This window comes from Perca flavescens, chromosome 15 (assembly GCF_004354835.1).
Source record: "Perca flavescens isolate YP-PL-M2 chromosome 15, PFLA_1.0, whole genome shotgun sequence".
Classification (NCBI taxonomy): Eukaryota; Metazoa; Chordata; class Actinopteri; order Perciformes; family Percidae; genus Perca; species Perca flavescens.
Window position 1 is genome coordinate 8097941 of NC_041345.1, and position 104249 is coordinate 8202189.

At 40.8% G+C, this 104249-nt stretch overlaps 8 protein-coding genes across 11 annotated transcripts; 5 read left to right on the forward strand and 3 right to left on the reverse strand.

Annotated features, from left to right (window-relative positions):
- The first annotated feature begins 6456 nt into the window (after positions 1-6456).
- On the forward strand, positions 6457-30088 carry atp2a1 (ATPase sarcoplasmic/endoplasmic reticulum Ca2+ transporting 1). Of its 2 annotated transcripts, none has more exons than XM_028599053.1 (25): positions 6457-6621; positions 6734-6870; positions 8110-8127; positions 8847-8929; positions 12097-12201; positions 14087-14225; positions 15331-15411; positions 15507-15592; positions 16761-16916; positions 17082-17223; positions 18927-19093; positions 19204-19292; positions 19406-19508; positions 19616-19747; positions 22206-22331; positions 23125-23343; positions 23531-23642; positions 24837-25060; positions 25175-25395; positions 25530-25732; positions 26617-26702; positions 27170-27303; positions 27858-27975; positions 28100-28217; positions 29915-30088. In XM_028599053.1, exons 2-25 carry the CDS (start codon positions 6753-6755, stop codon positions 29923-29925), a joined length of 2991 nt encoding a protein of 996 aa, XP_028454854.1. In that variant the 5' UTR covers positions 6457-6621; positions 6734-6752; the 3' UTR covers positions 29926-30088. The 2 variants fall into 2 exon arrangements, with proteins under 2 accessions (XP_028454854.1, XP_028454855.1); XM_028599054.1 differs by having other exon boundaries at positions 6457-6560.
- Positions 30089-30677: 589 nt separating this feature from the next.
- Positions 30678-40093, reverse strand: rabep2 (rabaptin, RAB GTPase binding effector protein 2). 2 transcript variants are annotated; one of them, XM_028600681.1, is made up of 12 exons: positions 39851-40092; positions 38499-38654; positions 37790-37872; positions 37326-37706; positions 37016-37111; positions 36670-36768; positions 35878-35991; positions 35332-35410; positions 35198-35209; positions 33203-33357; positions 32665-32781; positions 30678-32493 (listed from the first exon to the last, which is right to left on the reverse strand). In XM_028600681.1, exons 1-12 carry the CDS (start codon positions 39873-39875, stop codon positions 32389-32391), a joined length of 1422 nt encoding a protein of 473 aa, XP_028456482.1. In that variant the 5' UTR covers positions 39876-40092; the 3' UTR covers positions 30678-32388. The 2 variants fall into 2 exon arrangements, with proteins under 2 accessions (XP_028456482.1, XP_028456483.1); XM_028600682.1 differs by lacking the exon at positions 35198-35209 and having other exon boundaries at positions 39851-40093.
- A 3858-nt stretch (positions 40094-43951) lies between these two features.
- Positions 43952-51410, reverse strand: si:ch211-11k18.4 (uncharacterized). The gene is made up of 12 exons (XM_028599695.1): positions 51127-51410; positions 50365-50476; positions 49728-49821; positions 48898-48952; positions 47571-47711; positions 46885-47045; positions 46274-46372; positions 45974-46119; positions 45282-45453; positions 45068-45180; positions 44568-44652; positions 43952-44481 (listed from the first exon to the last, which is right to left on the reverse strand). The coding sequence occupies exons 1-12, from the start codon at positions 51242-51244 to the stop codon at positions 44422-44424; spliced, it is 1356 nt and encodes a 451-aa protein (XP_028455496.1). The 5' UTR covers positions 51245-51410; the 3' UTR covers positions 43952-44421.
- A 2901-nt stretch (positions 51411-54311) lies between these two features.
- On the reverse strand, positions 54312-58791 carry nudt9 (nudix (nucleoside diphosphate linked moiety X)-type motif 9). Of its 2 annotated transcripts, none has more exons than XM_028599291.1 (9): positions 58571-58791; positions 57420-57650; positions 56751-57002; positions 56134-56223; positions 55700-55786; positions 55323-55434; positions 54971-55117; positions 54795-54879; positions 54312-54596 (listed from the first exon to the last, which is right to left on the reverse strand). In XM_028599291.1, exons 2-9 carry the CDS (start codon positions 57548-57550, stop codon positions 54451-54453), a joined length of 1050 nt encoding a protein of 349 aa, XP_028455092.1. In that variant the 5' UTR covers positions 57551-57650; positions 58571-58791; the 3' UTR covers positions 54312-54450. The 2 variants fall into 2 exon arrangements, with proteins under 2 accessions (XP_028455092.1, XP_028455091.1); XM_028599290.1 differs by having other exon boundaries at positions 56751-57038; positions 58571-58789.
- Positions 58394-74490, forward strand: mapk3 (mitogen-activated protein kinase 3). The gene is made up of 9 exons (XM_028599289.1): positions 58394-58806; positions 60256-60438; positions 64440-64629; positions 67794-67910; positions 68005-68119; positions 68482-68610; positions 71084-71193; positions 72107-72235; positions 73816-74490. Exons 1-8 carry the CDS (start codon positions 58598-58600, stop codon positions 72224-72226), a joined length of 1173 nt encoding a protein of 390 aa, XP_028455090.1. The 5' UTR covers positions 58394-58597; the 3' UTR covers positions 72227-72235; positions 73816-74490.
- Positions 74491-79613: 5123 nt separating this feature from the next.
- gdpd3a (glycerophosphodiester phosphodiesterase domain containing 3a) lies at positions 79614-87297 on the forward strand. The gene is made up of 10 exons (XM_028600613.1): positions 79614-79752; positions 81249-81291; positions 82102-82237; positions 83754-83799; positions 83917-84035; positions 84891-84980; positions 85156-85289; positions 85601-85660; positions 85901-85952; positions 87089-87297. The coding sequence occupies exons 1-10, from the start codon at positions 79614-79616 to the stop codon at positions 87215-87217; spliced, it is 948 nt and encodes a 315-aa protein (XP_028456414.1). The 3' UTR covers positions 87218-87297.
- Positions 87298-90231: 2934 nt separating this feature from the next.
- Positions 90232-95086, forward strand: ypel3 (yippee-like 3). The gene is made up of 5 exons (XM_028599749.1): positions 90232-90645; positions 92006-92124; positions 92392-92435; positions 93149-93257; positions 94686-95086. Exons 2-5 carry the CDS (start codon positions 92008-92010, stop codon positions 94773-94775), a joined length of 360 nt encoding a protein of 119 aa, XP_028455550.1. The 5' UTR covers positions 90232-90645; positions 92006-92007; the 3' UTR covers positions 94776-95086.
- A 3620-nt stretch (positions 95087-98706) lies between these two features.
- Positions 98707-102448, forward strand: LOC114570309 (tubulin alpha-1C chain). Its single transcript, XM_028600572.1, has 4 exons — positions 98707-98850; positions 99990-100212; positions 100693-100841; positions 101427-102448. The coding sequence occupies exons 1-4, from the start codon at positions 98848-98850 to the stop codon at positions 102399-102401; spliced, it is 1350 nt and encodes a 449-aa protein (XP_028456373.1). The 5' UTR covers positions 98707-98847; the 3' UTR covers positions 102402-102448.
- Positions 102449-104249: the final 1801 nt, after the last annotated feature.

Genomic DNA, 104249 nt, shown 5'->3' on the forward strand with positions numbered 1-104249 from the left:
TACTGAGAGTATTTTGCAGAGGCACCGTCGCTGCACCAGGAGCTTAGCGCCGCCCATGACGATTGTGATTGGTTTAAAGAAATGCAAACAAGCCAGAGTGTTTTTTCTTCTATTCTAGAATGTATGTGTGGTGTAGCCAGACCTCACTCCATCGCTGACACAGCGCTGTGGAAATAGGTCTGGCAATTCAAAGACAGACCTCCATTATGCCTGCCGTTGCCTACTTACAATTGCTAAGCTATGATTGGACAATCACTGTTTGAGGGAGGGGTTTCTGTAGCTTATTGAAAAAATGATGCCACTTTATCAATAATTACTCAACTGTGTGTATGTGTGTGTGTGTGTATGTGTGTGTGTGTGTGTGTGTGTCTGTGTGTCTGTGTGTGTCTGTGTGTGTAAACCCAGGAATAGGGCTTGGTTGGAACAGCACTTAAAGCTTAGCACCATTCTAGCTAAACACCTGTCACACACACACACACACACACACACACTTGCATGTGCACTCACACTCGGATGCCCGCACACACACACACCTGTCTGATGCATACCATGCTCTCTGTCTGTCTCACACTCACACTTGAACATATTGTGACATGCTCAGAAATGTTGACACTTGTGTCTGCAAGGTCACATTTCTATATTCTCTCACGTGGCTGCTTGTTTTTCTGATTGCAGCCTGCATCCGTACTGCCAACAGCTTCTGACAGACATTTTTGGGGGGGCTGTGGTTGTGTATCTTTATTGTTGTCTTTCTGGTTTGACAAAAGACAGTTGATAAAGACATCAGTTGATAAAAGCCACCAATCAAATGTAATTGAGCATGCAGCTGGAGTATCTTTAAGTCCACCTCATCGCTTTACCAAGCAGCCGTTTTTGGTTTGTTTTCGTCCTATAAACTGCCTACAAGGCCGAAAAAAAGAGTCTGTCACAGCTGGTCAATAAAAAAACAAGCAAAGGGGGCAATAAACACTCTCTTGTCCACGTCACTCTCTCTCAACTTCTTCATAGTGGACTCCCTCTATCTTGCTCAACATTCAGCCATCATCCTGTCATCGCTGCTGTTTCTCCAGCCCATGTGCACCCAGTCATTCCCAGCCTGCCTGCGCTCAGGCCCGTATATGGCAGGGCCATCCGGCAGGGGAGCCACAGGGTTAAATATACTCTGAAGCTCCGAGAATGCCAAACTCCTCCAGCTAACCTGCCAGAAAGAGATGCACCGTGGAGCAGAGAGGGGTCTAACACACACAATGGGCACACATGTTCTCATTGTCTCATTAGCATCAGGATTTTCTGCAACAATTCTGATAAAACAAAGTACCATATGAGGGGCACACTGGAATGTAACTATTTTGCTTTTTTTTTCTAATGTTGCCAATATTTCCCAAAAGTTTCGGTACGTATCAAGTTAGAAGAAACATGAGAACTACTGTAGTTCTGTACCGGCTACCATCAATACATTCACATAAACTGATTTAAAAAAAATCTCAAACTTAAGACAATATGTTTTATAGCTGCATCAAAGTCTTTTGCAGAATTCTATACAACACATTTTATTGTTATTCACTATGTCATATTCGCTCTCTTTGCAGGTTCGTAGCCAGGATTTTAGAAATACTTTGTCTCCCCAACACACACCCAGACATTTTAGAACAGAAATTAAAAAGAGGTCCCTAATTCATTTGTCAGTATAACTTTTCCATTATAACTTCTTTTTTCTTTTCTTTTTTTTCCCAACATAAGGTCTAAATTATGTTTTTAAATGTTGTGGTTGTGGACATTTCCGTTGCTGTTTTGTATTTTTATTCTGTATTTCTGTTCCCTGTTGTGTATACTTCTGTTCCTTATTCCCCTGTTCATTGTGTGTTTGTTTATCCTGTTTTAACTGTGCGTTTGTATTGTGTATTCCTGTTCCTTGGTGATTATTTCTGGTTCCGGTTTTATTTTGATAGTCTGGTTTTCTGTCTTGTCTCGTCCAATTTACTTCCTGTGTTTTCCCTCCTTTGTGATTGTCCTGCCCCGCCCTGATGTGCTTCACCTGTTGTCTCACCTGTTTCTGATTTACCCATCACCTCATGTATTTAGCCTCTGTGTTCCCCTTGTCTTGTGTCAGATTGTTTTGTGGCCATGCCCTTGTGTTTCTTCCCTGTGTTTCTTCCCTGTGTTTGTTCCTGCATGTGCCCGTTTGCTCCTGCCTATGTTTTGCCCGTCGGTTTGTTATTTTGTGAGTGTTCCAGTCCTTGTACTGCCGTTTTTTGTTGTATTAAATCTCTGAGTTCCACCATCTCCTGCCTGCCTGCCTCTCTCTGCATTTGGGTCCTCACTCTCCCGCTACACATCATAACATTAAAGCCCTCTCCATACTGCCAGGAATAACATTTGTTGAATAATGCTGATACCTTTATTTTATCATTTTTTTTGTTGTTGTTGTAACAGTTGTAACATTTAACTGAACTAGCTATAGCAAACCCAGACAAGTTCCCACACTTCCACAAGTGTAAATGTGTATAACTAGCAGTGCAGTAGCTGGTACTGAGCCATTTATTGATGTCATATGTCCTAGAAAAGACTGGCCAGGCCTCTGTAAACAAAACGTGTTGGCTCTGCTTCATCGCAAAGCCCAAACAGATCTTCTGAGGAGGAAGTGGCTCTTTATCAGTTTCTACTCTCTCCTTGGACCAGAGAGAAGAGGTGTGTGTGTGTGTGTGTGTGGGGGGCTCCCTCAGCCTGAGACGTGGTGACATAACAGAGCAACACAAGAGCCTAGAGTGTGTCCTCACTTTATGTTCTCAGGGACACACTTACTTAAGAGGAGCGCCTGGCCTTGGTTTACTTCCAGGACAGTTTTCGGGGCACGTGGCAGCAAAGTGATGAAGTGGGTGTAAGAGAGGACAAGAATCATGGGCCGGTGTAACGGAGAACAGGCAGATCTCAGCCAAGGGATTGCTGGGATGGCAGGAGATGGGAGTATATTCACACATGAACTGAGATACCATGGTTGTCATACTCCAGCATTATTGTTTTTTTACCAAAACAATACTTTTCAAACTTATTAAATCACCTTTTATTTACAAGCACATAGAAAATAGATTTATCAGCATAGAGATTTAAGGTGTTGCATAACCTGCTCATTAATCTAAAGCTCCAGAATGCATGTTTTTGGTCAGTAATCAGAATTCAAGTCATTAACTAGGATGGACCCTGCAGATGAGATAACAAAATTGTTATTCTTCCCATCAAATTACAACCTTTTTGCCAGTCACTGTGTTTAATGTGCACCATCACTCATTTAAATCATCATATTCAACACGCTGTTACTTCTTAGCGGCTAGCCAAGACTTGGATGACCAAGTTATTGGGTTTTCTCAGCAGAACTAGCTGAGTTAAAGGAATAGATCAACCTTCATAGAAAGAAAGCTTCTCTGCTTTCTTGCTGAGAGATGAGAAGATTGGTACTATTCTCAGACGTGAGTGGTATATCTGTGTTAATCTTAATAATGTCAAAAAGCAAAGTGCGTTTTCTGTTTACACGGTGAAAGGGGAGTAATCTGGTTACTGCCGCGCATGTAAACGCTCTGCACACTTATCCTCACATTGATGTAACCTTCAAGCCTCAGTGTAGCATCTAGGGGGCTCCTCGCCTACAGGGTGTCACATTCTCAAACCTCCCTGAAAGAACACCGAAATTCTGCCATTGTGTCATAACTGCCTACCCACATGCCCACTGCACTATTTATACCAGAGGAGCACAACTGCTGCTATAGGTACAGTTACAGTGGAGCACTTCAAACCCCAGCTGCCCTGCCTCCGCTAATAATACAATGCAGTACACACACACACACACACACACACACACACACACACACACACAACTGCTTGCTCTGCTGCTACTTTTGGCCCTCATCATCCTCCCTCAAAGTGCTTCCTGTATCTTTCACTGTGATGAGCAGCCACAGGCAGGCAGTCCTGACGTGCCCACCTCCCACTCCGAGCCGCCTGCCAACAAGCTCTCACTTGCGCTCGTTACATCACGACTGAGCCTGTCCCCGTCCCAGCACCAAATCATTATGCACATAATCACTTCAGGGGGAAGGAGAATGTGGAAGTCCAACGTCAACGCTATAAAACAAGCAAAAAGGCAAAAAGATAATTCAGTGAAAATCATGAAGTTGAGGGTTTTTCATTTTACCTTTTGCACGTTTTATGAGCCCACACCAGCTCCTTCAGCCCCCCCGGACACAATTTTGAAAACATACGTCTTGAAATAGTAATACCTGTTTACGGTCAGACATACAGTGTAGGGCTGCAACTAACGATTATTTTTTATTGTTGTTTTATGTTATTTTATCTGTTGATATTTTCTCGATTGATCGATTAGTTGTTTAGTCTATAAAATGTTCGGAAACTAGTGAAAAATGTGGATCTTGGTTTTCCAACTGCCAAGATGAGGTCCTCAAATGCCTTGTTTTGCCACAACTCAGTTTACTATCATAGAGGAATGAAGAAACTAGAAAGCATTCACATTTAAGAAGCTGGAATCTGAAAATGACTCAAACTGATTAATCAACTATCAAAACACTTGCCAATTAATTGAATAGTGGACAACTAATCAATTAATCTTTGCAGCTCTAATAATAAGTAGCCATGTTTTCATCACTTACAACATTTAATCAAAAGTAGATTTTATGTGTTTTTTTTGTTTGTTTTTTACACTGATCAACAGAAAAAGACCCTTTTATGTCATACAGGTGTATTGTGTGTCACAGTCCTGCTCTGTGGCCATTGGTCTAGTGAGTCTTATTTCTTGAGTTTTTTTTATTTTTTCTTGTTCTTGTTCCTTGTTGTATTCATTATGTCATTTTGAGTTGTCTGTGCGTTCCATTGTGATCCTCATGTGTTTTTCTAGCCCTGCATGTCTTTTCCTTGTACACCTGTTTTGTGTCTAGTTTCGTCAGCCGGCCTTGTGTTGCCAGTCCTCTTTTCGTTGTCTTGTTACCCAATCAGTGTTTCCCTCGTTATTTCTGTTGAATCATCGTAAAAATTGTAAAACATTGTCACAACAAAATTTAAGTGCTACTCCTTCTGGTGCCTAGAAGTATACATTCATACACACATGCCATACCCTTCCACAAACCATACCCTCACATACACATAATGGGACATGTGCTTCTAGTGCATAGTAGTATACATTCATACACTTACTTACGGCGTACTCTCACACCATCTTTTTTAAAAGATCACAGTACTGAAAAAGTGCAAATGCAGGAGGGGAAAAGGCTGTCTCTGAACCTGGATGTCCAGGTTCTGAGAGACCTGTAACCCTGCCCACTCCAGCTGTGCCTTGTCTTTTGATTAGCTCCATGTGTATTTTTACCTGTCTGTTCTTAGAGTTGTTTGTCGTTTGTTTGTCGTGATTCCCTGTTTTGTGCCCTCGGTTTGAGCCTAGTTGTCCATTGTATTCCTTAGAGAGTAAACAGTTTGACCTTTAGTTCCTGTACCGTGCATGTTGCTGTCCTGCCTGCTAATTGGGTCCAAACCAGCACCAACCGTGACATATATAATTCAATTAATTGAAACCATGATTACACACATGATCTCCATTTAACTAATAATATGCCTTCTAAAACCAACTGGCTGCTCCAGTGATGATTTAGGTGTATCCTATTAAAGAAGGCTAATACTTGTGCAAAAATGTATTTTATATTGAATTAATTGAGATCACAATCTGTTTTTACTTTCAACTTTATATTGTCTTTTTCTGTTGTTCAGTGTAAAAAGAAAAATGCCACATTAAATCTACTTTGTAATACAATATAACTTGTTATATATACATATGTATATATATATTTCTTGTCCTTAGCAGAGAATGAAGTCACACTCCCTCTGGGTGTTTTGTAATCCGAGCTTCTCTGTTCTTTGTTTTGATAGATTTTATGTACATTCTTAATTTCTAAAGAATAGTTTAGTTAGTTAGTTTTTTAGGGCAATAGAAATGCATTGAGGAATATTGTGTCAACACATAAATAGGACTATTTCAAATTATTTAAGTTTGCTTCAGCAAAAGCAGAAGTGAAAGTGACCTTTCACATCATTAGATTTTTTTCACATTTCTTTTATTCACTTGTTGGGTAGATGAGCGTCCATGTGTGTACACACAAACACAAAGTAGTACTCTGCCGTGGGCTCTTCAGTGTCCCCTACCTCTCATTCAGAAAGCCGTTGTGTTGCCCCTGACCATGCATGTTCTCTAATGCACATCTTATTTCCAGCTTGCCAGGCAGTAGACCCCTCTGCAGTTGTTGCACTTGCTCCCCCTCCCCCTTCACCCCTGTCTATTCTTTACCACAGGGCCATCCCTGCCCACCTATTTGTGACGTTCTCAGCCAATGAGGGGTGAGTGCTTGGTGAGCAAGCACCAATGAGGCCACTTTTTCATCTGTATAAAACTTTTCAGGAGAGTTTGCTGGGTTGCACTTTCTGTCAGTCCAGGGCTCCGAAAGGAGAGCAACAGCCCAGAGAGAGAGAAAGAGAGAGAGAGAGAGAGAGAGAGGGGTAGAGAGAGAGTAAGTTTGAACGCAGGGGGTTGCCAGTTTTTAAACCCTAATCCCACACTTCAAGAAAGTGGTGGGTAAACATTTGAGTTTCACTTGTTTTAACTCTCAGTATTAGGCCAGCTGGGCCGCTCAGACTTGATGTGACTGTTTCTGTCTTTTCTATCCCTTTTTTATTCCTGAAGCCTCTCCGTTTCAGCAAGGATGGAGAACGCACACATGACAGAGTCACCAGAGGTTCTGTCCTACTTTGGTGTCACTGAAGAAACCGGCCTTTCACCTGAGCAGTTCAAGAAGAACTTGGAAAAGTATGGCTTCAACGGTGAGGGAGAGAAAAAGGATGGATGGATGGTTGGATTGATGGATGGATGGATGGATGGAGGAAACAGTTGGATAGAGCATTGGAGGCTGTAAAAAAAGAGTAGTAATGAATGAAGTGATTGAGGAATCCCAGGGTGTAGGCGCTCATATATCATTGAATTTAGCTTGGAAGACACAAAGTGTACCTGAGAGGTTTAGAAAGACAAAAAGGTTCAAAGAGACACTGTATGACGGATAGATGAACTGGCACTGTGTGATGTGTTTGATGATGGTCTAATTACGGGAAAGAAACAGGGGGGGGGGGGTGTTTGTGGAGCAGGTGCATTAGAGTTTCAGGTTTCTGACAATCGCTACTGGCTTTAGATTTGATTGAAGATTCTTTATTAGTGCACTAAAGCGTGACAGTTCTTTCCTAACTTTGGAAACAGCTTAAGGTCAACTTGCTTACTTTTTTTCTAACTACGTCTCATGCCTCCCTCAGTGGGATGGAGTTGAGCAAACTCTGTCAGCTGAGGAAGGCCTGTGAAATGCAGCCTGAACGCCCTTCAAAAAGGCTTGTAAGTGGACCTTGAGTCGAGACTCGTTTGTCAAACCGAATAAAAAATTGAATAAAAGTCTCCGTCCTGGCATTTAAGAAAACACCTGCATCCAATTAAATTCGTCATAGCAGGGGGACGCACAGGTGTAATTAATATCTCTAACTGATAACTCTCAGTTGCGTTTTAGCAGTAAGTGGAATACAGCCTTTGTTAATGTTATTATTTATACCTGTGTGATTATAACTGCTGTTAAAGTGCCTATTTGTAACAAAAAAAACAAGAGCATCTTACATACAGTAAAGTGTGAACATGTAAGCTTTTTACTTTTTACTGTCTTATCGTTGCATGAGTGACTCTGTATTTTGTTGTGGCGCATCTCAGCTGACAAATGAACCAGAATAACAGTGTAATTAAGTTCACTGTAAACGTTAGTAAAGACATATTAGAGTCATAAACTGGGAAAAGGACAAGGAGGAACAAACCAGCTGCTATCAATAATTTATCGTTTAGCATACAATACATTATAGAGTCCGACCAATCGTTTATTATAAATTTGTGAGTGGAATAGATTATATGATTATGTGATGTTTAGTTTGTTTTGAATCCTAAATTGAACTGTTTTGTCCTCCTTGACAAAATTGACGGCTACATTGGCGTGTAGCTGTGCTTTATTCATATTGTTTGTCTCTCTTTACCCACAGAGCTGCCAGCAGAGGAGGGTGAGTCCACTTTAAGCCTCAAATGTCTTGCTTTTCAATAATCGATGTTTGAATCACATGTCCCGGTGTTGATCAGAGTGCATCTTTCAACTTTGTGCCCCGCGGACACACCTGTTCCTCTCACTTCCTGTGATGACAAGTCACACAGTCGTTTATCTAACACCTGTCATTGGCTTCTTGTTCTGTGCCACGGGTTTAGAGATCGTTATAGAGACCCAAACTACTAAAAATATGTTCACTCCGCACACATCCTGAAGCAATCAGTTAATCCAAGGCCATTCAGTTCCTGTGGCTTTGGAGATGTTGGATGTATGGGTTCTACAGTTGTTGTGCTTTTGATTGCAAACTAGCATTTTAATGGCATGCCTATCTGCGCCGACTATTTTACCGCTCGCAGTCAGCTTCATTGACTGGGCAATATGGAAACTAGTGTTGTGCACATACAGTAAAAGTTTGAAGACCATTACAGATACTTTAGGGGCGGATATTTAAAAAAGAAATGCTTTATATGAGCATACCAAATATTTATCCTCAGTTTCATCACGGTCAATGCTTCTCCTACTTAAGCCTTGTTAGTGAAACTATCTTGCATGCAAAATCACGTGAATTATCGAGATTATTGACAATCCATAACATTTACACCATGTAAATATAGAATTTACCAGCAAGGACATATACACACTTGACTACTATGTGATTACATGTATTTTCTTTAACAGGAAAGACTATCTGGGAGTTGGTGGTGGAACAGTTCGAGGACCTGTTAGTCAGAATCTTACTGCTGGCCGCCTGCATCTCTTTTGTGAGTTTGCTCACTTTTTTTATTTCCATAATACAGGGCATTTGTATTTACGTGGTGCAGTATGCATATGCAGGGAGCTTGCAAAGGGTTTTGAACATGGTCATTGTGTATTTAAGAATCGTATAGTGAAATACGGATATTTGGATAAAGATGCTACTGTACATATTAGATCACCGATGTGGTTTTTATCCTACAATATCCATTTGCTGTACTTACCTTTGGTCCCTAAAGAGTCCCAGTAGCTGAGTCCAAACAAAAGATGGAACAAATATCCCTCATAAGTATAAAGCATTTGGCAAAGTGAAAGAAAAAAATTGAGAATTTATTTTCTCAAAACTGTTCAAGTTCAGACCTGTTACTGAACAGTTTGTAATAGTTTTGTTTCTTTCATAGAATTCCTATACCATATCTCAGAATCTTCCGCTTAAACAGTTTTACCTAAATTGCTAATTTGCCACATAATATGATTTGATTATTATGATTAGATCATATTAGCATATAGAAGATTATTATTGGAAATGTAAATCTGAGAACCCTCAATCTTTTCACAATTTACACCCATCAAAACCTGCATTCAGCATGTTGAAGCTGACCAATTAGAAGGTAGCATCAATCATTAAAGCACTATCATGACCTTCTTCCTATCGGTCCATAACGAGCTATACCAATCAGATGGGTTATGCTAGGCTTTGTCTGAATTTAGACTACCGGTCCTGAAAGAGCTGCTTGAGAGGCGACAAAGTCAAATATTAGCTGCTCAAAGTCGTTTCAAAAGAGGCCATTTCTTGCATCTAAACGTGGCATGATGTTGATGGAGCACCTCACAAACAGAACTAAAACTTTGATAAAGTCAAAGGAATAAAAGGAGCAAGACTGGCGAAGTTCAGGGACAATAAGGAACCTGACAGTAACGTTAGAGGTGCAAACTCTGAGCTGCAACTTTTCTGACCTCTCGTCTGTTTTCTTTGTGATTACACGCGCACACGCTCATGTACATCGCTGAGTTATTAAATTACATGTCCTCACTCTCATTTACACAAGGAATCCCTCTCTCTCTCTCTCTCTCTCTTTCTCTCCCTCCTCCCATCCCCTGTTGCTCTCTCCAAAACTGTTTTGTGGTGTAGAGTAGGCTGGACACATTGTCTTAATCCTCAATCTCTGCCCTCTGGCCTCCCTGCACAGCTGTCACTATGGCCTTAGAAGGCCTGACGGCTTTGTGTGTGTGTGTGTGTGTGTGTGTGTGTGTGTGTGTGTGTGTGTGTGTGTGTGTGTGTGTGTGTGTGTGTGTGTGGAATAGAGAGAGCAAGATAAAGAGAAAGAGAGAGAGAGTGCACATGCATAGCAGGAGCTTTATTTTAAGGAAGTCTCAAGCCAGCATGAGAAACTGTATCCTTGAACAAAGGTCAGGGATGGAAGGAACGAGGGATGGCTTGCAGCAGCAGGAGAGAGTGAGAGACACAGAGGAGGGTAAGGGGGTGAGGGGGTTGGAGATTGGGTTGCACAATGGCATTGTTTGTTACAATGACAAACGAGAGCAATAGATTCGGAGTCGTCTACGGTTTCTAAAACCGAGAACACTAAATACTGCAAATACATGGTCATCCTATTCATACACACAGGAATGTCCTGCCCCTGCAGTGTGCTGACAGCCTCGGACTCGCATTCTAGGAATCGATTGTGTCTTTGAAGAGAGGCAGGGTGAAGACAGACTGGAAAAGTGAGCAACAGAGACTATTTTTGGGAATGAGTGAGAAAAGATGTGAGATGAAAAGCAACAGATCATGATGAGGATTGGCATAAAAGTGAAAATGCTACGAGAGAAGGATGGAGCTCTTCTCTGGTTGGCTCTGTGCTCTGGTGGCCTGCAACTAATCTGTGTCAATGTCAACACGAAAGCTTTCCGAAACAGACTCCCGCTCACAGGGGCGCAACATGTGTTAGACTATAGGTTTGGAAAAGAGTCACATGCAGAGGAAAGATTTCACACATAGGATGACATAAGAGACAATGACCAATGTAATGTGATCCAGTGACGGTTCATCACTGTCATAAATAGCTACTCGCCGTGACTATTTTATGTTTAATGCTGACCAGCAGTAAAGAATACTGTCAAACTGAGCAACAGGTGCACAACAAAGTATCACCAACAGTGATAATGTCTTACTTTAACTCAAAATGAAAGAGTCCGTAGCATGATCTACTGATTATTGACTCTAATAGATCCACTTTATTCCATCATCCATCAAAATGTCCAATGTCCAAACCTGCAGAGCTTTAAATATAACAAAGAGAGATTTTGGGGGGAAATGTACAAAGAGATGCATAAAGCATCTACTACAGTTCATGATAAAATGGAGCTGCTGTATAAAAAAAACAGAACCTTATTGTGGCTGCAGCAATGATTACTTTCTGTCTATAGTTTTTCAAATAATTGATTGACAGAAAATGATGAAAACCACCCATCACAAGCTCCCAGAACCCAACATTACGTCAGTAAATGTTTTGTTTTATTCGACCAACAGTCCAAAACCCCAAAGTATTTAATTTAAAATGATTAAAAAAAATAACAATTAAAGGCAGCAAATCAGCATATTTTAGAAGCAGTGGCATTTTTTGATTCATAAATGACTGTGATAAATGATTCATTGATCAAAATTGGAATTGTCTGTAGATTGACTAATGGTTTCAACACTTCATCGTTTTAGCTTAAAGAAGTGTTGGGACATGCAGGTGTATATTAAATGTACTCCCAGCGTGTGTTTTTTTAAATGGCCTTTGATAAAGTGATATTGTCAATAGATCACCAGAAATGTAATGACAAACTTTTTTTATGATTGATTAATTTGCTGCCATGTGCCTCTCAAATTTGAGGACTTTCTGCTTTTTTGTGTTTTAAATGATTGCAAATTATATGTATATTTGGATTTTGGACTGTTGGTAGAACAAAACAAGCTATTTAAAGACATTATCTTACTCTCAGGGAACTTGTGATAGGAATTTTGTCACTTAATTCAAATAATTGTTTGTTCTAGTCCTAGTGTTGTCCCTGAGCATCGTACATTTTGTTTTGTTTTAACAAAAAATGTGAATTTAAGGGGACACACTCATCACACCTCGCAAAAAAAGATATTTTCATTACTCGTACTTTTTCTCTCCGTCTTCTTAAGGTACTGGCTTTGTTCGAGGAAGGTGAGGAGACCGTCACTGCCTTTGTCGAGCCCCTAGTCATCCTCCTCATCCTCATTGCAAATGCTATCGTTGGAGTGTGGCAGGTCAGTGAACACACACACACACACACACACACACACGCAGAGGAACAATCACAAGGACACATACCTGCTCCTGAATGCTTTCTTTTACACACACCTAAATAGACTCTTATACTTAGTAACAGTCACACACAATAAATCATCACACGATGGACGGCCTGTTCAGGTCGCAGCCCGTGTCCTTTACAGGGAGCACACAACAGCTCAGAGTTCGAGGGAGTCCAGAATGAGAGACATGACGTCAGCCGGGGGTGAAAAGGCGAAAGGTTAAGCTAATGGGGGCGAGTGGAAGGGAGAGAGGGGTGGTGGGTAATGGCAGACTGGGACACTTGAAGGCTCAAGCTGCAGTCTGCTTTGTTACAATCTGCAGTAAAAATACAGAGGGACGATCAGGTTACCACAAGTCTGGGGAGTGTGTGTGTGTGTGTGTGTGTGTGTGTGTGTGTGTGTGCGTGCGTGCGTGCGGTCGGGGGGCTTCATATCAACCCTGAGGCAGTCATTTGGAAACTATGCACAAGGATTCACACATGGGGGAGAATGGCGAGAGGGAGGGCGGCTGGCATAAGTCAGGCTTTACACTTTGAGGCGGTCGAGGGCAGCCTTGGAAGGAACCACAGACTGGACTGAGCACCAGCCTGTTTGACTTCATTAACCTGTAGTTCAGCAGACACACGTATATGGTGGCCACTCAAGATTTGCTAAATGGCAAAGAATTATAACTTTTTATTAAGATAGTTTTTTGGGGCATTTTCAGCCTTTATTTTTGACAGGACAGCTGAAGACATGAAAGGGGAGAGAGAGAGGGGAATGACATGCAGCAAAGGGTCACAGGTCGGAGTCGAACCCAGGCCCACTGCGTCGAAGAGTAAACCTCTCTATATGGGCGCCCGCTCTACCACCTGAGCTATCCAGGCGCCCAAAATATAACTTTTTAAACTATAACTCAGCATCCCATTAGTCATAGCTTTTGATGTATTATGATCTTTGAGATATATGTACGGATTTCAATTTCCTTTCTATACTACTGCAATTTGTAATGGTTTTGATATATTCATGAGCTGATTGGATGGCTAACTGCACCTGGCATTATGGAGAATAATTGGTGCATATACATGTTTGTGGTTTTAAACATTTTGAACTGACAAACATCCAGCTTGGATTGAGAGGCTGTATATTTACTCTGTTAATGAATAACTCTGAAAGGCCCTGAAAGCCTGTTTTCTCCGTCAGCTTTTAACAGTGAGCAATGCGGCCCGATATAAACATAAGATTTTGTGCTAGTCGTTATTTCACTTGAAAGGTTTCTGTTTTTATTTGCTTTTCTCGCTGGTTTCAAGTAGGCTGGGCTCAGCTGGAAAAAGGGGGATGTCACATATTTCTATGCACCAAACAGGATTTAGCAACATTTGAATAAGAATCTAATGATAATTGTTGAGTTGTTTGCTCATGTTGCCAACACTGTCAATCACATCTGACCAAACCAAACACGCACGGAAGCAGTTTAGCAGTTTTTGTTTAACTCTAAAAAATAAACATTGTCTAAAGATGATTTTTCTCAACAATTACCTCACACATTACCAACTCTAGTCATTTTTACCAGTTAAATCAACTCGGTGGGTAGTCTTGATAAACATGAATTGCTGGAAAGGTATTGCACGAATAGTACAGGATTATATTATTTTGTATTCAAGTTATTTTGTCCACCATGAGAGGCAGATGCTGTAAATACATTTGACTTGTGTAATTGTGTGTCACAATGCTAGTATATGGAGTTTCACACTCTAATGTACGAGAAGGACTGACGCATTTTGTCTAGAGTTGGCGTGTTCGGGGAGGTCACTGTACCATAATGACCATATTTTATCTTTTGTTCTGTGTGTTGCAACAGGAGCGCAATGCAGAAAGTGCCATTGAGGCTCTGAAGGAATACGAGCCTGAGATGGGGAAAGTTTACCGGTCAGACAGGAAGAGCGTGCAGAGAATCAAGGCCAGGGAGATTGTTCCTGGTGATGTGGTGGAGGTTTCCGGTAAGATTCCCAAAACTGGAAGGCTCTCTTTTCAGAGCTTTACCTGCTGCACAGACTCAAAGCCCATTAAGCTGCTAGAAATTCTGCAGGAACAGTCAGAACCAATGTAATTTGGCTGCAGCAGTGATCTTTCTTTTGCATGAGCAATTTTCAAATGAAAAGGTAGCATGTGAAAAGGTATGACCGTCCATGCAACACAGCTATATGGAAATATTAGAAAAGGGAGCCACTGGTCAGTGTAAATTGTCTTTTCCAGTCAGGAGATGAGTAAGCAAAAGAAACAGCAGCCGACATGTGGAAATATCTATAATTAATGATAAAGTGTTGAGCATAGGAAAATAGAGAGAGATCAAGCAAGAGATTGCTTTAGTTTTAATGGGAAAGTCAAATCATATCAAAGTCAAAGAATATGCTGTAATAACATTTTTACTATGCATCATTTACTAATAATTAAGCCAAAGCTCATCTCTGGCTTTTTCAGGACTTGAAATTGAATGTGTTTTACAAACTCAATATCGGTTCAAAATACAGTAACGTTCGACTCCAAGCTTGAGATGAAAACATTTCAAAAAGATGACTTGTGCACTAGAAACTCCACAGTGTGTTATCTATGTGTGTGAGAGAGTGCATGTCTCCTGATGTCCTTGAGAATGAACATGGGCCCTTTTAAGGCAGTCACAGAAAAAAGGGGTGGAGGGGGACTGAAGGAACTTGCTGCGGGAAGAAAAAAAAAACAAGCCTGAGTATAAATACACTTAATATCGACGGCCGGACTCGCTCCTCTGTCTCTCCCTCTCCCTCTATTTGCTGTACACCTGTTCTTTTCATTTCATAATCTCCCCAAGGTCTCCCTCTCCCACTGTCTCCGACTGTGGTATCAGTTTTCAACAACAACACTATCCATCCAGAGTGCTAAAAACTGTCAATCAACCTTCCCCCCCTCCATCTTGCTGTAATGCTGCAGTCGGATTGAAATGAAGCTGTTTGTTTGTAAAGTAATTCTGCAAGAAAAGGCAAAAGCTGCTAAGAAAATCAATCAGTTAAAGTAAAATGGCTAAATGTAAGTCTGCTTTTCTGTGTGTGTGTGTGTTTGTGTGGACACTAGTTGGTGACAAAGTGCCAGCTGACATCAGGCTTATCTCCATCAAATCTACAACCCTGCGTGTGGACCAGTCTATTCTTACTGGTAGGTGTTACGGGACCCGGACGCGAACATGATGTCTTTTTGATGTCTGCTTTCTTTTTTTGACCACCCCACCCAAAATGTGTGTCTCCTAATAGGTGAGTCTGTCAGTGTGATTAAACACACTGACGCCGTCCCAGACCCCCGAGCTGTCAACCAGGACAAGAAGAACATGCTGTTCTCCGTGAGTCTGTTTCCTGAGCCCTGCTCTCCATTGCCATCCCTTGACCCTTCCTTTTCCACCTTTATGTTCATCAAACCTGGCAAACTCACCTTGCAATTGATTCTCTGAAACTTTTTTTGTCAACCCTACAACTGTCCCCTCTTCCTTCACCAAATAAACCAAAATTTTCACAATCAACATTTTTACTTACATAGCAGCAGGCCCACAACAGTTCATACACTTTACATACTAATTTAAGTTCCTGCCAGCTGTTTCCTAATGCAATGTCCTTCTTTTTCAAAATGATGCCCCCACTGCCCTTTATCAGTACACCTGTACGTGCGCCAATTGAGTGTTGTGGAGAACAGTAACCAGCTAACAAGAGTCTACAGGAGGATATCTATATTTCTAGGGCCCTATGTTAGCCAGCTCAATATCCACTTAATATGACTCATGAGGGCAACCTTCAAAATGGTTTTATGTTCTCAGCAATGCTTTTCCTATGTCAAATGTTCAATGTATGTTTCCCTGGGTCAATATGTTAAAATAAATCACCCACCTACAGTCCACTTATGTTATACTCCTATACGCCCTTAAATTTGTGGGCAAGACAGTTTTCTTGCCTTTAGACATTAATATCTCCACAGTGGCTGAATGAATTTTTACCATTCAAACTGCATTTGAAACATCTGCCTCCTCTCATTCTTTTGCGGTTTGAGCTGCGAAGCTAGTCCTTACCAAACTCTTACAAAGTGTTGGCATCTTAACACAAAGCACACCTGGGGCTGATGGGAATGTCGTTACTTTTGCTCTCATTTGGTCATAAACCAAAGTATTAGACAAATCTAATTATTGACCTGAAGGTGGTGCTGGAGCAAAAATCAGGGGAAGTTATTACAATTCATCCTGAGGGGGCCGTGAATGTCTGAACCAAATGTAATTGTAATTCACCCAATATCTGTTGAGACATTTCACTAAAAACAGCAAATGTCAACCTCATTGTGGCATTAAATAAAAAGTCAGACGATCACCAACATCAGTAGGATTCATCCTCTGGGGAACATGAATTTCTATACAAAATGTAATGGTAATCCATCCAATACTGTAGATGTTGTAGTAGATATTTCAGTCTGTTTTGTCCAGATTGACCAACTAACTTTCGAATGGGTTTCTTTCGGTCTCTGTTCAGGGCACCAACATTGCTGCAGGAAGAGCCACTGGTATTGCTGTTGCAACTGGTGTCTCCACTGAGATCGGTAAGATTCGTGACCAGATGGCTGCCACTGAGCAGGAGAAGACCCCTCTGCAGCAGAAACTGGACGAGTTTGGAGAGCAGCTCTCCAAGGTTGGTGAGGCAGATAGCCGAATCGGAACAGTTTTTATCTATTGATTCATTTTGTACAAATGAAACCTAATACTGTTTTTAATGACTGAAGATACAAACGTTTGTATATAAAACTAAAAGCTAGAACCAATGTGTGACACATCCCCCTGACTGCCTGTCCTCCAGGTCATCTCCCTCATCTGTGTGGCTGTGTGGATGATCAACATCGGCCATTTCAATGACCCCGTCCACGGAGGCTCCTGGATCCGCGGTGCTGTCTACTATTTCAAGATTGCTGTGGCTCTGGCTGTGGCTGCCATCCCTGAAGGTAAGCTCCTGGGATTAACTACCACTTGGTTGTCCAAGAAGATTATCATATCTAAGATTCATCTCGTGTAACTCATCTAATATGATGCTCCTTTAAAAATCAAATAAGGGGCCAGTGGCTTATGATTGATTATTACAATATTATACAGCTTTTTACGGGGGGACTTTATTTCACTCATCAAAGTCTGCCTACAGGGCTTGGGGAGCACTACTGCATATGTTGCAAAAAAGGCTTTTGTGGCTCCAGAGGGAGCAGCGCAAAATCTGATAAATAGCCTTGAGTGATGTCACTTAATTCAGAGTCGGTTCTTGCTAAAGACTCTAAGTTTGAAAATGAAAAAAATCTGGAGGCGTGGAGTTGGAAAGAAGAAGTGACTTCTGTAACCAGCTTCTTATCTCTGCTCGAGTAGTCTTCATCCACAGCGTTCCACTTCCGGGATTGTTCCGTTGATGACAAAAATTCTTTCCTTGTGTTGGCATTTTAAACTCCGGTCAATTTATGAGGACTATGGTTAACCTTTTCTCAGATCTCTGCAAGGTAAATCCAGACAGCTAGCTTGACTATCTGTTCAATCTGAGTTTTCTGTTGTACAACAAAAACAACTTTTGAACGTACACGTTCCACCAAAACAAGTTCCTTCCCGAGGCTATTTTGCAGAGGTGCTGTTGCTCCGTACGGCGCTTAGCGCCGCCCAAGACGATTGTAATTGGTTTAAAGAAATGCTAATAACATTAACATTTTTCGATGCGAGACTCCTGCTCGAGGCTACATTAGCTGCTAAAAGCATAACACACCCGAACCTCTGACTGAAGTGTTGGCGGTCAAATTGCATTGTGGGTAATGTAGGCACCAGGTTTTGACAAGGAAGAAGAATGGATGTTTTTTCTTTCAAACCTTCCTTCCCATCTTCAGCAGGAGGCTCCTCTTAACTTGGAGAAGCAGCTGTTTGTCACAGACAGGTAGCCAATTAGTCTTTTTTTCCTTTCAACTGATTCTTTTGTCACTACCCATCTTCTACAATACACAACAGTTCGAAAGACAATTGGTCAATACATCGTGAGCTTGCATAGTCAGCTCTGTCTTTACAATCTAACTGATTTACCCTCAGTTGTGACTAGTACCCTTAAAACCATCAAACTCTTACACTTAAAAAGGAGCTTTTTTGCCACCTGAATGGGACCAATTAAATATTCTGGGACAGAAACGGTCTGAGATTTGGATGTGCTGACATTCCTCCCCGTCACGCCACACTCAGCTGCAAACTGCGCCAATGCTCATTACAGACCACAGTTGGATGATGCTAAAAGGACAACATCATCTGCAAACACAGATGCCACCTTAATGTCACTAAACTGGACACTCTCCAGACCTTCTCCACATCATCACGTCATAGTTGATTTTTGCCAAGAATGTGAACACAGAGCTGACTGAATGGCTTGCAGCAGCCCCCTGCCACAGGAATACCTTAGTTTGGGTGTGCTCCAGCTGATGTGTTAAGGGGCTGTTTTAGGAACCACCACTGTTGTCAGCCTGTCCAGTGGCAGGTGTTTAGTGGTTTTGAACAGACATGTCAGATCATTCTTTCTTATCACCTGGTTCTTTGGCTTACAAAGTCCCTCTTAATGTTTTGTCCACCTTTCCAGCAATGACTGTTTATTTTATTTAGTACCTCCGTGCCTAATCTCTTGCTCCGTCCATGGCAGGTCTGCCTGCTGTCATCACCACCTGCCTGGCTCTGGGAACCCGCCGCATGGCCAAGAAGAACGCCATCGTCAGAAGCCTGCCCTCCGTGGAGACCCTGGGCTGCACCTCGGTCATCTGCTCTGACAAGACCGGTACCCTCACCACCAACCAGATGTGTGTAACTAAGGTAGGTTCATACTCACGGGTGTGAAGTCACACACTTATACCTACATTCATTTTCAATGCAGAAAGATGACTGTTTTTTGGTTGTTGTTTTTTTGTCATGTTTCCATGCAGATGTTCATCATTGATAAAGTCGATGGTGACAATGTTTCACTCGCTCAGTTTGACATCTCAGGCTCAAAGTACACCCCCGAGGGAGAAGTGTAAGTGTTATAAGACCATGCAAACACATAAACACCGTAACCCATTTTTGAACAATTGTATGACTACATATTTTATTTTATTCTAAATACTTTTGTCAATCTTTTTCCACAAGTACAAAGAATGGCTCATTAACGAAGTGCGGTCAGTATGACGGACTGGTCGAGCTGGCTACCATCTGCGCTCTTTGCAATGACTCTTCCCTGGACTACAACGAGGTCTGCAGGGCATTCAGGAGAATTTTGTGTTTGTGACATTAATGTTTAAATGTGACACGACCAACTTTAAATGTATGTTCTTTCTTTCTTATTTGTCTATGATGCAGTCCAAGGGTATTTATGAAAAAGTGGGCGAGGCCACTGAAACAGCACTGTCCTGTCTGGTGGAGAAGATGAACGTGTTCAACAGTGAAGTGCGTGGCCTGTCCAAGGTGGAAAGGGCAAATGCTTGCTGTTCTGTAAGTCCACACAATGCCATACAGTATCTAGCATGTTATCCTGTATACAAAGACATTTTATTGTAACAAAGTGGGCAGGTTCATTTATCTACAGATGAAAAATGATTTACAAAACTTTTATTAACTGCGATGAGCAATATTTTTTATGGCTCAAAGGACTACTTGTATGTGAAAGGGGTTGATCACAGAGCGTTATCACAAGTTCGCCATATCAACTTAAAAGATCATGATAAGCAACGCACGGTTCGTACGAAAAAGTTAACTAGGAGACAGCCGGCTGGATATCGTACAAAAATGTATGCACACTCAAACGAATGATATTGTACGAGACAGCTGGCTGGTCACGTGACATTGGCTACAGAGCTCCGTGCTACAGAGCGGCAGTTGCTAGCTGTTTAAGCCAGGCACGGCGTTATGGGTGGGCCTGACGGGCCTAGGCCCACCCACTTTTCAACAGGCCCACCCAAAACATTTCCTCAAAAAACATAAATTAATTAATATATTATAATTTGGTGAAGAATTATTAAAAATCGGAAAATAATCTCATAATTGTGCTAAAATTGTCTAAATGTTTAGTTTTCAAAAACTATTTAAAAAAACTGGTCATGTCTATTTTTATGTTTCTGCGCAAGTTCAGCAGACAGTGAGGTTCGGATCGGATGTAGCTTGTCGGTATGCTAGGCTAGGCTAGCTCCCAGTGATCTGAGAGTGTGAAAATCATTTCCAGTAAAGGAAAAGGTTGCAACAGTCGTTGTTTAGGTACCTTAAACGTGCACGAACGGTCTCAGAGTCATCGCTGCAACCAGGAGATGAAGGAGAGCTGAGATCCACAACGCCGAGCACATCTTTGTCTCGGACACCGCAGGATGCGGCCAGCGCGGCCAGCGCGGCCAGCGCGACCAGCGCCGGTGCAATAGCCTTTGCCTCTGCCTCGCGAGTGGATGATATAGCCCCTATGGATATAGCCCTGTGGATCGGTCTTCCGTGGATGAGCCCGCAACTCAACCAGTGCTAAAGTATCCGGTCACTTCTTCTGCTGAGTTTAATTGTGTAGGACCGCCAGAGGATAACAGTGAGGTATGTGGCTAATCTGCCTACTGTATTATGTCGTTATATGAGATATATGGATTAAAATAATCAATTCATAACCCGCTACAGAAGCTGCAGGCGCAGTTCTATTTCTATAACAGCTTGTTACTGTTGTCAAGTTGTTGTTCCCTCATGGTTTTCTCTTGTTATGACCAATAATGCTTTAGGGCTTGTTAATGCGATTTATTTATTTTTGTTAAACATGTTTTTAACATGAATCATCACACTAAAGTAAATAACTTGAGTCTTGTTGACAGTTGACGTTGTCAATGAACACGTTCTGTGGCCGAGTATTGATTGAAACTGTCGGGCAGTGTTGTTGATCTGTATATTGTTGAAAACTTAAAACAGTTGAAAAGAATTGTGAAATATTCTGCCTCATGTTATACGAGCAGAACTAAACTATGTTTTGGGGAAATATTAGATTCCTGACCACTTTTACAGTCTAAAAGGCCTTAGGTTAGGAGAGATGCGCTATAGCACAGCCAGGTATGGTGCGTAATGGAGAGTCCAAAGCGCTTTTCTTTTGGGCAGAACCAAGGAGAGCGATCGCTGATAGGTCCGTCCTTTGCACCGAAACTTTTTACAATGCAACAACATATAAATAGCATCAAGCTATTACAATCTTTATTATGTAAGCACATATAATATATATAATATAACAGTATATTAGCCAGTCATTTTTATTAGGTTAAACAGGGATTTGATAACATTTTTAATTTAAGGCCCACCCACAATTGGTCTGGACCATCCAAAAATGGAATCCTGGCGCCGTGCCTGGTTTAAGCCGCTACAGACCTCCGTCACAGCTCGTTGTATCAGCAGCAGTTAGTAGATGTGTTTAGTGGCTACAGAGCTCTGCGACACCGGCTGCGGTGCTCCGTATGGTTCTCTGTCAGGTCAGCAATAGTTGGTGGTTCAGTTACCCGAGAATAGGTGACTATTCGCCGAGTACAGAGCACCGCGAGCTGCCGATCATTTTGGCGGAGATTGCGGTTAATTTTAGGCTAGAAAAAGTGAAAAAGATTGTGGTTTGTTTTAAAACACTCCCAAAGAACACGCATTTCATGGGTGAAAGTCATTTGTTTTCCCCGTCCTGCATGCAAAGGGTCAGTCAATGTGGTGCGCACAGCAAAAAAAATATGTGGCAATCACACAAATTACAGTGCTTATCTTTTTGTAGCTTTTCGAACGTACAGTATGAGAACAGGCTGTAATAAGTCCACTGCCCCCAAGAGGTTTCAGGTTTAATTAGCGGAAAAAAAATGACATAATATAAATAATGGCTTATAAGATGTGCTCGGCTTAACCTTGATTTTTGATCCTTTTCCTCCAGTTGACCTTCTTTTCCTTCATTTTCTAATAACAGGTGATCAAGCAGCTGATGAAGAAGGAGTTCACCCTGGAGTTCTCCAGAGACAGAAAGTCCATGTCAGTTTACTGCTGTCCTGCCAAATCCGCCAAAGCCCCTGTGGGAAACAAGATGTTTATCAAAGTGAGTGTATGACACAAGACATGGTGGACCGCCCATCTGCTGCCATCACTTATAGCCATGCCACTGGCAAAATAAATAATTAGGGACTTTATAAAAATCGCAAAACAAAATAACAACATTATAATAAAATACCCATGCCATATAAAGCCTCTAAATTCCAAATAAATAGTCTAAATAAATTTAAATTCAATCAAGTTATATACGTTTATTGGTGTTTTAAGCCCCCAACATCTCCTTCCAGACAGCGCTGCGTGGAAGGCACTAGGATTAGGCAATGGTTAGGGTTAGGTTTGGGTTAAATTCGGTTGGGGTCAGGCACCTAAAACTGGAATGCAAAATTCAAAACCAAGGGTATAAAAGGGATAATAAAAGCTAATCAGAATTAAAATTGTTAAAATCTACAAGTCAAAATAGTAAGTTGGTCCCAAAGGCACTGGCAAGGGTTAGGTTTGGGTTAATTAAGGTTACGGTTAGGTGCCTTGAAGTCAACGGTCGCAGCGCTGTCTTGAAGTTAATTAGGCAATGGTAGTGGTTAGGGTTATAGTTAGGGTTAGGTGCCTTGAAGTCAACTGTCGCAGCGCTGCATTTGAAGCATCAAAAGAAGAAGAAGAATCAATAATTAATAAATCATGAGCTTGCATAGTCAGCTCTGTCTTTACAAGCTAACTGGTTTACCCTCAGTTGTGAGGACCTTTAAAACCATCAAACTCCTACAATTAAAAAAGAGCTTTTTTGTGACCTGAATACTGTATGTTGATAATGATGTTGTACATTATGTTTACTCCGTCAACAGGGTGCTCCAGAAGGTGTCATTGATCGTTGCACATACGTCCGTATGGGCACCACCCGTGTACCTCTGACTGACCCGATCAAAGACCACATCATGTCAGTCATCAAGGAGTGGGGCACCGGACGTGACACCCTCCGCTGTCTGGCACTGGCCACCCGCGACTCACCCCTCAGGAAGGAGGAGATGAACCTGGTGGACGCCACCAAGTTTGTAGACTATGAGGTAGGTGACTGATGAAGCACAAATGAAAGACACTACAGATAGGACATTGTACATACGTACAGTATATCATTGATAGCAGTGGATACCACTGAAACAAGTGTTGGAATGTCATATGTTTTTATTTTGCAGTAGTTTATTGTATTGCTTGCAAGTAGCTCCAAAGGACACTAAAACCTTTTGCTTTCAGACTGACTTGACCTTTGTGGGCTGCGTTGGCATGCTCGACCCTCCCCGTAAGGAAGTCATGGGTTCCATCGAGCTGTGCAGGGCTGCTGGAATCCGTGTCATCATGATCACTGGTCAGTACACGTATGATACTTTTTCATATTTTAATCGCATCGTATAAGAAAACAAGCAAAGTCTTAACAGAAAGATTTAGTTCCATTCATTTTTACACACATATTTCTTACTTTTGTTTTGTTTACGTATTTTCTTTTTCTGTTCAGAGGTTACTTTACACTCGAATTAGTTGACTTTACTAGAAATGTGTGTGGAAACCTGTTGCCTTAAACCATCTAAGTTTTTACACAAGGTGAAACTTAACAGGTCAAGTTGTATTAACACAGAGCGGTAAGTTGATGCAGTAGACAAGTTTACATTAGTCGTCATTACTAAAAATCATTAGTAAACATAAATTATTTTTTTCTGCAGTCATGTTGTCTAAAATATGCACGTGAAGTTAAAGCTTTAGCGTGTAACTTTTGTATATTAATGAGCATCTGTTACATTCAAACCATTGCCAAGCTAAAAAAAAAATATATACGGTATCAGTAACAGATGTGATTTAAAATGTAGCAAAACAAAACATACTTATTTTTAGAAATGTGCACAAAAACTACTTAACGCAATAAAGTAATTTGTTCGTACTTTCCACCTCTGATTCTGTTTACATATTTATTATTCTATTTTTTTTTATTTGTTAATTTATAATAATAATAATAATAATAATAATAATCATAATAATTTCTCTATTTATTTCTACTAAAGAATGGAGCATATATAACTAGTCTCGCTTTGCCAGACCATCCACACGATACGGAGCGGAGGAGGGCCTGGCTAGTCCACACAGCATTCTGGGATGGGAGAAAAATGTGCTCTGGTTTAATGGCATTTCTTTAAACCAATCACAATCGTCATGGGCGGCGCTAAGCTAAGAGAAAACTCAGATTGGACAGATAGTCTAGCTAGCTGTCTGGATTTACCCTGCAGAGATCTGAGGAGCAGTTAACCATAGTCCTCAGAAATCCACCGGAGTTTAAAATTACAACACAAAGAAAGCGGAAGGAAAGGGAAAATACATGCATCCAGCAGAATTTCCTGCGGCACCGGAGCAATCCCGGAAGTGGAACGTCAAAGATATAGACTAATATGTAACAAACCCACTTTCCACCCTGGATCAATAAAGTATTTTGAACTGATGTTTGGACTGATTGATTGATTGATTGATTGACTGACTGATTGAAACAATAAAATCTTAATTTCTGTCATCCCAGGTGACAACAAAGGCACAGCTGTGGCCATCTGCCGTCGTATTGGCATCTTCACTGAGGATGAGGATGTCACTAACAAGGCCTTCACCGGTCGTGAGTTTGATGACCTCGCTCTACACGATCAGAAGGTCGCCGTCAGAAAGGCCTGCTGCTTCGCCAGAGTGGAGCCGTCCCACAAGTCTAAGATCGTTGAGTTACTGCAAGGCTTTGATGAGATTACCGCCATGGTGAGAGGAAGAAAAGAGTACTTTGTTGTGTTTCTTGCACTGAAAATGAAATTAACCCATTTGACTTGAAATATAGATCATACAATAACTCATCTCCCTCTACCCTTCACCAAGACTGGTGACGGAGTGAACGATGCCCCCGCCCTGAAGAAGGCGGAGATTGGCATCGCCATGGGCTCTGGCACTGCCGTTGCCAAGTCTGCCTCTGAGATGGTCCTGGCTGACGACAACTTCTCCTCCATTGTGTCCGCTGTTGAGGAGGGCAGAGCCATTTACAACAACATGAAGCAGTTCATCCGCTACCTCATCTCCTCCAATGTAGGCGAGGTCGTCTGGTGAGTTCATATCTGTGTGGAGGGTGAGGTGTTGAGTGATAATAACTATTACAAGAGGGACATGGAGAGGGGCCATGTCAAAACTAATAAAAATGATTTGCTCTGCTTCCTCACCCCCACACTCACTCCCTCAGTATCTTCCTGACCGCTGCCCTTGGGCTGCCCGAGGCTCTGATCCCCGTCCAGCTGCTGTGGGTCAACCTTGTGACTGACGGTCTGCCTGCCACCGCGCTGGGCTTCAACCCCCCTGACCTGGACATCATGGGCAAAGCCCCCCGCTCCCCCAAAGAGCCCCTCATCTCTGGCTGGCTCTTCTTCAGATATATGGCCATCGGAGGTACAACACATTCTCACAGTGGTGTAGTCTAATGTATTGTACTGGGTATACTGTACTGTATATACTGTATATATTGGCCAGAATCTGCCTCTGGTGGAGGGGGAGCATATCATAGTGGGGGGTCTGGGTGTCCAACCCCAGGGAAGTTTTGAGCATCAAAAACTTCATTTCCCGTATTCACATTCACTGTTATGCACCAATTTACGGTGGAAATACCTTTTTATTGTGAAAAGAAAAACCGATGACAATTCAAAATATCAATCAATCAATCAACATTTATTTATATAGCACTTTACAGTAACCAGCAGGTATCCAAAGTGCTTCACATCAGAAACCAAGACTAAAACACTTCAACATCAGAAATAGAAGAACTTAGCCCAGTAAAATCAGAAAAGGTTACATAGAAATAGGAGGGAAATTGTCAACATTCAAGGTCTAAACATTTTGAGTTTAGAATCTGAGTATGACCATGTCAGGGGGCTAGAGTAGCCTCGAAGCAGCACAAAGGTCACATTCTGACTAAAGAAATATATCGGAGCAGCAACCGCAAAAGAAATATATCAAAAATATAATGGAAAGTATGTTGTTGCGTGTCATGGGGCATTTTTAAGTGGGTATATGGAAATCCTGGAGCTTTCATAGTGGGTATATTAAAAATAATATACTATAATAAATTTTGATAACGGTGTCATTTAAAAGAACACTTCCACGGCTAAGTGAGATCACGATTGATTTCTTTAACGACATCATCAGAAACTCTCCGGCGGCCATTACACGAGTACCATCCACATGTTGATTCACAATTTTGGATTCGAACTTCTGGGAAAATAGTTTCTGTCTTTGGATTAAAAGGCCTCCACACTTACCAGTAATATCTCCTCCAGGTTATGTTGGTGCTGCAACTGTCGCAGCAGCTGCCTGGTGGTTCCTGTACTGTGATGAAGGCCCATCGGTTTCCTTCTACCAGCTGGTTAGTATTTAACACTATCGTTTGTGTAGTTTCCCTACGAACAATGCATCTGTGGTGCCCTATCACACAGTGGACTCCATTCAGCTGCAGGAACTGTTCATCATCCCGACTGCAGTCGACCTCACTAACAAGGTCCGGGATCCTCACAGACTCCATCTGTGGACTATTTACCTGTACATTGCACGGAACTATATCTCCTGACGTTTTTTTGCACATTCCTCAACATTCTTTGCCCATCCTGCACTAAACCATAAAGCCTTCTTTTCTTATTGTTAAAACGGTGTGTAAAAAGTTTGTGATTATGTATGCACCATCCACCAGGACAAGTGTTACTTAATTGGCAGTAAATACTTTGCTGATTCTGATCTAAAACTACAAGACAGTCTTGACAAATACACTTCACCTCAGCTTCTCAAGAGACCATGCCAGACTTTAGTAAGATTTGATGTCTCTATCTTCCCTGCCAGTCACACTTCATGCAGTGCCACGACGACAATGAGGACTTTGCTGGCATTCACTGCGAGGTGTTTGAGGCTTCTCCCCCAATGACCATGGCTCTGTCTGTGCTGGTCACCATCGAGATGTGCAACGCTCTGAACAGGTCTGGCTACACCATGAACTCATACCTCCAGCTGTTAATGAACAATATATGATATTCTACCAATTTTATATTCCTGTATTTTCACTTATAATGGAGTATAATGAAGTTGAAATTAGCTCCCCATCGAACAACAGTAAAATGCTTCTTTCACCTTAACGCAGAAGTAATAGCAATCCATGATATGACATGTATTATCATTACACTTATGGGGCCATCTGTATTGAATGAGTACTTTTAAAACTTTTCTCAGATCTATAAAACAAAGGCTACCAGGATCATATGCATGCATGTAAAATATCAGGAGTATGATATTGCAACTATGATTATGATAGGAACCCAAAACACAACACATTGAAGGCACCTTCCTTCAATATTCACCATATAAATGTGCCAGAGCTCACATGCTTGATCATTACATGCATTTATTTTCCTACATTCACATCAACACATAGACAATCTTTTATATGCCCCCACACATTTTCAGTCTGCATTAACGTACCCCTCTGCCTTCCCATCCAACCCCACCTTTCTCCTCCCCCCACACCCCACCCCAGCTTGTCTGAGAACCAGTCCCTGGTGCGCATGCCCCCCTGGAGCAACCTCTGGCTGGTGGGCGCCATGACCCTCTCCATGTCCCTTCACTTCATGATCATCTACGTCGACCCCCTGCCCGTGAGTCTGGCCTCCTGCAACAAACCATCTCCCTCTAATAATAATAATAATATCTAGCAAGTTTCTTAATGGAAGTTGTGCATCTAGTTTGGCAGCTTTAACACGATGTTGCACTCGTCCACAGATGATCTTCAAGCTCACTCACTTGAACTTAGAGCAGTGGATGATGGTCCTGAAGCTCTCCTTCCCAGTCATCCTCATTGATGAGCTTCTCAAGTTTGTGGCTCGCACATATCCGGAGGGTAAGCTAAACATGTTTCCTTCATTCTTTATCTGTATGAGGTTTAGAGTGTAATAAAAAAAAAGTAAATTCACATTTCTGGAACAGATGTTGCCTAGCCAGTCTGTATTAATTACATACACCGTAAAAAACAAAAACAAAAAAACATGTCATCGTATATTTACAGGTGAGGTTTATGATCCAGGGTGCAATCTGCGCACCATGTATACACCTTTAGAAGGGGATTTGGAAATGACAGATGCTGGTCAAATGATTTTTGAATGTGTGTGCAGCCTCAACACACTTAAAACATACATGTGTATAGATTTTAAGAACACGCAACTTCCTCATCCTCCTCAAACTTAATTTATAAGGAATATATGATTGATTAATGGAATGTTATGGAATAATTTGCCTCCCAATGAAACGTCTTTTAATTTATTGAAATTGTTATTTTAACGTCTCCTCCCTTTTTTCTTATTCCTGGCAGTTTTAATGATCTCCCACCCTCTGTCCTCTGTTCTCTGATGACATTTATCTAACTTTCCTCTCCTTGGATGCTCTTTTTCACCATTCCTTCTCTGACAATCCAGTCTAAACCTGTTTCCCCCTCCTCCATACCCTTGTAACAAACCAAGGTATTCCCGTGACTCACGCTAAAGGTTTAAGCGCTCTGCATTGTGCACATTTGTTCTGTTGAGCTTGTCTCTTGCCTTGCCAATCTTTCTGGACTAATGTATTTGGATCCTGAGTGTAGCTGGGATCAGCTCGGCTGGCTGTGCATAGATCTGCCATGAACTGCCAGTAGAAATCTAATAATTGGTCTCAGCATCATACATGGTATTTTTTGCAGTTTGTGTTTACTGATGGAAGCTTAAAAATGTTACTTTAGCTTATTTCTTCCAGTAGGTTCAGGTTGTAGATCCTCTGAAGTAGAAATAGTAACATCGGCACAATTTGACTGTATTTGATATGATCAAACTAACACTGTGCATTTTGCTATAAAGGTCAAAATGTTGCTGGATAATGTTGGACTATTTCTCTAACAAACCTTGATACTGGCACAAGGTGCGGAATCTTTCTAGTGAGTTAAACTGGAATTTATATTATTTATTATATTATACTGTATTTTAGCTCATTTGCAATGTTTTTCCCAATATGTGGCACTGGTGATAGGCTCTAGAATAGACTAAAACTTAAAATATGAAGATATGATTTGGGGAAATATGCTACAGTAGCCTAGAGAATACATCCATGCTGGACACAGGTGGATGAATGGGTTAATGTATGTATTCATTTGTACAAAAGAAACAAGATGTAAAAATGAGAATTTGCTGTTTTACAGGTGTTGCATCATATTATTTATTGTCCCTTAGGACCAGCAGAGCCTTCAGGAAGTTACTGATCCCAACCAAAAAAATTGTCCCACACATAATCCCCCTTAAAAAAAAAAATTTCACTTTCACATTTATGTACAAATTAAACAAACGCTGTTAATTAGTGAGTTTATAGGTCCTGGAAGACAGATTGTGTTACCTTTGACAGAGACAGGCTAGCTGTTTGGTTGTGCTGTGCTAAGCTAGCCAGATGCTGGCTGTAGCCTCATAAGAGCGGTTTTATATCTATGGCGGTAGTAGTCTCCTCATCTAGGCAACAACTCAACCTCAGCAGCACACTGCCATTACCTCACAACTGACTTGCTTGCGTTTTCCTCTGCAGGGAAAGTCTAGAGGCAGAGAGCAACAGAGAGCGGTTGAAGCAGAGAGAGAAAGCTGAGACACAGAGGATGGAGAGAAAAGGCTGAGCTCCCACTGAAAGAGAGCCTGCCAACAGTCACCCGATGTGATCAAAACATCTAGTGGCATGAATACAAAAGAAAACACATAAGCCAACTGAAAATACACCAGAGGAAAGCTGCAAAATATTTTTTTCTGTGTACGTACTGAAGTTAATATATAGGTGAGTTATTAAAAACTATTGTTTATTCTATTCTTAAAGAATAAAGATATGTATTAAAGAAAATGTGTCATTTCCAGTTTAGTTTTTTTGTATAAAATGCTGTTTCCTGACAGTTCTGTTATGCAACAAAGCACAACAGGAATAATAATGTGGTCATTAAGGGTCCTAAATTCAGCCTTGGTGCAGAATAACAGCAGCTAGAGCCAGTCCCACAATGAGCTTTCCTTAGTATGTGCCATTTCTGTGTCCATAGGTTTAAATGCTATTGAGGGAGGGGGTGGTGTGGCCTTGACCAACTGCCACTTTGCTTGTTTGCAAGCCATGTCTCTCTCTCATGGGTTGGCCAAATTCTCTGGGCGGGCAAAACAGAGAAAGGGGAGGTAACCTTGGTCCTTATGACCTCATAACGAGAAGATTCCAGATCGGTCCATCTGAGCTTTCATTTTCTCAAAGGCAGAGCAGGATACCCAGGGCTCGGTTTACACCTATCGCCATTTCTAGCTGCTGGGGGACCATAGGCAGGCTGGGGGAACTCATATTAATGTTAAAAAAACCTCATAAAAGTGAAATTTTCATGCCATGGGACCTTTAACAATAAGTAAACCTGGTGTAACTTAAAACCTAAGGTCCATCGGGTCTGCAGTGGCCATTTTACCTGAGGATGACTATGGCCAGCCAAAGAGGAGAATAATTTTATACCAAAGCACCTTTTGCTTAAGAAAAGAGTTCCGAGAGTGGAGAGCTGCACACAGGGGAGGAGAGCTAATGCTATTAGCTAAAGTTAGTGCCCTGACCTAGCATCAATACTCATACAAGAAAGCATGGCAGGATAACGGCAACTTCTCCATCTCTCCGTGATGTAGTCAGACACTTACAGTAACAATCTGAGCTTGTGAGTCAGTGGCAAAAACATGCACTTTTAGTGGACATACATTGTTCACATTAGTCACTTAAGACAGAAATCCATGGGAAAATAGGGTCCAGGTTGAAAAACACTGAAATTCCACTTTAACATAAAAACAAACAAATTTATGAATGTAGTTTGAATTCTGACAGTTGTTGCACAAGTGACTACAAATGGCAACACTATGCAACTTCTCCTGCTTCGGTCCCCCTACAGGTTGTCTCATTGGAACTACAGCTCACGCTAAAAGTTACATAGTGTTGCTTTAAGTAACAATAAATATCAATGTATAATTTTATACTAATACTTTAAGACTACATTTTCTATCATCTGTATAAAGTTAACCCTTTACATTATTTAGGGGTTTTCGACCTTCCATGGCCTGTGACTCCATATTTCAGGTTAAAGTCGAATTTGCAACGACGGTATTAAAATTTCAAGATCATGTATGTTTTTCCAAATAAATGTAAAATGATCAAATTATACAGTATAATAAATCCTATTTTATTAAATGATATAGTTTAAAGAAATATATTATTATGCATATCAGTCTTATAAATCTGACCCCTTTTCCATATTAAGAGACTCTGCATGGAGTTCGGGGTCCAGGGTTGAGCAACTTCAAAAAAGTATATGATTATGAACTTAACAGGTTGAAGAAAAGACTGTTAGCTTCTGTCCTAATCCACAGTCATTGATTAGCTTGAAGTCTAAAAGCTGGTATGGTTGTGTTAAGAACATGAATAGTTAACAATGCTAAGCTAAATTAACGTGTAATACAAATCAAATCTCTAATGCAGTTAATTTAGGGGTTTCTACTTTGTATCACTATTATTCATTTTTGCACTGTGAGCTGTTGAAGATCTAAAAGAAATTATTGCATAGTTTGCATATCAATTCCTGATACAGTGCAAAATCAAGTGTTTGTTGGATTGTTGAGTGTTTTGCTGGAGTCATGTCAGTTTTAACAGAACACATTTACATGTATATTAGTACAGCAATAAACTAGATGTAAGAAAAAGGGAATGTGAACTTTTTTTTCCTTTTTACAGTATCCCCAAAGCATTATTGGTTCATCAAAAATCACTTTGGTCGCTAAGCAGCTGTTTCAGTCATTGACACCGAACCATCACCTCTGATCCAAACCCCAAAATGATGTCTCTATAGGAATATCCACCAAAAGTTAGAAGTGCTAGCAGCACCAGCTGTGATAATCCCAGTGGTCACGACAGTATTTGGTGTGGTGATGGTTAGTTGGTCCTTATTGGTCACTGTTGAGGTCTTTTTATCTTGGCCAGGGTTCTTTGGTTCCAATGGGACTCTCTAAAACTCACGAGGCGTCTGCAGGCGAGGCACTAGCTTCGCTGACTCCCTCCTCCAGGATTTCCCTGACCTGTTCAAGACTCTCAGCCTGCCGTATTACCTCCAGCTTCACCTGAAGGGGGACAGAGGGGTCACTGTCATTGATATAAATTGAACTGATTTGTTCCAGTTTTCTGCAAGCGCAAGAAAACGTTTTACCAATTTCTTTCACTCTGGATTTTTTTTTTTTAAACCATCGCTGCTCCAATCAAGTTAAGTGCTATAACTGTCCATTGCTTCTTACCTGCAGCGACTGGGAGAGCTGGACAAAGTCTCTCTGGACAGTCTGGCTGGTGTCGACCTGGGAGCGCAGACTGATGACTTGGCTACGCAGCTCCAGACACTTTTGATGCAGGGCCGCCTGACAGTCACACAGAAAAAAGTCAATTTAAGTGTCGGATTTGAAAATGTATTACTTTGGCAACTCCTAGCGGTATCATTAACCAAAGTTACATTCACTTTTGCTTATCAAGGAAGTAAAATATGAGGTGTACATTCTTAATTCAGTTCCTTTAAATGAGGCCAATAATGGAGTTATTAAGTTGCAATCCGCTGAGGAAGGCCACAAGAAAGTGTTTGAAATGGGAAATATGATTAATAATGCTTAATAACATTTTTTAAATTAACAGTATTAGCATTTCTGAGAATGAGAGCAACGCGCTACAGACATGATTCATCACCAGTACAAATAAACAGCACTACAGACTCCACAGAAGCAGCAGTTAACTTTGCAAGCATCGGCAGTAACAATAACTTTAGTGCTAAGAGCAGGTTGGATTTACTTTATCACTACTGAGGGTCTGGTTGGTGCTCTGCACATGAGACAGTGCCACCCGCAGGGCTTCCAGTTCGGTGCAACAGGCCAGCAGTTCAGCCTGCAACTGGTCCTTCTGAGCCTGGATCCTCTCCGTCTCGGTCTTCAGACTGGAGAACTGCACTGCGCACACAAAAAAGGCTGATTATAAAATCGGTTTATTACACGTTGGCTCTCCTTTTCTTAGTTTGACCATCCTTTCTATAGACCCTTTGCACGTGACATCACGCTCTACTCGCGCGAATTATGAACGCCATGACGGACGGCAGAAGAGCTACGCTGTGGACGGACGGCAAGTCAAACGCGTACGTACGTGTTCGCTCATATCATAAAATGGTTATTTCGTGTTGTGCGGTGGGCTTCTGTAGGCTTTGTTATGTCCGGTTTGAGTCATTGTGTTAACAAGGGGAACACACTTCTAAGGTTCCTTCGATATTTAATGTATCACAAACTGGCCCATATTAAATCACTCTTAACGTAGAGCTAGCTAACTTTTAGCCACGTAATGCTAGCGCGTTAGCCTGCCTAAACCGCTTCTATTTAGTTAGGTTAGTTAAGTTTAATTATCTTAAAGTGATAACAACAACAGACCAACACTGACTCCATTTGTCTTCGTATTTGAATGGTGCCCAACTTCCCTTCAGTTTCACTTTATGTGGCTCTTTTGGGAGTCTGTCTTTGCTGCCGGCTGCAGACGTTGCGTGGAGCTCAACAGGTGATTGCTAGCTAACGTTAGCTTCCAAGATAAATTGTGTTATTTCTACCCAAAGTCAGCTGAGGCCTGTACTGCGAATCAAGATTTGGCGTTAACGAGGTAACTTCAGGTTCAACCCAGGGTTTTCTGTATCACGAAGGTGGAATTACATATTGGCTATGTGTCGCCAATGCGCACATCGGTTTGAATTAAGTTTTTATATATTTTATTGGCTCTCGCGATCGCTTCAACTGCCAGGGTTGCAACTGAAATAATGGGCTGAAGCAAGAACAGTTTATGGAAAGCACAAGTGTATTTACGGTCAGATCTTGTGGCTGACTGATGAGGAAGTGATACTGATTAGCCTTGTGATTTACGCATATTATTATTACTGCTATTTTTTTTGCCAACTTTCCTCCAGTTTTAGGAAGCAGCGACTGTATTGCGTTTTCCCTGTAAAACCGTGTCCGTTTTCTTCATATTTACATTTCACTACCAGATGCCCTACCTCGACCGATAACGCATTGTTCAGTAGAAGAAGCCATAAAGAAGAAGATATTATTATTACAGCTTATTAAGTATTTTTTTTTTTTTTTTTTTTTTTTAAACGGATTGAAACTAATGAAACTTTCCGCTCGTCTACTACACTGCTTAGCTTGTGTTCGGTGATTCTGCCATCCGTCACGGCGTGGTCACGTGTTTGCAAAGGGTCTAATGGTTATGATAACACTGTACTCACCAAGGTTAAAGGTGAAATTAATCTGAATGAAATGTAACTCTACACCAATCACAAGACCAAATCATTGGCTTACCAGACTAATAATAAAGCATGAGTTGTTCACTAGAGTGCGGATCGGCCGCATTTTTCTGTCCGAGCCCGGCCCGCGTCCGACGGGCATTAAGATATTTATGTCCGAGCCTGACCTGAGCCCGACACAGTTAAAATCTCGTTTTTTTCCTCATACTAATGACACATGTACATTTGTTTGTGTGGAAAGCTTTTATTAAGCAACTGTAGGAAGGCGTTCGGAAATGTCAACAGATGAGCGCATCAGCGCACACGGGGCAACAAGTGCACGTTAACACAGGCGTGCACCTACATAATAAGCTGTTTTAAATTTAAAATGTTCAATGACTTATCGCGCTGATGTGACCGAGCCCGACCCGAACATCATTTCTAAATATCTGTCCAAACCCGGCCCGGCCCGTCGGGTACCGACGGATCCCGACGGGCTCGGTTAGGGTATCCATCCTCTATTGTTCACTCACCTTCTAAAACCTCTGATGACAGTAGTTGAGAGCAGGCAGGAAGAAAGGGAGAAAGGAAGAATAAAATATGGTTCAGTGCCAAGACAGTCAGTGTTGCAAACTTCCCCCAAGTATTAATAATATAATCCACAGACCGTTCTCCTCCGTCCGGGTGTCCAGCTGCTCCCTCAGGTTGACAATCTCAATGCGAAGACGCTCCTCACAGTGTGCCCCCTGTAGGTTAGGGGTCAACAGTCAACACACAGACACACACTGACAACACAAGCATATACATACACATGCACCAACTGCTTGATGTGTTCACCCGTACTGCAAGTCAAATTATGGAATTTAAAGATTTGAAACTACCAACAACCAACTACTTCCAGAGCCAGCCAGGGCACTGACAACTTGGTTATACAATTGAACCTCCACACTTAAAAGTTGACAAAAACACATTCTTATGGTAAATTAAGTAAATATGTGAGCTGTTTTAACTATTTAAGGTCATCCCAATAACTACCCAACAACGATCCGAAACGAAGAAAAGCAGCAACTAACTAAAGGGAAGTCCCTTTATAAATGCTATGCAAAACTACAAATGTCATTCTCATTACATATGAATAATGTCAAATACATTATTTTTAAGTTAGTTTTCTTTGCTGCAGCAGATACTGTAAAACCTTGAACAGTAATCGTACCTGCAGTGTTGCTGGAAATGAAGAGCTGGACTCTGGTCCCTCATCATCAACCTCCTCTCCTTTCAGTCTGGACAGCTCATTGCACACCTTCCTCTGGGAAAAGGATAACTCTGCCTGGACACACAAATTGCTGATTTTAAAACACATACGCCTAAGTGAAGAACTTGTTCATATGCAATGCACTTGGGTTACACATTAATGGCAAAAATGCCATTTAAGAGCCACACATTCTTTTCTGTTCTTGGGTTAGGGTTAACAGTTAAAATAAAACTAATCATAAAAGAAATTTGAAAGTTCAAGGTTTTTTTGGAAATGCGCTTATTCTCTTTATTGCAGAGTTAAGGTTAAAAAGATCAACACCACTCTTAAGTCTGTATGGTAAATATGTAGCTGGAGCCAGCTGCTGGTTAGCTTAGCTTAAACCGGAAAAGGTTTAAATACAAGTTGCATCTCTTTTTTTCTGTCCTAATCCTAACAGAAATGTAAAATCAAAACCTCTCTAAAACCATAACTTCTCGTTTGTAAACTTCCTTTTTTTTTTTATGGCTGGTAGGTCGATTTTGTTACCTTTGGACAGAAGCTAGGCTAGCCGTTTCCCCCTTTTTCCACTCTTTATGCTAAACCAAGCTAACTAGCTGTGGCTTCACAATTACTGTACAGACATGTATGTGGTACTGGTTTTAGATATAGTCAGGTCAAGTGTATTTCCCTAAATGTTGAATTCTTCCATTAAGGGAAATGACCGTCTTTGACACAGTCACACACACACTGTAGGATCGACATATCACTCACCAGCCGACTCTGGACAGCATTCTGTGATTGGCTAAAAGATTTCTGCAAATCCTGCAGGAGGGCCTCTGAAGTGTGGACCTGACACTGGAGCATTGATACCTGAACACACACACACACACACACACACACACACACACACACACACACACACACACACACACACACACACACACACACACACACACACACACACACACACACACACACACACACACACACACACACACACACACACACACACACACACACACACGGGTTTAAGACTGCACACATCATATCCAGTGTGCGACCGGCTCACTCTCTATACTCTCACTGCTGTACAGCCACTCTGAGCAGTGCTGCTCACCTGTTTGTGCGTGTGGTTGGTCTGTGTGTCCAGTTCTCTCTCCAGCTCCTCCTTCTCAGCCTGCAGCCGACTCACCTCCCCTCGCAGCTCTGACACCTGCCCAAAACACCACACATTCGTTACACCGCAAAGTCATTTGTCTACGGGGAAGATTTTGGGTCAGATTCAAAACTTGGCGCAATTAATTAAAATTGCACAGATTGTAAGGATACTTTGTTTTTTTTTATATTGCTATACAACAGCCCGAATGTTCTTCTTTTCTAAAAAGTGAAAAAACCTGACCTCTGATATCATAGTTTTAAATTGGTACCTGAGAATTGAGTGCATCCCAGTCGCCGTGCGTGACCAGCCGGTGTCCGGCCGGTGGCAGGTAGATGGCTTCAGGCACTAAAGTTCCTGTGGACACCAGAGAGTCGGTGTCATCCTGAGCGTGGAGTTTTCTGGGTAGAGAGGGCGTGTCTAAGGAGAAGGAGGACAACGAGGCCGAGTCGCAGTGCCGTAGTGAAAAATACGCTTCTGTTGTAGGCGGCGTCCCTTCTCCCTCCGCCACCGACGCCTCGAGCTCTGCTGATTGGTTGTGCCTCCTGTCCGCTGACCCCGTGGCTTCGGCCTCGGTCAGGCTGTTGGTCATCGGTGTTGGGGGTTCGCTGCTGGCGACTTCTGCATCCATCCTGCCTTTCCTTCCACTGATCTAACGGGTAGAGAAAAACAAATGCTGGGATTAATATAAGTCCAGAACATTTGGGAACAATATTTCCAAAATTAAACACAGACCATGTTGTGTCCACTGGCTCTTCTCCACTCCACAGGCTGAGACTGAAGAACAGATATCCTGGCCTCATACTGCGCTGCTGTCTCTGTAAACATAACAGAATCATAAAATAATTATTTAATCCTCCAGTCTGATGAACGATATCCCGTTTGCCTCAATAGTTCCCAAATACAGCTCATAATACTTTAAAAAGGTGTAGCTGCATTTGAGATTACATTCAGTTTTATTGGCAAGACTTTAAAGTTGAACTTTTATTGTTTTAAAAAGGAGCATAACTTACCCTAGATGTACAGTAACTTTCCCTGTCCCTGACCTTTTAGGTTATTGAATACCTTGAATACATGCCAACATTTTAGTCGGCTCATTCTGAGCTTTGTATTAAATGATTGAGTAATACAACATGGTAATTCATATTTTTTTTTGTCATTTGGCCTCAATTAGAAACACAATCAGGAAGCAAAAATGAAAACCAAAAAACATTGAGCTGTTTAGTTCCCTTAAAAAAAAATAGTACCAGTACAGGTTTTTATCATGAATCATGAAAACATATCCAATGGAGATCCAAATTATTTAGGCTCTGATTTATTTCTCCTTACAAAAGTAGCACACAAAAAATACTTCATTAGACCATGTGCACACAAGGACTGTCCCAAACACGCCCTGCTTATTACACACATGTACACACGAAGGCCCAGCCAAACGCACACTGACCTCTGAGAGCCTCCTGCAGGGACTGGATCTCTTGATCACATTGTTTTTGCAGCTCTGTCAGTTCCTCCTGTTTGCTCAGCTCACAGATCGTCGCCACGCCCTGCCAGTGTTCGGCCTGAGCTCGGCACTCGGCTAGCTGGGCCTGCAGGCTCGCCACTGAAAATGATTAACAGGTTGCTGCGTTTTGCCTTCATTACGTTGTTTTGAGAGTGCTTGCATCAGTAGAGATGGAATCACGCAAATATGGTAAACACAACCAAAAGGAATCTGCATTACTAGCAACCAGACAGAACCTGTAAATTCCTTACTTTTAAATAAGAAGACAGCTTTGCAAGGCGCAACTCTAAATTCTTTGCGTACTTTAGTTTTGTAAAGCATGTTATGTCATCCTTGTTAGGTGTGTACACAGTAGATTGACAGAGCTGTCTAAAAGATGCATACACATCCTTTAAATATATAGTTCATCCAGTCCTGTAATAGTGTGTGTTAGTATGTGTATTTTCAATGATCCTGAATGACCCCACCTGACAACATCCTTCATTGTTTTGAGTGTAAGCCAGGGAACATATGACCAATTGATTACATTGTTTAGTACACTGGGAGATCAATAAGGAGAATGAACCATGATTCAAATGAGTAAATTGCTAAATAAAGTAAAGGCAAAGTCCCATGGACTGTTATAATTACAAATATTTATATATATATATATATATATATATATATATATATATATATATATATATACTATGTCTTTTCTTCTGATTGTTCTAAATCCAAATATGTAGAAAAAAAGTGTTAAACCCTCTGTTTGCCACAAACCAGGCGTACATATTTGATGAAGACCAAATACTTAAATAAGCATTAAGCATTGTAAGAAGTACATATTTATCTTTCTTTGAATATTGTTGCTGAAGCAGAGCTGAGGGTCAAATCATCTTATGTTGGACAACTTTACAGCAACACTTGTTGCTTTGGTAAACATGTAGCAAGGCAAGGGACCTAAAGTTGCTAACGTTAACGTTACACTGCTACCGCAACAGGATTGTCTCGAAAAGCAGGACCCAGTCTGGACACAAGTAAGTTAGGCTAAAGTGTTGACTTTAGCTAGCTAGCTATTAGCAGCACCCGTACATTTCTATGGTTAGCGGCGATGCTAATAGGCCGTGTATCGATTAACTGACCAGAGCTGCTTCACAATCAACAGGTTTCAATGGGAGTGAAGACGGGCAACTATAACGTCAATGTTTACTTAAATTCAAACTGTAAAGAGGTCAGTATCACCTCACAACCAATCTCGTTAGAAGTAAAGCAGATTAAAGTGTAATGTTGCTGTTTGTATTAGCTAACGTTACCTGTGTCTTCAGTCTTGGAGCTCATCTTTTCGTCAGACCGAGTTCACCTGACGTCGATCAAAAGTCCGACCAACCTGTCGGAATCATTTTGTACAAGCACCCGAGCTTTGCTGTGAAAATTATCGACGCAGTGTCAACTTCAGGAAACAACTTTCCCCCGGTCTAAGCCTACGGAAATTACGTAAACATCCTTCCTGTTCAAATGCCTTTCCCTGTTTGCGTTTGACTTTTAGTTTAATTTTTTTTTTTTTTTATGTTGAATAAATACCAAGAAAATTGGCCACACGTTTGCTTTCTGTAACTGCCACACCCTAGCTAGCTAGTCATGTCCACTGTCTGGAGGTCACTGGACCCCATTCTTGGCTGTCCATCACAGAAATGACACTATATAACATTATTTATTCATTGAAGTAAGTTAGTGTTTGCAGATAGGACACGATAGTCCTGACAGAACCACACACTTCAGAATGCTGACGCATGCATACACAGGGTTCCAGATACTGTATTCATGAAGACTGTATTCATACCACTACACCTGATGACTATTTTATGTCAGGATGAGAGGAAGGGCAGAGAGGATGGGAGGCCAGAAACTAAACCGGATTGGATTCAGCAGACTGACTCTCCCTACTTCCTTTCCTAGTCATCCTCCTACTTATTTCTGTCTCTTGTCATAATAAATACAGTCTATGGATGGAGTTACAGTTTTTACTGACAGTCTTGAATTGTTCTGTTTGGATTCAATCAGATTATAAATATTAGTTCTTATAACCGCGACATACTGTTTTTTTTAACTGTCAAAATTGCTTTAGAACATGATTTAGAGCAACAGATTTATCACAGAAAAATGAGACATACTTGCGACGTGTGTCATTCAAATCTCCCACCTGGGTGTGCTGGGTGCAATCATTTTTGGTGCTTGAATTTGCAGGTCCATGAGTATCAGTCTGAGGCTGGAACAGCACAAGGACCTCTTTCACTGCAGCATCAACAATAGTGTTCAGCATCTCTGCTGCAAAGCAGTTACGCCCTCTCCTCAGGACGTCTTGAGGGTACATCTGCCTAACCGTTTCCTGGATAGACAGGACCATGCTGTCTCGGACGGACCAGGAGAAGTTGACCCGATGGTGCACAGTGGACAAAGCAGTGGAGACCCGGTCCAAAACAAACTTTGTGACACCAACAGCCATTTCACTGAGCTGCTGGGAGGGCATGTTGAGGAAGGTGCTTGGAGGAGGTAACCAGAAGCCCTGCAAGACTTTTGGAAGCGCCTCCATCACCACATCTCTCTTGGGCCAAGCAGTTTGGAGCTGGGGGCCGACTGCAGCTGCTGTGTCAGTACTCCTGAGCCAAATTAACAAGCTTTGGATGTTGAAAACAAGGAGGGATGTCTTCTGGCGACTGGAGTAGCCTTCTGGCTTCAAACTCAATGTCTCTCATTTTCATGCTGTTGATTACCTCCCAAACCAGAATGAGAAGAGGCTTGGCATCTTCCTCATCAAAGTCCTCCAATTCAAACTCCCAGAGCTGCACTCTCACTGTAGCTTTGCTTTGCTCTACCAGCAGGTCTGTCATATCTTCAACAGTCACCTTAGATGGGATCCTACTTTCCCGCTGAAGCCTCAAAAGTTCAATCACCAATGCAATATTGGTCTTGTAAGAATTCACATGCCAGCAGAGCTGCAAAGTGCGCTTGTATATGGGCATGTCGAACAACACCCTGATGGGTCTGTAGATGCCTCTGCTTCCTTCAACGAACTCCATTGGTATGTTGTTGTCAGGTTGTAGGTTGTTGTCAAAGTGACAATGAAAAATTTCCAACGATTTCTAACAATAGACAATTAGAGAGTACTCAAACACAGTTAATTCAACAAGCACAAATGAACAGTACGTGTTCAGGCTGAAGAAGAATGATTCTGATTGAGTCACTGGAATTGACTTTTCAGTACTCTTGTCTTTAAGAACTAAAGTCTTCTAGGATTTTTTTTTTTTTTAATTTATTTTTAAATTTCAACACTACATAACCTCATACTATCAATTCAATTCAATTCAATTTTATTTATAGTATCAAATCATAACAAGAGTTATCTCGAGACACTTTACAGATAGAGTAGGTCTAGACCACACTCTATAATTTACAAAGCCCCAACAATTCCAACAATAAATACTCACCTAAATACTCAAACATTTTCACAGAAACTATGACAGTTATCAATTATCCTGAGGTCAATGTGCTGTGTTTTGACATTTATATGATATTGCATTACAACTCCAACAATAACACTGCTGTTTTCAATTATAATGACAGGGTTTATATTTCCAAACCATTTTGGTGTGACAACAACAATATTAATTGCACAGCATTACACTGAGTATTATATACACATGATGTTAATCTACATGACCCCATCTCTCTATAAAATCTTGAAATTGTAATGCAGGGGAAAATATTTTATCCAACTTAATATAAGTTGCCTCCTTAATCAACTCTTTGCAGGTATAGGAGTCAAGCCAGGTGTTAAAGCAGACATATTATTCTTATTTTCAAGTTCATAATTGTATTTTGAGGTTGTACCAGAATAGGTTTACATGGTTTAAGTTTCAAAAAACACTATCTTTTTGTTGTACTGCACATTGCTGCAGCTCCTCTTTTCACCCTGTGTTGTTGCACCATTAGTATTTCAGTTATCCCTTTGTTAAAATTTAAGTTATAACCACCAAATCACAGAAACACAATGCTCATTTTGCTGATGGTAGTTGGTCAGTAGAGGTCCTCAGTCATTAAGCACATACATTCAGTTTGGCTTCAAAAAAGTTTTTTACCAAAGAGTATGGCAACAAAAATATTTACAAAGCACCTACTAACCCTTTAACATCTTGAGATTTTGCAAGTGAGCAGGTCAGTCAGTCATGGATTATCTTGTAAGAGTTTATGCTTGATACAATTTTTAACAGTATAGAATTGTCTCTACACAGCTTCCTTTTTGGAGAATGTCTGTGCAGGAGGAGCCTGTTGCGTGTTCAGCTTTGGCCTATAGGTCAATTTTCACACTGCAAACTGATATGATGTGAAGTCCTCTGTTCATACCTGCAAACTCAGAAGGGCTGAAAAAGGTGACAGCTTTTATACAGGCCAGCTCAATATTAACCTTGAAACTGGGAAACCGTATTTTATTGGCAGCAGTCTTTTTGCACCTGCTTCCTTTACTTGACAAAGGCATGACTACACACGGTTTATAGTTTCCTGCGTATGCTTTCCAATGAAAGAACTACACAAGATCTGAGATAAATGTTATGAAATAGTTATCAAACTGTGGTTACTGCATAATCCACACATCTGCATGCTGTGGGTCTATTCATAGAATTGATCAGACTTGACTATCTAGCCACTCTTCGATTTTCATTGCTTCATCTAGAAATCTGATATCTAGGGCGGGATGCATCCTGCCTCTGCTTTATCCATCTGCAGTCAGTGTGTGGCAAGAAAAAAAAACTGAAGCAGAGAAGAAAAATGGCCATACATGTGCACGTACAGTATGAACTCTTTACATGTTATGCGTACAGTATATCTTGACCTCCAACTGATGCAAATCAAGATAAAAAAGTATATTCTAAAATGTGGCACTCTTCCTTTCATCAAGACACCAGTCCACCAGAAGCAGATATTTGCTTTAGAGACTGTATTAAAGATCTTCAGGCCTGTGCCTGAGAACTGTTAATCCAACCCAAAGAGTCAAGGAGTTTAGTAGTAAAAAGAAATGACCAAATGCACAAAATTTGTTCAATTTCTTGTTCCAAAAATCTCAACCTCTGAACTCAAACTGAAGAAAGAGCCTCATCACCACCTATATTGAACAATGTTTTTTTTAATATATTTATTTATTAAGTCCTTTGTAATTAAAAACATGGTCACAATGTAGAACAGGAAAATACAAAAAAATTATTTTGTCACTAGTCAAACGGTAAAATGTTTGATTGCTGGACATTTACTTCAATAACAGTTGTGCAGCTAACTGAATATGCTACATATTAGCTAACAGACATTCATGATGTGAAGTGGATTAATACTAAGAGTAAATTCATGACACCAATTGGTCAAAGTCCTGTATAAAATGCTGGTGAAAGTTCTTATACAAAGCAACTCATTTATACTAGTGCTATATGCCATTTAACCAAAATAAAATGTCTCAGATAAAGGAATATTATAAATAGTTTGTAAATATCTTTAAAGTGGTAGAAGCCTGAATTCCTTTGACTGGAAGCAGAGGCACAAGATGCATGTATATAAATGCTCACAACAAATATGTGATCAGTAACAAAGGTTTATCAGTAACAAAAACAATCTGCAGGTAGTGTGGTTACGTGGTTAAGTAAAACGGACTTTACAGTATCCAAAGCACCAGATCTTGGATGGGTTTCTACGTGTGTACCATGTGCTTATAATTTGACATCAACAACATTAAGTGGTAAGATTGACATGATGTCTGGTGTGAAACCTTGGCAAAACTTTTATTTCATTCGGTCCAGTGTCGTCGGTGCGGGGATGCTGAATCATTGTGTAGATCTGTCTTTTACAAGTCCATGTCCTGATCGCTGACACTCTGGCGAAGGTATTCTTCATACAGCTTTTTCTAGAGGGAAAGAAAACACAGTTAAACACTCCTATAGTGCCTTTCTATTGCCAGTATCATTTCAGAGTTACACACACACACACTACCTTTTTGGTCTTGACCACCTCCTGAACGTACTCCAGCTTCTCCTGCAGTTGCCTTTTCTGTTTGCCTGACAGAGTTGGTTGAGTCCTGCAAAGGATTAAAAGGGAATTTGATGACATGTGTTATTAACATACAAGCTGAAAAAAAAAAAAAAAAAAAAAAAAAGTGAAAGTTGATTTTTATCCTTTGTCAAGGGCAGTGCTGCAAATCCAGCGAGAGTCCAAATCGCATGCCACTTCTTAAAAGATTATCTTCTTGATTCCACAAAGGGGGACAAAAAGTGTCACCGCTAAAATACTATAGGCAAAAAATATATAGTACATGTACAAAACTATACTACAGGGGGTAAATTAAGACCAAGTTTTCTTCATTTCTGTTTTTTTTTACATGAAATAAAAAAAAAAAATATTACAATAAATAAATGGTGACTTTACAGTAACAGCAGCAGATTCAGCATCATCAGACTGAATACCGTGATGGATCGGGGATATTATTCTCCTACCTGAAGGAGAAGCGTGCGATGATGAGTAGGAGGAAGGAAAGAAGGACCATTCCGCCACAGCCGTAAAGCTGCTGCTCCATAGAGAGGGACTCAAACATTGTCACTGCGGGAGTCTGAAGATGACAAGAGCAGCTAAAAATCCGACTCGACAGCTTTACATGTGGACCACGACTACAACAAAACAGCACAATTGTGCACTCGCTTGAACGCTCACCAGGTAGAGTGAGAGTGTATCTGTGCCCTCGCGGCCCAGAGCCACCACCAGCAGCTCCTTGGACAAAACGCCCAGCACCAGTAGCGCCATGAGAGCCAGAGGGACGCTGAAGCCCAGCAGAGTCAGCAAGCAGCTCTTACAGCGCGCCCGTCGGTTCCTAAAACTGGTCTCCCTGTGGAGAGCAGAGGGTCAGGGTTATACTCCGAGCGGGCATAATGGACATAGAATAAAAAGGCATAATTTAACTCTGTCTCCATAGAAGACGGGAGACAGAACAGCTGTATGATAAGGGCTGCCTCAAGCGCACCCATCCTGCAAAGGTAACGCCTCCAGCATGAGTTTAAATACACCTTCAGGAAGACAGGACGGCACCCACACTGTACTGTGTAATCCTAATTTGTCCTCAATTGAGATTTCAATAAAATCTTTTGTGTAAATTATCAATGTCTCCCGAACATTCTTCACTTATATGAATATAATTTGTGCTGCTCCTGAGGTTTTCCTTGACACCACTCATCTGGAACATCTGCACAGGACTGGGCTTACAGTCGGGATAAAGAGGAGTCAACGAAAAGGTAAAGTAACCTCACCTAGCTCCTGCGTACTTAATTTTTGCCACGTCATTGTGAAAGGAATGTGAAAGGAATGAAAGTGTATTGTATTCTGTAGCACGAAGGGTGTCTGTGAGTTACCTGTCGTTACTCAGCGTATCAGTGATGGCCTCGCTGATGAGCTCACAGTCCTTCTCCAGGGAGTTGAGTGTATTCTGGACTGTTTGGTTAATGGTTTTCTCGATGGCGCGACACACCTCCTCAATCTGGTTTACACAGCGACTTGGCTGAGACCGAGAACAACAAATTACAATGTGCACCCGTCAAACTTTTATATTCTATATATTTACAATCTTTAAACTAATTGGAACGGAGGGAGCAGAGACATGAGCCTAGAAAGTGTACAATCGCCTAGAGCTAAAAGGAAAGGGCAATCCTTACCTTATTTGGATTAGGAATGTAGATGGTGGGCATGTCAAAACCGCATTTGTTGAGTCCCGGTCGCTTACAGAGCTCCTGGACAATCTGCATCATTACTCTCTGAGACAGCCAGTCACAAAAAGACAAAAGTCAGAGGGACAGGGTACTCCTTTTGAGTATATCTATCTATCTATCTCTATATGTATATGTATATGTCTATATCTCTATCTATATATATATATAGACAATGTCTAGTAATTCTGTTAAAAAAAGTACTAGATTTTATGAAAGTGAATGTCCATTTACTTGTGCGTTCTGTACTCGTACATACTTTAAAACATGCACTGGTGAAGACACTTACCAGCAGCTCTGAACTACCCACAAAAAAATGTGGAAAAACACTGGGGGAAAAAAACATGAAGAGGACTTTCGTTCTATTTTAGGTTTCTGTTCCTCCTGGAGAGGCCTCAGTCTGACAACATCAGTGTATGTTTAAAAAAAAAAAAAAAAAAAAAAGCCCTTTTTTGTAGAAATTCTACAAAGCAGTTCACATTAGGAGAGTGGGCTATGTATTTTTCTTCAAAGTCCAAGCTTTTACAAGCTTTTAAAAAATGAGTGGCTGCTGTTCATACCTGTCTGTCCGACTCGCCCCCGGCCTCGTCAGCCTTGCTCAGGTAAAAACGCAGTCGATCCCCGTGTCTCTCATTCAGGTTCTCCACAATGTTCAGGGTGCGCTTGCACAGAGCCTGACCCATTGGGTCAAAGAAGACCAGAATCAGGTCACAGAGATCACCTGAGAGTGACAGTGGGAAGGATCGTTATTTTCAACAACAGATTGAACCCCCTGTTACAAATCGTCTGTTGCGTCAATATATTCTTATTCTAATAAAATTCATAGTCATGTAAGTATGAGCGAACATCAAGTATACATAACAGTGTTATTCTTTAAGATCTTTTCTTCTTTAGAATTGTGTTACGGTCTTCAGTTGTTCTATTTGCTTCTCATTTAGACAGACGTTTGCATCATGTCACAGTTTCATCATAACTCAAAGTTCAACGTTAGCTCACAAAAAGGGAAGTGGTAAGAGAATCTGTTAACCTGGAAAAAGCTCACCAATAACCATGGCCTGGGGGCTTTTTGAGGCCAGTATTTTCACATTGACTGGAGGAATCACAGGATCAACAAATGTTGCTCCCCTTATCTCGTATTATTTTTACAATACCATTTCAAATAACTCTGTGTCACAACACCAGCTTCAACAAAAACCCGTGATAACTAGAGTTCATCAACGGACGAGGTAAGTTAGCGGCAACTCACCCAGCCACATGATAACCTCGTCCACGTCAAAGGGATACTTCATGTCACCGTCCACCAACCCTGGCGAATCCACAAATGTCACCAGGCTGAACCGTTTCTGTCTTGACGTGCAGATCTCTGTGCTCAAGTACTCTGAAACCCCTAGAAATCAATTCAAGAAGATCAGAAAATGTGGGTGAAAAATTGGTAGGACAGCAGATGTTAATACTTTAACCACCGACAGACTGGCCGGTGACCAGAATTGGCCGGTTTGCACGTGCTCGGTCATGACCGGCAGGTCAGTCTGACATATACAAATTTCATGCCGGTCAACGCTACAATTTACTGACAACAGAAGTTAGACGAGTTACAGTTCTCACACACAGACGCGACAGCACAGCGTCTTTTTCCTTTCGCTCAACTTTTCCTCTGTGTGTCGCACGTACAGGCTCGCGGTGTGAAGCGCGTGTCCGCGCTATTCTCGCACACGTGAATTAACCTGCAAAATTCTTCAGCGTGTGTGCAGAAGATAACAAGTTTGCAATATGCAACACCTTGCAAGGAAAAAGTAGGGTGTGGCGGGACGACACCAAAAACCCAAATCACATTTTTTTTTTTTTATATTGGATGTGAAAAGAAGGAAATGGTTCTAACATTGCACTTCAGATGTGTGTGAATTTCCCACACCAGGAGTAATTTACATAGTTCTATTTTATAGTGATCCATTATCTGTTCAAAAATGTTTCTATGTTCTGTGCAAAATGTTCTATTAAAGAAAAGATAGAAAATAAATATTTGTGTGTGCTGTAAAGTGGTTAGAAAAAAATGAAAATCGGAATCGGCTAAAATCGGTTTTGGCTGGCCTAACTCAATGAAAATAGGAATCGGCCTAGAAAGTTGTAGTCGGTGCATCTCTACCAATAATGCTTGGTACTCATCCCTTAACAGTAAAATAAGACCTCATGCAGAAGCCACATAGCTGTTGCACTTGAATTAAGTTCTTACATTTGGCTTAAACACAATTGCAGCACGATAACCTGAATGCTTGTCTGAGTAACACCTCATAAACATCTGTTTATCTTCCACAAGACTAGTGATTGTGGGGCTCATGGCTGTATCAGTGTTTTCAAAGGACCAGAGGTGTGAGGGTGCCGACACTGATTTTGTTGCTACATCCAAGTCATTGTCAAATGGGGAAAAAAAAAAACAAACAGTTAATCTCCATCAAAATGCTGGGAATTTGGGAACGGATCAGTGTGGCGGCAGTCTGAGGGGAGACAAAGTGCATCATTGTGGTGAGTCTTTAGAATAGAACAGGGATGGACTGTGATTTGAGCTGAAATCTCACCTTTGAACTCTTGCAGAGGCTTGAAGTGTGGATATAGATGAAGGGTGGCATTTCCCTAAAGTAAAACAGAACCAGATCAGTCGGTAAGAGTTTGTGAACCAGGTATCAGGAGCTCCAGAAAAACACTAGAGAGGAACTAAAGCGAGTCAATGTAATGAGTCTTTATCATGAGGAAGGACTTAAAGTGCTCATATTATGCTCATTTTCAGGTTCATAAAATTGTATTTAGAGGGTGTATCAGAATAGGTTTACATGGTTTAATTTTCAAAAAACACCATATTTTTGTTGTACTACACATTGCTGCAGCTCCTCTTTTCACCCTGCGTGTTGAGCTCTCTGTTTTAGCTACAGAGTGAGGCATCACACTTCGATCCCATCTTTGTTGGGAGTCGCACATGCACAGTAGGTAGGTAAGGACTACTAGCCAGTCAGAAGCAGAGTATGAGGACGTGCCACGCTAGCAGCTAGGTGAGCATTATAACGTGTGTTCCAAAGTGACGCACGTTAGTCTCTGAAGTAAAGGCTGGACTACAACAGAGCTGTTTGGAGCAGTTTGTGAACAGTGTTTTCTGTTGGAGATGGTAAGTCCCTTTAGGGTGGACTTTGGGCTTTTTCACTTTGTAAACCTATAACGTGCACAAAAAAAGATATACAACACAATAAAGGAAAGGGAAAAAGCCAAAAACCATAATATGAGCACTTTAAACATCAATAAAACAGTCACTGTTGCGACATGAGGAATACAATTTGAAATTCATATTTTGTTACTTCTTCCTGGACCAAATAAAAACAATAATGGCACCTTTTCGTTTTTGTACAGTTGCACTTACTGTAAGAGATTCTCTCTTGCGCCCACTTGTAACAAAGTTAAAGCCTTGGGTCTCAATAGCCACTCCAGTGCGCTGAATGTGCTCTTCAACATACCTGACAAAAAAATAAAAAGTATAACAAAAAGGAATGGGTCACAAACAATTTAGTGATGCTTCAGTGAGACACTGTTGGAGGAGGAGAAATATTTGTTTCCAAGTCAGTTTTGTCCACTGTCTAATCTAAATATATTAAAACTATATGATTCAGCAAAATCAATAGACTTGTGCATGCTCTGGATTTGCTGAGACAAGGATCACAGTAAACTCTTAGCTGCACTCCTGCATTATGGATTGCATTTATCAATTAAACGTTCCAATAAATTGCATACAAAGCTGTGCCAAGGAGGGATGTAACAGAATGTAACAGACACAAATTAAGATGGAAAGTCTTAGACAAGATTACATGTTCTAGGTAGACCAGTTATATCTTTTCAACATGCAATGTTCTGTTGTGTGCACTTTATATTTCCTTGTTTTATTGTGTTTCATATAAAGACATCACTTTGTCTGCTAAGCATTAAGTAGTTTGATCTTGGGTGGACAGACTTGTTCTCTGTGAAGAACATTATTAGGACATACTTTTGTAAAACATATTTACCAGTTGATGAAGGAGCTTTTTCCAGCAGAGTGGTTGCCCATCAGCATCACAGTAATCTTTTTTCTGGGCGGCAGCAACTTCACACCGACAGATTCGGCGACAGAGATCAACCCTGGACAAAACATGATGCAACTTCTTTGTAAATTTAAAAAAAAAAAAAAAAAAATCAAGGGAGGTTTCTATCAAGTTAAACTGGAGCCATCATGGCGCTGTGGTTGCACCTGCAGGACTCTCAGGTCAGACAGTCAAGAGCAAGACTACTACTTGAGCGAGTAGGAGCTGGACAAAGGACACAAACACTCAGTAGGAGCAAGTATTTTTCCAAATACAATAAAAGCACTTACTGCATATACAAATTCATTCATTTTTTGGGGACCCAACTTTCTTGGCGACGCCCCTGGCTGGACTGTCCCTTTTAAACCGACACCTATACCAAAACTCAGTGTACTATGAGCTAGCATACATTGCAAAAGCGTATTGACTGTGTAGCTGACTCATTAACAATTCATTGGCAGCTGACCAGGACTAATACAACTAGCATTATCGCTAGCTGGGCAACGTCAGCCAAATCACAAAATCCCAATAGCTAGCTAGCTAGCTAGCTAGCGCCCTGTATTAGGAATAATGTCTCACTTACTCAGTTAGCTAGCTAACCCCCGGTCAGCAAACAGCTTGCAAGCTTAACTTCATTATCAAATAGATGAATGTTGGAGCGATTTCCAGTGAGGGTTTGAATCCAGCAAAACACGTCAGCCAACTCACCGCTATCGGGATCCGTGTACAATTGATGACAATCCCGCAAGATGCGTTCATCGCAGGACACACCGCCGGTTATCGCGTCTGCGTTTGCAGCACTTCGGCTCTTGATTTTCCCAGACATTGTTAGACTGTGGTGATGATCCTCAAGGACTCTCTGAACTAGCTGTTAACAAAGCCGGCCGGTTTGGCTTGTTTGAATCGCCCCGGTCCGCTGAAACACGGGGTTGGTTGAGACGTACGGCCACGTTGTCAACTAGAAAGCGTCTTTTGTCGCCCAGGATTGTGGGTAATGTAGTTCATTTAATTAATGACGCGTCATGCATGTGCTCATGTAATTAACCTGCCCTACAACAGCCACAAGTAGAGATAAACTATAGTAATGAGTACATTTTTTACAATTTTTGGGATAAAATTCGGAAATTTACCGAATTTGTTTTTATTAACATTGGAGATTTGTTAAGCTAGAAGTGAGAAAAAACAGTAACACATGTTGATGCACTGGGCTCAATTTTTGACAACTCAAAAATCTGTCTGGATCGTTTGTGGAGAGCAGTCTAAGCTGCAATGTAGCAATTTTGTGTCAATTGAGAAACACAGTGATGTATTTCATTACTCCTGCAAGCTTAATGCATATGAACATTTCTGCTCAAGTGGGCCTTCATTTAGGCAAAGGTTTCAAAGTGTTAGCATGTACGACTGATTGATTGAACTTTTCAAAGTTTAAAAACTTTAGATGGTTGCTGTAGAGCCACCATCAAGACTGTTAGCCTACAAAGCCAGTTAGGAAGTTTAACACTGGACACCTTTTTGCCTGTCTTACTGAGTTGTCCTTATATAGCATATTTAACTGCAATAATAAGGTAGTATAGCTTGCTGCTGTCTGAGTGAGGAGAGTATCTCTGCGGTTCAAGGCCACTCAGGAAAACATTACACTCAATTTAATAGGATTGAGAGTGAACGCCTATAAGTAGCCTATAGAGTGTTTGGGCCTGCATCCAGCTGGTGAAAAGAGCCTTTGCACACAGCACAGACCGCGCACAACAGTATAAGACAAACAAAAATGGACAATGAACAATGACAATTATTTTTCCATAGTTTTTATTTGCCCGTGAAGTTTTCCTATTCACAATGGGAAAGAAAACACATCAGACATGATGTAGATAAAAAAAACAATGCATTTTATGGGGGTTGTAGCACTTCATAGTGCATAAGTTCTCAATATTTGCATACACATTTGATTAGTGTTCCTGATGCCACATGCTGAGACATAAAGACCGATACAAATACAGTACACAATGTATAATTATCACTTTTAAGATACACATTTACTTTATGAGGAAAAATGCACACATCAACTCGAGAATTCCTACTGATTTACAGTTTCAAGTGATTCAAATGAATAACAAAAAAGACAAGATCAGACATTTTGCTGTCAGACACCTTCAGTGCAAGTTTAGTAAGTAGACACCCCGGGATACATTTTTACATGATAGCATATACAATCCAATCAGCAAAGCCTTGTGTATAACATCGGTCATAATAATGAAACTAATCAAAATGTATATCATTTGATCACTCACCCCACCATTTATACATTTTTGTTCTGTACTAACCAAATGCCAAAATCACTTCAGGCAGAAAAAAAGGTTAAGAGGATTTTATGACTGGCAGGCTGCCAATTTGAATAACAACTGGGGAAATCTGGATGGGAAATACTCTCCCTTCCTGCAACAGCAAATGCTAATAGTGCTCCGGCTGTAAATGCTTCAGTGGAGCTGGTAAGTGGCCTGGGTGTATTGAGTCTCTATCAGAGCTGAAAGTGCATCTGCATAGGTGTAAACATATTTATGATTATGCTTTTAGGGAGATTTGAACAGCAGAATCCCCCCACACACAGCTACTGGTATCGTACCTTAATACAACTGAATATCATGTCATGCAGGCTTGCGCAGAGATGAGAACAAATAAAAAGGGCTTATACTGTAGGATTTGTGGCACCTCCTAGACCTGTGTGGACCTAATTTAACAAAGTTATTGTGTAAGCCACATCCCTTTCCCACAAGTGCTTAGCTGGCATCCTCACTAGTTTCATACAGAATATTCATATCATATTTAAATAAATGTGTTAATTAAAGACAAACATGTTTGTTGCAAAGATGTGGTTGTCTGTTGGCTGCCTTTTGATGACAGAAGCTTCCATGTGTTAGTGTTTGTATCATGAACGGATACACGCCATTTCATGTGTAATTCTCCATCCCAGCAGTAAGATGACACATACTGATGAGACCGTTTCGGAAAAGGCTGGCTGTTGAGTGTGAAGGATCAAGGATCAAACTTTATTCTTAATCGTCACATACAAGTAGCAAAATTCTATTACTGCATTTAACCCAGTATTAGGAGCAGTGGACAGCTATACATACAGCATCCGGGGAGCAACTTGGGGTTCAGTGTCTTGCTCAGGGACACTTTGACATGTGGCCAGAGGAGCCTGGGAATGATCTGCCAACCTCGCGGTTGAGGGGCAACCACTCTACCTCCGAGCCACAGCTTCCACCGTCGGTTACCGCTTGAAAACATGTTTGTCCCTATAGCTTTGGCCTGTCTGTGCTCAGCTTCAGTGTGGGGAGCTCCAGCACATCTTTATATTCTTTTCACATCCTAAGATCAAAGTCAGTCTTTTAGTTTTGATTGCCCCCATTATCACACTTAAATTAATGTAGTATATGTTATGTCAGAAGCTCATTGTGTGTTGTTCTTACATGATCATGCTGGGTTAATGTGATCCTTGTTAATGTTGAATAAATTTGCATAATTAGTGCCAATAGAAATAATGTGGTGTGTCAGCAGCATCTTGCATTTAACAGTCTCATGTTGAGCTTCTTCCAAGCAGTGAGTCAAAATAATTTTTTTTCCTCTCTTTTTTTCTCTTCTTTCATGTGACAAAAGTTGAACAGCAGCTCTAACATGGACTGAGCCATGTCCTCTGAGCAGACCACAGCAAAGCTTTCAACCTGCGAATTTCATTGAATTCATACATTCTGCTATATGAATCCAAAAGTGCAGTCACAATGTTGCTGTACATTGTATAATGGGCATAATATATATATATATATATATATATATATATATATATATATATATATATATATATATATATATATATATATATATATATATATATGGGGGCATATTAGGTTTTCAGTATTACAACTACAATAACTATGTTTAGATTTAGGTTAGGTGTCATGCATCCTTAGCACACGGAGAGCAACAAGGCTCTTAAGGTTTCCTTCATCGTCATGTCCAAGTAGAGTCGGTCGCCCTTGGTTACCAGTGAGCTTTTCTCTCTTTGGAAACTAGCTCCAGGAAATGGGAATGACTCGCATAGAGCAGGAAGGACGAGTCAACGTCAACCCACTGGACTTGTCCTGCGTCATCGCCAGCTTGGAGCGGCAGCTCGCTCACGCTGTTGCCTGCGGTAACCATAAAGATATGTCATGGCCCTACAGAAACCCGGTTTTGTTGCACCCGGAGAGAAAAATGTCTCTAGAACTATAACAAGTTTCTAAAAATACTTAGTGGATTTCTAAAGTGCAAACCTTTTTTCTTTCTGTTTTTAAAGTGACAATTGAAAAGGAAAAACCAAGAACTTTCTTTCTGCTTATTGATACCTGAGTCATCATGAAAGTTGACAGCCACCGTCTCCATCCAAGCATTGTCAGTGTTTCTAGGATCATCCACATAGCCTTTATAGACCTAAATAAGAAGAAAATATATTATGGTTTTCCTCATAGAAGCCTTTGTTGACTGGTTGTTGTTGTCTTGTGAGTGCGTGTCAATTACGGACCTGAAACCCTGTCGATTTGAAGAGTTTATTGATGCGTTCACTGATTTTTGCTCTCTCCGATGGCGGAATGGCCAGCGTGTTCAAGGCTTCTTCTGAGAACTCCCGCTGCAGCGTGAGAGAGACCTGCTCCCCTGGATCTACCATCCCCTACAAAACAAACACATGCACGCAAATAAACAAGTCCAAAGATCATGACATCTTACATACCCAAAACCACTCAAACCCCTCCATGTCTTGGCTTTGATTTATTTATTTGTGTTGGCCCTGAACATTCTTGAATAGCTGAGAGCATTATCATGGAAGCCACACCTATGTCAATAAAGCTTGAAAAAGAAATGTAGAAGCCACCAACCCCGGGAATGGCCCACTCCCCGCAGTCTTTCCTCTTGATGGACACAAATTGCAGAATAGGCAGCTTGGAGACTGAGTGATATATCTTTTCTCCTGTGGCATCTACTTTCCATCTGCCAAACAGTGACAATACATCAGGTGGTCAGACATTAATGAAAAGCTGCAAAAAAGTGTACTAGTTCTTTGGTAGTTGAGCAACTCCATCTTTTTGACAAGACGGATAACTGTTATGTTACGGTGATATGTTTTGGAAGAACCGTAAGTTATTCTCTGAGTTTTGCCCCGTTTAAATCATTCTTTATGTAACTAAATTGAGTAAGGAATTATGGTTGTTATGGCAAGTATCTTCATCCATGTGTAGAGTAAAGAAAAAGTTACCTGGTGACAATGGGATCTGCTGCGTGATTGGGTCCCCATCTTCCCAGCAAACCTCTACCAGTCACCCCTGTGCGTCCATGAGGATTTCTACACGAGTAAAAAGCAAATTTGCTAACATATTTATGGGCAGATAAGAATATTATACAAAACAGAAAACTCTTTAGTAAAGAGCACACATTGTAGACCTTCCAATTGAATACTTTAGCTCCTGCTATATGTGAAAGTAACATTAGGAAAGTGTTTGCCACCCGAAATGGATGAACTGGTTTACAAAGTCTTGTTACTGTGACTTTCTTTTGGAGTCTGCTCTCTACCCGTCAAGGCTTGAAAACTCACTGAATGTAGATGTGAACTAACTGCTTGTTTTGTGCAAAAAATACAATCCAACTGAGAGTTTAAGAACAAATATTTTGTGGTATTATTCGATAACTTACAGTGGCTTTCCCTCTTCTATTTTGTAGCTGCCGTCAAAGCTTGTCCTATCCACAGCCCCATCCACAGTGTTGAACTTTGGAGAGAAAGAGCTGCGAAACAAGCAATGGTCATCATATATAAACTTCAGCTGACCTTTGAAAACAAAGAGCAAGTATGACAATCAGAAAGTCTCTACATTTACAATTCATTCAATGTGCACTACAGGCCTAAGTCTATCTTAGAGCTGGGCAATATATTGATACTATATCGATATCGTGATATGAGACTAGCTATCGTCTTTGAATATTGTAATATGGCATAAGTGTCTTTTCCTGGTTTTAAAGACTGCATTACAGTAAAGTGATGTCATTTTCTGAACTTACCAGACTGTTGTAACTGTTCTATTATTTGCCTTTACCCACTTAGTCATTATATCTACATTACTGATGATTATTTATCAAAAATCTCATTGTGTAAATATTTTGTGAAAGCACCGATAGTCAACACTAGAATATCGTTGCGGGAATCGATATCGAGGTATTTGGTCAAAAATATTGTGATATTTGATTTTCTCCATATCGCCCAGCCCTAGTTTATCTAACTTGATGAACTTTAAATAACATAATGTGTTGCTCACCCAATATCAGGATCCGCCCATGCTGGCTTATTTAAAACTGAAGGGTCGGTGTAGCTGACTGGATTATACTGCGGCCAGTTCTGACTCCAGTCCACCTTGTCATCAGGCACGAGGAAGCGCTGGATTTTTGACCCTGGGTACTCGAGGCATCTGGACTTGACATGAGGCGCTGCTGAAGATGGCATTGTCTGGACACTAGTCGTGTAAAGGTTACAGAAACTGGTACTGATGGGTCTGGTGGTTTGACTGGTCCTGAAAGGGTGAGAAGATGAGCAGGAGATGGCAGGTCTGCGTGGGGAAGAAGTATGAGACATGGAAATCCGGTTAAGGCTACGCCTCACTCTACCTTCGCTGCAGCAGCATGGTCCCGGCGGCATGTCCCCACATTTCATATTAATATGGTAATAAATGGAAATAAAGCTTGACTATACTCGTAAGCAATGTTAATCATATACACAGATATAAAAACAGTTAGCTATAATGGTTATATATTCTGTAATATTTAATCATATCGCCTGGCAGTGATCAATGACAGATATAGCTACTGCAGCACATATGTCTAACGTTACTTTTGATTAAACTTAAAGCCGAAACTGTCCTGAAATGTAAAATAGTCACAGCTTCAAGTTAAAGTTTAATTTACTTTATAAGTAACGTTACTGTCCATACCTAACTCCAGGGGTGCAGACGGTGCATGGGAGTCCGAAAAGAGTAAGCGCTAGACGAATCTGGCCGATCCAGTGTCGCCGCAGGAGGAAATGTACCATTCCTTGAGACATCAATAGTAACAACCACAACATGCAGCACTAAGTAACCAGGAAGTGCACCGCCCATGATAGGCACCGCCCGACGCGGTGACGTCAGCAAAAGGGGTGTGGTTACAGCCGTCGCACTCGTTTCCTGGGTGATAAGAATCAAGGATTTTTTTGGTGAACTTGTTTTGCAAATAATAAATAAATAAATGGATAGATGGATTAAAACTGATCCCATATATGTTACATGTATAACGTATTACAGACTATTACGTCAAGAAATGCACTTCCACAAATATGAAAAATAAAGGACGTATGATTTCACAATGTAAATAATTTGTAAAAAGTTAAATACAAACTACCGTAGACATATCAAATGATAACAAATACCTATCTCAATATCTGTTATGGTGTAATGCTAATGACGCACAGGCCTTTTAGGTGAAAGTCCACAATTATAATAACGGGTTTCTCATACATGAATGTCTAAAATGTAAGGCTGTAATTAGTTGTATAATGGTATTCGTGGAAAACAGTTAAGTCCTTATACATGTAAACAAAAAAGTATAACATTACGTTAGTGGGTCGTATACAGGTGTGTAACGACAAAACAAATCGATAAAATGGCTTGATCATAAAGTATATTTTTCTTGACTGTCACAACCATGGACGCTCACAACAGGCAGCATGCAACATATTTCGGCACGCCCACTCGTGGCTGCTGTTGCATGTTTATTTTGCAGATTGCGCTTGTTTCGCTGTAACAATGGAGCGGAACAGGCGGCGCCTCTAGCCAACTGACGCGACTCCGCCCAAACAAGTCACCCCAGTAAGCATTTCTAACGCTCCTGTATTACCGTAGTTTTGCACGCGCATTTTACGCTCCGCGCTGAGACCGAGAGACCAAATCCGTGCTCGCGCACGAAATCCATTTACACTCCAGTAGTAGAGAGGGCCCTGATCCAGTCGCTTTGCTCCGTAAATTAAACAATCCGTTCGGTTAAAGCCGCGCACAAACGTTAAAAACGTACTGAAAGCGGCGGCGGTCCTTCGGCGAATCATACTGACCGAGCAGGAGCGGTTTGGAGAGGAAGAATGGCGGATTCGAGCAGCACCGCAGCGGTCGGGGCCGCAGGCTCCAACAGCGCTGCTGCTGCTGCCGGGGCGGCTGGCACGGTGGCGCAGGATGGAGCGCCCGCAGCTGCGGGTCCCAAGGCCGAGTCTGTTAAGGGCCAGATTTTTGATGTGGGCCCCCGCTACACGAACCTGTCCTACATCGGGGAGGGGGCGTACGGAATGGTTTGGTAAGTTGTGTTTGTCGTCTCTGTTGGGCCACCGTAGTGTTCAAGTCAAAAGTGCTAACGTTAGCTAACATAAGCTGTTTGTTAGCAAATACTGTTAGCCAGCTAACTCTAGCAATTGTATTCAACAAGCGTTGTCCATTAATTGAGAGTGCGGTGTCGATGTATGCGTTTTAAACTGCTGCCCAACATTCAGACGTTATAACCTGAAGGCAGCCCCTGTTATGTTTAGCAGGTTAGCTGACAAGCTACAGGCGTGGCTATTACAGGAAACATAATTGGGAGTGATTGCGCAGGACCTTTGCTATCAGGAGAAATCTTTTGCAGACTGCATTTGACCGCACATTTGAGGTGGTTATTGCTAAAGTCGTTTTATACGTCCTGCGGCATTAGTCTCACAACCACATTTATCTCTACTTGAATTCTGACTGATAAACATTGAGCCTGCAGCAAAACTGCTGCAGAGGATGCGAGTGGGAATTTGTCAGTTGTAGCGAGGCCTTTCCTCTTGTTATCGCTGTATGTGATCTACAACCCTGTGTGGACATGTTAAGCAACCCTGTTGCACTTGACATCAATGCCAAGTCATCGCAATCGAGGCTGAACTGTGAACAGGATCAGATGTGACAGCATTGCGTGTCAGTGCAAAGTGGATGGTAGCATGAGAGCAGTGCAACAACTCCATCTCAATAAGACACGCCGTGTAGATCACTGTCATTTTCAAACGGCGGTGTGTCAGCACAGTGTTATTTTGTTAGTGTCATCATGGGGATGTGATTCCACGGTGGCAGCATTTGGTGTTTGTAAACATTGTCAACACCCACTGGTTAGTACAGTGAAAGAAAACCAATTATAGTTTAATCCTGTAATTTATACCATCTTCAAAACTGCATGTTCATCATTGTCCAGGTGTACAGCTGTTTTTTCACAGCTGTGATTATTACTAATGTGTACATCCAGGGTGGTTTGTTCATGTCACAGTATTTCAGCCATTAAAGATGGTACAAAAGCATGTGAGCTTGCCCAGTTTATGCATGTGCATTTATGTGGTGCGTTGTGCAACAAGAAAACCGTCTTTCACCAATAGGGAAGATGTGATGTAACTATTGTTCCTGTTGAGGCTGAGTGTGTATACATGGATTTTTTTCAACACAAAGGGACAGTAAATTCAAGGGTCCCAGAAACGCAACCATTCACATCTCCTCTCAGCCTCCATGTACTCTACACCTACACCACACTGCACCTACACTCGGGCATACACCTACAGTACTTCACAACATATCGCAGCAAAAAGATGTGTCACGTGTGCATCCTGGCAGCGAGACAGTCTGCAACGCCCTTTTGGAGTTTAGTATTAGGCCAGTTACTGATAACGTCATTGTGTGTGTGTGAATTGTACAGTGTGTAATATGAGACCCTTTTTGTGCTTCTTTCCACATCCTCCCTATCCAGCTCTGCTATGGACAACGTGACGAGCCAGCGCGTAGCCATCAAGAAAATCAGCCCATTTGAGCACCAGACGTACTGCCAGCGCACACTGAGGGAAATCAAGATCCTGCTGCGTTTCCACCATGAGAATATCATCGGCATCAACGACATTCTCAGGGCACGACACCTTGACAACATGAGGGATGTGTATCCTTTAATGCTTACATGAAGGGTCTCGCTGCATTTGTATGCAGGCTGCTAATGCGAATGTTCCTTATTCCCTGAACTTAGATTGAACCAAATTATTATTATTATTATCATTATTATTAGAAAAAGTAGTTCAATCCTAAACTTTTGACAGTTTAAAGCATTATCTTTTTTTTTTAGTGCTGCTCCTACTATAAGTGTATCACTCAAAAGGTGCTAATTTAAACATCTGGTGATGTTGCATTCAAGAACCTGTAAGAAAACCGTGGACAGTAACTTTATTGCAAGAGCTTTGCATTTCCATTTTAAGTGTGTTGGAGAATGAGATTTCAGCTGTGACCACGCCAAACAAATAAACACGGAGATATTTATCCAGCTTTCAGTCACTATAATCTCGGGTTAACCAAGAGTTCAGGGTAATCGTTAATAAGGAGAAAAACTATGACCGTTATGTTTCTCATGGCCTTTATGGCTAGACAAGCTACTTTTTCAGCTAAATATTAATAGCAGTAAAATAGTTTTAAGGTGCTGGGTGTTACTGAGTTACTGTTTGTACAATTGTGATATTTGTTGTTTAATAGCATTGTCTAGAAGACGTTGGAACCAAAGTTAAAGCTGGCTTAGGCAGTTTTTGTTTTCCATCATTGGGCAAACATTACAAAATAACTTTTTAGCATATTGTAATTCAAGTGGACTGAGAGAAAACTAGACTTCTGCACCTCGTCTTGGCTCTGTTTTCAGTCTTTAAAAATCTAGCCCATGTCAAGGGACTTTGGCCAATCCGGTCATTTCAGAGAGAGAGCGTTCCTATTGGCTGTTCTACAAATGTAGCTGCGTGTGCACATACCTGAAGATGATGAAAGCCTTATTCAATGGCCGAAAATACTGCAGAGAAAGTTGCTATTCCAGCATTGGCAACAACTGCCTCACTGCAAAGCAACCCAAAAAAGAAGATTGACTTATCCAAAAAAGAGAGAGTCTGACAATTAACACAATATAACGTGCATCAATATCGGCAAAGCGTTTCAGAGATGCAGCTAAAAAGGTTGCCAATAGTTTAGCCTTCTGCTAACTGTAGCCAAAGGCTTTTGTCTAGATTTTGGTCTGATAAACGGTAAATTCTTTGAACAAACACAGCTGTCGAGGCTACAGTGGCCATGGTTTAATCTAAATTGTGTTGGAAAAACGATATGTGCCACTGTGACTATCACCTTCTGCAACCAGTTAGGCTCCGCCCACAAAACATGTCATTGCTGTTTACAAACCCAAAAGGTCTATTGGCACATATTTTATTCATAAAAATGAACGTAAATCACAGTATGTCACGGTATGCTTTTCAGGCCCACAAGTTTGCAAAGATAACAGGACAGTAATTCTCATAGAATTGTCGCCATATAATGGCATCAGGATCACAATCACAATTGGGACTGTCACTACCCGATGTGAGCCGAGTGCAGATGTAAGTTGCGCATGCTCAGATTTAAACGGTTTACGGCATAACGCCAAGGGATCCAGATCTGCCAAAAGTTTTAGCTATCTGCTATCTGCTATGATTGTTTGATTGCTAACGTTAGCTCAAAACACCATTCAAGTGACCGCTTTTGTTGTGTTTGATTGCTAACTTGTAGCTAGCTGTGAACGAACTTAGTTATGTAAGTCCATTTTTATTGTATTGACATTACAGAAGTCTCTCGTTAGCAGGTTCTTGTCGGCTACTTCCGCCTCTAATCTAGAACTGACATAGGGGATCATGCCGTGAACATGTGATTCCTTACGCTTAACAATCAATTACTGCTATGTAATGTGCCTATCTCATTATTATGTTGCTAACAGCAAAACAGATCTGCATGAAATCTGGTCTAGCCTACCGGCGTGGGGCTGGTGAGGAGGGGGAGCGTCATTGTCGCAAGTGACGCATGCACAACTCACATCTGCACTCGACTTCCATCGGGTAGTGACAGGGATGATTGAAATGAATGACTATTACTTCTACAAGTTTCTGTGTGAGGCATGGGCCCGTGCTGGCCTGGTGGGAGCGGCTTAGGACAGAGAGGGGAGAGCTGCAGGAGGGCGGCTGCATTTTTAAATTCTGGCAGTTGTTTTGCCTACCCCAGCTTTAGTGCGAAAGACATTTAAAGAAATGTAGATGACCTTATTCTACAGTTAAAAATATAGGAAATTCTCTGTAATGTCTATGCACAAATGTTGCTAATTACTTTACGAACATGTAATGTCAGCTTTACCAAGTCGAGCTGTTTATCTACCACCATCTAAAACTAATCAGTATCTTGACTAGTTTTGATTTAACATATCTGCTCTTATCATTTGCCCACATTATTCAGCCTCAGCCACAGTAGTGATTTGCAGAGCAGCTAGCAGTGGGCTGTAGGCACGGCCGGTCAGTGAGTTGCTGCTGCTACCCCGGCAGTTCCTCTGTGAAAAGCTGCTTTGTCCAGTTAAAACAGCGGAAAGGAAATGTGTGATGTCCTTTTTATTTTTATGTGTCTGGTTTTCTTGGTTGATCTCTTTAGTTGCTCCACTTCGTTGCTGACTTGGTGAATCCTAATCTGGGCAGATGTAACCAAATTCAGGGACGGCACCAACACCACTAAGTGGTTCTATTCTGTATGTAGATCAGCTGGTAGGAACATTGCCCTCTCGGGTCGCTTACATTAACAAGACAAAGAGTCAACAGCCATGCCAGTGGCTCTGTAAGGCTGTTAGGCACAGGGCTGCTTTGAGCAAAATTCTAACATAAGCATGCTTAAGTGCTTATGTTTAGTAGGTATGTTTACCATGGTATATCTTAGTTTAGTGTGATAGCCTGCTCACATTCGAATTGGCTCTAAACATAAAGTACAGCTGAGGCTGATGGGAATGTTATTAGTTAGTTTTGTAGGTTTTTGGTCAGAAATCAAAGTACTGGACGGATTGAAATGTTGACCTGATAGTGATGCGAGAAGTAAATCGGGAATACCAAAGTTATTAAACTAAAGTCATTTATCCTCTAGGAACCATGAATGTTTTTGTACAAGTTCATCTAATAGTTTTTGAGATATTTCAGTCTGGACCAAAGTGGTGGACTCACTGACTGACCGACGTTGCCATTCCTCGAGCTACTCAAAAAAATGGAATGCTCTAATAATATGGCAAAAGTCAGCCGAAGGACATTTCTTACTATTCTTGCTAATGTTTTAGACTCCTCTGGACTACTGGGCCCCTTGTGACTGTGTGCCAGATGTGTTCATAGATAGAATATAGAATATCTCAAATGACACACTAGCCCATAGTTGCTGTGTTGGTAAATGTTGGTCATGTATTATTTGAGGAACAGAATTATTGCACCACTATTATTGTGCCTATTTGACCAACCTGACTAAAGTTTAGCCTCAGTTTTCTATACAAGATATACTGTAATAGAAAACATGACAGAGAAGTTATTGTGCCCAGAACCTGAAGGCCGAAACAAATATAGGTTTTCACAAGGCAAATGTAATATCAAGTATGGTTCAGCCACTCTTGGTTTGATTTGATTCAACTTATGTTGTTGAATAATTTAGGACACACTCAAAATCACTTTCAGAGTAGTCTTTATGTTTCTCCCAGTGTTTCCTCTGTTGATTTGGCCGTGGCGGCCCCCTACGGCAACATTTCTGCCCCCCACAATATCAGAAATAGGGCTGCATTGTTAGAGTGCATGTCGGAGAACGTTTGTATTTTAGGTGCATTATTTACATGCTGAAGTAGTTACACTGCATTAAGATAATGTAATTAATGGTGGGTTTATTGTTATTTGCTACAGATTGCTTAGCCTATATGTCAAGCTCAAAGTTGGCCTATATAGTGACTAAAAAAATACTAAAATAATGCCTCATTGTGTGTGTGAACAAATAGTGTCAGTTCCGTTTCAAAAAAAAATCCTAAAGGAAACCCTGTCTCCCGGTGTCAGTGGATACTGTCGGCCCTCTTTGTTGTCCTCCTTGACCCGTGCGTCCTCCCAGCTACATCGTGCAGACTCTGATGGAGACGGACCTGTACAAGCTGCTGAAGACCCAGAGGCTGAGCAACGACCACGTCTGCTATTTCCTCTACCAGATCCTGCGAGGCCTCAAGTACATTCACTCGGCCAACGTGTTGCACCGTGACCTCAAGCCCTCCAACCTGCTCATCAACACCACCTGCGACCTCAAGGTCAGCTCACACACACACACACACACACACACACACACACACACACACACACACACACACACACACACACACACACACACACACTATCGCTGCACGATACGAGGAAAAATATCTAATTGCGATTATTTTGACTGATATTGCATTTGTGATATTCTATTTTTAAAAATTGCTAGGATCTGTACCAAACAAAGATTTTCTTTTAGTTTGTAGGATATGATTTGTAGGCCGATACGTATCTGCAGCACCACAATACTTTGCATTAATATGTTGTAAATCTAGTATCGGTGTAACATTCCCTGTGATTCAAAGTTCAAACATGGTAACTGGTTCATTTTTGAGAGACAAAAGTTAAAAAGAGGATTTTAACACAAGAACCATTATGTTTATTTAAATATTGGTAACAGTTGCAAGTTACAGCTCTCAAAAAGATTGATGGGAAAAAAAAAAAAAAAAGAATCTCAAGAATGTTGGCTATGGGTGATGGATTGACCTGAGCCCTAATAATAACTTTATTAATAATAACTTTATTTACAGACTAAAGGTCCAAATATAAAAGTACACACAACATACCACAGACAGAAGGGTACACCCAAACACAAAAAACATACAGACACACTGTCCATCACATAGTACACAGAGGGAACATACATACATACATACATACATACATACATACATACATACATACATACATACATACATACATACATACACAGACACAAAGATAGTTATACACAATACTTAGAACATATGCAAATGCGTATGCCAGTGTTTCCAGAGTTTGGAAGTAAATCTGGTATCACTAAGTGCAGGGTTAGTTAAGGCAGTTAAAATTGTATTCTTTGACTCTGTTAATCGGCACCTAAATTTGTACATAAAATTCCTCAGCACAGCATGGAAGATGGGAACATTACTCGTCACAAACAAATGACTAGCACTGGTCCATCTTGGATACTTCAACAAAATTCTAAATGCATCATTGTATGCTACCTTTATCTTATTTATCTTTGCTTTACTATAGCTGCACCATAGGTGAGCTGTATAAAGTGGTGTACAGTATGCTCTAAAAAGAGACGTTTTAACTTCTTCAGTACACATATGAAATTTACGTGCCAACATATTTGCCTGTCCATATAATTTACAACACTGGCGCTGTATGTCCTCATCATCACAAAAATCATCCCTAATAATGTGGCCCAAATATTTTGTTTTAGTAACTACATTTAGCTCTTGCCCTGTCAAATAAAAAGACGGAAAGCATAGCTTCCCGTCCTCCTTAGTTCTGACAATCATTACAACACTCTTTTTTTGCATTGAATTTGATGTCATACTGTAGTCCATAGTTTGAACAGACACTAAGCAATTGTTGTAGGCCAGCACTATAAGGAGACATAACAATTAAATCATCTGCATACATCAGATGATCAATACGCCTATCTCCCACCATACAACCAGTTTTACACACTTCTAATGTCCTAGAAAGATCATCCATATACAAATTAAAAAGAACAGGCGACAATATTCCACCTTGTCTAACCCCGTTGGTAATTGGGAAAGGATCTGATGTAATCTTGCGCCATCTAGCTTGCATTGTTTGATGGGAGTACCAATAATGCAAGATACGTATTAGGTACGGAGGGACCCCTCGCTCTCGTAATTTAATAAACAATTTACCGTGATTAACACGGTCAAAAGCTTTGGATGCATCAAGGAAACATAAAAACATTGTTGATCCATGGCTTTTGTACATTTCATTTGCATAAAAAAAAAAGAAAAATACCACAACTCCTTGTTTATGCCAACGGCTAGTAATGAGGCTAACTTGCTTGCCATGGCTCTTACTGTGCAACGAACGGTTGAATTTCAAAATATAATACTAATATTGGTATTTGCAGATACTTATTTGCAGATATTACATTACTCACAGTTGGATTGTGATACAGTGTGTGTTTGTTATTTAAGCAACTAAGTAGCCAAACGTGAAATACTTCTGGAGTGTATTAATGAGGATCTAAACTATCTAAATTACTAACATGTATTGGCCAGTTAGGTGTCCGTACATTTTAACCATCTAAATGCATTTTCCTTACCACAATAGCTGCAGAATGTTCAATGTGTAAGGGGCGTGGCCCTGGCAACCCTATAGTATTGTTGCTTCTTTCTCCACCTCTACAGTGATGAATACTCATATTTCCAAACTGAATAACTTGTAATATGTAGTTGATCAATGTATTTGGGATGACTGAAAGATACAGAATAATTTACATCCACTGCTTTTTTAATACATGGGAAAATGTATCTACAGAATGTTAACTAAATGGAACTGCTTGATGCCCAATTAATTCACTGGGGGTTGCTATAATGGATTCTGGGAAATACAAGTTAGAAGAAAAGCGCCTTTTTAAGCATCATACGATAATGACGTACAACTATTAAAAGGCCCTAAGAGCTGTGAACATCCATCCAAAATTTATTTTCCTTCAGAGTCATGGCTGCTCAGTTTGTTCCATCAGAGACCAATTCGACTCTTTCGACATTTTGTTTCTGCAGTGATTTGTCAGTGTTCAAAAACCTAAAACAAGCTACTAAAAACGTATCGCTATGAGCCATCGGGTTCTCTTTGCCTTGTTGTTCAGCTTCGGAAAACACTTGTGAACTCTCAGCAGCCAACCATCAATCCCTGGATTAGTTGATCATGTGGGAGGAGTGAAGAACAAAGGCAGCACGTGTTGCAGCTGCTTTGTGATACAGTCCTCTCCCTTATTATGCTTATACAGCTATACGTTACATCTGTGACTTTATTCCTATGATATGATATATATATATATATATATTCTAAGTATTGTGTATAACTATCTTTGTGTCTGTGTGTGTATGTATGTATGTTTTGTATGTTCCCTCTGTGTACTATGTGATGGACAGTGTGTCTGTATGTTTTTTGTGTTTGGGTGTACCCTTCTGTCTGTGGTATGTTGTGTGTACTTTTTATATATATATATATATATATATATATATATATATATATATATATATATATATATATATATATATATATATATATATATATATATATATATATATATATATAAATACAAACAACTTTCGATTTGGGGTGTGGGGCTTAACCGGTATAAATATGAAGTCTCTGACCGTGTTCTCCTCAGATCTGTGACTTTGGCCTGGCACGGATAGCCGACCCCGAGCACGACCACACAGGTTTCTTGACCGAGTATGTGGCCACGCGTTGGTACAGGGCTCCAGAAATCATGCTCAACTCAAAGGTAGGTCTGTGAGGAACTGGTGTGGATTCTGTATTGGACTGGAAAGCTTCTTAGTTTGTTGACTATATGTACTGTGTGTGCGTTTGTGTCCCAGGGCTACTCCAAGTCCATTGACATCTGGTCAGTGGGCTGCATCCTGGCTGAGATGTTGTCCAACAGGCCTATCTTCCCCGGGAAACACTACTTGGACCAGCTCAACCACATACTGGGTGAGTTTTCCCTCATTTGAAGCACCGAGGACGTTCATCAACTATTTTTATTTGCAGGACTTTCGCGTTTGCATCCACTCTGATTTCTTCTTTGTTTGCCCAGCTATGCTTTAAATTACAACCAATTCAAACAGCGTGTACATATAATCTTTTCAGTATTCTTTACTTAAGTAACTCAACGTTTTGAAAAGTAAAATTCACAGTTTCAAGTAACTAAAGTGAGATGTGATTGAGCTGAAAATGTGGCGCGCAACCTTTGTTTCGATGGCATTCAAGAAGGTTTTCACCAGATTAACAGCCACGTCTTCACCATCAGTTGAGTAGCCATATTGAAATATGTCCCTCACTCTTACTGTGTGTAGGCGTCCTTGGCTCTCCTTCTCAAGATGATCTGAACTGCATTATCAACATGAAGGCAAGGAACTACCTGCAGTCCCTGCCTCATAAACCCAGGATCCCCTGGGAGAGTCTCTACAAGGCGGACTCAAAAGGTATGGCAACGCACAGCATTATTCATTTGTAAACCTGGAATGTAAGGGGAGAAATTAAGAAGTATATATTTCAAATGAAAAATTTAAAACAACCTTTGTATGGCCCATAGTTAGCAGCAGATGCTGCTGTGTAGTTAACGCTAACTCACATACTGGTGGCTGTGAAAATAAACTCGCAGGTCAGAGGACTGTGCTGGTTCTTTACTAACTGTTATGATCAGTGTGACAAGATGGAGCAACAAATAGGGCTGCACAATATATCGTTTTATCGTTACCGCGATATCATCCGCCGCAATAAACACTCAGAGATATTTTGAGTTAGTTGAACGAGAATATCAGCAGAAAACTGCACTTTAAAATGTAACTTTGGTTCTTTTTTTAGTGCTGCCTTTTTATATTCCATTCAATATTTAATTTGTTCTGTTCATTAAAAGAATGTTGGAAATTATTTCCTTTTCATTTGTTTTAAATTCAATAAGCAGTTTGTTGTATTTTAGCAGAATACTGAAAGCAGCAGAACTGAGTACACTTCAATATATTTATCGCAAGTAATGTTATCGTGATATTCAAAAAAGACTTTGCATATTTTCCTCGTACAGTGCAGCCCTAGCAACAAAGTGTTTATGGTCTCCTGTAACTGACGCTGAAACGCCACATCCTACCTCCTATAAACCTGAAGAACAATTATCTAACAGGCTTTTAATAATCCTTTTGTCGGATTATCTGTACACAGCCGTTTGTTGCACGAGCTAATGTTTACATTCACAATAAGCGTGAAGGAGAAAGTAAAGTTCAGAGCTTCAAACAAGAACATCCAGTGAAGTAATATAATATCACATTGTAAAATTGTCCTAGCATTAATATATATTCAAAATCTATTAAAATTATTTCAACACAGTATGGTTATTTAGCTTTGTGTGACAGTGAAAAATCAATTCTATACAGTGAATGAAAATAAGTCAATCATTTTGAAAATACTGTGTGCACATGACAATATTAGATTGTGAATGATAAAAATGTCTCCACGATCTGCCTTGACAGAGAGATTGTTGGTATCGTGCTACAGTACGCATCACTTGTAGTTCTATCTACGGCTCCAGAATTTCCCGTGCATAGAGCGGCGCAATGCTAGCTGCGAGCTAACAACGACAACGGTGCTCCCACTGGCTAACTGATCTCTGCCGCCATGCACGGCGCGCTACCCAAGTCAGGCTTCTGTGGGAGATCAGTGCTTTGGCCGGTTACACGCTGGCTGCGTGGCGTGAGCGTGTCAGCTGCGTGGCGTCTCCGTTTATATTTCGGCTCCCCATGTTAACAGGTTAGAGCTTACACACTGCCTGCTAGAAATAAAACCGACGCCTATTTTTCACGCGACACACAAGCGTGTTGAGGCGTTTCCAGGCAAAATAGAATAGGAAAAGATGTTTATATGTCATTTAGACACAAATGCATATTGATAAATGACCTGTTGATGTTTGAAAGTCTCTAGGTTTTGATAAAAATCCAGATATAAATGTAATTTAAAAAAATATTGATTTTCTAATATTTCACAGGTCCTATCAATACAGAACTAAATATTTTGTAGCCTATTTTGCCATCAATACTGCCGACGTTGTCTTTGCTGTAATGAAATCCGTATATATTTATGTTTTAACATGGTATTTTATTTTATCAATGGGAAACATACATGTCCAGACAAGGCTAGCAGCAGCAGCACCGCATCAGACACGTTTCTGGTGTGTGAAGACATAGAAAAATCCACGCAGCCGCCCCGCAACAGAAACGCCACGCTCACACCACGCAGGCAGTGTGTAACCGGCCTTATACGCAAGCTCGTGCTGCTGACGAGCGGATGTGGAAGGGAGGGGGGGACAGACGCTAACAGCTACAGTGCAAACAGCATTAGTTAGCTCCATGTTTAACTCACACCTGCTATCTTTGTTTTTTTTCCCCACATAAATCTTTTATTGACATTAAATTCACAGATGAAACAACAAACTCAGTAACACTAGCAAATGAAACGAAAGAAAATCGCCTTGGGGATTGCTTTCACATTTCACAACCTTGGAGTGTAATGTTTCTGTTAACTATTGTTCTAGTCCAGTGTCTGTATTTTTCCCATTTTCTGTCCAGTTGTGCTTCTTGTAGTCTCAGTTTGTCTGTCAGTCTTTCCATTGAAAAGATTTCTTCCACAATTTTTGGCCATCGGTTCTTCCTTAGTGGTGTTTCCTTACCCCGGTTCCTAGTGAGCGCTTTCTTGACAGCTACTAGCAGTATTTTGATCACTAGCAATACTATTTTCTTCAGGGAATTTACATAGATAAAGCACCAAACAACTTTTAGGGACCTTATACCTTAGTATTCATCTTTGGTTGTTTTTATTGTCAGTCCAATAAACATTTTGACAGTGAAATAAAAATGATCACAACTGAACAAACTGAACTAACTGGAGCTCTTGATGAATCTAACGCAGCTCTGGACCTGCTGGGACGCATGTTGACCTTTAACCCCGTGAAGCGCATCAGCGTTGAGGAGGCCCTGGCTCATCCTTACCTGGAGCAGTACTACGATCCCACAGATGAGGTACGCACAGATGGAGCCATCAATTCAGGCCCATTTCTGAATCAATCCACTATTGCTGCAGCACAAGGCAATCGGTGAAAATAACCTGTTGATTTGAAACAAAACTTGCAAGATGGAGGAATGTTACTCTTTCTTGCCCTTTTATAAGGGCTTAAGATTTAAGTTGTAAAAACAGTGCCTTCTCAGTCTTATCCGTATTTAAACTACTCCACAGCGCAATCTGCACCAACTGAGCAAATACAAGTCAGCCAAGTTTTGAGATTTGCACAAATGTTGGAGGCAGAAGGGTCTATTCATTCAAACATGTTTGTCATTGTTTTCAACCATGAGCCAAGATTTATATGTGAGCCTTTTCCTGCTTTGTTTTCCCGAAAAGCCTCTTAGCTGTTTGGAATGCAGTTAGTATTAAGTTTGCTCTATGGTTTGGCCTGGAGGAGAGGGGGGGGGGGGTGTAAAGAATGCAAACACATCTCAGGTTACGTCAGCATAGACTGAATCCTAGTACCGTTTGGTAGAAATCTAAATGTTGGATTTCTTCACTGGTTTTTCCAGTTTCATAGCCTTTAAGTTGCTTTACAAAATTACAGCTTCTATTAAATTTAATTTATAACTGTGTTTTTACTTTTTTTATTGTTAGTGTCCTGATCACAATTTCAACGTTTTACTGCACTGTTGAGGTTGCATAAAGCCTCTCCAGCTTTGGCAGCAGCAGTTTCAGAGTCTAACTTTTATATAAGCTGCAGCTGCCTCTTTTTAAGTTTAATAACTGTGCAGCTTGTTGCAACATTGCACTTCTCAATTTTACCACCAAGACTTATTTTTAAAGCTAGGTTTTAAGGGCATAGCTCTCCAGCTTGAGTTGAAAGTTTGTACAATGTGTGGGTGTTATTTAAAAAATATATTTTGTGTGTAGCCGGTAGCAGAGGAGCCCTTCACTTTCTCCATGGAACTGGATGACCTTCCTAAGGAAAAGCTGAAGGAACTGATCTATGCGGAAACTGCTCGTTTCCAGGAAACCTACCAGGGCTCCTGAGACGCACAGGTACGTGGAAAAGGCCGGTTACCTCGCAGCCAAACGCACATAGTCGCAGCAGTCCAAGATTCTGCTGATATAGGTCAAGAAATGAATACCTGAAATATATTTTAGAAGATATTTCTTTCCAGCTATACCTTGATATACACCATAAGCGCTTCACCTAATGATGCAGCTACAAATCAAGCCAGTTCTTTTGGTCATAAGTCTGAACCGGTTCATCCGAATGATAAAAAGCTAAATGATGTCTTTCTTGGCCTGTGCGTGAATCATACAGTATTTGAGGGTGACGGTTGGTGGCGTATTCAAGCATGCCTTGTAGTGACTGAAACACACCGGAGAGGTTGAAAAGAGATTGATGCAAATGAGCGTGTTCTGTTAAAAGAGAATTGCAACATCAGTCAAAAAATTAACCACTTAAAAAAGTCTTCAGAACTGCAAGAGCTCTGAAGAGACTTTGTTGTGATTCGAGACCACAAGATGGCATTCATGCATTTATTCAAACGCATCCAAAACCTCAACTGTTCGAAACATGGAACTGCCATGTCCCTCAATTATTCTGACTTAAATTTATGTAAAGGGCAAGTTGCCCAGCAGGTTCATCACAAATATTTCATTTGGAATGTTTGCCAGTCACTGGCGTTTTTATTATAAAGACAAATCCTCTGAAACAGAGTTGATATTGTCCGGTCTGAATGTCCTGCTGATATCAGAGCGTTTAGTATTCATCATCTATGCTTTATATCCAGGTGGAGGGAATTGATGTGAGAAAAGGACTTTAGAAATGTAAAACGTGAGGAGACATAGCTAAATATGATTTTAAAAAGGACTTTTACTGTTATTCCAGTTAGTGTTTGTCAAGAGGATGTCTGCTTTGAATGCATTTCCATTCAATTAAATGGACATATTAAGATTTATTTGACATAATTATGAAAGAAATTTAAGATTTACATTTTATTTCAAATACTAAGGTAATGTTTGCAGGACCATCTCAGAAACCTCAACATGAAATTAAAGGGAAAATTGAAGACAACGTGGGGTTTTAAATTTCACCTAGGGGTGGGCGATATGGAGAAAATCCGATATCACGATATTTTTGACCAAATACGATATCGATGCCGCAACAAAATTTGTAGTGTTGACTATTGGTGCTTTCACAAAAATATTTACACAATGAGACTTTCAAATAAATAATCATCAGTAATGTAGATATAATGACTAAGTGGTAAAGGCAAATAATAGAACAGTTACAACAGTCTGGTGAGTTCAGAAAATGACATCACTTTACTGTAATGTAGTCTTTAAAACCAGGAAAAGACAACACGTATGCCATGATTACGATATCCAAAATCTAAGATGATATCTAGTCTCATATCACTATATCGATATATTGCCCAGCTCTAATTTCACCATTATTAGTTCTGCTACCTCATATCTTAGCACATGGTGAGTGGGTGAGTGGGTGAGTCAGATCCTACAGAGAGTAACAGAAGTTAGAATGAGACTTAATATTCATTAATTCAAAGTGGCCCTATTGCATTTCCTTTACTTTTCTTTTTTTTTTTTTTTTTTTTTTTTTTTTTTTTTAGCCCTAAAGAGTGACAAAGCCACACCGAGGCTTGGAACAAGAAGACCCCAACGACATGCTAAAACAAAACGAAAAATGCATCTTCAAGAAACCGACAAAAAGAGAAAACAAGAAATGAACATTTAACTGCTTATCTTTCTATTTCTACTGCAGGAGAGCTAAGTTTCACTTTTTTTCTGTGGTGGGGTGGGATGGGGTGGTAGGGTCTGTCGTACTCATGCTGTTTCAGTTTCAACCCTGTTGGACTCCCCATCCTCTCGCCTCCCATTTAGTTTTCCCGTTAAAGGTCCTGCCTCATCCCGTCCCATTTACAGTAACTCACTGTGTCTCGCCTGTCCTGATCAAACCCCTTTTCTGCCTCTCTCCTGCAGCTGTTGCTGGAGCTCTCTCTGTTGCTTCCTCTCATATAAACTACTGTATTAACCAACACCATAACTCTCTTGTCTTGCACCATGTAAATTACAACCTGGAAAAAATTGAGAGCTAAAAGAACGGGGATGCTAATCTGGTGTATGTGTGTGTATATATACAAAAATATAAAAGCTTGTGCTCGTCTCAGTTTTTGTTTGTACACCGTTGTTCAAGTGTTTTCGGATCAGTCGTATCTGTATGTTTTGGGGTTTGTATTTGCTAGTCCTTTTTTTTTTTTTTTTTTTTTTTTTTTTTTTTTTTTTTTTTTTTTTTTGAACACTTGATTTTGAGACAAACATTCAATGTTTTTAGTGGCATGTTGACAGGTGTATAGATACAAGTTTTTTTGTCGTCGCTTTTTTTTTTTTTTTTTTTTTCTTTTCAAAAAACAACAAAAAACTGTATGATGTTCATATGAATGCATGCGTTCCTGAAATTAACCAAAGTGGCAGAGAGATGCAGGAAACTTGGCGGAGGAGCAACTAAGTAATATCTATAATCGTTTTGAATTGTACCTTAAACCTATTTCTTGACCTGTAACTTGTACCAAGGACAGACAAACTCCCCCTCAATTTGTGGAAAGTTGGTTATATTCAGGAGGCGCTACATGATTGGAACAAATGGAAATCAAACAGCCAAAAAATATAGTTTCTATAATTGTGTATTCATTCAAATAAGTGACACCTAGCCCCATTTTCCAGAACGTTCACGGTACTCTGTGCCATGTCATGTTTTTTTTGTTTTTCTGATTATCAGGAACCTGCCTTAATGTAAGTTTTACGGTGGAAGGATATCTGTATAACGTTACTGCATCGTCCACATTTGGCCCTGTAGTGTCCCTTTACAATGTAATACAAAATCAAATAGCTGATCCAGTGTCAGTATTACATTCCTATATTAAATTACATTTATGCTACAAATGCATAGCAGTTGAACGGTGAACTATTTGTCTCATAACATCACTGAAGCCCCGTGTTCCTCAGCTCCTCTTGATCCTGCATTTTAGTGAATCCTCTATTTCCAGAGCCCTGTCTGGGAACACATACTGCATTCTGGAAAATGGGTCTGGTTGACAGCCTTTCCATCCCACCATGCTATTTTTGTACTGCGTTCCTATTTGCTACCGTTTGTCCCACGGCGACTGTACAGAGTCAAGCGTGTATGCAGGCTTGGACCTAACTACGGAAGCGAAGGCCCAAATCTAAACAGATTCACGTATTCAAAGTGGCCATACTTGAACGCGGTCTAGAGAAGAGCACTTTCCAACGAGCAATTTCAGATTATGATCTTTCTGGCTCATTGATGTGAGTGTTGAATGTAAATGGCCTGAATTTCCGGAGTCTGTTGCTGCAGCTTAGTGTTCGCCAGTTGTGATCTTTTACACGAATGGCACCTCTTTTACGATTACTGAGAAAACTGTACATGTCGCTGATGAATGCTATGTTCACGACATATGGTAGAGATGAAAAAAATTTCCCATGTACAACTTGCAAGTGTCATCCAGACAGGTTATAAATCAGAGCTTTCAGAAAAGTTGTAACTACGAGATGCAAGTTGACAGAAGAGCTATTTAAAAGTTGGAAACTCGTAATCATGATAACTCTGATATGACGTGAATGTGGCATAATCAACGACATAATAGTCAAACCCAGGAATGTCAGAGTGCTGTACAGTTATTCCTGCTCAGTGCACAGCCAAGCAACCATCATCACTTAGTGGTTTGTGTGTGTGTGTGTGTGTGTGTGTGTGTGTGTGTGTGTGTGTGTGTGTATATATCCTCTCTACTCGTTTTCTTTTTGCGCTCCTGTTCCCGCTCCCCTGTGCCTGTGTGTTTTCCCGGCTACCCGTGAACATACTGGATGTTTATTCTTCAACGTGGACGATCTAATGCTACGTCGTTTCTCAGATGGCGTCTCATGTTTCTTTGAGTGTGTGCATGTGTATAATGTGTGTGTGTGTGTCTTCGTTGTTCCTGTCAGTGTCTGCTCCCTGCTCTCTTTGTTCTGGATGTGACTGTACTAATTGCTGTCTGGCGGAGCACCACCTGCAGGTCCAGCTCAGTCTGCACTAATTTCTGCCTGTTGCACTGGGACCAGTAGAGAAGCCCCCAAACAAATGGATCAACATGCACTGGATTCTCTCTCTCTCTCTCTCTCTCTCTCTCTCTCTCTCTCTCTCTCTCTCTCTCTCTCTCTCTCTCTCGGCAGGCCTGTGATGATAAAAGACTCCAGATCCGGAGCACTCAGCGGCCTCGCCCTCTCGCAGCAAAAATCATTGATTTTTTTTGTTTTGTTTTTTTCGAGCTGCGCCATAGGCGGTTTTCTCAGAAGCCATAGCCAGCGCTTTGGGATCGGTGTGAGGCTTTTTCGGTGCATGTGGTGATATCCATCCTTTTTGTTCAACCTCCTGACTCGCACCACGCTTTACTCAAAGGGCTGCCTCCCCCCCCCCTCCTCCTCCCCCCCTATCTTCTGTCTGCTTCTCCACAGTGGGATTGGTGAAGACCTTCTAACCCATATCACTGACTTTGCCGCCACTTTTCCTCCTGCAGAAAATCATTGCCCCTGTCTCGCCTGGATCACAGATCACAGATGGTCATACATGCAGGAAACTCGCCTAACTCAATCAGCACGCCTGCACTTTGTCTTTCCAGCCACGCTCCTTGCCCCCGACGTTGTTTTTCTCTTGTGTCCTTCTTCAGCTTTAAGTTTTGCCTGCTGTGTGTGTTGAAGCTCATGGATCGTCAGCAGTAATTTATATCTGTGTACGAGTGTATCTGCTCACCAGTAACATAAAGCCAAGACTCATTTTTGTGTGTGTGTGTGTGTGTGTTCTCCCTGCAGTTACCTGTGCTTTTACATCTGAGATTTTTATTTTCTTTTTTTCTTCTTTTTGACCAACCCATAAACAGTCGTACAGATATTTTGTATGTATTTCAAGTATATTTGATCGCCAGTCAACCAGGCCCTACCTTGCTTTTTTTTTTATTTTTTTGTTGGTCTTTCTAACCGACATGCCACCAATCATCTCACCGGGTAACCATGGGAACGAACCAAGAGGACCATTTTGCAATCCTCCTGACACACACACACTACCTCTCTCTTTCTGAGGAGTGTGCGTGTTAGTGAAAACTTAAACACACCATATACATTGAAACAGTATCGACGAGTCTAAAGGCCTGTCTGTCATGAGGCCTGTTTCCAGAAATTGTTGTTTTTAAATGGCTGTTCTTATTATCGCTATTGTTATATTGGTGAGTTGTTGTATTTTCTTTTCGTTGTTTTTTTTTTTTTTTTTTTTTTTTTTACATAAAAGGGAGTTAAGTTGTATCATTTTTTTTTATAATTAGGATGTTTTTATTTGTATTTTTTTTCCTCTTATGGGTGTGTTTATTATTGGCAGTGTTCAATCTTTCTGAAACCTTTTTTTTTTTTTCTCTCTCTTATTGATTTCCCCTCCAGGATCTTATAAGGAATTATTTTAAAAGAAGATATAAGTAGATTGTCAAAGAGATATGAGTTATTGAGGGTTATAGTCTGTATATTCTATGGGTATTATGAATTAAACGATTAACAAAGAAACAGAATTATATACATAAATAAAATTTCCTGATACTGTTACAACTGTTTGTGGATGCTTTTTTTCTGCCTGGTGGTCTCTTGTTTTTGTCCTTCTATGGTATTTTCAGCACCTTTTTTACATCCTGTCATTGAACTTCAGGGGCCGGTTTTAGAAACAAATACTTAGAGTATGAGTTAGATCAGATTAACAGACTTCAGAAAAACTGGATCTCTGGGAAGTAAGATCCATAAATACACCTGCAATTACAGCTTATCGCCATAGGTGCTGCCAAAAAGCAAAACGGGATAGATTTTTTTTATTGATCCCAAAAATGGGAAATTACAGTGTTACAGCAGCAAGATATCAGACACACAGCACACATACAGAATATACATGAAATAATAATAGGATAGAATACAAGAACAAGTATTTAAAATGTAATACAAGTATTGTAACCTTAATGTGGCAAGACTCTGATTCGGTAGGCTGGCTAACTTTTTAGTCTTTATTTCTTATGAAAAACTTGTATCGGATTAATTACAAAGCCAAACTAAGACCGGTCTAACACTATAGTCTGAAAGGTCTTTGTGAAACCTTCTCCTGAAGTAAACGTCAAGCCTGAGAGTCGTGGGAATGAACCGAACTGTGTGGCATCTCACCAGAACGGTCAACTTGCTTTCTCGCCTTCCTACATAACGTGTCTGAGCATGGCTTTCCTATCTCACCCTGCCATTCTCGGATTCTTTCGCCGTCACTGGAATGGCAACAGCAATGTCTGCTTATCAGTTAAAAATAAATGGAAATAGTAGGCAAAGGTCTTTCAAAATGAGCAGGACTCCTAATTTGTAAGTCAAAAGGAGATGCCTGCAAAAGTGAGAAAATGCTGGAAAGTCGTGAATAGATTTCTCTATTCTGGTGAAACCCAGGCTCGTAACATTTCAGAGAGGGCTCGGCCTCTCGTGTCATTGTTTGTCACATTCCAGCTCTGCTATTGAACCTGAACAATAAAGAGAGTCATTCTGCTGACTTTGTAGTTTATGTATAACGAGCAGCATGCATGTACCTAGACATGACGACGTTTTCATATTTTTGGACTTGTGGGTCAGAGCTAAGTTTACATAGCCTCTCCACACACACCATCCCTTTTGTCAAATATACACAGACTAAGAAACCTGCAACACTCCCAGTGATGCCTTTTGTCTTTCCCAATTATCAGCTGCAAACTATGTCTGTGCTCTGTGTTCAAATCAACCCATTAAATCTGGAAAGGACTACTTATTTATCATATGATGTTGCTTTAGTGTCATAATCACAGTACTGATGGACAACCTCAAACAACGAAGCCAAATAGAAGAAATCCTAGAAAAGTGTTACAGGTATGACACACACACAACGCCACCAATCTAGCTGAACAAAGGCAGTTTAAAGGGTAATAGTGTTGCAACAGGCAGGGGAGAGGCCAGATTGACAGAGAGAGAGAGAGAGTGGGAGTGGAGAGGTAAACTCTGGGTTATGAGCTTGTGCTTATTAACTATTTTTTTTACAGCTCTGAAGGATTGTGAACAAGTGTGAGCAGGAAAGAGACTTCTGTCTAACCAGTTTGTCCGGTTTTTATCTTATCTTGCAAGAAAGACAGCGGGTAGTATAGAATCACGCTTATGGATTTGTAACACACAAAGGGGGATTGTTGTGGATTAATTATCTTTAGCTGAAGGACACAGTCGTTGGCTCAGTTTTGTTTGATCACTGTTTTTGCTGGGTTAGGTTTAGGGTTGGGAGATTGTGCAGAGACTCAGTAAGGATCTCTGGACATATTTGCAGATAAGGATGAGCAGTTTTCTGTACTTCATCCTCCCAGCTCTGGGTGGATACACTCTCACCTCGGTGTACCTGCTGAAGAACCCCCACATTCTCCACAGGAGGAAACGCACTGCTTTTTACTGCACACACATCTCACACAGAGGAGGTAAGGGGGTGACTGCCAGTCAGGTGCAGTCTATACTTTACTGGAAAGGAGCCAAGGAGATAGTTGGAGGGATGTTGGCAATTTAGGGTCTGAGCATTAAAGTGTGAGAAACCTATAGTTTTTGTAAAGATTATTATTGTATTTTTGACAGGCTTTTGATGCTCAAAAACTCACAACAATTGGCACACACACAGACCTGGCGAAAATTGCATTTGTTCTGTAGTGATTGGTTCGGGCATGGCCAGCGGGCTCCATTACCCTCCTAAACTCATTACAGGGTTAGGATAAAGTTCCTTTGATGTTCACAAAATTTGGTGGAAGCATTGCTCTTATTTTTACGAACATCCTAAAAAAAAAAAAATTAAAGTGTTTTCGCTTTTGCATTTTTGAGGCCCTATAATAATAAAATAAAAATAAATAAAATGGAAAACTCACGAACATTAGCGCACACATCAAAACCTGTGAGCATTGCGATACAGCGATTTGGTTCATGCGTATTTACTTGGCTCCATAGCGCCCCCTAATGAGAGGAAGGCTTTAATTTGTTCATACTTGATACCAATACATGAAATTGATATGGTTTACACATGATATACATTAACATGACATATAATTAGTGTGTTCTCTAGCGCCACACAGTGGACAGAGGAATTGGTACAAAATGTGCAATACGTCATTTCCAGTGCCATGCACTCCACCCACGAAATGTCTAACTCGTGCGTGAGATGTCAGATGGAAATGCACAGCAGCATCAACCAGCATCCCGCCAGTTACGTTACCCCTAGTCTCGCTTTGCCAGACCATCCACAGGCTGTGGAGCGGAGGAGGGTCTGACTTGTCCACATAGCATTTGGGGATGGGAGAAAAAGTGCTCTGGTTTATTGGCATTTCTTTAAACCAATCACAATCGTCATTGGGCGGTGCTAAGCTCCACACGGAGCCACTGTGAAATAGTTGTGCGAGAGAAAACTCAGATTGGACAGATAGTCTAGCTAGCTGTGTTAATTTACCCTGACTCAACCATAGTCCTCATAAATCCACTTGAGTTAAAAAATGTCAACACAAAGAAATGGGAAGGAACCGGACATTGCCGAAAATACATGCATCCGGCGGAATTTTCCTGCAGCATGTCAAAGATATAGACTATGTTACCCCCAACGTCAGGGGACGTGCGAGGGCCCGTTCCTCGCTGTTTGTAGCTTTAAATACGTATTTTAAAGGCTCCTTTAATTCACTCATTGTGCATCCCTGGAGAAATATTGTTTTTAACGTGCAACAAATAACTCAAATGAAGATGTAAAAGTCAACAAACACTACAAGGAGCGTGTTGATAAGAGAATACAAACATCTGGTTGTCAACATCATCATGTGCTGCAATAAAGAGCCAGGCAATTTCAGTGGCTCAGTGTGTCTACTTAAATATTTTGCAAATCTTTTAATGACTTCATTTGTCTATTGTTTTGTTTTTTTACCCTAACTCCTCTATTTGTCACCAGGATGTGGAGAGAGGATAGAGAGCACGATGGATGCGTTCACAAAGTGAGTACCAAACTCAAGCTGCTGCTCTCAGAATTTCTTTCAGAAATTCCCGAAATTCAGCCTTGGTGCAGAATTACGGCCGCTATGAGCCAGTCCCACAATGAGCTTTCCTTTCCTTTCCTGAGGATGTGCCATTTCTGTGTCTGTAGCTTTAAATGCTATTGAGGAGGAGAGAGGGGGGGCAAGGTGGAGGGTGGGGGTGTGGCCTTGACCAACTGTCATGCTTTGCTCATTTGCAAGCCATGATTTCTCTCTCTCATGGGTGGGCCAAATTCTCTGGGCGGGCAAAGTAGAGAAATGGGAGGTAACCTTTCCCCTTATGACGACATATAGGGAAGATTCCAGATCGGCCCATCTGAGCTTTCATTTTCTCAAAAGCGGAGCAGCATACCCAGGGCTCGGTTTACACCTATCGCCATTTCTAGCCACTGGGGGACCATATTAATGTTAAAAAACCTCATAAAGTGAAATTGTCATGCCATGGGACCTTTAAAGATGCTGAAAGTCTGGACTGCCTAAAGATGCACTCATGTACTGTATACAATGTTTACAAGATTTGTGATTCATGAAAAAGTAGTAAATATGCAACACTTTGTGCTGTCCTTTGTTGTTTGCTGTCTTAATTGTCTTACGATCCATTAGGATTAGACATTTTAGTTTCTTGTGCAGCATTTTAAGAGATGGGTGCATGTCGTCTCTCAAGTTTAAAGAGCTGGAAGAGGAGGTGTGCCATGAACCGAAGCTCTCTCACTGTGCAGGTAACAAATGCATGTATTCTCATCCTTCCTCCATGTGTACTTCTGTCTGCAGTGCGGTGGAGAAGGGCACACAGATGCTGGAGATGGACTGTCACTTGACACGCGACGGACATGTGGTTGTGTCACATGATGAGAATCTGCTGAGGCAGACCGGCCACGATGTCACCGTCTCATCACTCAACCTACAGGTGGGAGGACAGATCCTACAGGACTGTTGGCTAGGACAGAGGTCATACTGAGGCAGAAGCTCCGGCCAAGTGGTGGTTTTCTGTATTATTGTTTTAGCCCACCATGTTGTCCTGAAAGCCGTATAATAAGCAATTACATTTACATGTCAAAAAAATAAATCCCTCTGTTTTAAGTTAGTTATCTGCTCCAGTTTAACAATGAGCAAATAGCTGTATGCAAAGCCAAATACTCACTTTTATCTTACCCATGATGCCTTGGAGCCACGTCTCACACAGCAGGATTTCTAAATTAGCGAGTTACTGCATCAAAATCTGCATCTTTTGCATATACAACTACATTTTTTACTTCAGTGTGTGTTTTCAGTGCAGTTTGCCTCTTAACTTTTGTTATAAACACACTTCCGTCATGTGTTGTACCAGATTAAAACACAAAAAGCTACAGACCGCCATCATCCCAAGCCAACAATAATAACTTCAATAAAAATCCAGCTCCTCTGGCATCATCTACAGCCTGGAGTGCGATTTTCAAAAATCCAGCGCTCCCTGTTCAGATGCACCAATCAGGGCCAGAGGGGGTGTCTAACTGTGTGTCAATTGCTGCTCATGCACACGCATTCATTCTCCCTTATGGGAGGAGGGGCTTAGCATACCGTTTGGGCTTTAGCGGAAAGGGGGGAAGGACTGAGAAGTTGTCGATGTTCAAATTTTTTGGCTAAGTCCTGGATCTTCCCAATCCTACCTACAGCACCTTTAAGTATTGGATAACTTTCAAGTGAAAGTTTGACTTTGCATTCAGCTTTGTCGGCGTGCAGCAACTCCACATTAAAGGTATAGTGGAGGATTTTCCCGAATTTTAGAAAAGAACCGCCCTCTGTACTTTTTGAAAAAATGCACATGCGCAACACTCGGCCTGCTCCCGAGAGGGAACGCCTATTAAACGTGTGCACGAAAGTGCACTGTTTACAAGTTGCTGTCGGCATGGCTCATACAAGCCTACTTTCCAAAAGAAGATTTGCACTTTTTCACAAATTGAGATGTTTACCGTGCGTGACTTGTGCCAGGGCTAGCATCGCTAATCATAGCTTACATCAACTTTTACTAGCAGTGATTTTAAATGGATTTCTCCAAATAGCCAAACTTTCCCTGTGGAGTAGAAACTTCACGACCGAGGCATCAGTGGGAAGCCCAACCTGTGCTTTTAGCGCACGCCAGCGTGTGAAATATTCTCCAAAGGCTTCAATGCTTTAATGAATGGCTGAAACCGTAGCTCAAGCTCACCACACATACACACCTGAAAGCTAGGGCTTACGTAAACATATCACCAGAATGATTGACAACTAGGAGGACCAATAGTCTTGATGATCTACCCGGAAAAAGAAAATCCTCCACTATACCTTTAAACCAAGAATAGCCCAAAATGGAAACATATTTCTTTTATGGTAATCACAAGCAATATCATAATATAACTTTATATTATAACTTCCTCCTTACCTCTGCTGTTTTAAAACTCTTTTAGGATTTGCCTCTGTATAAAGAGAGACTAGAGGTGACATTTTATGCAGGTGAGTTCATCCTCACATTATCTTATTCTCAATCATTAACAAAAAGCCACTCTAAGGTCAGTAGTGTGTTAGTCAGTAGTGTGTTATAACCCTTATTTTCACCCCTCCCTCCTCCAGGTCGCTACAGCAACGGTCCAGACAGGAAGTTTGCTCTGCTGGAGGATGTGTTCAGGAAGTTCCCTAAGTTGCCTGTCAGTGTTGAGATCAAAGAAAACAACAAGCAGCTGATGGAAAAGGTACAGTACGTATACCTAAAAAACACATGATATGAGTAAATCTCCAAAATATGAAACTGCGTTCATGCTATTATGATGCTCAGCAAATATCAAGTCAAATGTCAAGACTATCCATGGTATATTGCCGCTGTTTGTCTTTGTCTGCTGCTTATTTTCATGAGCATATGTGCCTGCACTTTAGATTTCATGTTGCTTTTAAACTCCAACATGTAAATGTGGTCTCTTTTGAAGCCAACATATCCTTCCTGTGAGCATTTTTTACCTCAAAATGTCGGCTGATGCACCTTCATATCTCATTATTCCTTCAACCCCTTCCAGTGGTTGAAGAAGTATTCAAATCATTTACTTAAGTAAAAGATACCAACCTGAAAAAAAAAAATTCTGTTACAAGTAAAAGTAAAAATGTAACTTAAGTAAAAGTAAATAAGTATCATCAGGAAAATGTACTTAAAGGAGTAGGCCTACCTAATGCAGAAAAGTCCTCACATTTTAGAAACTGTAAATGATCACAACAGTTCTGTGTTTAATCGGCTAATCATTTCAGCTGGACTTGTAGGCCGTTATATTGTTTGGTAGTTAAATTTATAATAAAACATGTACTGTATGTGCTTTGTGTGCAAACATCTTAATTTGTAAAGTAACTAGTAACTAAAGCTGTCAGATTAATGTAGTGGAGTAAAAAGTACAATATTTCTCTCTGAAATGTAGCGGAGTAGAAGTAGAAAGTGGCATGAAAAGAAAAGACTCAAGTAAAGTACAAGTACCTAAATGCAATACTTGAGTAAATGTACTTAGTTACATTCCACCACTATCGCCTTCACATTTCATCAGTAACCCTCCCTTGTCCATGTGTAGGTGTCGGACTTGGTTAGATGCTACAACAGGGAGGAGATCACTGTCTGGGCCTCTGTGGACTCCGCCATTATGATGGAATGCCGCAGAACGGTACATAGACCACCTGGGGGAGACAAAGTTACTTGTGCAGCATTTTACTATCAATTCACAACCAATATCACATTTTTGCCTCTTATAAATAATATTGGAATTGCTTGACCTAAATAGCTGGAATTAAACTGTAAACTGTCTCTCTCTCTCTGTCTGTCTCTTTACTTCCTCGTAGAACGACTCCATGCCGTACAGTTTCACTATGAACCGAGGTGTGCTGCTTCTGCTTCTCTTCTACAGCGGCCTGCTGCCCTTTGTGCCCCTGGGAGAGAGTTTACTGCAGTTCTACCTGCCGCGCATCATCAACAGGTGGGGCTTGAGCCAAGGAGTGTTTGTCTCTGCATGTCGATGCGTGTTAGTTTATGTGTTATTAAACCGCAAAATCCTTCCTCCCTCTCTGCTCAGGCTACACCACAGCTGTCTTACTGTCCATGCCCTGTGTTTTGTGCATATCTAACAGCTGCATCCCACATGTTATTTTGAGTGTTTAGATACTTTGGCTGCAGGCCATGCTATACATTCATCTGGTTTTACCTGATTTTTCTGATGTTTGGCGTAGGATACATTTTTCACCGTACAGATGTGTTTATTGTTTCTTTCTCTGTCTCTGTGTGCTGAAGGACGTACATTCCTGAGGAGGGCATCCTGAGGAACAAGCTGGTCATCTCTTTGTTAGAAAAGTGAGTGAAGTTTTCACTGCAGGCTCTTTACAACTGACTTTGTTCTAAAATGGTCACAAACATGTCTGAGAAGGAAAACAAATCTGAGAGCATTACATCCACAGTAAATGGGGTGATGCCTCTATGCTGAGTTACAGCATTACAATAATGCCGATTATATAGTAGCAAATTCTTAATTATGTTTTACTGCTGATTTTGTAAACAGAGTTATTCATATTTTCATTTATGCTGTCATTCCAGAGTAACTATGAGGAAGAGTCTTTTTAAACACCTCGCAGCCCGTGGAATTCAGGTACTAAACCACATACACACCTAAAAGCAGAGTTCGTTTAGGGGCATTACAGGAAATGCATAGAAAGTTTAGTTAAGACCATTTACAATAAACTGTAAAATGCATTTAACTTCCTACATCCAACAGCTGGAGATTTAGACCATAGATATATCAGTGAAAGGAAAACCCTCAAATCATAATTCCTGGATGCAAAAACAAGAAGGAAAAGTAGATAGTTTGTGATCTTGTAACTGCATCATAATTTAACCAAAGCACTTAATGGTTTAAACGACACTACACTTCAGTATTTCAGTTGAGACGCTAAAAAAAACAGCCAATGTGAGTGTCTTTGGATGCATCACCTCTGTCCTGATGTGAGTAATCTCTGCTGGGATGAGGTCACCCCCACCGCCAGTGCTCACTGAATAGTTTGGGCATGAAAACAATTGAAGTCATATGTCGTGGTCAAGCCAGCTGCTAAGGGCCTCCAGGCATTTGAATGCTTATGAGTAATTGTGAGGTAGTGACTAAGAAAAGCTCTTCACCTCATCGTGCATATTAAAAACAGAATGATGAGATCTCCTCCTCCGGAGGAGCTCCACACTCCAGGAGAATGTGGGCTTGTGTGAATATTGGAATATTGTGAGACAATCATCTGTGATACATAATGATATATGTGTAATAAAGAAGCCTAAAATAGATGTTTGTTTCTCTGATAACAAGGAATCTAAAAAGTAAAGTATAGTACAACACTGAAGGAAATCACAATGCTGCTGCCATGGCATTGATATCAATTATTTGTCTACACTGCAGTCTCAACAAGTGCTCCTTGATGCACCAAGGTCTCACTTTATGCTGATGTCTGCTGTATTTTGGCTGTCACATGAGACAACTGCTATTCTCCAGATGTATGGGGTTGGTGTTGCATTGATGGTCAAGTCACATACTGTAGCTCAAAACTGCAGGAAGGATGACAGAGAAACAGGACACTGACTCATTTTAACTTGACTCCTTGTTTTGTTGGCATTGGCTTTACTCCCCATTTGTTTAAAAAAGAAAAAAAGGTGATAAAAAAAATTTGTAAGTATGTTTTTTTGAGCTGTTTGGTCTCCAGGACCCTGAACAGATAATTACATCTAACATAGCTGTGATTGCAGGTGCATTTGTTTGTGTGCAATGAAGATGAAGACATAAAGGCTGCATTTGAAGTCGGGGCCACAGGGGTAATGAGTGACTACCCTTCTCTTCTGTCAAGCTACCTCTGCAGAAACAGAAATCAGGATTGACCCCAAACACATCCTCACAATTCATAACTGGCAGCTTTCTTATGGATGAAAAAGTGTGAAGAAGAAGTGTGAAAACCGTTTCTTCCACCGTGACAAGATTAGACGACGAGTTGTTGGTCAAAATATAAAACACCATGCAGTGGGAATAAAATTATTATTAAATTCTTTAATCTGAATCCTGAATCACTGCTGATAGAATTAACTGCAATTGTGTCATTTCTACTGCCTCCACCCACATTCTGTCAGACACAGCCCAGAGTTTAAAGAAACAGTCAGTGATTTTTCTCAGCAACAAATCTAACAGTGCTTTTATTAGTGCACTGGGCCAGAGTACAAAAAGGTGACAAATTAGTAGTGATGGCCAAATGAAGCTTTGTGAACCATTTTCTCTTTTTTCTGAGGCCACTAGATGGGGCTCTCTCTTCAACAAAGGGTTGAAAACACACTGAATTGCCATTCCTTTAACCTTTTTCTTTGAACAGAGAGCGCCATCTAGTGAGCTCAGAAAATAAAGAAAATGGTTCACGAAGCTTCATTTGACCATCACTACAAATTAGACAGAGTGTAACAAAATATACAGACAGTTATGTAAGAGAAGATAATTATTATGTGTATGTCAATGGGAAAACTTCTTATTGACATTGCCTTATGGTTTATGTGCATACGGTATAGTGTGTTGTGCATTAATTTACTGTATATGTAAGTGTGACCTGAGGAATGTGCAGGTATGTGTGGAGGAGGAGTAGGAGAGAGGGGAAAGAACATAAAGAAATACATAACAATTTGAGGAAAACAGAAAAAAAAAACATTTTAAAAAAGAAAATAAATATATATACGGATACGGAACACATACTGAAACTCGGGTTACGGGATGCCAGCTGGGTCACCACTACTTTTTTTCTTTTCCTTGTATTTAGTTTTCTTATCTTCATCTTTTGGGTGCCATTGTGTTTGGCCGCCCCCAGACCTAGGAGGGAGCTGGTCCAATACAGGTCACTCCCAGCTTCCCAAATTGGGCTACCTCCAAACCCTCTGGGACTGAGTGTGTGTAATGGAGGAAATGTACTGTAGCTTCTAAGCCTCCCTGTTTTTTTTTGTTTTTTTTGAAGGGTTGCCAATTTGATGTGTCTTATTATTCCAATAATATTTGGTGATGGTGGCCTCTAATGATTGAATCCAGGTGACGATGGGTTGAATTGGTAAGAAATCATTTATTTTAGGGAGCATTATCAGTAGCTATTCTGCTTGTAACATATCAGTAAGCAGTTTTAGACTGACTGACTGACTGACTACGTAAGCAATATGCAACCAGTGTGTATGGGCTGCTGAATGTTGATCTGTAGTGGAAAGATAGTAGGTTTGGTCCAGTTTATACAACAATTGGAAACTTTGATGATTCTCCGAAACCAAATGTATCTAATGTGGCAAATAGAAATTTCCAAAGTATCTAAACAAAAGCTTTTTCTGCATCAAGGAACACAATGGGGGATTCTGTTTGCTGGAGAGATACATAATGTATTAAACTGAACAGTTTGTTGGTAGTGCAGCGTTTTGTTTTATTTCAGTTGTCATTTTGTTAAAAAAAAATAGTGCTAGGATTGAGCAGTGTAGCTGGAGTAAATATTTAACCAGCTGGACCATGTCACCTGACAGCTCATGATAAGAGAGTAAACATGACTGTTTTGACTGTGTCTGATGTTATTTTTTTGTACATAATTTGATTGTTTTGAATAAGTGCTGAACATTAGAAATAAAGTATCTGCAAAAATCTGCTTGGGTGTATGCTTTTATATTCTTGTGTGTGGTATTAAGATGATAAGAACACACACGGGGGTTGGAAATAAAAGCAAAGAAAATGTACACTTATTGGTATGACAAATATATCCATATAGGTGAGAAGAGTGTTATTAATATAGTATCTAGGCTGTATTGTGCATCTGTGTTAAATACAGTCACTCAGCCACATATACTGTATTATACAGCCACATATAAACAGGGGGTTTACATGTGCAGTTAGCCTCACCTGTGTTGTTTTCCCAGGCTACGGTCAAAGTCCGGCCACACCACTGTGATAATATCAACCGGCCTGTTGGTGAAACAAAGGCTGTCCTTTTCAGAACTGCTTGACTGTGCTTTGCAGTGTGACAAGTGGGTTAATGGAATATAAGTGGATCAGTGCTGACTGAGGTTTTTAATACAGTAGAAGTAATAAGCAAAGACTTGAATAAGTGACCCAGCAGAGAAATAAGGCTCTTGTGATCACACAGCCAGGGTGGTAGCTATCATTGCACACAAGCAAAAATGCCAAACTTCAAATCTGAATATTGTTGTTTTTCTTAATTTTCTGTGACTGAATATTTTGGGGTTTTAGACTGTTGGTCAGAAAGAAAGAAAAACAAGACGTGTGAAGATGTCATGCACTTGTGATGGAGATTTTCTTACATTGTATAGACCAAATCATTTTAATAATCAACAGATTAATAAATAATGAAAATAATCATTAACCGCCCTGCTTTTCAAACAACATTTCGATCATTATGATGGGAGACACATTTACAGACAATATAGTTCAAGGGTTTAATTAATAAAAATAAAAAATAATGAATACAATGTGAACTGTTTTGATTATTTTTGGATTGTGAGAATCTTTTGCAGTGTTGATGGTGCTGTGTTGGAGGAATTTGGACCCCCTGGCTACAACATAATACACGTTTAAGAGGAAAGCAAAACAGCTTTGAGACAGCAGTGCAAATAAATCAAGAAACCACAACAGCCTATCCTCCCCATCCTTTCTGTCCAAGGGTATCAAAGTTTTTTTGAATTTTGTCACATGACCGTAAATACGTGTTCCTTACATAGTATAAGTTTGATCCGTTTGCAGCCAGTCTGAAAGGACTTTTATCCCAAAATCCGCCAGCAGGATAATAACCCTCTAACAGCATTTATAAGAGTGTACCAACAAATTACTGATAGCCATAAATGGCTCATGTGAAGTCGAATCTGATTGGCTGACCCACATTCTAGACGTCACCCGCCGCCTCTCATTGGTCGACGGGGATTTGTTTTGCACTCTTCAGACTTCCTCCTCTCCGTGTTTTCATAATAAACCACATTTTTCTCCCGCCGGAGCCGCCGCACTGTTATCCTGTCAGCGTGCCAGCGTTGTCGGAATTCAGCTCCTGTTTTAACAAAGGCCGTGGATGAAGTTTGAAAGCTGGTTCAGATTCAAAGAAGACACGCGGGTAAACGGGCTCCGCTGCAACAACCAGAGGCTGTCTCTGTTGTCTTTATTGTCCAAGCCTTTAGCGCGTGGTTGACTGCTGGACCGAGCCGACGTGCCGACCACATACCTGCTTTAATTAGATGTTTTTCAGCCGTCAGTCACATTGATACGCTGTAAAGACTGCGAGGAGCTTCGGTATTATCAGGTGAGTCGACAGACACCGAGGGATATCCTGCAATGCGCATCTGAGCTGCTGTTAGCTGCTCTGTGTTGTGACCAGTGCGGAGCTAGCTAACACGCAAACTAGGTCCGAGCTAGTGACCGATTTCTCCTGCATCCGTATCAGGCCGTCTGTGTTATTATTTAGCCACTGACTGACTTTAGTGACAGACTGCCACCAGTGTTGCATAAATGGCGCAGCACACGGTGCAGGGGCTTGAATGTGGGTTAACTGATTGCATAAAGAGGCGAGGATTGTTTGTGCAAACAGTTGTAAACCAGGAAGCAAGCTGCCTGGTCCTAACCATCGACTGTTAACAGTCTATGGTCCTAACATATCAGCCAGCATGAGTCTCTGAACCTTGATTATTTGTAACCGTACACGTTTTTTTCCGATGTTAATTTGACTAGCTATATTTCAGTCTTCACAGTGACAATAACACGATACATGATTACAGCACAATGTGCACTAGGGCTGTCATTCAGTTATTTTCATATACACCACTTTTTACATACTTACATAATATTTCTGTTTATTTGTACCGACTTGGTCAGCTTTGTTGTCCTTGTTTTTATATGTGTGCCTGTTTCTATCTTCCTGTAAATTGTTACACTGAGAGCAACTTAAACCAGAGTCAAATGACTTGTATATGTACCCATACTTGGCCAATAAATCTGATTTTGAATCATTATAGAATTATCCGTCCAATGCTGTGTAGACTTATTTCTGCCATTAAAAAATTATGAAATGATAAAAAATAATGCCATGGAAGATAGTTCAAATTGTTAGTCTGAATTATGAGATACTAAGTCAAAGTTTTGGATTTCTTAAATCTTTTAAAGTTATGGGGTGAAGTGTAATATTATTATAGAATATTATATAATTCTGTTTTTATCACTACCGAAAACATGTAAGAGCATTTTAATGTTGTGGTTCCTCAATGTGAAGCCAATTTTTAGATTCTTTTGTAAACTACTGAGTAGATTTGTAGATTGTACTTAGTTGCATTTCACCACTGTCTTACCTTCTGTTAATACTCACTTCACATAATTATTTATATATATATATATATATATATATATATTATTATTATTATTATTATTATTATTGTTTTTTGGCCATTTTGATAGGACAGTTGTAGACAGGAAAGGGGGGAGAGAGAGGGAAAAGACATGCAGCAATGGGCCGCAGCTTGGAATCGATCCCTGGGCCGCTGATAGCTAAAAGATGGAGTCAAAATGAAAATCCTTAATTCACACATATGGTTAACCAGTGGGTCTTAGGAGTCATAGTATGACTTACACTAAACTCCCATCCTGCTTCCTCCTTTCCTTTTCCTCATCAGACATGGTGAAGCTGACAAAAGCCAAGACGTTCCAGGCATACCTGGACTCCTGCCACCGTCGCTACAGCTGTGTGCACTGCCGTGCCCATCTGGCCAACCATGACGATCTCATCTCCAAGGTTCATATACTGCCACTCTTGTTGTTGTTGTTAATAATCATTTCAGGTGGCTCATAACAACGCCTCATGGTTCTCCCATAGTTTAGAAAGTAGCAAAACTGGAAAAACTGGACTGACCTAAAACAAATATCTCCCAAAGTTAGAAGACGTTTAAAAAACAAAACAATGAATATATCCTGTTGTGTTTGATGATCTTTATGTCAAGTGGACACATGTAGCACTTAAAAAATAAAAAATCTTATTTAATTTTTCCTCCATGTGTCTTAGTCTTTCCAAGGCAGTCAGGGCCGGGCATACCTCTTCAACTCTGTGTGAGTATTTTAAATGTTTTTATTTTGCTACACACATTGAATGTAGGAAAGTGGATATATATATATATATATATATATATATATATATATATATATATATATATATATATATATATATATATATATATTATTTATTTAATAATTTTTTTATTTAATAATTTTTTTTTCATCACAGTTTAAAAAAATTTTCCTCTGTATTTTGTTACCAAAATGTTTCTGAATAGATTAGTGACCCAAGGACTCTTTGTTTAAAAGTAATAGTCTAGTTCTATTTGAAACCAAATTCCCAGTTTCACACGTTTGCACAAACCACATTGTCAACCGATAATCTGATCTGCTCTCTGGTGAACCTTGAAGTTCACTTTAGTGGCGCTTGTCCTTTGCTTAGTGGGTCAGAAATACACAGGCTTTAACCCTAAAATGGGAGCGCCTTAAATAACTCAAGCACTTAATCTCGAACTTCAAGGTTTAAATTGAATAGATGCTGATCTGTTTCGGAGTCTCTCTTCTGAATGGTTTCATGGAAAGTAATCCTCGCCATGACCGTTTCATGAACTTTATTCTTTTTTTAACCTTAAAAGAACATCATATAGCAGGTCCTTTACCGTTTAGGTTCACACAGTAGTCTCTTGGCGCATGGTAAGGAGAGTAGTTTAATTCCTGTGAAGCCCCTTTGTGAATCTGCTGTTTGACAATACTGCATTTGGTTTCAGGGTGAATGTTGGCTGTGGTCCTGCGGAGGAGAGGCTACTGCTCACAGGACTACACGCTGTCGCCGACATCTACTGTGAAAACTGCCACACCACGCTGGGCTGGAAATATGTAAGTACGACCATTTGTGAATAAAATGCTGGCTTGTTCAAAGGAGAGCCGCTTAAATGTTTGATGAAAGGGGTTAACGCTGTTCCCACCACAGATACCTGGTGTAGGTTTTGATTTACAGTTCAGTGGCAGATTTCACCCGTTGATGGCACCCCAGTAACATTAGCAGGAGATATAGCAGGTGATCCAATCCGTGTTCTGCTTTACTTACAGTATATCCCCTAAGTGTGTTTACATTCTTTCATCCACTTTGTGAGAGTGGTGGTAAGCTACGCACATACCTAATTAAACTGCAGTTACATCCAGGTGATTGAGAACCGAGAAGGAGCTGAACAGAAGGTTTGCTGTGGAGATGGCTTTGCTAAATGTGTGTTACTGAAAGGCAGAAGATCACTGAGTTTTTGATTATTTTTTATTTTTTTTTAAATATACTTTCTTAATGTTGACTATCAACAATCTCCACCAGCACCAGCATTTTGTTAGAGAAAACACAACCAGCCCAATCTGGCCAGTCCCAGTTCTTGCGCGACCCACATGCTATCTTTGTAGGCGCTGTAGCCCTCATTTGTAATCACATTTTTGAGTTGCGTTGTAGTTACATGAAGTAGAGCAGGAAGCTACAGCATAGCCTCTTAACCCACAAGTATAAATACAGCTTTACACATTTTATGTTATGGCAGAGTATAGAAATTCCCATGAGGAAATAATGCTTAGTTTTAAATGTCAGAGATGTGAAGCACACATTGCCACAGCTCTTTTTCTCATACTGTAATATGCAACAATGTTTTGTAGAAAAAAATACAAGGGTTCATTTAGCTAAAAAAATAAATAACAGTCTATTAAGTTTAAACACTACCTTGAAATTTGGAGTCTGCATATCAGTTCAATTCAATTTTATTTATAGTATCAATTCATAACAAGAGTTATCTCGAGAGACTTTACAGGTAGAGTAGGTCTAGACCACACTCTATAATTTACAAAGCCCCAACAATTTTAATAATTCCCCCAAGAGCAAGCAGAGGGACAGTGGTGAGGAAAAACTCCCTATTAAGAAGAAACCTCAGACAGACCTGGGCTCTTGGTAGGCGGTGTCTGACCATGCCGGTTGGGGATGTGATGTGAGGCAATAATGGTCACTTTAAAGACAAGGAATAGTGACTTCAAATGATAGTCGTAGTAGTTCATGTCATATCAGCGCGCTGCAGGGCGTTACAGGATGTAGCGCGGCACAGCAGAGCATGGATGCACGTAGCAGGAAGCAGGACGCAGCATGACGCTGCAGGGCTTGGTAGGGAGTGCAGCAGGACCACGGCGACAGCTGCAACCTTCTTATGAAACTAGTACTGGATAGTACATAAGCATGGTGTAAGTCTGGTTTGAGCTATAGTTTAATCTTTTTAATAACCCTTGTGTACCTCCCTTCTGCAGGAGCAAGCCTTTGAGCTGAGTCAGAAGTACAAGGAGGGGAAGTTTATCATTGAGCTGTCCCACATGATAAAGGACAACGGCTGGGACTGAGAGGGAAACCTCCCATCTTTCTTCATGACTTTTTCAAAAGTTGCATCCCCTCGACTTAAAGGGGTTCCAGTGTAGCCTCCTCATCCCGTGTACGAGCCATCGCTGTGCCACACTTTCACTTCGCCAACAATAGCATGTGATGCCTTTTATCTTTTTCTGTTCTTCATGTTTTTCCAGCGACCACAACAACACATTTGCTGATATTGCTATCCCAATTGCTAGTTGTGCTGGGACAAGGACTGAATGAGTGCAGGGTTTGTGTTTGTTTGTGTGTGTGTGTGTGTGTGTGTGTGTGTGTGTGTGTGTGTGTGTGTGTGTGTGAAAGACTGGGAGATGTAGTCACACAGGCACGTGTGCATGTTGGATTTTAAATAGGATTGGGCATCGAGAACCGGTTCCAACTTGGAATCGTTTCTAAAATTACAATTCCAGTGGAATCGTTGTTTTATTGGCATCGTTTGGAACATTTGGCGCAAGAGCCCGTACTTCCAGGCGCATGTTGTGTTGCAGCCATGCAGCACAGTAAGCGGCGCTCTAAACTGTGCCTTTATTTTACATTGAAAAAGCCCCGTAAAACTGTAAACCACCTCAAAATAAAAGGTTTCTCTTATCTGTTAAATAAGCATGTAAGCCATTTCAACTCAAAGTATTGGAATCAAAAATTGATAAGAACCAAAATCAAAAGGAAGAATCTGAATTGGAAGCAGAATTGTTCAAATCAAAACGATGCCCAACCCTAATTTTAAAGTGTGTGTTTTGAGTGATTATTGCTAATCAGTCTCGCTCTGTGGGGCCAGTGAAAGTCAAATAATCTGACCGTTTTACACATCAGATGCAAAGTATTTGGATTTTCCTTTTTGACTTTAAGGTGCACATTTAGACATATCTGGCCCAAACTGAGTAAAGTGTATAGGCCTGTTTAACCCATAGATCATTTTTGAGTGATGAAAGGGTATTGGAATTCTTAAAGCAGTGTTGCCAGGGCTTGTTATTTTTATCAGTAACATTTTTTTTTTTTTTTTTATGGTTAAATCAGTAACACTTGTTCATATTTTAAAGGCAATCAGGATGTTGAATTGATGATATTAAAGCCTGCAAAAGTGTGTGTGTGTGTGTGTGTGTGTGTGTGTGTGTGTGTGTGTGTGTGTGTGTGTGTGTGTGTGTGTGTGTGTGTGTGTGTGTGTGTGTGTGTGTGTGTGTGTGTGTGTGTGTGTGTGTGTGTGTGTGTGTGTGTGTGTGTGTGTGTGTGTGTGTGTGTGTGTGTGTGTGTGTGTGTGTGTGTGTGTGTGTGTGTGTGTGTGTGTGTGTGTGTGTCCTAACATGAAGCTACCCATGCAGATACATTTACTCAATGGTGTTAGAGCTAAGTGTTATAGGATTATGTAGCATATTTATGGTGATTTTTAATGTCTGCTTCTTTCATTAAAGTGTATTATTTTAACCTAATCTTTCATTAAAATACAGTGTATCTGTAACCTGTGTTCAGTTTTCTTTTGCTTGAGATGTGTATGTAATCTGGCCTCTGATTCCCACACATGCATACTTGAGTTATTAAAATAAATAAATGCTACACAACATGCAAGTCTGGTATCCACTTGAGAACTGATAATCTGATATACTTTCTGCATCATTTTTGTTACCTGATGCATGTAGCGTAATGGTGTTGGAACAAACTGTTTCAAAGGTCACAATTTCAGTTTGTAATTTGTAAGGGAAACTTTCTATTTATTATTTCATTTAATGCATGTTAGCAAAGCTCTCATTTACAGGGAGGAAGGAATTCAACAGGATGCCTTGACTGGTCCGTAAATCAACCAGCAGATGGTGATGTAGGTACTGTTAGATTATACTGTAGGTACATTGGTATCACAGTATGGTTGTGTACTGTAGACACCCTGCTGGTTACATGATGCTACTGGAAACACACTTACAAAATTACACACACACAAAGTGTCTGAACTCACACACTTCCACAAGTCTCGTCTTTTTTTTTAATAAACACTACTGGTCAAAAGTTTGGGGACACTTAGAAATTTTCATTGCACTCCATTACAGACAGAATACCAGCTGAGATCATTTGCATTGTTTTTTTTTTAACCAGGGCAGCAGTTTTCAGATTACATTATGTGCTTACATAATTGTAAAAGGGTTCTCTGTTTTCTCAGTTAGCCTTTTAAAATGATATCAGATTAGTAAACAGAATGTGCCTTTGGAACATTGGATGAATGGTTGCTGATAATGGGCAATGTAGATATTGCATTAAAGTGCCCATATTATGAAATAATCACTTTCTGGGATTTGGGGTGTTATTTTGTGTACGTTGTTTTGAGTGAGATACAGGTTTCTGAATGTATCCTGCCTTCAGTCTCCGGGTGAGCTGGTCAAAATCGGCAGGGCCGTCTACGTCATTGGCCGAAACATTTGGTGAGTGCTAACCACTTTAGCTAATACCACATCAGCTAGCTGTTTCTCCAACTTCGGTCAGTACAAGGCAGGTTTAGCCAGGAGACTTCTTCTAAACGGGGGCGCACTTCCAACTTTGCGTGGAGTACCTGCAAAACGGACATGTAAGTAGTTCTATAGTGTTGTAGCAGTGTTTTGCCATTGAGAACAAGGTGGCTAACCACTAGCAGCACTAGCTTCTAGCTAGTAGTCCTTACCTAGCTACTGCACATGTGCGACTCCCAACAAAGATGGGATAGAAGTGTGATGCCTCACTCTGTAGCGTAAACAGAGAGCTCAACACACAGGGTGAAAAGAGGAGCCGCAGCAATGTGCAGTACAACAAAAACAGTGTTTTTTTTGAAAATTAAACCATATAAAGCTATTCTGGTACAACCTCAAAATACAATTATGAACCTGAAAATGAGCATAATATGAGCACTTTAAAGGTCTGCCACTTCTTTCTACAACAGTCAAGAGCCCTTTTGCAATTATGTAAGCACATAATGTAATCTGAAAACTACTGCCCTGATTAAAAAAAACAATGCAACTGATCTCAGCTGGTATTCTGTCGGTAATGGAGTGGAATGGAAATTTCTAAGTGACCCCAAACTTTTGACTGATGTAAGTTATGTGTAAGTTATTTTAATTATTTAACTTCTTTATTTAAACATCTTGCTCTTATCAGTATGTGTGGCGGTCATGTTCTCAGATGTATTGTGATGAACTAACATGTTCTACAGACGTTTTTTTTAACTTTCGTATTTGATAATGTGGGAACATTTTGATTAAATATTTTTTTTTAAACAACTTTATTTCCTTACATTTCACAGGTGTAAACAGACGCACGCTTGCATTATGTCGCAGCAAAAGACGGCGTTTGGACACGTGGAGCCGCACAGAACTGCCGTTTGGAAAAGTTTTATTAAAGTGCTCATATTATGCTCATTTTTTTTAGAGGTTGTACCAGAATAGGTTTACATGGTTTAATTTTCAAAAAACACCGTATTTTTGTTGTACTGCACATTGCTGCAGCTCCTCTTTTCACCCTGTGTGTTGAGCTCTCTGTTTTAGCTACAGAGTGAGACATCTCACTTCTGTTCCATCTTTGTTGGGAGTTGCACATGTGCAGTAGCTAGGTAAGGACTACTAGCCAGTCAGAAGCAGAAGTATCACCAGGAACACGTAGCCTGTAAAAGTAAAAGTACTTGTGGCCGGGTTGGCTCCGTGGGTGGAAAAAGTAAAAGTACTCAATGTTTCTGATTGGAGAATCCTCCCATTTTAGAAACTCGTAGAAGTAGAAAGTGGAATGAAAAGAAATGACTCAAGTAAAGTACAAGTACCTCAACAATTACAGTAGTACTGGAGTAAATCTATTTAGTTACATTCCATCGCGGTTTAAAAGAGTGATCAAACATCCTTGGTTAATGCTGATCAGTTACACCTGCGATGAACACGAAAGGAGCTCTTGTGACTCTCGACCAATCGGATTCCGCGGCTCGTTCTCGCCTTTAACTCGAGTATAAAAAGCCTCGATAAAGCCTGGACTCAGCACTCCTAACAGCGCAGTGGTGCGGTAGAATCAGTCTCTTTCTCCTTATTTCATCCCTCTATCTAAGCGGCAGGAAACATGGTGAGTACGGAATATATGCCTGTAAAAAAATAAAACGTTTTTCCTCGCCACTGTCGCACCAAATGTTTGTTCTTGGTTGGGGGTTGTTGGGTCTTCGTAAATTATAGAGTGGTGTGACAGAATAATCTATTTAACCAGGCTCACAGTCACTACACTAAAACATATCAGTTAAACAACGTTTTATGGAAATGTTATGTTTAAGGTGTGCTAAGAAGTGTAGTTAAAGTTGTTGGTGGTAGTGTTAAATAGGTGTTTTTACCCAGGCATTCCAAAGGAATACACTTGTAGGCTAAAGCTATAATTGCATATAGGCTACTGTAAAACCGAGACATCTTTGCTGAAGGTTATCATACCAATGGGCCCATACCTGCTTGCCGTAGTAGTGTACAAAGTAAACTGACCCAATTAGGGTAAAAAGTAGTTATAACTGTATGAAAGTAGTTTAACGTTCCTCTGCCCCCCCCCTCCCCCATATCGCAATATCAATCAAAATAATCAATTAGATTATCTTCGTATGGTACAGTTCTAAGCTATTTGTCTGTATAAACAGATTACATTTTAGACCGTAAATGTGCAGCATGTGTCGGTGATTTGGTCCTGATGTGTTATCTGCTTCTTTACAGAAGAGTAAAACTTGTTTTGGTCTCCTCCTTTTTAGACCTTTTTTTAGATTTTGAGTTGTGTTTAACATTTGGTCATCCTCTTACTAGACACGGTTTAAGGGTATAGATGTCTGGCAATGTAACTAAGTAGATTTACTTAAATATTGAGGTACTTGAGTCTTTTCTTTTCATTCCACTTTGTAACTACTGTGCTACATTTCAGAGAGAAATATTGTACTTTTTACTCTACTACATTAATCTGACGGCTTTAGTTACTTTACACATTAAGGTTTCTGCACACAACACATGTAGTTTATAAAATCGGTTTTATTCTAAATGAAACGAGCCAACAATATAACTGCCTAGAAGTCCAGCTGAAATGATTGGACCATTAAAAACAACTGTTTGGATCCTTTTACTTTTTCTAAAATTAGAGCATTTTTCTTTCTGTGTGGTATTAGTGCTTTTACTGAAGTAAAGGATCTGAATACTTCTTCCACTGCAGCTGGTAAATGTCAAAGTTCTGTCTTCCTCCAGCGTGAGTGTATCTCGGTGCACGTTGGCCAAGCCGGTGTCCAGATTGGCAATGCCTGCTGGGAGCTTTACTGCCTGGAGCACGGGATCCAGCCGGACGGACGGATGCTCGGGGACAAGACCATCGGTGGAGGAGACGACTCTTTCACCACCTTCTTCAGTGAGACCGGTGCTGGGAAGCACAGCCCCAGGGCCATTTTTGTGGACCTGGAGCCCACTGTCATTGGTAAACCCATAGATGCCAAAGCTTTTCCTTGTGTATTACAAGCCTAAGCCACAGCCACTCAAATTATTTAAAAAAATATATATTTTTAACCCTCCTGAGGATGAAAGATGCAGATGTTTTGGTCATGTTTGACCAAAACTCCTTCTCAAAAAGCGATATTACAAAATTGTCATTCCGACGTTTATTTACTATTTTAATCGTATAACCTAAGATTGGTAAACTCAAAAGTAAACCTGACGAGAATTGCTACCACTTCGAGAATAATGTCAGAATCGAGATTAAAGTTGAAATGACGAGCATAAATTCTACTCCTGACGAGGAATTTTGCGATACATTGGAGGAAATCTAAGTATTGAATTCAATACCCAGCCCTTTTTTTTTTTTTTTTTTTTTTTTTTTTTTTTTTTTTTTTTTTTTTTTTTTTTTTTTTAAAAAGCTTCTATAACTCAAACCCTTAAGTGACTTGTGATCCGTCTCCAGATGAGGTGCGCACCGGGACTTACCGCCAGCTGTTCCACCCTGAGCAGCTGATCACCGGCAAAGAGGACGCTGCCAACAACTACGCCCGCGGACACTACACAATCGGCAAAGAGATCATCGACATGGTGCTGGACAGGATCCGCAAACTGGTGGGCACCTTGATATCGAGATGGAGCTATTGATACTATTTAAATAAAATAAATCTCACTGCAGCGGTGGAATGTAGATTTTCTCCAGTACTGTACTTGAGTCCAAATGTTACTGGTTACTGGTACTTGAGTTTGCCACTTTCTACTTCTACTCTGCTACATTTCAGAGAGAAATATTGTACTTTTTACTCTACTACATTAATCTGACGGCTTTAGTTACTTTACACATTAAGGTTTCTGCACACAACACATGTAGTTTATAAAATCTGATGTTTTATTCTAAATGAAACGAGCCAACAATAACTGCCAAAAAGTCCAGCTGAAATGATTAGACCATTAAACTTTTTGGGTCCTTTTTACTCTTTCTAAAATGGGAGAATTTACTTTAATTAAATTTTTCCTGATGATATACTTTGATTAAAGGATCTGGGGGTTTCCTCTGCTTGCTCTATTTCCCTCCCAGCATAAAGACATGCATGCTAGGTAACTAGTACTACAGTTGAAAATGAGCCATCGGTCTTACTCTGGTGCCTTTACAAAAATGTTGGGTGATGTGCATTGTCCCACCTCCGTCTCTGTCCCCAGGCGGACCAGTGCACAGGCCTTCAGGGCTTCCTGGTTTTCCACAGCTTCGGCGGTGGCACCGGCGCCGGGTTCACCTCCCTGCTGATGGAGCGTCTGTCCGTGGACTACGGCAAGAAGTCCAAGCTGGAGTTCTCGGTCTACCCAGCTCCCCAGGTGTCCACGGCCGTGGTGGAGCCGTACAACGCCATCCTGACCACCCACACCACGCTGGAGCACTCTGACTGCTCGTTCATGGTGGACAACGAGGCCATCTATGACATCTGCCGCAGGAACCTGGACATCGAGCGCCCGTCTTACACCAACCTGAACCGGCTGATCAGTCAGATCGTGTCCTCAGTCACCGCCTCCCTTCGTTTCGCCGGTTCCCTCAACGTCGACCTGACAGAGTTCCAGACCAACCTGGTTCCCTACCCTCGCATCCACTTCCCCCTGGCCACCTACGCCCCGGTCATCTCGGCCGAGAAGGCTTACCACGAGCAGCTCTCGGTGTCCGAAATCACAAACGCCTGCTTCGAGCCGGCCAACCAGCTGGTGAAATGCGACCCTCGCCACGGCAAATACATGGCCTGCTGCCTCTTGTATCGCGGTGACGTGGTGCCCAAAGACGTGAACGCTGCCATCGCCACCATCAAGACCAAGCGCTCCATCCAGTTTGTGGACTGGTGCCCCACTGGCTTCAAGGTGGGCATCAACTACCAGCCGCCCACCGTGGTTCCTGGAGGAGACCTGGCCAAGGTGCAGCGGGCCGTGTGCATGCTGAGCAACACCACCGCCATTGCCGAGGCCTGGGCTCGCCTTGACCACAAGTTCGATCTGATGTACGCCAAGCGGGCCTTTGTCCACTGGTATGTGGGCGAGGGGATGGAGGAGGGAGAGTTCTCGGAGGCCAGAGAAGACATGGCGGCGCTGGAGAAGGATTACGAAGAGGTCGGCGCCGATAGTGTGGGAGAGGAGGATGACGGAGAGGAGTATTAAGCAGGCATCGGTTTATGGATGTCAAAATAAAGCTTTTGTACACTGCACAATTGTTTGCTCTCTTTAATACAGTACTTCCACAGGGAAGTGCAAACCCTATAAACCACTGTTAAAAGTTTAACCTGGCTAGTTATAATAAAGTTTAGGTACAGCACCTCGGCCAAATTAACGTAACTAAGACTTCTAAGGACTTCTTTAGCAAGTTTGTCCACAACAAATGACTCAAAACACTGCCAAATGTATGTACAGTCAAGATAATAATTTTGTGAGATAAATTTAAGTAATTCAAAAGTGACATTTTACAACAGTGAGTGGGCTCATAACACATTTTGCACCACAACAGTTGAATTGCTGCAATATTAAAATGATTCACACTTGTTTCAGATTTTTAAAACTGGCAGCAAAACAAGTAATTTTAGTATCTTTTGAAAAAGTCAAAGCATATCCTTCTCTTACTGTAAGAACGTGATTGTTCTACTTGCAGCAGGAACGGGTCACATGACTAAGCTCTGATCAGAAGGAATAGCTTTACTTTATGATATGCTGCAGAGAGGCTGCTGACAGTCGTGTGTGTGCACACATGTTCTGCTTTTACTTTAATCCCTGTATGAGATTTAAAGGTCCCATGACCTGGTGCTCTTTGGGACTTTTATATAGACCTTAGTGGTCCCCTAATACTGTATCTGAAGTCTTTTACCCTAGATTCAGCCTTGGTGCAGAATTACAGCCACTAGAGCCAGTCCCACAATGAGCCTTCCTTAGGATGTGCCATTTCTGTGTCTGAAGCTATTGAGGAGGCGAGTGGGAGGGGCCAGGTGGGGGTGTGGCCTTGACCAACTGCCACTTTTCTCGTTTGAAAGCCATGATATGTCTCTCTCATGGGTTGGCCAAATTCTCTGGGTGGGCAAAGCAGAGAAAGGGGAGGTAACCTTGCTTCTCATAACAAGCAGATTCCAAAACTGCTCATCTGAGCTTTCATTTTCTCAAAGGCAGAGCAGGATACCCAGGGCTTGGTTTACACCTGTCGCCATTTCTAGCCACTGGGGGACCATAGACAGGCTGGGGGAACTCATTAATGTTAAAAAATCTCAAAGTGAAATGTTCATGCCATGGGACCTTTTAAGTACATTCTCATGAGACAATTGAACTACGTCTGTACTTAAAGAGGCCTTACTGAGTGACAAGCAGTGAAACATTTTATACAAGTAGTACGGAGGGATGTTCATTTGAATGTTTTCTTGTTTAATCCTCCAATATGTTATTGTACCCTACAGTGTCCGCCTCACTGCATGGCACATTTTACAAGTAGTGTAGGTATTTTGCCCCCAGTAGAATATACTGGGGGAATGTTAAAGTGCTGTCCTGTTTTGGGGCTGTGGTACCGTGTAGACCACAATGTCAACTGGATAACAATATAAGAAATTAAATGAAGTTGACCTGATGCCATCTGAGAATTTATAAAAAAAATAAAAAATCCCTCCTTAGCCCTGTGCAGGAGTTGGACCTGGAGTGACATCAAAACTTAGCTTTTCTTGTCAAGCAAGTTTCAGTGACACACCTCACTAAGGCAAATCCTGCTCATTTCATCTGATGCTAGAGTGTAATAAGTAATGTGGTCACCATTGAAATTGGGGAATAAATCTGCCGTAGCTGAGGACTAATTCAAAATCAAGATTTTGATTTCCATAAAACATGTTTTATTCATAACTCTTGTGGGATGATTTACAATGTATATCTGTTTGTAAATTAGTCCAACATTAATTTGGCTGATTATGACACTGGTTGAGCAGGTGAGGATGTATAGTGCCTTGCTCCAGGACACTTCAACAACTGTGGTTAAGATCAGAG

Excerpts from the sequence above, each read along its gene's own strand:
- si:ch211-11k18.4 (XM_028599695.1), bottom strand. The coding sequence starts at position 51,244 with ATGTCTGGGAAAATCAAGAGCCGAAGTGCTGCAAACGCAGACGCGATA. Across the intron at positions 49,822-50,364 it reads AAAAGCTCCTTCATCAACTG|GTATGTTGAAGAGCACATTC; the intron begins GTAAATATGTTT and ends TTTTTTTGTCAG. Across the intron at positions 47,712-48,897 it reads GCCTCTGCAAGAGTTCAAAG|GGGTTTCAGAGTACTTGAGC; the intron begins GTGAGATTTCAG and ends ATTGATTTCTAG.
- mapk3 (XM_028599289.1), top strand. The coding sequence starts at position 58,598 with ATGGCGGATTCGAGCAGCACCGCAGCGGTCGGGGCCGCAGGCTCCAAC. Across the intron at positions 68,611-71,083 it reads CTACAAGGCGGACTCAAAAG|CTCTGGACCTGCTGGGACGC; the intron begins GTATGGCAACGC and ends AATCTAACGCAG. Across the intron at positions 71,194-72,106 it reads ACTACGATCCCACAGATGAG|CCGGTAGCAGAGGAGCCCTT; the intron begins GTACGCACAGAT and ends TTTTGTGTGTAG.
- nudt9 (XM_028599290.1), bottom strand. The coding sequence starts at position 57,550 with ATGTTGTGGTTGTTACTATTGATGTCTCAAGGAATGGTACATTTCCTC. Across the intron at positions 57,039-57,419 it reads GTCTGCACCCCTGGAGTTAG|ACCTGCCATCTCCTGCTCAT; the intron begins GTATGGACAGTA and ends TTCCCCACGCAG. Across the intron at positions 54,880-54,970 it reads TCAAATCGACAGGGTTTCAG|GTCTATAAAGGCTATGTGGA; the intron begins GTCCGTAATTGA and ends CTTCTTATTTAG.
- atp2a1 (XM_028599053.1), top strand. The coding sequence starts at position 6,753 with ATGGAGAACGCACACATGACAGAGTCACCAGAGGTTCTGTCCTACTTT. Across the intron at positions 19,094-19,203 it reads ACCAGATGTGTGTAACTAAG|ATGTTCATCATTGATAAAGT; the intron begins GTAGGTTCATAC and ends GTTTCCATGCAG. Across the intron at positions 25,396-25,529 it reads AATGTAGGCGAGGTCGTCTG|TATCTTCCTGACCGCTGCCC; the intron begins GTGAGTTCATAT and ends TCACTCCCTCAG.
- LOC114570309 (XM_028600572.1), top strand. Across the intron at positions 100,213-100,692 it reads CCTGGAGCCCACTGTCATTG|ATGAGGTGCGCACCGGGACT; the intron begins GTAAACCCATAG and ends ATCCGTCTCCAG. Across the intron at positions 100,842-101,426 it reads TGGACAGGATCCGCAAACTG|GCGGACCAGTGCACAGGCCT; the intron begins GTGGGCACCTTG and ends CTCTGTCCCCAG.
- gdpd3a (XM_028600613.1), top strand. The coding sequence starts at position 79,614 with ATGAGCAGTTTTCTGTACTTCATCCTCCCAGCTCTGGGTGGATACACT. Across the intron at positions 84,036-84,890 it reads ACAAGCAGCTGATGGAAAAG|GTGTCGGACTTGGTTAGATG; the intron begins GTACAGTACGTA and ends GTCCATGTGTAG. Across the intron at positions 85,290-85,600 it reads CTGCCGCGCATCATCAACAG|GACGTACATTCCTGAGGAGG; the intron begins GTGGGGCTTGAG and ends TGTGTGCTGAAG.
- ypel3 (XM_028599749.1), top strand. The coding sequence starts at position 92,008 with ATGGTGAAGCTGACAAAAGCCAAGACGTTCCAGGCATACCTGGACTCC. Across the intron at positions 92,125-92,391 it reads ATGACGATCTCATCTCCAAG|TCTTTCCAAGGCAGTCAGGG; the intron begins GTTCATATACTG and ends CATGTGTCTTAG. Across the intron at positions 92,436-93,148 it reads GCATACCTCTTCAACTCTGT|GGTGAATGTTGGCTGTGGTC; the intron begins GTGAGTATTTTA and ends ATTTGGTTTCAG.
- rabep2 (XM_028600681.1), bottom strand. The coding sequence starts at position 39,875 with ATGAGCTCCAAGACTGAAGACACAG. Across the intron at positions 32,782-33,202 it reads AGACCCTCAGTAGTGATAAA|GCGGCCCTGCATCAAAAGTG; the intron begins GTAAATCCAACC and ends TGTGACTGTCAG. Across the intron at positions 32,494-32,664 it reads AGCTCTCCCAGTCGCTGCAG|GTGAAGCTGGAGGTAATACG; the intron begins GTAAGAAGCAAT and ends GTCCCCCTTCAG.